General features: G+C 43.6%; 4 protein-coding genes across 9 annotated transcripts in view; all 4 read right to left on the bottom strand.

Moving 5' to 3' along the window:
• Window positions 1-49,855, bottom strand: part of LOC121868805 — a 213,782-nt gene extending 163,927 nt beyond the window's left edge. For both annotated transcript variants that reach the window (XM_042369754.1, XM_042369756.1), the window contains exon 1: window positions 49,102-49,855. In XM_042369754.1, coding sequence (XP_042225688.1) covers window positions 49,102-49,672 — 571 coding nt within the window. In that variant the 5' untranslated portion in view covers window positions 49,673-49,855. The remainder of the gene's footprint in view (window positions 1-49,101) is intronic.
• Window positions 49,856-52,630: 2,775 nt separating this feature from the next.
• On the bottom strand, window positions 52,631-71,446 carry LOC121868804 (serine/threonine-protein phosphatase 6 catalytic subunit-like). Of its 2 annotated transcripts, XM_042369753.1 has the most exons (8): window positions 71,341-71,420; window positions 67,888-67,980; window positions 65,775-65,870; window positions 62,836-63,043; window positions 62,477-62,556; window positions 61,179-61,284; window positions 56,832-56,993; window positions 52,631-56,579 (listed from the first exon to the last, which is right to left on the bottom strand). In XM_042369753.1, the coding sequence occupies exons 2-8, from the start codon at window positions 67,900-67,902 to the stop codon at window positions 56,389-56,391; spliced, it is 858 nt and encodes a 285-aa protein (XP_042225687.1). In that variant the 5' UTR covers window positions 67,903-67,980; window positions 71,341-71,420; the 3' UTR covers window positions 52,631-56,388. The 2 variants fall into 2 exon arrangements, with proteins under 2 accessions (XP_042225687.1, XP_042225686.1); XM_042369752.1 differs by lacking the exon at window positions 67,888-67,980 and having other exon boundaries at window positions 71,341-71,446.
• Window positions 71,447-81,107: 9,661 nt separating this feature from the next.
• On the bottom strand, window positions 81,108-91,879 carry LOC121868803. Of its 4 annotated transcripts, none has more exons than XM_042369748.1 (2): window positions 91,696-91,879; window positions 81,108-84,323 (listed from the first exon to the last, which is right to left on the bottom strand). In XM_042369748.1, exon 2 carries the CDS (start codon window positions 83,907-83,909, stop codon window positions 81,870-81,872), a length of 2,040 nt encoding a protein of 679 aa, XP_042225682.1. In that variant the 5' UTR covers window positions 83,910-84,323; window positions 91,696-91,879; the 3' UTR covers window positions 81,108-81,869. The 4 variants fall into 4 exon arrangements, with proteins under 4 accessions (XP_042225682.1, XP_042225685.1, XP_042225683.1 ...); XM_042369751.1 differs by lacking the exon at window positions 91,696-91,879 and adding an exon at window positions 88,276-88,506; XM_042369749.1 differs by lacking the exon at window positions 91,696-91,879 and adding an exon at window positions 87,775-88,216.
• A 13,280-nt stretch (window positions 91,880-105,159) lies between these two features.
• LOC121868673 lies at window positions 105,160-142,868 on the bottom strand. The gene is made up of 13 exons (XM_042369510.1): window positions 142,852-142,868; window positions 141,346-141,491; window positions 140,258-140,431; window positions 135,511-135,678; window positions 129,306-129,503; window positions 126,934-127,019; window positions 125,886-126,055; window positions 122,950-123,118; window positions 116,632-116,850; window positions 115,747-115,898; window positions 110,071-110,192; window positions 108,917-109,065; window positions 105,160-108,446 (listed from the first exon to the last, which is right to left on the bottom strand). The coding sequence occupies exons 1-13, from the start codon at window positions 142,866-142,868 to the stop codon at window positions 106,134-106,136; spliced, it is 4,083 nt and encodes a 1,360-aa protein (XP_042225444.1). The 3' UTR covers window positions 105,160-106,133.
• Between the last annotated feature and the right edge of the window lie 1,311 nt (window positions 142,869-144,179).

Raw genomic sequence — 144,179 nt, 5'->3', positions numbered from 1 at the left:
TTATTCTCATCCCTCTTCTTTCCCTTCCTTTCCTTTCCCTACCTCCCCCACCTTCCTCCCTTCCCATCGTTTCTTCCTTCCCCCTACCCTTCCTTCTCCTACCTCCCTTTCCTTCCCCCTACCCTTCCTTCTCCTACCTCCCTTTCCTTCCCCCTTCCTCATCCTCCCCACTCCCGGTCGTCCATTTGCGTAATGCACCCAGTGTAGTAATAGGCAATAGACCCCGCCCTTCTCGACCCTTTAACACCCAAGTTTCACTGCCATCAACCTCACTTATCGCCCTGGTGTATCGCCCTTAAACGCTAGACGCCACTACCACAGCACGCGCACCATTATGTTAAGGTGGCACCATTACTACTCGATGTACTTCATTATGTTAAAGTGGCACTAATATTACTCCACTATGTTAAAGTGGCACCATTACTACTTGGAATTACGGGAAAAAGAACCATAGCACTGGACGCCATCACAACCACACTATACACGCACCATAACTTACGGAAACGCAATACTATGATCATCTTAAAGAGAGAAAAATGACCCAACACCACAATCCAAGAGAGACGCCATTAAACCCAAGGACACCACATCAGCCAATAAGCCTCAACACCAACAGGACCCTCATGGTAAAGGCGTGTCACTTAATATAAATATATATTGTGTTTACATTTTGATCTGTTTTCTATCCCCAAGACTCAGGGAACTACAATAGGCCCAAGTGACTGTATTATATACGGAGACTACTGTATTCTGTTGTATTGTAGTGTATTGTATTACAGTATTTTTTCTACTATAGGAGATGCTGCTGGGTAAACCTAAGCCTTTGTGGAGCTGACGAAGTTTTGGTGGCGCTTAAGCTGGTATTCTGAGCTTGGGTGAGGGTGTGGATGTGGTGGTGTGGGTGTGGTAGTGAAAGTATGAGTGGTGGTGTGGATGTGGTGGTGAGGGTGTGAGTGGTGGTGTGGATGTGGTGGTGAGGGTGTAAGTGGTGGTGTGGATGTGGTGGTGAAGGTATGAGTGGTGGTGTGGATGTGGTGGTGAAGGTATGAGTGGTGGTGTGGATGTGGTGGTGAGGGTGTGAGTGGTGGTGTGGATGTGGTGGTGATGGTGGTGTGGATGTGGTGGTGAGTGGTGTGAGTGGTGGTGTGGATGTGGTGGTGAGAGGTATGGTGGTGGTGTGGATGTGGTGGTGGGGGTGTGGTGGTGGTGTGGATGTGGTGGTGAGGGTGTGGTGGTGGTGTGGATGTGGTGGTGAGGTGGGTGGTGGTGTGGATGTGGTGGTGAGGGTGTGAGTGGTGGTGTGGATGTGGTGGTGTGTGAGTGGTGGTGTGGATGTGTGGGAGTGGTGGTGTGGATGTGGTGGTGAAGGTGGTGGTGGTGTGGATGTGGTGGTGGGGTGTGGTGGTGGTGTGGTGTGTGGTGTGAGGTGTGGTGGTGGTGTGGATGTGGTGTGAGGGTGTGGTGGTGGTGTGGATGTGGTGGTGGGGGTGTGGTGGTGGTGTGGATGTGTGGTGGGGGTGTGGTGGTGGTGTGGATGTGTGGTGGGGTGGGGTGAGTTGGTGGTGTGGATGTGGTGGTGTGTGGTGGTGAATTGTGGATGTGGTGGTGGGGGTGTGGTCAGAAAGGGTGTAAATATGGTACCGGCAGTAGGGGGGAGTAGTAGTAGCGTAGCGTGGCGTGGGTGTCGTGGAACGTCCTCCCTGATCTAAAGGGTTATTGGTGGGGACATACTCGCTGTGTGGGAGCGGGAATTTAACAATGTGTCGGTGAATATCGGATGTCACCCTAAGCATTGCCACCCAAGGATTCTTCTCATCCCTTACGGCATAAATTGTAAATATGCCGTGTGTTCACCGGCGATCACCAAGCGAGTGGTGACCTGTGCTGGGTCGGTGGAACAATGCAGTGGCTCGGAGCCAAGGTCAGTGTCGATAGGCCTACTTTGACAGGGGTGGTCTCGAGACTTTCGAAAAGAAGCAGCAGCCCAGAAGTTATGTTACAGCCTGGATGAGATGTCGACTGTCTTTCTCTCTCCTTCGGTCGGCTTTGCTCTGCCTCAGGGGAACGAGAGCTTCTGCCCCAACTCTGACAGCTGCTGCAGATATTGACTATGAGGCTACTGTCACTGAATGCCGCATAGATCTGCGGCTCAACTAATTTAACACAGATAGGATAGCTACTTATGTGTTACGATATTTAATATTAAGGTAATTAAATGGTGGCGAAGGTGTGGCTATTTGGGGAGACTGGAGGCCACGTGAGTTTAAAAAAAAAGTAGTAGTAGTAGTAGTAGTAGTAGTAGTAGTAGTAGGAGGAGGAGGAGGAGGAGGAGATTCAAGAGAGCGAGACGGAAGGAACCTGCCTTTCTTCGCCTGGGTGGCCGCGTCTGCCGCCCTCACACGAGAACCTGTCCTCTTCCTGCCGCCCAACACCCACCCACCCATCAACACTTCTTCACCTATCCATTAACTCTTCTAATAACCCCAATTGCCGCCGTCCATCCACCCACCCTCCTGCCGTCCATCAACCCACCCATCTGCCGCCCATTCACCCACCCCCGTGCCGCCCATCCATCCACCCACTCTTCTGCCACCCATCACATTCTAAGACGTTTATAATTCATTTCAGATCACGTGAAGATCAGCCCCCCCAACTTAATTAACCTGGTAATTAAACACTCTTACGTTACCTGTGGAGATTAGATTAAGTTATGTTACATTACATTAAGTTAGCTTGTATGAGATTAGGTTAGGTTATTATTTGATCATGTTAGGTTAGGTTAGGTTAGGTTAGGTTAGGTCAGGTCAGGTTAGGTTAGGTTAGGTGTGGTGTATTGGGAAGGGGAGGAGGAGAGACTGAGGTAACATGTATTAGCAGGGTGAGCACACAGGTGTTGTATTACGGAGGGAGAGAGAGAGAGAGAGAGAGAGAGAGAGAGAGAGAGAGAGAGAGACCTTCCCTGTTGCATATACGATCACCACACCGTCCTCCTCCCCCTGTTGCTGTTAGCCTTACCCTCCTCCTGCTTCCCTGCCCTTCATACTCCCTCCTACGACTTTCACTCTCCCTCCACACCACCCCTCTCTCACCACACCCTTCACCCCCTTCACCACACCCTTCACCCCCTTCACCACACCCTTCACCCCCTTCACCACACCCTTCACCCCTCTCTCACCACACCCTTCACCACACCACATCCTTATAAGCCGTGCATCACATAATAACACAAGGTGAGGTGAGGTGAGGTTGGGTGAGAGTTGTGGCATTAATGGTGGACAGGTGTTGGTATACGTCACGGTTGGATGAATCAATGCTAACTTGTATGATGATCTATCTATCTATCTATCTATCTATCTACCTACCTATCTATCTATATATCTATCTGTCTATCTATTTGTCTATCTATCTATCTATCTATTTGTCTGTCTATCTATCTATCTATCTATCTATCTATTTGTCTATCTATCTATCTATCTATCACTAGTTTAAATTGCTGGCAGTAACAGGTGGAAAGACAGGTATTTTAAGAGAGTGTTGAAGATGGTTTAAAAATGTGTCTAAGAAGAGAGATAAAGTGTATATTAGGTACGGCACACACACACACACACACACACACACACACACCGCCACCACTCCAGTGCAAGCCCCAGCAGTCACAGTGGGTGCCCATCCTCTCCAGCTGGTGCAGTCTGCCAAACTCCTGGGTGTAACTATAGACAACAAACTTGACTGGAAGGCCCATGTAAATAACACAGTCAAGGCAGCCTCGTACCGTCTCTACATGCTACGAAGACTTAGGCCACTTGGGACACCCACGCCAGAGCTGAGGACCATCTACAACGCCTTTATTCTCCCCAAACTAACGTAAGCGTCACCAGCCTGGTCGTCTTCTCTCAACTCCACCCAACAACGTCAGCTAGAGAAGGTACAGAAAAGGGCCTGCAGAATCATGTTCGGCGCAGAATACTCCGGCTACACCAACGCTCTCTCCACCCTGGAAATGCCATCCCTCAGTGACCTCCACCACTAAGCACTAGCAAGGTTTGGCAGTGAACTACTGCACCATCCTCATCATCGCCACCTCCAGTCCCCTGTCCACCTCGCACAGTCCGCCACTACAACAAAATTCAGCCCATAAGAGCCCGCACCGATAGATATAAGAACAGCACCATCCCATCTATTGTTAAAATAATAAACAACTCCTGATTTATGTACTGCACAGCCTTGTAAATGTATTCAATGCATATTGTATCATTATGTCTAAATCAAATGTAAGTCTGTATATTTTCAGCCACCGGCTGCTACTCTATTAATAAACCGTTTATTATTATTATTATTATTATTTTACACACACACGATGAAAGCTTGGTAAACAACTTATACACGACCAGGACAAGAACTCGTGACCTTTGATGACATGACTGGTAAAATGTTGCCTGCAGATCCCCCCACACACATGAAGGTCTAGAGAGAGGTTCACGTAGTCACCAGTACACGGCCTTAAGCTTTATTTCCGTGTTAATTAATGTATCTGGGTAACACGGGAGAACTTCATGTGAGTTTTAACCAGTCAACGTGAAGGTGTTTTGAGTGACGTGCTTAAGAGAGAACCTGTCCACACCTGTACTCTGGTATGCATAAAATTGGATCAAGTAGGTTAGGTTAGGTATGGTATGGTTTAGGTTAGGTTAGGTTTGGTTTCGTCAGGTTTTTGCTTGATGTGTTCTGTAAGTTTACGTGTACAGGTACGTTATTGTACTAATTAGAATATTACCAATTTCCTCCACAAGGACCAAACTGCCTTGTACTGCACTTGTTACCAGTAGAATATGCACAAGTTCTCTAACCTGTTAAGTGGGGTTCACCGGCAGTAGACTAAAAGTTAACTAGTCTCTGAGGTCACGGGGCAATAGAGAAGGGCGGCCTGCACTCTGACCTTACTGGCGTGTTCACTCAACTATATAGTTTGGTTAGGTTAGGTTAGTTTGTCCACTCTCTATTGGGACGATAACCCAGGTCGAGATATACTACACTAGCACTAATCATTATGGGGCTCTCTACTGCAAGGGAAACAACGTGATCAACTAGGCTGTTCCTGCCGGTAGTTCACAGCCAGAGTAACAGCTGTCTAGGCTAACAGTAAACCCTTTGAAGACACGAGAGAAGTTTCCTTTCAAAGACCAGTTGTGCTCGTGTCCTGCTGCTGTGTGTGGGTGTCGGTCAGGAAAATTGTTGAGTATCCGCTTGAGGGGTGAGGAGCGGTGCAATACCCTCCACCTACCACCCACCCACATGCCCAAACCTTACATCCACCTCACAGACACCCACCTATCCAGAGGTGGGCAGTGGGTGGTGGGAGTCATGTGATCTGTGCCTCCCTGCTTGCTTACTTGTCCTTGGTTGACCTTCTTCACTGTGTTCATGTTGGCTCCCTCTCTCTCTCTCACTCTCTCTCTTTCTATAAATTCATCGTTCATTTGCTTAAACATCTTTATATCTGTTCACTCACTGACTTATTCACTGATTCATTTATTACTTATTTATATATTACCCAAGAAAGAGTGCATCGTGGCCTCACACACACTTTATTTTATTACACAATGAACATGATGGAAACATATACCAGCTGAGTGATGGTTATGGTGCACCGCTGTCAACTCATCTTGTGTTTGGTCTAACTCATTTGCACTCTCACTGCCAAAACCACAATAAACGCCAACATCCAACATAAGGCAATGAAACGTATAGGACATATGCTGTATACAGTATTTTAAGACGTACTTTTAATTAAACGCCCCAAAACTAGTTCTTACGCGGTTCCCTTTATGTGAGTTAAACGAGCGATATTTGAGAGCCGATGTCAACACAAACACTATAAACCTATAATTCAATAACCAGATCTCTCCAGTAAACACTAGTCAAGGCTGAGGTGACATCAGGCAGCTGTAGTCCTTGTCAACACTCACTCGGGCTAGGTCCTAATGTATAAAGGAGGAACGCGGCTACCTGAGGAACAATACACAGGGAAGAAACACCTACAATAAACAAAACAATGTGTAAACAACGCTCTAAAGATCTGAAGTAATAATATGGTTCCCACCAGCCTGAGAAACTTGGACCGCTGCTCACACACAATACATCGTGTTAGATACCATGACCCACTCCCGCTGACTCAAATACTGAAGCCGTGTGTTGAAACCTGCCAAAGAAATGAAGTGTACAATTTGAAACAGATCCTTCTGGCCTGACAGTCACAATGTTGATGTCTAAGCAGAAACTATGTGTCTGGTTTATACTGCGACCATCTGTTGCTGATTCTAACTATTTAACAAAGTTTCCCCGATTATTCCTGTACAGGAGTCATAAAATTAGGGTTTAAATAAGGAACCAAGACTAATATGTGTAGCCGCCAGAATATACATAAAAAGGTGAAAGGTGGAGGAGGAGAATTAGGAGAAAAAAGAGGAATAATAACAAGAGGAAGGAAAATAAGAGAGGAGAATAGAGAACAGGAGGAAACATCTTCTTCACTAGATCCTCTTTACCACCACCACCACTACAACCACAACCACTACAACTACCCATCCTATTATCACCACCACCACCACCACTACAACTACCCATCCTACTATCACCATCACCACCATCACTACCACCAACTACCATTACTACTACTACCACCACCACCACCACATGTTCTGCAGGCCATCACCATCGTGTCTCACCGTGTTAGGTCACTCGGTAAGCCTTAGATCAGGCACTATGTGGGCTTCACGTTGTGTCCTCGGCACATCAAGTAAGTCACCCCTCCCCGACACACACACACACACACACACCTCCACCCCCACACACACCTCCACCCCCCACCTCCAGCCCCACACAACCTCCTCCACTCAACTCCACCCACACACTCTCCCACCCCACACCCATGTGACCTCCCCTTACTCCATGAACACTCTCTACGCCCTTAACTCATGAGACATAATGGCAAGCATGAACTTAGCATGCTTCCCTGTTGGGCGCTATAAACGCTTCTGCGCTTCACCTTACACAAGGATGTAGGGTGGGGGGCCAAAAAAAAAAAAAAAAAAAAACTCCCCTTCCTTCACATTAACAGTGGCCCTCTCCCCTTCATATCAAGTGACCCTTCCTTAACCTCCCTCTGAAATACACCTTACAATATACTCTACACCTTCCTACAACCGTCCCACACTACACCCCTCCTACACTATGGAGCAAGTAACAAGATCACTGGATTATAAAATGTTGTAACCGCTAGACTATGGTTAGGATACAAGTACGTCTGGCAGTATATCCATCAGGCAGATGTAAACAAAACTAAATGTAAAGTGTGTGGCCAGGCATATGGCCACACACTCCAACACTACGCCCTCGACTGTGTGAAGATAGAACCTTTTAGGGACAGGTCCAAGCACACTGTGTGTTAAATGGCACAACACGTTATCCCTAGTGGCAAGATAGCAGACATACTGTATTAAGATTGTATACACTTTTTTTTTCACTAAGTAGCTGTATCATTTCCCATGTATAGAACTATACACACAATGTGCTTGAATACCTCTCATGCAAATGTGAATAGCACAGTGTGCGGCCAGACATACTGCTTCACACTCCTGTACTCACTCAGTTGCGAATAAGTTACCCTTTATGTATAGAATGAAACAGATAATTTATTTGAAATACTGTGTAACATTCAATGCCATAATATCCTGACCACGGGGGTTAGTTATACAGACCTGTTGTAAACTCTACTCTGTAATGCGCTACCGCTCACAGCATGAGTGTGGGGTGCACAATAAACTAGCCGTTGTAAGTGGCAAAATCAAACAATATTAAAATTAATTAACCTTACACCCTTCCCACACAACACCCTAGACCTCTCCTACTCTTGTCACTACACACTACACCCTCCTACTCTTGGCACTACACACTACACCCTACACCTCTCTCACACTACACCCTACACCCCCGTACTCTTGGCACTACACCCCCCCCTACTCTTGGCACTACACCCTACACCCCTCCTACACTTTGCACTACACACTCACAGTACCTCGCTACACCTCTGGAGAACCGGTAGTAGTAACACTGTTCCTCGATGTCTGAAAACCGGTTTGGTGGCCCTGATACCCGGTGCCCGGATAATGTGACAACCGGATCTAAACAACCGATCCCTAGTGTCTCGGGGTGTCGTAAAGTGTCATGGGGTGTCGTAAAGTGTCATGGTGTGTCGTGACGTATCGTGGGGCGGTTTAAGGTGTTATTTAGGAAAGGGGAGTGCCATAGGGTGCCATAGTGTGTCATAAAGTGCCATAGGGTGCCATAAAGTGCCATAGTGTGTCATAAAGTGCCATAGGGCGTCATAAAGTGCCATAGGGTGTCATAAAGTCCCATAGTGTGTCATAAAGTGCCATAGGGTGTCATAAAGTGCCATAGGGTGTCATAAAGTCCCACAGGGTGTCATAAAGAGCCATTGGGTGTCAAAAGTATCGTAATATCCCATAGGTGTCGGTATGGGATGGAAGAAGTGACGGACAAACAAACGGAGGGAGGGAAGAGGAAGGGAGGGAGGAAGATATAAAGGAGGAAGGAAGGAAGGAAGGAAGGAAGGAAGGAAGGAAGGAAGGAAGGAAGGAAGGAAGGAAGGAAGGAAGGAAGGAGAGAGAGGGAGGGAGGGAGGGAGGGGCTGATGTCGCATAATCCAAACAGACGGTAACCTGTCCGAAAAGGTGTGGGCAGGTAAGGCTAATTAAAGACGACAAACGAGAACAAATGAGAGTGAAGATAGAAGACAGGTGAGGTAGACAGGTGAGGTGGACAGGTGAAGAAGACAGGTGAGGTGGACAGGTGAGGAAGACAGGTGAGGTGGACAGGTGAAGAAGACAGGTGAGGAAAACAGGTGATGTAGACAGGTGAGGTGGGCAGGTGAGGAAGACAGGTGAGGAAGACAGGTGAAGAAGACAAGTGAGGTAGACAGGTGAGGTGGGCAGGTGAGGAAGACAGGTGAAGAAGACAAGTGGGGAGTAGACAGGTGAGGTGGACAGGTGGGGTGGACAGGTGAAGAAGACAGGTGAGGAAGACAAGTGAGGTGGACAAGGTGGACAGGTGAGGAAGACAGGTGAGGAAGACAAGTGAGGTGGACAGGTGAGGAAGACGGGTGAGGAAGACAGGTGAGGTGGACAGGTGAGGAAGACAGGAATTTCAGGATCAACTTCAGGTCCTGTTGTCATAACTCACCAAATCCGATACAACTTAACTGTAACCCCACACTGTACCTCTGACTGTACCTCTGACTGTACCTCTGACTGTACCCCCACACTGTACCTCTGACTGTACCTTTGACTGTACCCCCACACTGTACCTCTGACTGTACCTCTGACTGTACCCCCACACTGTACCTCTGACTGTACCCCACACTGTACCTCTGACTGTACCCCCACTGTACCTCAGACTGTACCTCACACTGTACCTCCACACTGTACCTCACATTGTACCCCACACTGTACCTCTGACTGTACCCCCACACTGCACCTCAGACTGTACCTCACACTGTACCTCCACACTGTACCTCACATTGTACCCCACACTGTACCTCCCATACACTCACCCGTTTATTTCCGGTTTAATTTCCCTCCTCCACCATATCTCCCGACTGGTCTATTGAACACCAGTCACAATAATAAGCCAACGCACAATGATAACATGTCCTTAAAATTTCACAATATATCTAAACTTTTAAGATAAGTTGTTTGTAACCGTAAGTTTATAAATTTCCTTTATCTTCTAAAGTAAAACTTCTAATTGATATCTAAGAATAAGGCAGCATACTGCTTTAAATAAAGTACAGAATACAGAATACAAACTATACGCATATTTCATACTCAAATATATTATGTTCACACGTGTGTGTTTATATCTTCATACATTTGTCAGAGGTGATAACACTTTTAGCCTGACACAACCCATGTTTCATAAGAGGTAAATGTTCCCCCCGGTAATTAAGACAGTGTCAACACTGTGGCTGATAGTGAGGGGTTACAGGCGACCATCACCCACCCGTCGACCACTACTGAAGTAAAATCGCCAAACAAGTCTCACTGGTTCAATATACTGTACGCACAAACAGTGCAGATATAAACAAAGATAAACAGTAAGTCTATATGGTAGGGATAGCTAGAGTCATTAGTGGCTTATATCCATTGACATTATTATCATTTTCTGCCTCACATTCAATACACTGTTCATCAGACTACAATGACTTCATAGTATTGACCGCACCAGAAGGAAGTTCGTTTTGGAGAAGTGACGTCAGCTCCACCTGGTGATGTCATCTTTTAACGTCACCAACGGACGCGGACAGACAAGACAGACACATTCTTATCCCCCCCCACTTTTTTTTCCTATCCAGACACATGACGTCACACTTCAACCGCTAGAAAAACAAAATAAATTCAGAATATACACGAATAAAAATTAATTAGCTTTTAAATAATGAACAAAAGGTCTATAGAAAAGCAGAGTGGAGGTGGTACTGGTGGGCAGCGTAGCGGGGTATGATGCCACCTCGTACACACCCGCCCCGGAGCCACTGACAAAAATATCTCCGCCCCCCCCCTCCCCCGGTAAACAACAGCATCCACAGCTGTATTCTGACTTTACAAATAAGATTTTCATAAATTAATCAACGGTAAAATGTTTTCAGGACAGATTTTTGTCTTTGGGAGGTAGAAATGTATTGTAGGCGTTAATGGCGGGAGCAACTGATGTGAAATCCACCCCCCATGTTATGTCACTGTATCTACCTGCCCCCTCCCCCTCCCCAGCACCCAAGAGGCCCACTGCTTATTTATCAATCAGTCCTTATTAATATCCTTGAATTAATGTTATTATTAGTAGTAGTAGACTCGAGGAGGTGCCGGCCCTTCAGGTCCGGATGCAAACGGTTGGAGAGTCATCCTCAGCACTAACAAGTTTGGCCCCGTGGCAAGTGATCTCTGCACTGCCATTGCCGTCCTTGCAAGAAAGATGGTATCCTCGTGCTGCCAACACCTCCATGCTCTGACGGCCTGCCGCCTCATTCCCCTGGATAAGAATTCAGGATGTAGGCCTATAGGGGTGGGGGAAGTGCTGAGGCGGATCATCGGAAAATGCATAATGGAGGTGGTAAAGGATGATGTCAGGGCAGCAGCAGGGAACCTGCAAGTGTGTGGTGGCCAACAGGCTGGAGGGGAAGCTGCCATTCACATCACGAGAACGATATTTGAGCAGCGTGATTGTGAGACCGTTCTTCTGGTGGACGCTTCAAACGCATTCAACATACTTAACCGCAAGGCCACACTGCACAACATCAAGATCAAGTGTCCAAGCTTTGCAATGTATGTTGAAAGCTCCTATAGGAATCCATCAGACCTCTATACAGTAAACAACAAGGCTCTAAGAGGTGATACCATCATACAGTCAACAGAGGGAACAAAGCAGAGGGACCCTGTTGCAATGGCAATGTATACAATAGGCCAATCCGTACTCCAGCACACAATAAAGATTGAAACAACTGAGGTCAAGCAAGTGGCGTACGCTGATGACCTTACAGGAGCAGGAAAAGTGGAAGACATCAAAATGTGGTGGGACCTTATAACATCACGAAGCCCACAAATAGGGTACCACCCAAACGCCAGCAAGTCCTTCCTTATTGTGAAGCCAGAACATTATGAACGGGCAATGGAGGTGTTTGGTGGAAGGGAGGTCAAAATAACAAAGGATGGCCAAAGACACCTTGGTGCAGTAATCGGCAAGATGGAATTCAAGACCGAGTACGTAACGGGAAAGGTGAATGAGTGGGTTAGGGAAAAACAAGCTCTGTCTGAGATTGCTAACACAGAGCCACATGCGGCTTTTGCTGCATTCACCCATGGAGTCAAGCATCGTTGGAACTACTTGATGCGCACTATCCCTGATACCGGACCCCTCCTCCACCCTCTGGAAGAAGCTATCAGCGTCAATTTCATTCCCAAATTAGTGAAACACCCTCACTTAACCCCAGCAGAAAGATCACTCCTTGCACTACCACCGAGACTGGGAGGAATGGGATTGAAGCTCAGAACGCAACAGGGAAGGTGGATACCAGTGAAGTAAACAAGAATTTACAGATGCCAATGCTCTAAGGTACGGTAGGCCAGTAGGTTTGCCCTCGCAATGCGTGTGTGGCTCTTCCTATGACGTCGATCACGCCATGGTGTGCAAGAAAGGGGGCTTCATATGCATGACGAAGTAAGGGATCTCACAGCAAATATGTTGAAGGAAATCTGCCGTGATGTCAGGATAGAACTGACCCTCCTTCCATTGGACGGTGAAATTTTCCAACATAAGACTTCAAACACATCCAACAAAGCCCGTGTTGACGTCGGTGCTCGAGGATTCTGGAGGCAGGGACAGAGAGCCTTCTTCGACATCAGGATTTTTTATCCCATGGCCGCATGTCACCGTAACTTAGCTCTCGATGCTGCACACAGGAGGAACGAGAACGACAAGATTAGGGCATACGGGGAGAGAATTCAGAACGTTGATCAAGGCAGCTTCACTCCTCTAGTGTTCACAACCTCCGGTGGGATGAGACCAAGTGCAAGACGCTTCTACGCCAGACTCGCGGAGGTGATATCCGAACAGAAGCACCAGCCCAGAAGTTATGTTACAGCCTGGATGAGATGTCGACTGTCCTTCTCTCTCCTTAGGTCGGCTTTGCTCTGCCTCAGGGGAACGAGAGCATCGGCCCCAAAGCCGACAACAGTTGCAGATATTGACTATGAGGCAACAGTCACTGAATGCCGCATAGATCTGCGGCTCATCTAACTCAACACAGCTAGGATAGCTACTTATGTATTAGGATATTTAATATTAAAGTAATAAAATGGTAGCGAAGGTATGGCTATTGGGGGAGTAGTGGTAGCACAGTACCATTATTCTCATTATTACTTCATCTGGTATCATTATAATTAACAATCTATACTCCCTACAACATATTAATACCCGTATATATTGATTTTTTTTCTAATTACAGTATACCTGTTTTCGGGGGGTGGGGGTCGTGGGTAGCGCTAGGTACTGGATCCAGGGTAGTGATAAGTAGGGTAGCGGGTCGTGATGGTCCAGACGAAAATACCCCAACATAAACAATGCCCCCCCTCCCTCCACACACACACACACAAAACCCGTGTATCAGGATTCTCAGATATTATTGTTAGATAATTTTAACTCTCCTAACTGGGTATATAATAAGACTGGACAAGCACTAGGCAAATCAAGATGACATGTAGCGGTACAGAGAGAGCTTGATAACATGACAACGAACCAGACACACACTCACACTCCACAACATACTTAGAACTGTTCGTAGTCATGGTCGAGTCACAGCGAGGGTTTAAGGCCATTTTGGTGCCGTTGTTATGTTTGGGGAGAAAAAAAGTCAATAAAAACGAGATTGTAAGATTCCGGCTGTCTGATGCCATTCAAAAAATAAAACAAAAACTAAACTTACGATGAACTGTACCGCTAACATGCCGGGAGTTTTTCAGGATGATGGATGGGGGAGGGAGGGAGGGAGGAGGAGGGTTGGAAATAAAGTAAGGAGGGCCAGGGATAGGGCGTGATCGGGAGTTTGCGTGATCAGGAGTGGATGTGATCTGGGGGAGGGAGGGAGGGGAGGGGGAGGAGGGAGGGAGGGAGGGAGGGAGAGAGGAAGGAGGGAGGGTTGGAAATAAAGTAAGGGGAGGGCCAGGGGATAGGGCCGTGATCTAGGAGGAGGGAGGGAGGGAGGGAGGAGGAGGGAGAGGAAGGAGGAGGGGTTGGAAATAAAGTAAGGGAGGGCCAGGGATAGGGCCATGATCTAGGGAGGGAGGGAGGAGGGAGGGAGGGAGGAAGGAGGAGGTTGGAAATAAAAGTAAGGGGAGGGCCAGGGGATGGGCCGTGATCTGGAGGGAGGGAGGGGAGGAGAGAGAGGGAAGGAGGAGGGTTGGAAATAAAGTAAGGGGAGGGCCAGGGGATAGGGCCGTGATCTAGGGAGGGAGGAGGGAGAGGGAGGGGCAGGGGGTTGGAAATAAAAGTAAGGGGAGGGCCAGGGATAGGGCCGTGATCTAGGGGAGGAGGGAGAGGGAGGGAGGAGGGAGGGGCAGGGGTTGGAAATAAAGTAAGGGGAGGGCCAGGGGATAGGGCCGTGATCTAGGGGAGGGAGGGGTCTGGTACTCATTTATCTTGTTACTAAGTTATCCTCAAAACACTCATATATGGGATAGGGTAGGCAGTCTAGTGCCTGTACCGACGGACAATAACTAACCCATAACACAACCCTAACACACTATTATATTAGCTAACCCACACCAAGACGGTCAGCCCGCCCTCTCCTACCTCCTTCAAAATTTCTTCAATTTCTCAACCTATAACTTCCTTCCTCCACCTGTAATCTTCTTTCACCCCTTCTTTCTCTACAAAAAGTTACGAGTCACATATGAGAGAAGAGAGGAGGGAGGAGGAAGGGGAGGGGGGGGGGAGAAGAGGGTTGATGGTGTCACTGAGGATATTAAGTGTACTTCACGTTACACACACACACACAGTACATCCTTGACCACCGAAGGGTCAAGACGTACCTGGCGCTCCTCTCGGAGCAGCCAGGTCAACTATTAAGTTGGCCCATACCAACCCCCTCCCCTGAACCCTCCTCCCCAACGGAATATCAACAAGTTCTCGCCAGAAGTTACAATTTCATTTAGGAAAGGAACGGAACCAGTGTTAAACAGAGGTGAACAGTGATGAACAGTGCTTAAGTCAGTAACAGTCGTACCCAAGTTAACCTTCACACAGTGAGGTCTCAGGTACCCAGTGATAACGGCCCGTGAGACTCAACAACAACCAGCGATGTGTTAATCCGTCTACGATAGGAAGGCCTAAGACCAAACCTCACTCATATAACACCATCTGTGAGGGAATTACTACACCACGTCAGGCCCCTCATAACACCATCTGTGAGGGAATTACTACACCACGTCAGGCCCCTCATAACACCATCTGTGAGGGAATTACTACACCACGTGATGCCCCTCATAACACCATCTGTGAGGGAGTTACTACACCACTTGAGGCCCCTCATAACACCATCTGTGAGGTAATTACTACACCACGTGAGGTCCCTTATAACACCATCTGTGAAGTAATTACTACACCACGTGAGGTCCCTCATAACACCATCTGTGAGGAAATTACTACACCACGTGAGGCCCCTCATAACACCATCTGCGAGGGAATTACTACACCACGCCAGGTCCCTCATAACACCATCTGAGGGAACTACTACACCACGTGAGTTCCTCCTAACACCATCTGTGAGGGAGTTACTACACTGCGAGTTTGCTGTTCAACACGTACATTAATCTGTATGTTCACTGTATGTTCCTTTACCTTTCTCTAATGAAGGCTTTTGTTAAACCACCAAAGTATGTAATAAGTCATTTATGTCCAATGTATATTTTCAGCCTTCGGGCTGCAGAATTTTTTCAATAAACCGTTAATTATTATTATTAGTAGTAACGCCGGCAGGTAGGGTCGACCTGGTGTCTGTCCACCTACCCCATGCAGCGCTGCCATTGACCATTGTGGCGACGCAAGACTTAAAAATACATCGGAAAAAATAAATAAATAAATTACATAACTACAGATACACTGACTCTAACACTGCGTTAAGATAGTTTCATAAAAGTTCACTCAAGCGTCTTTATATTCGTTGAGCTGTACTGTATGTCACTTAGAGACTACCTTAGTAACATTTAATTAAGGTTGACAAATTGATTCACTGTAGAATTTACCCCGAGTCGTTTGGGCATCTGACGTGTTGTGGGCGTTCGGTGACAAACCAACCGACATTGTGGAGGAAAGTGGGGCGTGAGAGTGGCGTGGAGAGGGCGTGGATGGTAGCGGGCGTGGAGGGTGGCGTGGCTAAGGCGGCGTCTGCCCCCAGCATAAATTACACCTCAAATCATAAAAAAAAACTTGTCTGGTATCCTGCACTGATACTGTTCACTTCACCTGCCCAAGGAAAGTGCCCCAAGTTCATCGGTTCAAGCCAGATATCCAACACGGTTATAATCGACTGTATGTCCAGGTCACCTCTACCTGGCTTAACACAGAGAGAGAGAGAGAGAGAGAGAGAGAGAGAGAGAGAGGAGGGGGGGACAGGAGTGATATTCTCCCACAAGGCGTCAAGTCACGTTTAGAGCTGATGACACCACAGAATCTATTAAGGTTTATTTATATATTTCAAAATCCTAAGGAAAGTAAATAGCGCAGCAATTAATTAAGGTAAATAACGGACGATTATCATAATTTATTTATTTTTTACTCCGTCAGTGAATGAGTCAGTGTGGGAGACAGGAATGTGTGTGTGTGTGTGTGCTTTAGTTTGGGAGTTAGAGGTGTGTATTAGGGGTGAGGGTTTGGTGAGGGGTAGGTGTGTTAGGGGGTGGGGGCACCGCTGCAGGGACAAGGAGTCGTTGCAGTTCTGCAGTTCTACCAGTTGGCTCAGTCAGGGCCACCCACCTACACCACCACTGTCATCCACCCACCACACCACCACTGTCACCCACCCACCTACACCACACCCACCCACCCACCTACACCACCACTGTCACCCACCCACCTACACCACCATTGTCACCCACCCACCTACACCACCACTGTCACCCACCCACCTACACCACCACTGTCATCCACCCACCTACACCACCATTGTCACCCACCCACCTACACCACCACTGTCACCCACCCACCACACCACCACTGTCATCCACCCACCTACACCACCACTGTCACCCACCCACCTACACCACCACTGTCACCCACCCACCTACACCACCACTGTCACCCACCCACCTACACCACCACTGTCACCCACCCACACCACCACTGTCACCCACCCACCTACACTACCAGTGTCACCCACCCACCTACACCACCACTGTCACCCACCACACCACCACTGTCACCCACCCACCACCACTGTCATCCACCCACCTACACCACCACTGTCACCCACCCACCTACACACCACCACTGTCATCCACCCACCTACACCACCACTGTCATCCACCCACCTACACCACCACTGTCACCCACCCACCTACACCACCACTGTCACACCCACCTGCACCCACCACCACACCACCACCCACCACACCACCGTCCACCACACACCACCACTGTCACCCACCCTACACCACCACTGTCACCCACCCACCTACACCACCACTGTCACCCACCCACCTACACCACCACTGTCACCCACCCACCACCGCTCATAAACATCTTGGTGATAACTTTACATCAACACTCACTCAATAAGTTTATAACACAAACATCAATGATCCCTGGCTGTTAACACACACTCGTGGTCGTGCACTTAGGGACGTGTAAACCCTTAAGGGAGCTTCATCAGTTATCCCTGTCTCACTTCCTGCCTCTCTCCCCTCCATTAACTTCAGAAGAGAAGCACTGATTAAGCATATCTATCCTGAAACACCTGTAGCTTCAAGTATATACGCAGATTATCGCTATGACGGAGAGATGATAGCCAAAGTGACGGTATCATAACTGTGGTGCGTAGAGGCCTTTAGCCACACTTACGGGTGTACAGTATGTCAACAAACACATCACATAAATGGGCCAAAACGAGGTATATACTTGTTCGTTCGTAGTAAAGTTCAACAGCCCTCGCAGATCGTTACCTCATCGTTCACTACCAAGGTTACTAGACCAGACAAAACTACATCGTGAACATCCCCGACAGACAGACTGGCTGGTGGTGGTGGGCGCCAGAGAGGACCTGCAGTAGTCGTAATGTTCGGTATGTTGTGGTGACTTCCGGGGCGGGGACTACTGTACATCACCTGAACTTCGCCGCTCACCTCCCAATTTAACACACAGGTACACATGTGGTACTCTCGTTAACACCTGTACCAACACTAACCATACCAGATACCACCAGCAGCAGCAGCAGTAGTAGATATATCTGACATCATTTCCAACAGCTGTAGACACATTGCCAACACCACCACAAACTCAACAACAACATGATCCAGAATAATGAGCGGGGATTTAACACTAATATCACCATCACTGACAACAACAACAAACAACAGCAAAATACATTAATGAAAACAGCAGTAAAAACATGCGAGATACCGTCTACAACCACCACCACAACCACCAGTAATACCACCATCACAACCACCAGTAATACCACCACCACCACCACAACTACCACCACATTGGAGAAGGATATGGATGGTGAGGGAGAAGGTAGTGAGGGAGAAGGTTAGTGAGGGAGATAGAGACGACTCACTCAGGTAAGATTCTCAGGTGACTTGCCTCATTAATTATGTAGCTACTTCACCTGATAACCTCTGCTCCCCTCCCTCCCCCCACGTAGAATTATACAACACACCTGGACAATTATAGATTTAATGATTATATAACTCAGCGGGGATAATTATAATGTTTAAAGAGACTATTACTGGATAATCGTCACACCTGGGATAATTATACAACATACTCTAATTGCTTCTTGATAATAGCCACATCTGGATACTCTAACCTGAGAATATATTAAAACAAACAGGAAAATGCCGTCTTATAAGCGGTCTTTATCGTCACTACACCTCAGCTGTTCAGTACAGATATATATGCTGTGTTAAAGCAAGATAACAAGGTAATCTATTCCATCCAGACGCGTAATGTAAACAGAGCGGCAAAAGCGGACAGGCACCATCGCTATGATTGGCAGGGGGATTTATCCAATAAGCTCTCGAGGTATTAGTCTTCTCGTCCAATCAGATTACAGCATAAGCCAGGGTAATAACGATCTATATATACCATTCCTGAGATTAACATAAAAGAATAATTATGTAATAAAAAAAAAACGTTATTTAATACAAGAAATAAACACAAACTTCATTATTTCTACTTAATAAAATCAACTTAATTGTCATGGACGCAACACTGAGTTAACCCAACACCTGTAGCGGCTCCACCCAGGTGTTTAAAGCTCCTCTAAAGGGCAGAACAAGTTGTGTCAGTACAGTTAGGTATGCAGGTTTGGGTATAAAGCACAGATAAAGTAACATTCATACATACATACATACATACATACATACATAATACATACATACATACATACATACACCTAACCTAACCATCCTTCTGACAACAATTCCTTTATAACAAAAAACGAGAGAGAGAGAGAGAGAGAGAGAGAGTCAACAATACACATCTTCCCTTTGTTATTCTTTGGCCAAATCGATGTTTTGATCACCATTGTCTGATTTTCTACTGACTATACTGATTTTCTACTGACTATACTGATTTACTACTGACTATACTGATTTTCTACTGACTATACTGATTTACTACTGACTATACTGATTTACTACTGACTATACTGATTTTCTACTGACTATACTGATTTTCTACTGACTATACTGATTTTCTACTGACTATACTGATTTACTACTGACTATACTGATTTTCTACTGACTATACTGATTTACTACTGACTATACTGATTTTCTACTGACTATACTGATTTTCTACTGACTATACTGTATATGGAGAGCTATATTATATGACGGTAAGAGATGTGAGTGACGCTGACGGGAGATTGACGGTACAAGCGGTAACGCATTAACTATGCTGTGGCTGTGAAGTAATGGTGTCAGGGAAGGTATAGGTAAAGCACAAGTGTCAGCAGGAGGTATAGTAGAAGTGTCAGCAGGAGGTATAGTAGAAGTGTCAGCAGGAGGTATAGTAGAAGTGTCAGCAGGAGGTATAGTAGAGTGTCAACAGTGTCAGCAGGTCAGCAGGAGGTATAGTAGAAGTGTCAACAGGAGGTATAGTAGAAGTGTCAGCAGGAGGTATAGTAGAAGTGTCAGCAGGAGGTATAGTAGAAGTGTCAACAGGAGGTATAGTAGAAGTGTCAGCAGGAGGTATAGTAGAAGTGTCAACAGGAGGTACAGTAGAAGTGTCAGCAGGAGGTATAGTAGTGTCAGCAGGAGGTATAGTAGAAGTGTCAGCAGGAGGTATAGTAGAAGTGTCAGCAGGAGGTATAGTAGTGTCAAGTGTCAGCAGGAGGTATAGTAGAAGTGTCAGCAGGAGGTATAGTAGAAGTGTCAGCAGGAGGTATAGTAGAAGTGTCAGCAGGAGGTATAGTAGAAGTGTCAGCAGGAGGTATAGTAGAAGTGTCAGCAGGAGGTGGTAGAAGTGTCAGCAGGAGGTATAGTAGAAGTGTCAGCAGGAGGTACAGTAGAAGTGTCAGCAGGAGGTACAGTAGAAGTGTCAGCAGGAGGTATAGTAGAAGTGTCAGCAGGAGGTATAGCGGAAGTGTCAGCAGGAGGTATAGTAGAAGTGTCAGCAGGAGGTATAGTAGATGTGTCAGCAGGAGGTATAGTAGAAGTGTCAGAAGGTAGTAGAAGTGTCAGAAGTAGAGCAGTATAGTAGAAGTGTCAGCAGGAGGTATAGTAGAAGTGTCAGCAGGAGTGTAGAAGTGTCAGCAGGAGGTATAGTAGAAGTGTCAGCAGGAGGTATAGTAGAAGTGTCAGCAGGAGGTATAGTAGAAGTGTCAGCAGGAGGTATAGTAGAAGTGTCAGCAGGAGGTATAGTAGAAGTGTCAGCAGGAGGTATAGTAGAAGTGTCAGCAGGTACAGTAGGAAGTGTCAGCAGGAGGTATAGTAGAAGTGTCAGCAGGAGGTATAGCGGAAGTGTCAGCATCAGGTACAGCAAAGTGTCAGGAGCAGTAAGGCACCAGCCAGGTCCGGGTGTGGGCGGCTCCCCAAAAGGTCAACACACACACACACACACACACACACACACTGGCGATCAATAATGGTCAGAACCAAAACTGTCATACCGACTCCATCCATTCTGGCGATCAATATTGGAGAATACAACACCTGAATCCCAGCTACACCCATGACCTGTCCCAGCTACACCCATGACCTGTCCCAGCTACACCCATGACCTGTCCCAGCTAAACCCATGACCTGTCCAAGCTACACCCATAACCTGTCCCAGCTACACCCATGACCTGTCCCAGCTACACCCATGACCTGTCCCAGCTACACCCATGACCTGTCCCAGCTAAACTCATGACCTGTCCCAGCTACACCCATAACCTGTCCCAGCTACACCCATGACCTGTCTCAGCTACACCCATGATCTGTCACCCAAGACTTGTCCCAGCTACACCCTAGACTTGTCCCAGCTACAGCTTAGACTTGTCCCAGCTACACCTTAGACTTGCCCCAGCTACAGCTTAGACTTGTCCCAGCTACACCCATACTGGCGATCAATAGTGGTCAGACCCATTTCCTAGGGTCTATCTTAAAGAAATTCAGAGAGAGAGAGAGAGAGAGAGAGAGAGAGAGAGAGAGAGAGATAATCTTTAAACCAGACACAAAGGTTCTCGCTGGAAAAATTTCCGTGCCTAAAGGTCATTCACTGAGACCTGGGACGAGAGATAGAGATTAACAGTGAGTCGGTATGTTATTGTGAGTATATATAACTAATATTACATCAGTGCGACCATAGAAATAGTGGTTATTTCCGCCAAGGATATATAAACAAGTGTTAGGTGTGACAATTCTTGCTCCCAGTGTATCACTCTGATGTGTGGATTGTCGCCCACAGGGGGTGGCCTACACATCCACGCGCGCACGTATGCCCCTACTACCCGGACACAGCAGTCCAGCCTGTCACCTCTCTGCCCTTTACTCATAAGAACTAGTTTCTTCTTCTGTGTGGAACACTATGCCGGTTAACACATTGCTGCGTCTGTGCTAGCCAGTACCAAAATTGCACAAGCTGTGATTGTGCGAGAAACAACCGACCATGTGTGGTTTGCAGAAAGGGACACAATTGTCGGAACCCACAGGGCAGGGAGCCGACACAGGAGGCCACAGTGGATATCGCCGGGACCCAACCGCCCTATGATATCCTAAATGATAACAGTGAGTCTACTCAACCTGAAAATGTAGTACTAATAAACGCTGCTCCAATAGTAGCAGATGTCCACGAGGTGAATGAGAGACAGCCACCACAGTGGAATGGCATGTCGATGGAAAATGTGGACATATGGGTTAAAGAAACCTACTCAGAAATTATCAGGTGGTCGCCAGCTAACCTGTTTGAACCACCCAAGTGTGCGGCCACCAAAGAAATGATTCGGGAGATAATTCGCCTCATAACTGAGTACGCTCAGGACTGCTTCCTCGCCCCGTTAGCTCTTCAAATACTGGCAATAATACCACATCTATTCTGTCAGAGGACACACACAAAGACTAAGCACAAAGAAAATGCGGAAGCAATGAAGAGAAGATTGACAATGTGGCAGAATGGTGCCCTTGATGATCTCCTATATGAAGCAAGAACACTGCAGGAGAGACTAAAATTTATAGGAGACAGAAAGCAAAACACCGATGACGTTGCACGAAAGTTTGGAAACAAAATGCATGTGGGAAAAGTGTCTTTGGGGGTAAGATATCTCAGAGGAATCAAACGGTGGGGTTCTGCCAATAAACAGAGACATTAAAACAACTGAAGGAAACACATCCCCCTGCAAGTGAAGACGAAGGCATCAGGTTCGAGGGTGCCTATATCCCACCAAATGCTGTCCTGTTCGAGAAAATAACAGGAGGGATGGTGTGCAAAAAGGCACTGAAGACTCGAGGAGGTGCCAGCCCTTCAGGTCTGGATGCAAACGGTTGGAGAGTCATCCTCAGCACTAACAAGTTTGGCCCCGTGGCAAGTGATCTCTGCACTGCCATTGCCGTCCTTGCAAGAAAGATGGTATCCTCGTGCTGCCAACACCTCCATGCTCTGACGGCCTGCCGCCTCATTCCCCTGGATAAGAATTCAGGATGTAGGCCTATAGGGGTGGGGGAAGTGCTGAGGTGGTAAATGATGATGTCAGGGCAGCAGCAGGGAACCTGCAAGTGTGTGCTGGGCAACAGGCTGGAGGGGAAGCTGCCATTCACACCATGAGAACGATATTTGAGCAGCACGATTGTGAGGCCGTTCTGCTGGTGGACACTTCAAACGTATTCAATATACTTAACCGCAAGGCCACACTGCACAACATCAAGATCAAGTGTCCAAGCTTTGCAATGTATGTTGAAAACTCCTATAGGAATCCATCAAACCTCTATATAGTAAACAACAAGGCTCTAAGAGGTGATACAATCATACAGTCAACAGAGGGAACAAAGCAGAGGGACCCTGTTGCAATGGCAATGTATACAATAGGCCAATCTGTACTCCAGCACAAAATAAAATTTGAAACAACTGAGGTCAAGCAAGTGGCGTACGCTGATGACCTTACAGGAGCAGGAAAAGTGGAGGACATCAAAAAGTGGTGGGACCTGGTAACATCACGAAGCCCAAAAATAGGGTACCACCCAAACGCCAGCAAGTCCTTCCTCATTGTGAAGCCAGAACATTATGAACGGGCAATGGAGGTGTTTGGTGGAAGGGAGGTCAAAATAACAAAGGATGGCCAAAGACACCTAGGTGCAGTAATCGGCACGGTGGACTTCAAAACCGAGTACGTAACGGGAAAGGTGAATGAGTGGGTTAGGGAAATCCAAGCTCTGTCTGAGATGCTAACACAGAGCCACATGCGGCTTTTGCGGCATTCACTCATGGTGTCAAGCATCGCTGGAACTACCTGATGTGCACTATCCCTGATGTCGGACCCCTCCTCCACCCTCTGGAAGAAGTTATTAGCAACAATTTCATTCCCAAATTAGTGAAACACCCTCACTTAACACCAGCAGAAAGATCACTCCTTGCACTACCACCGAGACTGGGAGGAATGGGATTGATCAATCCAGAGGAGATCGCTGCCACCGAACATCAAAACTCAGTTAAGCTTAAGGCAGCCCTCACGGACCACAAAGTAGCTCAAACGTAACAGGGGAGGTAGATACCAGTGAAGGAAACAAGACTCGAAGGTCCTTTACGACAGAACGACAGCACGGCCAAAGTGATAAGTTGCAGCAACTGTTGCTGCAAGTAACAGAATTTGAAAAAAAAAGTAGATATAGCGCAGGAGGTGGGCGCCTCGAACTGGTTAACTACGTTACTGATAAGGGCAAATGGTTTCAGTCTCAATAAACAAGAATTTACAGATGCCAACGCTCTACGGTACGGTAGGCCAGTAGAAGGTTTGCCCTCCCAATGCGTGTGTGGCTCTTCCTATGACGTCGATCACGCCATGGTGTGCAAGAAAGGGGGCTTCATATGCACGAGGCATGACGAAGTAAGGGATCTCACAGCAAATATGTTGAAGGAGATCTACCGTGATGTCAGGGCAGAACCGACCCTCCTTCCATTGGACGGTGAGAATTTCCAACATAGGACTTCAAACACATCCAACGAAGCCCGTGTTGACGTCAGTGGTCGAGGATTCTGGACACGGGGACAGAGAGCCTTCTTTGACATAAGGATTTTTTATCCCATGGCCGCGTGTCACTGCAACCTAGCTCTCAATGCTGCACACAGGAGGAACGAGAACGACAAGATTAGGGCATATGGGGAGAGAATTCAGAACGTTCATCAAGGCAGCTTCACTCCTCTGGTGTTCACAACCTCTGGCGGGATGGGACCAAGTGCAAGATGCTTCTACGCCAGACTTGCGGAGGTGTTGTCTGAACAGAGGCAGCAGCCCAGAAGTTATGTTACAGCCTGGTTGAGATGTCGACTGTCCTCTCTGCTTAAGACTGCTTTGCTTTGCCTCAGGGGAACGAGAGCATCGGCTCCAAAGCCGACAACAGTTGCAGATATCGACTTTGAGGCAACATTCACTGAATGCCACATAGATCTGCAGCTCAACATTTCAACACAGCCAGGATAGCTACTTATGTATTAGGATAGTTAATTTTAAGGTAATAAAATGGCGGCGAAGGTATGTCTGTTGGGGGAGGCTGAAGGCCAAAAAAATATATATATAGTAGCAGTAGTAGTTGCAGTAAACTCATTATGATACAGCTCATCATTTACTCACTTCCTGTATAAACCATATCAGAATAATACCGTTTCCTCTTCCCTTTCCGGTCAAGCTTAACAAAAATGGCCAGAATGCTTAGGGTTATACCGCGCTGACTTGTACATTATCCCAAATTCATTAATGAACAGAAATAGGTACATTAATGTGAACAAATGTACCAGAATGTAAACAACAACTTGCGGGCTTGAATGCTACAGTCTTGTATAGGCGGAAAATGAATCTGTTCAAATTAGACGCATTTTGGCGGGAAATGATCCACGTCAACACCAACCTCATTTTGGCGGGAAATGATCCATGTACAAACCAAACTCATTTTGGCGGGAAATGACCCATGTCCACACGCCACATAAATACCAGGTAAGGGAAGCAGAGCCATGCCACTCCCGCCTCTTTACTCTTGACGCATTAAGGTAAAACTCGTGTATAGGAAGAACTGACGCAGGCGGTGCAGCGGGTTCAGCCTATGCCCTCGTCTCCGACGATAATTTGTTGTTATGTTCCTGATGAGTTTGCCTTTCACTCCACAATCTAATAAAAGAGTTTTATCGTGTGTGTGTGTGTGTGTGTGTGTGAGGTGAACGCGTTATTAATGAAGCTGCCCAAACACCTGTATCCTACACATCGAGTCACCACAACCAGTATCCTTAACACATTGTTTAGTCACTGTATTAGCACACACACACACACACACACACACACACACACACATCAACCTTTCATTGGTAGTATGTCACAACAATGCCAACCAATGAGTGTTATCAGAAGCCAGTTTGGTGGTCTGGCGTCACCACAGGAAGGCGCTGTGAATCATGGTTGGAAAGATACCACAGCTTACAGGAGATAAATCATAGTGTGTAATGAATAGAGTTAGAGAGATATACAGGTAAGATGAACCTTCACTGTAGGAGGAAGAGGGGGGAAGACTGAAGAAGAGGAGGAGGAGGAAAAGGAGGGGGAGGAGGAGGAAAAGGGGAAGGAAGAGGAAGGGGAAAAGGAGGGGGAGAAGTAGGGAGAGGAGGAGGAAAAGGAAGGGAGGAGGACAAGGAGCAGGAGGAAGAGGAGGAGCAAGTAAATGGTGGTAATGGCAATGGCGACAACGAAGGAGAGACAAGGAAGAATGAAAAGAATTAGGATATTTTTTATTTAGGATGATGAAGAAAAATGTGAGAAGGAAACGATGGAAGATAAAGGAGACTATGTGGATGATATAAGATGAAGGAAGAGAAGGGATAGAATATAAGAAGAGGAGAAGAAGAATGGGAAACTCGAAAAGGAAAAAAAGGGCGGTGGTGGGTGCAGGAGAAGCATGGCGGGGGACCTTAAATTCCTGCAGCACCAATAGGGTCACGCTCCCGTTTGACCCCTCCCTCCCCCTTACCACGCCCCATCACCACGCCCCCACCAAGCATCGATCCCTACCACTATTTTCCCCCTCCCAACAACAACCCCACCCCCTCACACCACACACTCCTCCCCCTCTCACCCTCTCCCCGTCTCTCACCACCACACCACCACCACCTCCTCCCCGTCTCACCACCACCACACCACCACACTCCTTCCTCTCTCACCACCACACACTCCCTCCCCTCTCACCACCACACACTCCTCCTCCCCTCTCTCCACCACCACACCACCACACCTCCTCCCGTCTCTCACCACCACCTCCTCCCCTCTCACCACCTCCTCCCCTCTCTCACCACTCCTCCCCTCTCTCACCTCCCCCACCACTCCTCTCTCACGTCTCTCACCACCTCCTCCCCTCTCTCCCACCACACCACCACACTCCTCCCCTCTCTCCCACTCCTCCCCGTCTCCTCCTCCTCTCCCCTCACCACCACTCCTCCCCTCTCTCCACCACCACCTCCCTCCCCTCACCACCACACCCTCCTCCTCTCTCACCTCCCCTCTCTCACCACCTCCTCCCTCTCACCACCACACACCACCACACTCCTCCCGTCTCGTCTCTCACCACCACACCTCCTCCCCGTCTCTCACCACCACACACTCCTCACCACACACTCCTCCCTCTCTCACCACCACACTCCTCCCCGTCTCTCACCACCTCCTCCCCCCACCACACCTCTCTCACCACCCTCCTCCCCTCTCTCACCTCCTCCCCCTCTCACCACCACACACCTCCTGCTCACCACCACACCCCTCCCTCGTATCAACGCTCACCACTACCACCCCCCAACCATCTACTGCAGCTGGTCACGAACCCCCGACTCATCCCTTGGGTGTTGTATACTGCTACCCGACTCCAGGAATTGTATCCAGGTAAATTCCAGGTTTTGTTCTGGGGGTCAACACGCAGGTCATATGTGAGTGAAGTAATCGACCTAAAGAAAATCACTCAGCTATTGAGGTTTATATATAAATCCAGGACTTAGACATTATTATGAAGCAGATTGGGTTAGGGCTGTGCTGGGTTGGGCTGGGCTAGGTTGGGCTAGGTTGGTTTGGGTTGGGTTGGGTTAGGGCTGTGCTGGGTTGGGCTCGGTTGGGTTGGGTAGGGTTAGATAGGGCTGAGTTAGTAGAGGATACCTTAGGTTGGGTTTACATGGCTATAGTAAGGAGTTTGCACATACAACACGATACACACACACACACACACACACACACACACACACACACCGCGAGGAGAGAACGACTCCACCATTACCCTACAACTCAATTTACAGTTAATATCTCTATTTTCTGCTCAGACCCCCACAACACGTCTCTCTGCAGTACTAACTCTTCTATGAGGTATAAATCCGGCTAACGAAGCACCGGAAACTTAATCTGTATGCCGGTCAACTGCTAAGATGCCACTCTTTACTACTGCACTGGTATAATAGTGTTGGGTAGAAAGACCTGTGTAGGTGCGGGGAAGGTGTTGTATTTACGTAGTCAAGGAAACAAGTGAGCATTTACCACAGCTGTATAAAGAACCATCAGATCCCACAAGAGAAGGTGTTCGAACCTTTTAAAAGTGTATATGTTGGGCTAAGAAACCGAAAAGCGACCACAGCGCGTTCTGTTTTTTTGTTTTTTTTAAATAACTAGAAAGCAAAATTTTGCGTTTGGACTTTACACTAACCTAACCCAATCCAAACTAACCTAACCCAATCCGACCTAGCCTAACCTAAGCTAACCTATAGCAAAATCTCGATTCTGGTTATTTTCTAAACAGCCACAACGCGCTGTGGTCGCTTTTCGTTTTCTGAGCCCAATATATATATATATATATATATATATATATATATATATATATATATATATATATATATATATATATATATATATATATATATATAAAGGACCATTTGTTACCTCTATTATCTGCATCCCGTGATAATAACTCAACCGCCTCGACCCTGTAATCTTAATAACTATAAAAAACTACAAGATTGAATTTATAATCTACTGTACTCGTAAAGTTATTACTGTAGTTCTGTATTATGTTTCTGTAACACACGAGTGACAAAACGGTACATGACATACCTGGAATACACGTTATATAAACAAAGATATAATTCCATCGCTCTCGAAATCATGGAACGTAACCCATAACACAGTGTTAATTAAATACAAATAAAACTACGTTGTCAAAGGAAACTATTATCATTGAACAGAGACTGACACTCCATCACGAAGGTCACATTACAATATATCTCACCCATATAAAAACTGTAACTAATTATCGAAATGGAATTTTTTTTTTCAGTACGTAATATAATTTCCTTTACACAAGCACCATATATAAGTATAAGTCATTTATATGTAATCACCCATTCATAAAAATTACAATGTGATTATTAATAACAAAGGAATCCCTTGATTACAAAGCTTGTGTCTGCCACCGCCACCTGTGTGTGTGTGTGTATGTGTCAGCAGATCACCAACCAACATTCTTGGCTGGTAGTGTAGGTATGAGGAGGAGTTGAGGGGAGGTGGTTACGTCCACACACACACACACGAGAGAGAGAGAGAGAGAGAGAGAGAGACCATGGGTTCGGTGTGATAATGGCTCGTGTGCCTCCAGACGTGTAAAAGACATCCTTATAATTGACTCTTGAGATACGACACCAAGTTGATAGGAAAAATGACGACGAGAGAGAGAGAGAGAGACTGTTCCGTAGTCTCCTGGGTTTCACATTATATTGACTGGCTTGGATAGTGGCCATAAGCTGCTGTTGGCACACACACACACACACACACACACACACACACACACACACACACACACACACACACACACACACACACACACTTCTTCTCTTTCTTATGGCAGTCCATCGAAGTTAATGACGACGTTGCTCCAGATGAGATGATTGATGAGTTATGTGTTATTCCTCTGATGCCACCGTTGATGACTATGGTGTCCAATCCTGGAGGCGCAGATCTTGTTGCATAGGTGACGGGGATGTTGTTCATTGAGAGGAATTATGCCTTGAGCCCTCTGGTGTCGTTGGGCTCGTTTAGTAGCTCTGTTTTGGTTCAGTGAGGTCTCAAGTGTTCCGCTCCTCTATGGCATGTTGAGCGCCATAAGGAACGGTCTGAGGCTAGTTGCTCCAGTGAATTTGGTTGTATATTACAGCACTTGAGAAGAGTTTTAGAGTGGTCCTTATTTCTCTTTTTCTGTCCTCCCACACACACACACATCAATACCGCCACCACTCCAGTGCAAGCTCCAGCAGTTACAGTGGGTGCCCATCCTCTCCAGTGAGTGCAGTCTGCCAAACTCCATAGACCACAAACTGGACTGGAAGACCCATGTAAATAGCACAATCAAGGCAGCCTCGTACCGACTCTACATGCTTCGACGACTTAGGTCACTTGGGACACCCACGCCAGAGCTGAGGACCATCTACAACGCCGTTATTCTCCCCAAACTAACGTATGCGTCATCAGCCTGGTCGTCTTCTCTCAACTCCACCCAACAACGTCAGCTAGAGAAGGTACAGAAAAGGGCCTGCAGAATCATGCTCGGCGCAGAATACTCCGGCTACAACAACGCTCTCTCCACCCTGGAAATGCCATCCCTCAGTGACCTCCATCACCAAGCACTAGCAAGGTTTGGCAGTGGACTATTGCACCACCCTCGTCATCACCACCTCCTGCCACCGGCAGCCCCCCACCTACCTCACGCAGTCCGCCACTACAACAAAATTCAGCCCATAAGAGCCCGCATCGATAGATATAAGAATAGCACCATCCCATCTATTGTTAAAATAATAAACAACTCCTGATTTATGTACTGTACAGCCCTGTAAATGTATTCAATTCAATGCATATTATACCATTATGTCTAAATCAAATGTAAGTCTGTATATTTTCAGCCACCGGCTGCAACTCTATTAATAAACCGTTTATTATTATTATTATTAATAATATCTTAACAGAGCGAGATTGTTGGACCTGGACGAAAACTGAAGGTAATAATATTTTAAATAGTATTCTCTACTTTTTGTTTTTCCCCCAAGAGAATAAATCATCGTATCTAGTCCAATAAAAAAATATCAGTGCAATTGTTGTTGTTGTTTTTTTGCGTGTTTTTGTTATATTTGTGCTTTTGTCTAAGTTAATCAGTTTAGTTTAGTTTAGTTTAGGTTAGGTTCAGCGTACGATATTTTGTGAGTCTGGCCGCTCGTTACTTAACTTATTAACCCCCCGGCGCCAGCCAGCACAACATTACCTATAAGGTCAAGGTCACTGAGTAAAGTCCGAAGGTCACATATGAGTTAGGACGTCACAGTGAACAGCTTAGGTGGTAAATGTGTTTATTTATGATTACCTAACTGAATGTTTCAAGTCATTGATGATAATAATAATAATAATAATAAGAAGAAAAACAACAACAATCATGAAATTAGTAAAAATAATAAAAAGAACTCCAATAATAATAATAACAACAATAAACAAAAACAATAATCAAAACAATAATAATAACAATAACAGTAATAACAACACAACTACATCGCCAGAGAAAAATATTAATAAAGATATGAGAAAACTTTCCTTGAGCTCTTTAACGTCAAGCATTAAAACGCACACCAGCACCCAGCCCACGTTAAAGAAGAGACAAACCAACGTACTGTACACATCCACTCACACATTATACAACATTATCCTGAAAAATGTGAGGAATATTGGCCTGAGTCACACTACACTACACTGCGCACTCCACTACACTATACACTACACTACACTATACACGAGGCATTGATAGATAGATAAATAAGAGTCTTTTCTAATTTTATCACTCGTGGTTTACTGTTCAAGTTAAACGTGTAGGGACGGGCGATGTTGATGTAAAAGTATAAGTAATTTTGTGTATTGGGGTTAAGCTAAGGCTTCTGTATATGGGGTCCAGTAGTATATATATAGAGGATCAACTGAAGAATCTCATCCCAAGCTTATTTTAACCTAAAGATTAACCACCCTAATCAAACCTAACCTCACTACCACGGCAGCTTTAGGGGGTTTAATTTTCACGTTAACTACCAAAGCTTGAGTTGAACAAGTCGGAAGCCTCACATTCTGGCTTATGACCACAATCCGTTATTTTCTGTATACCTTTGTGAGTTTGTAGTGTGGGGTACAGAAGCCAGCTAGCTGTAATCTGTGGGTAAGAACGTAATACGAGGGGGAAACAACAGGGCTGGTGTGTGTGTGTGTGTGGAGGTTACCGGGTGAAACAACAGACGCTGCCTGATAAGGTCTTTAGCTTTATGTTACCTGGACCAATTTAGCCAATGATATAAACAAAGAAAATATAAATTGATATCAAGATTATACAACGTCCAAAAAAGATGATGAAGAAGTTAAGTAAATAGAAGAAAGACAGAGGAAAGACGAGTGCCAGGCTTCAGTCGTGATAGGATCCACACACACACACACACACACACACACACACACGCTTTTATCTCGTACAAACACACAATTTAACTTGGCAAATATCAACTTAAACAAAAAACAACCTACAAACTAAGTCTCTCTCTCTCTCTCTCTCTCTCTCTCTCCACGAAATTATCAAAACACAAATACTTAACGCCTATAAACCCTCAAAAGTAACACTATCATATTCCACGCCATTGAAAACCCAAATTAATTTTTTTTCCCCGAAGTTAAACTGAAAAGCAGAAGCCTCCTACAGAAAGCATCCAACACCCAGGTGGCTGATGACGTCACGCGAGGTATCAGGGTGACCAGCGGGAGCCAAGATAGTGTGTAAAATGTTTCCCTGAGTTGATCTGATAGTTTTCTGAGTTATGTATTGGCGTTTATTTGACACCAGCTCACGACAGCATTGGAACATACCGGGACTAAGCTTTTCGATGGCCCCAGTCCACAATAACGAGTAAACATGCCGGGACTAAGCTTTTCATTGGCTCCAGCCCACAATAACAAATAGACATACCTCGGCTAAGCTTTTCAATGGCTCCAGCCCACAATAACAAGTAGACATACCTCGGTTAAGCTTTTCAATGGCTCCAGCCCACAATAACAAGTAGACATACCTCGGTTAAGCTTTTCAATGGCTCCAGCCCACAATAACAAGTAGACATACCTCGGTTAAGCTTTTCAATGGCTCCAGCCCACAATAACTAAAATAAATAAAAACACCGTTCGACGTTTCTTTTTCTTTGTTAATATAAATGTTCGGTGACTCTTAATATAAACATAAAATTCTCCTACTGTTGATGTATACAATTAGTTCTGTTGTAGTGAGTATAAAATAAAGTGCTTTAATAAATACAACAGTGAGTATTATCCGTAATTAATTAGCCGAGATGATAATAATAAACAACGTTATTCAAATGACTAAATGACATCAGATTAGCGAGGAATTTTATAATTATATTAATCCATTTATTTTCAGGGAACTATGAGGAGACTTGAGTTATTTTCACCGCTAGTTCACAGGGATGTTAACCATTTACTATACTAAACTATAATTTACTATACTACACTATAATTTATCATACTATACTACACTATAATATTAAGATGTATTTTGTGAATAGGACTTACACCAACTATGAAAATAATGGGTTAGAATTGGCTTTTAAGCACGCCTGTCTTCATGGAGGTGAATACTTACGTGATGTGCGCACACACATGCTACGACGACTTAGGTCACTTGGGACACCCACGCCAGAGCTGAGGACCATCTACAACGCCTTTATTCTCCCCAAACTAACGTATGCGTCACCAGCCTGGTCGTCTTCTCTCAACTCTACCCAACAACGTCAGCTAGAGAAGGTACAGAAAAGGGCCTGCAGAATCATGTTCGGCGCAGACTACTCCGGCTACACCAACGCTCTCTCCACCCTGCAAATGCCATCCCTCAGTGACCTCCACCACTAAGCACTAGCAAGGTTTGGCAGTGAACTACTGCACCATCTTCATCATCGCCACCTCCAGTCCCCTGTCCACCTCGCACAGTCCGTTACTATAACAAAATTCAGCCCATAAGAGCCTGCACCGTTAGATATAAGAATAGCACCATCCCATCTATTGTTAAAATAATAAACAGTTCCTGATTTATGTACTGCACAGCCCTGTAAATGTATTGAACGCATATCATTATGTCTAAATCACATGTAAGTCTGTATATTTTCAGCCACCGGCTGCTACTCTATTAATAAATCGTTTATTATTATTATTAGTATTACACCCACACACACACACACACACACACACACACACACACACACACACACACACACACACACACTGAGGGATCGGGGAGTAAAGGGAGGGAGAGGAGAGTTTATGTAAGAGGAGGAACATAGGGGAAGAAAAGGAAGGGTTGGGAGGAACAGAACCCTTGTGGAGGGGGGAGGGTAGGAGAGGGGGAAAGGAACATGGGGGGAGGAAGGAAGGGGAGGCAAATGGGGAAAAGGAGGGAATGGAGGCAGATGATGGAAGGAAGGGGATATACAGAGGGGGAGGAATAGGACATGGAGGGAAGGGTGACAGTGTAACAATGTCATGAGTTTCCCGTCACCTGAGAGTTCCCGCCAATTTCGAGCCAATAGTATGAAGGCCTTAGGCGTGTCTACGACCAATGAGAAAGCCTATGAGGCGTGACGACATGAAAGTTGTGGCGTCCCTTGTGGGCTGACGCAGTTTGGAAAGCGGAGTCTGTGTAGAGAGGTGTGGGATGTCTGTGGTGACGACATGGCAGGTATTTTGATTTTTTTTTTATCCTCTTCGCCACTGATCGGCTTGTTAGCCGCTTGGGCGATCGGTCACGTCTCTTTTCCTTTATATTCTTCACCAAAAGGTCGGCTCGCTAGCCGCCCGGGCGATCGGTCACGTCTCTGTCACGCACTGTTGGCAAATACTGGGCATGCACCGGCTCCTGAATGTACCTGAACCCACTCCAGTGTTGGTCAAGTCTTCTCTTGAAAGAGCTCACACTCGGTGCCGTCACAACACTCTCTGGTAGATTGTTCCAAGAGTTTACAACCCTCACTCCGAAAAAGTTTGCCCTCACGGTTTTCCGGACTTGCGGCTTCTTCAATCTTGAGCTGTGACCCCTTGTGGGGCGAGCGTCCGCCAGCTCCAAGTAAGGACACTCAACTGAGTAGTGCCCCCTGAGATGCTTATAAACCTCAACTAGGTCCCCCCTTGCCCGTCTGTAGTATAAGCTAGGCAAGTTCAGGCGCTCCAATCTCTCAGGGTAGCTGAGATGCCGAAGTGCAGGCACCAGTTTGGTGGCCCTCCTTTGAACATTTTCAACCAACTGACAGTCCCTAGCATATCTCGGGGACCAGATGGGGTGACAGTACTCCAGATGGGGAAGCACTTCACTCCTGAAGATCGTCACGAGGGACGGACCGTCTAGATATCTGAACGACCTTCTTATAAGACCCAATAATTTATTTGCCTGATTTACCTTCTTCTCACAATGGCCCGAGAACTTCAGCTCATTGTCAACATACACACCTAGGTCCTTCTCACACACAGTCTCAACTAGTACATTTTCTTCATCCCGTTGGGACATATGGTACGCCTCCTTACCGTTGGTACGCCCCAGGTGCATCCTCTTACACTTCGTGACATTGAATCTCAGCAGCCATTCCTTCGACCATTCCTGGAGCCCACAGAGGTCCTTCTGCAGCTCTTCACAGTCCGCTTGGTTCTTAATTTCCCGAAATAACTTGGCGTCATCGGCAAACATTTGTATGGAGGAGTGTACAACGTCAGGCATATCATTTATGAAACAAACAAACAACAGCGGGCCCAATACACTACCCTGCGGTACCCCACTTGTTACAGGTACAGATGACGATTTCGTGCCATTAATCACCACACATTGCTTGCGGTCATGTAGAAAGTCTTCTATCCACGCTAGGACATTTCCCCGAATTCCGTACCCTTCCAGTTTGATTTTCAGCCTTTCGTGGGGTACACTGTCGAAAGCCTAATTGGTAAATCCTTAAGTTCCCATTTGTTGTGAGATACGTGGTCCCCGTTTAACTAGCTAGGAAGATAGGTTTATTGTTTTGAAGTGTAGCTGTTAAACCCTAATATAAAGTATTCAATAAAAACAGTAACCGTTAATAAGAGTCTTAATTCATCCCTCCCTTATTGAGAAAGAGTGATGTGTTATAAATGTCTTGGTATTGTGCAGTAATACGGTGAGTCCTATATACAATAACTATCTTATATTTCCCCTCTGTGAAGTATTGTATCTTAGTTCCCCTAACCAGCTTCCCTGAGTCTCCCCTGGCTGGTGTGTGTAGGAGGGCCAACTGTAAGCCTATATCACCAGCCGACCGCAACCATAAACACTTACCTCCCTCACCCTCTCCACCTCTCATGAGTATAACGAGAAAGAATAACAGGAATAAGTAAAAGAAAGAGTAAAATTAAGTGAAAGAAGTAAGAATAAGTAAATAAATAAATAAATATAAGGAATTAAAAGACACTAAAAGAATAATTTGTTACAACATCGAGGGGGTAGAAGGGAAGGGGGCATCGAGGGAAGTGGGTACTGCGGGAGGGGTAGAAAGGAAGGGGGTACTGAGGGAGGGTAGGAGGGAAGGGATCATCGAGAGGGTAGAAGGGAAGGGGGACATCGAGGGGTAGGAGGAAGGGGGTACTGAAGGTGGACATCGAGAGGGTAGAAGGGAAGGAGGTACTGAGGGAGGGAGGAAGGGGGTACTGAGGGAAGGCGGACATCGAAGGGGTAGGGGGAAGGGGGTACTGAGGGAGGGGGTACTGAGTGAGGGAGGGAGTGGGAGGTGAGCCCCAGCAGAAGGTAGTCGTGACTCATACAGTTTCCGGGTTGAGCAGTGGCCAACATTCTCTCCCAGTAACAGGAGAAAGAAAGGTAGAGACGGACAGGAAGAGGCGGGTACAAAGGTGTGGTGGTGTGGGTGTGGTGAGGTGGGTGTGGTGGTGTGGGTGTGGTGGTGTGGGTGTGGTGAGGTGGGTGTGGTGGTGTGGGCGTGGAGGGTATTTGTGGGAGGGTTGTGGGCGTGGAAGGTGTTTGTGTGTGGTCTTTTTGAGCTTAGATGGTGTGTGAGGCTGTGGAGGGCTGTGGGCGTGAGGCTGCAGGCGTGAGGGCTGTAGACGTGAGGGCTGTGGGTGAGGGGAGGCTGTAGGCGTGAGGGCTGTGGGCGTGAGGGCTGCAGACGTGAGGGCTGTGGGCTGTGGGAGGCTGTAGGCGTGAGGGCCAGAGGCATGAGGGCTGTAGGCGTGAGTGCTGTGGGCGTGAGGGCTGTGGGCGTGAGGGCTGTATGCGTGGGAGGGTAGGCGTGGAGGGCTGTGGGCGTGGGTGGGCGTGAGGGCTGTGGGCGTGAAGGCTGTGGGCGTGAGGGCTGTAGGCGTGAGGGCTGTGGGCGTGAGGGCTGTATGCGTGAGGGCTGTAGGCGTGAGGGCTGTAGGCGTCTAAGTCATGGCCGTGGGATGCCTTACCTGTAACTGCACCTTGGATGCTTGGACAATTATCTCACCTACCTGTAAAAAAAACCCAGACATAAACAAACAAATAAACAACAACAAAACAAAATCACAACTAAATAAACTAAACACAAGAAAATACAAATAAATAAACAAGTAATTGAATAAACACGTAACAATAATAAAAGACGATAAACAAAGAATAAAAAAAATAACCTTTGTCAAGTATCGCTCAAGCTGATGGGCCGTCTCTTGAGGTGTCGAAAATAGAAGAGAATTTTACTGCATGTATAAAGGGCGTATACCGCGAGGCCCCCTCCAGGCATTGCCAACACCAGCTGGGTATTTTACAACCAGCTGGGCATTGAAAAACCAGCTGCATACATGAAAACCAAGAAATTAGTTAACAACCAGCTGGCATTTAACAACCAACTGGGCATTCAACAACCATCTGAGTACTTAACAACCAGCTGGGCATTCAACGATAAGATTGGCATTTAACAACCATCTGGGCATTCAACAACCATCTGAGTCTTGAACCACCAGCAGTCACACAGGATGGACATATCACGCCCCCAGCAGTGGTTCATCATCGCTATTGTCCTCCGCTATCGTGCTATATGCCTTAATCTGGGTTATCTTATCAAGGTACCACACACAATACACCCTCCTCCTCCTCCCCACCCCCCCCCCCTCCTCCCGTACGTCTCACCCTTCCCCAACTCTCCCCCCCCCTCTTCCTCCTCCCCCAACTCCTCACTCTCACTCTCCTACCGCCTCACTCTTCCCCAGTCACTTGAAACCCTGGCGAATAGCTGCTCGTGTCGTAAGAGTGCCACAGCAGGTAAAACATGAGTGAACGTTCGCCAGGCGTAATTAATATATCAAAGCTTGGATGTGGAGGTCAGGCCCTGTGTATCACCTAGGTGTGGGTTTTCCCTCCAAGTACGAACCTGTCAAGTACATCATCTCTCTACTCTCTGTTCGTACGGCCTTGCGAATAATAATAATGATAATAATAATAATAATAATTATTATTATAATAATAATAATAATAATAATAATAATAATAATAATAATAATAACAATAACAATAATAATAATAATAATAATAATAATAATAATTATCAATCAACACACAAACTATAGAGAAATAACAGGATAAAACTTTAATTCGACAAAAAACACAAACAGATCGGAAAATATTTTAAATGTGTACAAATCTGCCATGACTCAACCTGTTGATATGTGAGGGAGCCTTAAGCCAATGAAGACTGAAGTGTTATAGGTTGTGTTTCGCACTATCTTCACTACAACACTATAATAACATTTTCTCTGTTGACATGAGGTTAAGGTTGTCACAGGTTATAGGCCTGCCAAAATTTATTTTCATTTATTAAAACGATAAACAAAAGAAGATTAATATAAAGCTTTGTTTATATGTTTGCTCCTTAATCTATACAAAAATAAAAAATTAAAATAAAAAATCCTAAATTAAGAAAAAAAGGAAGAGAATAAGACCGTAATTAACCAAACTGCTTCCTAAACAAATTATTTATGATGACCAAACTTGTTATGATCACACACACACACACATCTGTCCGGTGTTGGCAGCGATAAGAGAATCACAGCGAACACACCAGTCACCACATCCCTCATATTGTTAACTACTGTCACTATCAGAGGAGCTTACAGTGTGTTGTCTTCACTATCTGATTAATGAAACGTGGGAAGCTGATACTATTACTACTGGTGGTGGGGGGGAGGGGCGTGGTACCGGGTGTGGTACAGGGTAGTTGGCGTGGTACTGGGCGTGGTGGTGATGATGGGCGTGGTACTGGGCGTGCTGCATGGTAGTGGGCGTAGTACTGGGCGTGATGGTGGTGGTGGTTTTGGGCGTGGTGCATGGTAATGGGCGTAATGGTGATGGTGGGCGTGGTATTGGACGTAGTGCATGGTAATGGGCGTGGTGGTGATGATGGGCGTGGTATTGGACGTGGTGGTAATGGTGGGCGTGGTGGTGGGCGTGGTATTGGACGTGGTGGTGATGGTGGGCGTGGTGGTGGGCGTGGCGTGGTACTGGGCGTGGTGATGGTAGGCGTGGCACTGGGCGTGGCGTGGTACTGAAGGACGCTACGAAGGCCATCAAACAGTGAGTGTGAGAACCAGATAATTGTCGACCATTATACACCACTATTATACGGCCACCTTATTGTTTACCTACCTGAGAGAAAGTACATATTGTTTACCTACCTGAGAGAAAGTACATATTGTTTACCTACCTGAGAGAAAGTACATATTGTTTACCTACCTGAGAGAAAGTACATATTGTTTACCTACCTGAGAGAAAGTACATATTGTTTACCTACCTGAGAGAAAGTACATATTGTTTACCTACCTGAGAGAAAGTACGTATTTTTACCTGAGGTATGTTCACATACACTCGTCTCCAGGGTAACTACAACACCACGAATGCTTGGCGATCGTCGACTCTTTCCGGCTACGTTAAGCAAAGTCTAATCCCCGCCATTCCTGACCTGACTGTTGGATGTCCTTGGCACGTGCGGGAATGTTTACTCAAGCGCGGTGTAATTTTTTTTTCTCCATAGGTTACTTGTTATAGTTATCCATCTTGTTTAAAAAATAATATTGACAGGGATGATGGTGAGTGGGCGTGGTAATGGGCGTGGTAGTGAGTGGGCGTGGTGGTGATGGAGGACGCTGCAGGTGCCAGGTATAGAGACACACACAACACCCCTCCTCCCTTATCCGCGTATCTTGTTTATTTTGCATAAAATATTTATGGAATAAAAAAGAAAAGAATAAATAAAATCATAATACCGTAGCCAAACCAAACCTAAACTAACCTGACCTAACCAACACTAATCTAACGTAATGCTAACTTACCCGATCCTAACATACCTTAACTGTATAACAATGAACCTAACCTAACCCTATTTAAACACCCCATGCATCCCCACTACTAGCCCAGGTAAACTCCCCATGAATACACTTTCCCCACCCCCAAAACTCAACCACTAAATCTACCCTGATGTGTGTGTGTGTGTGTGTGTGTGCGTGTGTGTGTGTGTGCCAGAAATGAATCGAGGGGGACAGTCTGTTTGTTTCTCCCCACACCTACTTCCTCCCTCACCAGTTATTCTCATCCCCACTCCATCCTCCACCATGCCCCTCCTCCACGTCCCTACTCCCTCCTTCTTCACCACGCTCCACTTTCTCCCCACCTGGTGGGCGTGGTATTGGACGTAGTGCATGGTAATGGGCGTGGTGGTGATGATGGGCGTGGTATTGGACGTGGTGGTAATGGTGGGCGTGGTGGTGGGCGTGGTATTGGACGTGGTGGTGATGGTGGGCGTGGTGGTGGGCGTGGCGTGGTACTGGGCGTGGTGATGGTAGGCGTGGCACTGGGCGTGGCGTGGTACTGAAGGACGCTACGAAGGCCATCAAACAGTGAGTGTGAGAACCAGATAATTGTCGACCATTATACACCACTATTATACGGCCACCTTATTGTTTACCTACCTGAGAGAAAGTACATATTGTTTACCTACCTGAGAGAAAGTACATATTGTTTACCTACCTGAGAGAAAGTACATATTGTTTACCTACCTGAGAGAAAGTACATATTGTTTACCTACCTGAGAGAAAGTACATATTGTTTACCTACCTGAGAGAAAGTACATATTGTTTACCTACCTGAGAGAAAGTACGTATTTTTACCTGAGGTATGTTCACATACACTCGTCTCCAGGGTAACTACAACACCACGAATGCTTGGCGATCGTCGACTCTTTCCGGCTACGTTAAGCAAAGTCTAATCCCCGCCATTCCTGACCTGACTGTTGGATGTCCTTGGCACGTGCGGGAATGTTTACTCAAGCGCGGTGTAATTTTTTTTTCTCCATAGGTTACTTGTTATAGTTATCCATCTTGTTTAAAAAATAATATTGACAGGGATGATGGTGAGTGGGCGTGGTAATGGGCGTGGTAGTGAGTGGGCGTGGTGGTGATGGAGGACGCTGCAGGTGCCAGGTATAGAGACACACACAACACCCCTCCTCCCTTATCCGCGTATCTTGTTTATTTTGCATAAAATATTTATGGAATAAAAAAGAAAAGAATAAATAAAATCATAATACCGTAGCCAAACCAAACCTAAACTAACCTGACCTAACCAACACTAATCTAACGTAATGCTAACTTACCCGATCCTAACATACCTTAACTGTATAACAATGAACCTAACCTAACCCTATTTAAACACCCCATGCATCCCCACTACTAGCCCAGGTAAACTCCCCATGAATACACTTTCCCCACCCCCAAAACTCAACCACTAAATCTACCCTGATGTGTGTGTGTGTGTGTGTGTGTGCGTGTGTGTGTGTGTGCCAGAAATGAATCGAGGGGGACAGTCTGTTTGTTTCTCCCCACACCTACTTCCTCCCTCACCAGTTATTCTCATCCCCACTCCATCCTCCACCATGCCCCTCCTCCACGTCCCTACTCCCTCCTTCTTCACCACGCTCCACTTTCTCCCCACCTCCCCAGAACCCCCCTCCCCTCGTTATCACTTCCACCTTTTATAGCTCCCTCCATCCCCTTTACGGTATAGAACCCAACTGACCTCTTGACCTGTGATCTCATTATAACCTCTGACCTCCTGCCCTCACATTTATACCACCAACCCTAACCATCACCTCGACCTACCTTCTGCAAAATTAAATCAGTGTGTCTTTAAGCCCAACCAACCTGACACATATCATCGACTTTGGTTACCGAGATTTTTTGCTCAGTGGAAAAAAACACACAAGGATGAGAAGCGAATTATAATACAGTACGTTCCTCCCTTGATACTTTCGGGCACCTTCTCCTGTCACCCCGAAACATAAAATCCACCGCCAAGCCAAGCAAGATCGTTTAGAAGTACAATACAGTACTAGCAGCACTTACTACAAACTGATAAAACATTCCTCGTCCTACCCTATTTGTGAACCAGTTCCTTCCTATCTTCCTCCTAAACCTAAAGTTATCCAACTTAAAACCGTTCCTATGAGTCCTATCTTGCTCGAATATTATAAGAACTTTATCTATATCTCCTTTATTGATTCCTTTCACCCACTTAAATACTTCTATCATATCTCCCCGCACTCTTCGTCTTTCTAGGGAATGCAAGTTTAGTTTCTTTAACCTATCTTGATATGGAAGGTTTCTAAGTCCAGGAATCATTTTCGTCATTCTTTGCTGCACCGACTCCAGTGAATTTATATCCATTCAGTAATAATGGCACCAGAACTGAACAGCATAATCGAGGTGCGGCCTAACTAGCGCAAGATATAGTTGCAACAAGACCTCCGCACTGTTATTACTTACACTTCTAGATATAAAACCTAATTCTCTGTTTGCCTTATTTTGAACATTAACGCACTGTATTCTCGACCGTAGGTCCGGGTTTACAAGTACCCTAAGTCTCTTTCACAAGTCGACTTCTCTAGGTTGATGTTGTTAAGGCTGTATACCTTGACAGTATTTGTTCTTCCAATATTAAGTATGCTGCACTTGCGGGTGTTGAATAGCATTTGCCATTTTTCTGACCACTCCTGCAGTTTATTTAAATCCTCCTGTAGTGCATTTGCACCCTGCCTTGAATTAATCTACCGCCCGATTTTGGTGTCACCCACAAACTTGCTTATGTCACTGCTGATCCCAGTATCTAGATCGTTTATGTAGATTATGAACAACAGTGGGCCCAATACTGACCCCTGGGGAACCCCACTGGTTACACAGCCTCACTCAGATTTAACACTATCTACGTTGACCCTCTGTGTTCTATAGGTGAGCCATGACTGTATCCAATTTAAAACTTTCCCCTCGATACCATGAGCCTCAGCTTTTCTCAGAAGCCTCTGATGCGGTACTCTGTCAAACGCTTTGCTAAAGTCCAAGTAAATAACATCGTAATTTTCGTCATTATCTACTACCTCGAAGAATTTCCTAAAAAACGTCAGCAGATTTGTTAGACAAGAATTTCCCTTTGTAAATCTATGTTGAGCGTCGTAGATTAATTTGTTTTTCTCTAAATGTGATTGGATGCTATTTTCTAAAATTAATTCAAGAAATTTCCCCAGTACTGACGTCAAACTAATCGGCCGGTAATATGACGCGGATGCTGGTCTCTCTTTTTGAATATGAGTACAACATTTGCCTGTTTCCACGGGTCTGGTACAAATCCCGTGTCTTAATGATTTTGTAAATAAATTTACGAGGGGCCCATTAATCTGTTCCTTACACTCTTTCAAAACTCGAGGGAAAATTTCATCTGGCCTTGGAGATTTTGTTTTTAATTTATTTATCTTAAGAACATCCTCTTTTCTGATAGTGATATTCTTTAATTTCTCTTCTTCATTTCCCCTAAATATCAGTTCCACCTCTGGAATTTCCTCGTGAATTTCTTCTGTGAAAACTGATAAGAAGTAGCTGTTTAATGCTTTGCTTATTTTTTTCACTATCATCGATCACTCCCCCTCTCTCTAACCTTAAAGGTCCCACTTTGTCCTATATACCTGGAAAAATCCCTTGGGATTAGCCTTAGATTCTCTTGCTATCCTGATTTCGTAGTCCCTCTTTGCTTTCCTTACATTATTCTTAACATTCCTAGATAGTTCATTATACCTATTTCTGAGATGCTCCTCCCCTTCCTTTAATTTCTTATAAATTCCTTTCTTTATTCCTATGTCATGTTTAAGTTTTCTGGTCATCCACCTTGGCTCATTCTTATTTGACCAAATTTTTCTGTATGGTATATTTTGTTCCTGTGCTTTACGTAGTATACAAGTGAAAATATTATAGTCATGATCAAGTGTCATGTCGCCGGTGACCTCACCGTTCCTACCGGGGGACTGACCTGACTGTTCCCTGGCGACCTCACCTAGGTACCTTCTTAACCCCTCATAATCCGCCGATCGAAAGTCTGGGTCTCTGACCATATTGCCATTGTTTTTCGTTTCCCAATTTAGGGTGAACCTGATTTCTCTGTGATCACTGTTCCCTAGTTCTTCCCCTATTGTGATATCTCTGATAATATTTTCTTTGTTAATACTAGGTCTAATATATTGTCACCTCTAGTAGGTTCTGTAATTAGTTGTTTTTAACAAATTTCCTGTACTGCGTCTAGGAAGTCTTCAGATTCATAGTTCCCTATAATGTTGTCCCAGTCAATATTTCTAAAGTTGAAATCCTCATAATACACACGTTGTTGTATCTTGCTGCCCTACTCATTTCCTACCATATGGCAGGAAATCTCAGAAGTAATAAGTAATTCTGGACAGGTGACCCTCCATCTGACAATCCCTCGTATGGTAATCCAACAACAGGTGACCCTTCAACAGATAATCCCTAACAAGTAATCACCCACAGGTAATCCCTTCAACAGGCAACCCTCGTCAGATATTCCTCCAAAAAGGTAGCCTTAGCCTCAACAGGTAATATACGAACAGGTATATCCTCAAACAGGTATTTCCTCGACAGGTAATCCGCCGGACTGATAATGGTATACCTGGTGCAGAAAAGTTAAGCAGCGGGGGTCATATTTCTGTTTGTGTGTGTGTGTGTGTAAGTCTACACCGGAAGACAACACAACTACTCCCCTCCACCCACCTCTCATAACTCTACACCCGACCCCCGTCCCTTCCACCTACTCACCCTACCTCGCCCACACTATGACCAGGAACACCTTGACGAGGAACCAGGAACAAGGAAAATTATGACCATGAATAAGGAACACTATAACCAGGAACACTAAGACCAGGATCAAGGAAAATTATGACCATGAATAAGGAACACTATGACCAGAACCCAGGAACACTAAGACCAGGAACACTAAGACCAGGATCAAGGAAAATTATGACCATGAATAAGGAACACTATGATACAGAACCCAGGAACACTAAGACCAGGAACAATCTCGACATAAACAATCTACCTTAGTTAGGAACAGACAGAAAAATATATTAGAAGTACTGTAATATAAACACTGGGCAGAAATTAATTACTGTTTATCATTCCTCTAAGACTTAGAAGTTTGGTAAGCAAACCCTTCGAGTCCTGACTCTGTGGTTTGGGAGACCCGGTTTTAATTCACATCCAGTCTCTTCCTCCCTCCTTCTTTGCCCATTAATGATTAGTATTCCCCCATCCATATTTTTTCGTTTTCTGTACATTTCAAGTACTTCTCTTGAAGTTTTTGCTAATCTTAGTACTTCTTCACTTGTTTTCCTGTCAGTGTAGTTTATTCTTAACATTCGCCTAAAACACCACATTTCAAAGGCCTCCAACCTCTCTGCTGTCACCTGAAACTGTCCATGCTTCTGACCCACACAATAGTCCTTGCTATATTAAGCTTTTCAGCAGTCTTTTATATCAAATTGAAGTTAATGTCCTTTTTCATTAGGTCTTTTAGATTAATAAGTGCTGTTTTTGCTTTCCCTATTCTTGTCTCATTTATGCAACAACACAAAGACTTAGGAAATACCCACTATACTATCTTAACTAGAGGAGAGGGAAGCAAGATCAGCGGCTTCAGTCCACGAGACAAAAGTAACACGTACCCTAATGATATGTTTTCTATACAATAAAACAAATACTGTATATTAAAAAGGCTCCAGTCGATTTTTCCGTCCCAGTTACAGTCAGGTAACAAAATTATCGTAAACTGATTTGAAATTCCTACGTGTAAGACAAAGTGAGGTGTGAGGGTTGTCACCCAGTGCTAACCTGTGTGTGCTGGTGGTGTACTAGAGGCTACCAACGTCATCTTTTAATACACATATGAGCCTGGAGCAACAGTTTGTAAGTTAATATAAAATGCATTGCCTAGTCCGCACACGCTCGCGAGTTTGTTAAGTAAATGTCTGTGTGTATGTCTGTGTGTGTATTTATTTGTGTGTGTATTTATCTGTGTGTGCATTTACTGCGTGTGTATATATCAGTGTGTGTATAAGTCTGTGTGTACAGTATATGTCTATGTGTGTGCATATATTTGCTTGTGTATACAACGTCAAGCATCAAATACAGCGAGAAAAGGAAGTCAGGTGAGGGATGGAAGGGTCAGGTGAGGGAAGGAAGGGTCAGGTGAGGGAAGGCTCAGGTGAGGGAAGGAAGGGTCAGGTGAGGGAAGAAAGGGTCAGGTGAGGGATGGAAGGGTCAGGTGAGGGAAGGAAGGGTCAGGTGAGGGAAGGAAGGGTCAGGAGGGAAGGAAGGGTCAGGTGAGGGAAGGAAGGGTCAGGTGAGGGAAGGAAGGGTAGGTGAGGGAAGGGTCAGGTGAGGAAAGAAGGGCAGATGAGGGATGGAAGGGTTGTGAGGGAAGAAAGGTCAGGTTAGGGAAGAAAGGGTCAAGTGAAGGAAGGAAGGGTCAGGTGAGGGAAGGGTCAGGTGAGGGAAGAAAGGGTAAGGTGAGGATGGAAGGGTCAGGTGAGGGAAGAAAGGGTCAAGTGAAGGAAGGAAGGGTCAGGTGAGGGAAGGGTCAGGTGAGGGAAGAAAGGGTCAGGTGAGGGATGGAAGGGTCAGGTGAGGGAAGAAAGGGTCAGGTGAGGGAAGAAAGGGTCAGGTGAGGGAAGGAAGGGTCAGTGAGGAAGGTCAGGGTGAGGAAGAAAGGGGTCAGGTGAGGGATGAAGGTCAGGTGAGGGAAGAAAGGGTCAGGTGAGGGAAGAAAGGGTCAGGTGAGGGAAGGAAGGGTCAGGTGAGGGAAGAAAGGGTCAAGTGAAGGAAGGAAGGGTCAGGGTGAGGGTGGTCAGGTGAGGGAAGAAAGGGTCAGGTGAGGATGGAAGGGTCAGGTGAGGGAAGAAAGGCCAAGTGAAGGAAGGAAGGGTCAGGGTGGAGGAAGGGTCAGGTGAGGGAAGGAAGGGTCAGGTGAGGGATGGAAGGGTCAGGTGAGGGAAGAAAGGGTCAGGTGAGGGAAGAAGGGTTCAGGTGAAGGAAGGAAGGGTCAGGTGAGGGAAGGGTCAGGTGAGGGAAGAAAGGGTCAGGTGAGGGAAGAAAGGGTCAGGAGGGAAGAAAGGGTCAGGTGAGGGAAGAAAGGGTCAAGTGAAGGAAGGAAGGGTTGAGTGAGGGAAGGGTCAGGTGAGGGAAGAAAAGGGTCAGTGAGGGAAGAAAATAGGTGAGGGAAGAAAGGGTCAGGTGAGGGAAGGAAGGGTCAGGTGAGGGAAGGAAGGTCAGAGGGAAGGAAGGGTCAGGTGAAGGAAGGAAGAAGGTCAGGTGAAGGAAGGAAGGAAGGGTCAGGAGAGGGAAGGAAGGGTCAGGTGAGGGAAGGAAGGGGTCAGGTGAGGGAAGGGAGGGTCAGGTGAGGGAAGGAAGGGTCAGGTGAGGGAAGGAAGGGTCAGGTGAGGGAAGAAAGGGTCAAGGAAGGAAGGGTCAGGTGAGGGAAGGGTCAGGTGAGGGAAGAAAGGGTCAGGTGAGGGATGGAAGGGTCAGGTGAGGGAAGAAAGGGTCAGGTGAGGGAAGAAAGGGTCAGGTGAGGGAAGGAAGGACAGGTGAGGGGAGGAAGGGTCAGGTGGAGGGAAGGAAGGTCAGGTGAAGGAAGGAAGGGTCAGGTGAAGGAAGGAAGGAAGGGTCAGGTGAAGGAAGGAAGGAAGGGTCAGGTGGAGGGAAGGAAGGGTCAGGTGAGGGAAGGAAGGGTCAGGTGAGGGAAGGAGGGCTCAGGTGAGGGAAGGAAGGGTCAGGTGAGGGAAGGAAGGGTCAGTGAAGGAAGGAAGGGTCAGGTGAGGGTGAAGGTCAGGTGAGAGAAGGAAGGGTCAGGTGAGAGAAGGAAGGGTCAAGTGGAAGGAAGGAAGGGTCAGGTGAGGGTAGGGAGGGTCAGGTGAGGAAGGAGGGTCAGGTGAGGGGGAAGGAAGGGTCAGGTGAGAGAAGGAAGGGTCAGGTGAGGGAAGGAGGATCAGGTGAGGAAGGGAGGATCAGGTGAGGGAAGGAAGGGTCAGGTGAGGAAGGAAGGGTCAGGTGAGGGAAGGAAGGGTCAGGTGAGAGAAGGAAGGGTCAGGAGGGGAAGGAAGGGTCAGGTGAGGGAAGGAAGGGTCAGGTGAGGGAAGGGAGGGTCAGGTGAGGGAAGGAAGGGTCAGGGGTGAGGAAGGAAGGGTCAGGTGAGGGAAGGAAGGGTCAGGTGAGAGAAGAAGGGTCAGGTGGAGAGAAGGAAGGGTCAGGTGAGGGAAGGAAGGGTCAGGTGAGGGAAGGAAGGGTCAGGTGAGGGAAGGGAGGATCAGGTGAGGAAGGAAGGGTCAAGTGAGGGAAGGGTCAGGTGAGGGAAGGAAGGGTCAGTGAGGGAAGGAAGGGTCAGGTGAGGGAAGGGAGGTCAGGTGAGGGAAGGGAGGGTCAGGTGAGGGAAGGAGGGTCAGGTGAGGGAAGGAAGGGTCAGGAAGGGAGGGTCAGGGTGAGGGAAGGAGGGTCAGGTGAGGAAGGAGGGTCAGGAAGGGAGGGTCAGGGAAGAAGGGTCAGGGTGAGGGAAGGAAGGGTCAGTGAGGGATGGAAGGGTCAGGTGAGGGAAGGAAGGGTCAGGTGAGGGAAGGAAGGGTCAGGTGATGGAAGGAAGGGTCAGGTAAGGAGACTCAGTTGTCATGGTATTATTACAGTTTCAGCCACAACTCGTTTAGAGCAATTTTGTGTTTACCATTTGTTATATCTTGTCAATAGGAACAACGTTTTCTGATACCACTTCCGTTGCAAATGGATATTAACCGAGAAAGTAAATTCACGTAAGAAATTAACGTAAATCTAGTCACCGCGTGTCATCTGTTTGTTTCCAGCCGACCCGTTCATTCTGAGCCGTACTGTACTGTACTGTACTGTACTGTACTCACGTCCACAAAAACGTAAAATTACGCCATGATGATTCAACAAAGTTATTTTCATTGGCACCAAATATCAAAATAATTACTTTTTGCTTAATAGGCGGGGACGGCTAGGTAGTTAGGTAAGGTCAGGTAGGTTTTTGTTGATTTGGTCAGGTTGCATGGGGACGGGAGGGGGGTAAGTCCAAAAACAACTCATTTCCGACGGAAATGAATGTCAAATTGAATGTAAGGCAGTTTTGACGGTGTTTTCGTTGACAGTGTCGAGCCAGGTCTTCCTTATGGCTGGGCCGCCGTCGACGCTGTTGTAGAGCCAGGTGAAGACGTTGTTAGTCCATTTGACAGCGTCAGGATCAGCTCCTGTCGCTACGGGGGCGGTGACGGGCTCCCCGCTCCTGTCAGGAACAATGGTGGGCTTCCTGGCAGGCTCGGCCGGTTTGACTTCAGGACCTGACCTCCCCGGGGCTGACTTCTTGACCGCGGTCTTATTTTTTTCATCTTTAGGCTCACCTCTTGGCTGTGTATCATGTGGCCTTCCTAAATCACCACTCTCATACTGGTATATGAATTTAAAATAAAAGAAAGTGCCAATTATTAAAATCAACGCCACGAATATCATCCATCCCACGAGAAGAGTATTAAGGGTATCCATGATAGAGGCGAGGCCCAGGCCGCTAAGGCCCCCTACTGCCACCCACGATCGCACTTGCTCAACTAAGCCATCGAGAGCGAACGCCATGTTGTCAGTGGCTCCCTCTACCCATGCCCAAAATACTCCTACATGCCCACTACTGCCCATGACTAAAAATAACTCCCGGCCGGGCGACTCAGAAATAGACAGGTAGGTACTCGTCAGCCCGTGCCTGCGGGCCAGTCCCAGATCATGTTTCTGCACCACCCCACAGGCACCTGTTCACAATCCGCACGCCCCGTATGACTGAACTGGTTACCCCGGTATCCTGCTGCTCCCTCACCAGCCCAGCTGACGCGACTGTTTAGTTTCCATGGTGATACCGATTGAATCTGCCACTCTCCTAGTGTAATGTCTCGTACTGTAATTCCTTTTAAACAATATATCTCCGATTGTTCAGTTGAATTACAATTAAAACAGATATTACTCAAATCTTATAACTTGGTTACTAGTATGTATCGATGTAACTTTTAATGGTTTTACGCCTAATTGGGAATAATTTTCTGTATAGTTATACCTTAAAAGATTCTTAGTCCGTAAACGTTTGTTTACATCCGTTCGGTGGTGTTTCTCGGTGTTGGCGGACGTAGGATGTAAAGTATCCTGCGTCTGGTGGTAAGGCAGTTTGACCAGTGAAGCCAGGGAGATGATTGTGTACTATAACCCATGGCTCTGTAGGTACTTATGATGCTGTGTACATTTTTAATTACACGAAGTATCTGTTTACACTATACTGTAGTAATTTTTAAACGTTCCTGGATCTAAGAGAAAACTTGTAGTAAATACCTTTGCTGTTATGCGTGATAATGTTTTTTATCACAACTAACGAAATGGTAGTGACTAAACTTTTACTTTAATTTATCAGGATAGTTAATTGTGGATATTATAACGTAATGAAAGTTTAATATTATCTACTAGTTTAGCATCGCTACCTTAGCAATAACCCTTTTTCTTGGGAATTTTCTCCAAAAATGTCTCATGCATAAAATACAAATTGCTTCCCTAACCTAACAGCTATGATCAGCTTTGAAATTACTTGAGGAATGGTTAATGGGCTGTGCATCTTTAGACTATAATGTTTCAGCAAAATAAGTATAACCAAGCAATTAATTATGATTTTAGCAGAAACAAACTACAGTACTGGACAATTTAACTTTTCTGAAGAAACCTGAAGAAACCTAATGCTGTACAGTAAAAGTCTTTCCTGATAGTTCTTGCTTTTGAACTCGGGTGAGTTTTGTTACTCTCCTTTGAAATTTTTCCATCGTGTCAACAATATCCCTTCTCAGATATGGAGATTAAAGTTGTAGTTTTTTTTAGTGCTCCAAAAGCTTAGAGCCACACGGCCTACTTGTTATTTGTTAAGCAGATTCATTATTGTTTTTTCTTGTTCAGGAGTTGGATTTACATTTTAAGCATCACTCAAGTCTCTTAATGAAAATTACAAGCAATACAAACCATTAATATGATAACTACCCTGAAGCAGTCTATTACCTGAAGAAACAAAGGGGTCCTGTAGGTATAACAGCCAGTTAGGGGCAGCATGGATGCCATACATTGATGATTAAACATTTTTTAAGTACTGTATATATGGAGGCATTGCTGACACTGCACTATACCACCTTCACTTCCCCAGCTGTAAAGTTTACGGTACCCATTCATAGCCAGGTGGACTGAGGGTGTTCTGTATCACATATTCATAAGTGAAACATAATGTGAAGTGTTTGACCTCTGCTTATTACTAAATTTGTGGCATGCTAAAATTTAGACCTCATTTACCGGTACCTCTGAATCTTTTAATTTCTATCTGTAGTATAGTACAGTATCATGATCATTAGCTTTGGTGAGAAGGTTCTAACATACTTAAGATGTACAGTATAATAGGTCGGTAGAGAAGATTTGTAATACTATACAGTAGTGAATTTGAAAATAGAACAGGAAGGAGGATGTAAGACTATACTGTACACTACAGCACAGTGTATAGGAAATGCACTGACTCATTAAGTTATTATCTGTGAGTGTCAGTAGAGGTTTAATTTACCTGTTTCACCCCATTTAGGAAAAATCTGTCATAGACATAACTACTTCACTTTGATACAACTATTCGGACTTTAACTGCAGTTAGAATGGTGAGAGAATGTTGTTTTAAATGCTCATCATTCTACTCTGGCTGGAGGTCTTGCAAGAGAGAAAAACTCTTCTATCCTCATGACATAGGAGCCATGGACTCAAGGTATTAGTAAACTAAGATGAGAATAATATGTTTTAAGAGGGTTGTAATGATATATTCAAAAGGATTCCATTCTGTATTAATGTGCTTTGCTATAAAGTTCTTTTCCGCAACACAATCCTAAGATTTCTGAATGGTTTACCCATTGCTTCATACAAACCAGTGCTGTATCACCCATTAACATTAGATCCTACCCGGGCAACCCCTTAAACAACTACTGTAAACATGATGCTCTGATCATGCACATACACCACTTCATATTGGAATACCCATCCTTCACCTCCCTCATTTACTTAACCTCTCCAACCATCTTTTTGAGAAATAAATAGCCTTCTTGCCAATCTTTCATTTCCCATAATGTTTTTGCAGGTACCACCGTAGCAGACCCTCATCAATCCTATGAGATACCTCTTTCTCTGCACCTTATAATTGTTTGCGTCTTATCCCACATTTTTTCAGGCTCATCCATTCTGCCCCCTCCTAAATTATTTTTTCCGCTTAATATAGCCTTACTATATTGTGCTCTCAAACAGTCATTCATTAAAATTAGTAACTTTTTGTCTAAGTTACCCAACACAACAGTTTCATCTGCTAACTAACCACACATTTGCACCCCAGATCCATGTCTCACACCTGCTCACTCCCCAATCTATGATTTTTTTTAGAAAAACCATTGCAACAATTTACATAATTCATGAAATCTTATTCTCACAGGAAATTACAGCAGTTAAAACTCTTCCAGATTTGCTTTAAAAGTACTTTACTCTATAAAAACTGTAAATAGCGTTATACTGTACTGTACAGGTATATGAAACAGGGTTAATTGAAAAAAATTATCATCTGGAAAGCATGTTTATTTTATTTAAAATTTTACACTCTGTCTGAGAGATATCTTTTGGATTGTTGAATACTATATACAGATTGTTATTCTACCCAAAGTCAGAGTCAGAATCTTCATCACAGGATTATTTTGGTATAGGAACATGAAAAAAAGAAATACTATAACTGAGACCTAATAGTTGCTATATGGCAACATAAAATACATGGCTAAACACTACCCATACAAATATCTTTCTGGTCAAAACTAGACATCACTCATTGTAGGGGTTTGCAGCAGCATTCCAAGGTAAGTAATCTCATTTAAAACTAGACAATGAAAATAAACTAAATAAGAAAATATTGGTTAAGAGTAGTTCCATGTTTAGCTGCATCTGTTTTGTATTTATCAGTCATTAGAAAATGACTAACCACTTACATATTCACATTAATCATACTTGTGCATTTGAGATGTACAGTACACTACAATTTTGTATTATAATCTTTCAACACCTTTCCAGTACCTTCTCCAAGACAGAGGGAGCCCCTTAACATGTGCCTGGGAGAGATTGGTGATGCCTTGTCTGTCTGTCTTTGGTTCCCTAAGAAAAACAATTTGATACTTTGTACCTTGTATGTGCCTCCATTCCTTAGGCTAAAAAATAAAGATTTGTCTTTACGAAAAACTTTACATATACAGTATTCCAGACAAGAGAGGTATGAATGAGGAAAAGTTAAACATGTCGAAAGCTTTATTTAGAAACTTTTGTATCATGAAAGTTTATTAACTATGTTTGAAGACAATCACAGACTACTGTTGGTTTGGGAATTTGTTGAGTATAACTAGAATACACAGGTAATGTTGACATCACAGTAACAGTCAGTGGATGATGATGATGCATCTCAATCTAAACTTAAATTTGTGGGGTCTTAGAGGGTAACTGACATCCATCTCAACTGGCAAGTCTTGTTGGCCACTATTAACAGCCACCAACCCAAGCATAAATAGTGTTCAAGATGACATATGCAAGGTATGAAACCATTCATCAATCCTTCATGATTTTCACTGTTCCACTTGCAAAATGCAAAACAACTTTACTAGGGTCCAATCATGGGTATGTAGTCAGAAATTACATCACACAGTGTAGACCAGTGGTTCTTAACTTTTTTTGGCAGTGGCCCAGAATCTACCATGGCGACCCATGTCCTCGCAAACTTTATTTTCAACATTCAGGTATTTTAATGATATCTATTTTGGGTAAATAAACATACAGCAATGAATAAGATGCATGATAAATCTTTCAACAATTGATAGCTGATATGAAAGTAGGTACTGTACTTATTGTAATGTCAAGTTAAACAGAAAACTATAATATTTTTGCTGTAGCCAGAAAAAAAGAAAACTGAAGAAAAACTTTACATAATAGAAAATGAAACTGCTGATGTATGCACTTTTGATAAAATCCAAAATAAAATGGGGTTATATACAGGACATACTACTAATAATTAATGATTCTACCTGGGAGTCAGGCCCTGGACACAGTATACTAGCTTCTACTCAATGACGGGCTTATGAATTAGTGACATTGCTAGCATTCGAAATGAACAGCAGATCTGATGTCGCCACCACAGAAAGACTTTGGTGCCACCTTGCCATACTTTTAACCAATGATGGTTGGGGGCTCCTCTATGCTGAATAAAATCTGGCATTAGCCTCCAATTACTATAAATAGGGCCTAGGTATGGATCAGCAACACGTTAATTGAGATAATTTTTAAAAATTGACACTCACTGGAAACCCTTGCTGATCTTGGGGTTAAGAACTACTGGTCTAGATAAATAATAGGTTTCAGTACAACAGTATCTGTTACATTCATGTCATCTGCCATTACCTTTCTTGGCTAGTAAATATCCACCCATGCTTTTAGAATTGCAAAATTATTAAAACCTAATGAGAAATAAAGTATTAATTAATTATGGCCACAACTTATGGAAGCAATGTTATCCTGAAAATTGAGTGTCCCACAGGGATCTACAACTTCAGTATCATATACCATTGTTTACCATATCCTACCTTTAAATGAAAATAATAAATACCCTAATACCATTCTCAAATTCTACTCCATCCTATCACATTGATTTAAAAGAAGCTTCATTGTGACCATTTCAAAAGTAACATCAGTTATATTTATATGACTTACTCTAGTCTAGATTTTAACTCCTGATGTTTACAGAAAGTCATGAAAAGAACAATACCATCTGGATATATATAAATACTGCCATACTCACATAGGTACTGTATATCATTACCTGTGTGATGCTGTATGGAGGAGAGCTCACAAAGATACAGAATAAAGTACATTAACCAGTTGACAGATGCATATGGTCACACTGAGCTCATAGCAAACTACAGCATTCATCTGACTGAGGATCTATGTCATACCCATTCTACAATGCAAGAGGAATGATCAGTAAACTACCCTACCTTGCCACCAAGAACCCATTGTCAATGTGACAAAAGTGAATCTGATACTGTTTGTGAGAAAAGGAGGAAATTACACTAGATTAATGATGTTTTTTTGTGCATGTATCACCTTGACTATTTAAGATTCACGCCGTGCTTCTATAGAGGTGTGTATAACATGGTCAGTTAGCCTTTAACACCATCACATACAACAGAGATCACTTACACCATGTGTGTGAAGTTTACCTCCCAATTAATACTTTCACCAGTTTGTTTCTTTTTTATCTGAATGGTGGTACATTCCCTCCAAAACTTCTCTAACTTATATACAATATAATAAAATCTAGAGGAAATACTGGTTTCACCTTATAAACTTTATTGTATATGGTATTTCTGAACTCTTAAATGCAAAACTTATTGCATTAAGGAACTGAACTGCATACAATAAAACTTAGCCTGCCCAAATTGATAGAACGGAGCAAAAACAAAAAGTTTTGATGACACAAAATAATCACATACTGGCTCAGAACTTTCCTTGGGAGGAATTTATATTTTTTAGAAAAAATAAATAAAAGTCCTACCTTAGCATCAGCATGATCAGCACCATTAAGTAACAAAGAATATTCAGCCCTCACTGATTTGACCCACCTATATCAAATCAACTTGGCTTGGCTAATTTTGATGGAATAAGTGTCTTAATTTTCAGATTCCTAATGAAACAACTTTGGCCAAAAAAATAACAATAACCATAACAATAATACTAATAAAAATTATATGAACATGGCCTAATCACAACTGTTATAGATACTTGAGTCACAAAATGGAATAGCGACACTCATTCCAATCTGAGCATCAAGGCACGTGGATTAAGCCTTACTCAGATACCTGGAAAGCAGGCTGTCTCGGGAGTTGTCAAGAAAGACCCTTGTCACTTGAACATTCAGGTGCAGAGGTTTCCCCTGCCAACATATTAATAAAAATATAAAGATATACTGATCAATATAAGCTTCAATATTTTCAGAAGTTAATAGCAAGATTCTAACTATACATTAATGAAATTTAAAGATAAGGTGCAATACTGACTTTTAAAATACAAATGAGACTGAATTTATAGACTGCAGACAGGTGAAATTCTTTTTAAACTTTGTACTTAGTTTAAAACGAGTTTCAGAATTAACAAATTATACTGTTTGATCAAATATACTGTACTCTGACCAGGGGAAACGCCTACCGCATACCCGTTCACATGGAGGCAGGATAAACACATTTGTTGACAAATATACACAAACAATGGCTCTTGTCTTGTACCTCACTTCAGAGGAAATATGGTGTTGTGTGAACTGGAGGAATTACTCTCTTGTCCTCTGGCACTGCATCAAATAACTTTGCATGCTTCTCATTGGTTGATGTAAAGCTGAGAATGGAGGCCACGTTGCCAGCACGGTAGCAATAGTTGGGAGCTGACCACACTGTTACCAGCTTACCATCAAACATGTACTTGATACCTATTGTAATAAAAAAATAATAATTATAAGAAATTATACTAGTCACTGGCAATTTTTTTTTTAAATTTGTCTAACAACAAAATTAAGCACTATACAGTATTTATCTGAATATCTGATACACCATTCCCTCCATAAGATTTTCAATACATTTAAATGTCACAAAAAATGTCAATAAATAAAAAATCAAATGTAAGTAAATGAGGCTAATAAGACCTTTCCTCACATTAATATATGAACATTACAGGGACATACCTTCATTGACAAGTTGGTGAGCTCTACATATGAGCTTTAAGTTGTTAGTTTCAGTAAACTGATGAGTAACTCTGGCACCAAAGAGCCAACCAGCTCCCCGAGGAGACATAGACCATGAATCTATCTCTTCAGGGTCACTCCATACCAAGTCACAGAAGGCACCTGTTAATATAATTTACTTGTATAAAAAATAAATACCGTATATACTCGTCTATAACCCCCCTTCGTATATAGGTCGACCCTGATTTTTTGACCAAGAAATCGTTAATTTATGATATTCCTCGTTTATAGGTCGACCCACGTTTTTGAGGGTAAAGGAACAACAAAACCTTCAGAAAAACACTACGTCCTATAAACTTGTTTACCATTTATTATTACGACACTTTACACTGAAATGTGGGTAGTTTCAACAAAAATATTGTATATTTCCATTCAAGTATTTATTCAAGTCAATTAGGAGGGAATATTATTGTAATACAATAGTTATTTAACTGAAAACCATTCGAAAAGCGATTACGGTAACATATTTTGAACGAAAGAAAGCAAAAGTCATTGTTTTCGTCACAATTTTATCCCACTTTCCACTGTAATACGTACGTCATTTCAGCAAAATATATTACATTTCCGTGAATGTATTATATCAACCACAGTATGAATAGAATATCTCTAATATAACAGTATTTTAACCGAAAACTATTAAAAAAACGAGTAACATATCTTGAACATCGGAAGGTTTGGTAAAGTCTTTTGTTTTCGTCATGAAGTTTATCCTAATTTACATTGAAATACATCACGTTTCAGCAAAACTACTATTTATTTTTGAGAATATGGAAATGTAATATTTTTGCTGAAATGACGTACGTATTATAGTGGAAAGTGGGATAAAATCGTGACAAAAACAATGACTTTTGCTTTCTTTCGTTGAAAAGATGTTACCGTAATCGCTTTTCGAATGGTTTTCGGTTAAAAACTGTTGTATTACAATAATATTCTATCCTAATGCACTTGTGATGTAACAGTTTTTTAACTGAAAACGATTCGAAAAACACGTGTACTGTCTAGCTGATACGGCAGAGCCCTGGTCGCGGAGGCTTTGTGTTTGCATCGGCCCTTCTTAAGCAGCTTTTAATTTTAGCGTACGTTGAAATTGTGTTTACCGGTATATTCTTATTTTCTTGCTTCTTATTTTCCAGAAATATGACAAGTTTGTATATAATACAATGTTACGGTACTTTTAATTTACAAGTATTCATTTTTAAAAATACAGAAGACACCAAACAAATACCAGTACTACGGTTATTTGCGTGACTCTCCCGCCAAAAAAGACCAAACAGCTGGTACTCTCTCCCTCAGCCCTACCAAAAATAGCCCAACGACATCTTTCTTGTTTATTCTCTTCCAATTTCTCACTTTAACTGGTATTTTTTACTTCATATTGCCTACATCAGATAAACTACAGTAATTGAGGTTAGACACTGTTATAAATTTGATTACCGAGGTCCTGGCAGGTGCCGTTAGAACCACCTGACCCTACCAACAGTGTTGCAAGTCAGACAGCATTTTTTTAATCATCCATGTGCACGAGAAAGGATGGATGGATGAAGGCGGCATACAAATATGGCTTAAAAAAGTCTGGAACTTTAGACCAGGGGGACTGCGCAAAGAAAAAAGTCTTCTTGTGTGGGATATGTTTCGGTCACATCTTGTTGACAGTGTTACTGCTGGGATTAGGAAGGAAAACACTGATACAGCTGTGATTCCTGGTGGATTAACAAGTCTTGTCCAACCACTGGATGTTTCCATAAACAAACCATTTAAAGATGCGGTAAGAGTGAAGTGGAACAACTGGATGATAGAAGGCGATAAGACATACACAAAGGGAGGCAACATCCAAGCTCCATCACTAGCAACATTATGTGAATGGATTGTAGAGGCCTGGGATACAATCAGACCAGAAATTGTGGTGAAATCTTTTAAGAAATGTGGAATTTCGAATGCTCTTGATGAAACAGAAGACGACTTGTTGTGGGATTATGAGGCTAATGAGAGCGTGAATGAGGATGAAGATATTGATGATCCTATGGCTGATGATGGTGTTGATCCATATGACGATGCTGTTCAAGAAGAGGACTGGGAGTAGCTGTTTGGTGCTGAAGACGATGACTATGAAAATTATTTTGATGGAATTTAATGAAAATATTCAGAAATATGGTATCGTAGTATTTATTCAAGTCAATTAGGATAGAATATTATTGTAATTCAACAGTTTTTTAACTGAAAACCATTCGAAAAGCGATTACGGTAAAATCTTTTGAACGACGAAAGAAAGTGAAAGTCATTGTTTTCGTCACAATTTTATCCCACTTTCCACTGTAATACGTACGTCATTTCAGCAAAAATATTACATTTCCATATTTATTTCTGAGAATATATTCATTCAGGCACAGTTAAGGTAAAATATACTTGTGATGTGATATTTTAATGAAAATATTTATAAATAAGGTATCGTATTTTTCTTTTGTTTCAAATTTATTTAACAAAGATTGATGTTTCAAATTTAATAAACAAAAATTTATGTATCTATAAATAAACTTTTAAAAATGAATACTTTATGTTTTACATACTCCTGTGCATACCATACCATGCATTTGGCTACTTTGGGCTTGCTATGATGACGCAAGAGATCTGCCCTGGCAACTGTACCGACACTCACAGCGGGTGGTGCGTTGGTGCGTCGTTTCCATTGTTTACTGGTAGTTACTGGTAAATATTTTTCAACCTAACGAAACTATTACCCGTATAGAGGTCGACCCCCAACTTTTTGCCAAAAAATTTGGTCTTAAGAACTCGTGCTATACACGGGTATATACGGTAAATAAATAAATCCCATTTTATGTCTGAGGGGATGATTAACCACTGGCAGAGCCAAACATTGCCAGGGAGTTTATATTGCAAGAAATGACATCAGAATTGGGAAAATGACAAGAGACTGCGCAGCATAGAGAGCTGCCATCGGGTAACTAAGGATAACTCACAGAAGCATGAAAATTGGCCATAAAATAATGATGATGAGTGACAGGACATAACATCTCTGTGGATAATTTTTATGCTACAAGCAGCTCCTCACCTACTGTACAGTAGTCTAATCCAAGTTCTGAATTTCTAACCTGGTGGCCATCTTAATCAACTAATGAGGCCCTATGGTCAGGAGTAGTAACAAGCAGTTAAGTTCATGTATCTCAAATATCTCAGCCATAAATGAGTTTCACAACTCACTAAATTTAGTTTCTACCAAATCACATCACTTTAGGAAGGAGAGAAGTATTCCAGGTTACCCATCCCAGACTCTAGGCCAAGAAATGGAACTTCATACTTAAAATTTTCATTTATGGCCCATTGCGAAGAGTGACCTACAAGGTTTCAAAACATCTGTGAACTGGGAGGGAGCTGGTGGTCATGTGCCAAGAAAACCTAATGAATACACCTCAAAATAGGAAGGATCCGCTCCTTGGGCTAAATTTTTTGGACAAACCTTGTATTCTTCCTATAATCATAGTCCAGATTGTGGCATAAGCCATACTTGTCTTCTCAGTACAGTACCATAAGTCTTACTTGTCTTCTCAGTACAGTGCTATAAGTCTTACTTATTTTCTCATGACAGTACTATAAGCCTTACTTGTCTTCTCAGTACAGTACAGTATTTCTATCTGGGGTCCAGGAGGAAGGTTGACAGGACACCATAAATGGCTCAGGAGTGAGTTGTGAACTTTACGGCTGAATAAGTTTGAGATACATAAAGCTTATTTGAAGTTCTAACTCACGACTCATACTGATCTAGACAATCCCTGGACCATGGATTTGGAATATGAACATTATCCACATAAATGTGCCCTGGTGCTAAGCAATCCCAGCTCTGGCAATGACAGGTTCTGATAGGGGTAATGTTGTGGCGGATGACCTTGCATGTCATTCAAGAGCCTTCAGGCATTAAAAGGGTGCAAATTAATTAAGAGCATGTATGTATATCAAGTAATTTTCCTTAGCCCTGTTCAATTCAGGATATACAGTATCATAAGTAGACAAGAAAAAATCACAAGTCTAACACAGGTGCCAGTAATCAAACGTATATGTATTTTTATTTGTTGTTACGGAAGCAATTAAAGCTTTATATGGGTCTTGTAAATATACGTAAACTTTTACATGGTACAATAACTTTCCTAGCCCATTCATTTTGGGAATACCATTCTTAATATTTTATTTGGCTAATACCAGACAATCATATTCAGTTCACATGGGAATCTGTACATAAGATGTTGAAATAAAGACATTTACATTAATGCTCCTTACCTTTATGGGGAATCTCCTGATTTCGGTTTATTGTTCTGATCTGGTCAAGGGTATTGATTTCTGGAGACAAACCTCCATGGACACACAGAACTTCATCATCAATAATCTGTGAATTGTAAGTAAGAATTTTGAGGTTAAAATATCACTGAAGCTGTCCAGCCTATATCACAGTGTAATACAGTACCAAGAATTCATCTGAACAATAAAGAGGCTAGCAAAATGTGAGCAGTGATTGAGGAGTTTAACACTAAAGGGACTACAGTACCAGAATTGGAGCAGTAATGAAGGAAAAGCAATTTGAATTTCAAGATTGGATGAGGGAGTAAAAAGGAGGACCAGGAACAGAAGTGTGAACAGATCAATAATAAATTGAGACAAAGTAACATTATGGTTCAGGAATTGAGAGAAAATTGTATAGTACATCCGAGTAAAATAAAAAGGGATGACTGATTGCAAGATAGCACAGCTGAGTGCATAGGTCATATCTGAATGGAAGAACTACATTAGATATATTACAATGTGTAGAAGAGCTTTAAAATGAACTTTCTAAGTTACCCTGCACTTGATTTAATTAGGATTTTGACAGTTATACAGTACAGTACTTGGTAAAGAATAGATAATTTGTAGCGGACATGAGAACTATACAATTAATACAGTCAACCCTCGCTTTAAGGGTCCCACTTTACGCGTTTCCACGTTTACGCGGTACCCTGCCGAACACGGAATACTCACTTTCCGCGGTGTATGTACCCTTTTACGCGGAGAGCGGCGCGAGCAGGGGGCGCACAAGGTCGCCCAGTCATCAAAACATTACCGAGTTCTTCACCCGCCACCCACCACAGCCGGCCCAAGTCAGTGATAGTGATAGTGAGGATATGGACTTATATGGACTTTAGTGGGAAAGTTTAATAAAGAGGTCTCAAGCCTTCAGGTGGATAGTGATAATTGATACAGTGATACAGGTGAGGGCCAATAATTCGTTCTTCTGTTCGAACCAACCCCCCATCCCTCGCAGGTGCTGCCCAGCCATCTTTTCTACTAATGTAAGTGTTAAAAAACCTAATATTATTGATATTTCTCTTAATTATTAATTGTGTGTGCATACCATCATAAAATTAAGAAGTTATTTTTACTACAACGTAGGTATTGTGTCTGAAAAAGTGGAGTTTGGGGGTCGGCCCGGTCTCTATTTCAATTAATCCCATATGTCATATTGTTCACTTTAAGCGTTTCTCACTGTACGTTATTACTGTACAAGTAGAATGGGGTTTTAAGTATATGACTTGATACCAACTTACAGCAGCTATAGTAAGAAGATCAAACACCTTGCAGCAGTATTTCCAAGCATTCACATTCCCATACTTGTTTTGGCACTCATCTGCAAATGTGAGATAAAAAACCCATATCAGATCATGTAGCAACAATTTGTTTGACTACATATATCACCAAGTTCAAATGGTTTTGTTAAATTTTTTCACACTCTGTACCTGTATTTGGGTTATCAATCAACTGCATTTTTTATAATAAAGTAATATTCATTAAATAACATACAGGTATTTGTTATTATGGAACTTTACTGTAATAATAAAAACTAAAGTGATGGACTAGGTAAAACAGTACAGTATTCTCAATAATAAGCAAAAGGACAAAATCTTACCATAAAATCCATACACTTGAGTAATCTGACGTGATTCGTGGTTTCCTCTAAGTAGAGTTATCTTGTGTGGCCATTTTGCCTTAAGAGAGAGGAGCCGGGTGAGGGTTTCTAAACTATAGTATCCTCGGTCCACAAAATCACCCATAAAGATGTAATTAGTGTCCGGAACTTGACCACCCGTTCGAAATAGTTCCTCTAAGTCATAGAACTGTAAAAAGATCATTATGGATATTAATTTAAAGTATTAATACTGGAACATTAGCACATCAAAAAATAAAAAAGTATATCTACTGTACAGCGCAGGAGTACATTACTTGTTTTACAAAATTAATACAGCACATACAAATAACATATACAGTAGACCCTTCCCATTCTCGGGTTTACGATTCACGATTTCGACGATTCGCAGAAAGCAGCTGATGGCTCGGGTGGCTTGGATGTGAGCCTTCTCCCGCAGCGCAACGAGTCACCCCACACGCCCAAAGCGTCTCATCTCCCTGTTTGCCCTCACCCAGTACCTGTGACCTAGCATTCCGTGTTATACTCTCAAAACTTTTGTGTTTCTTTGTGAAAATAGCTCTGAAAAGACTGCCTAGTGTCAGTGATGCTTGTGGAGTGAAACATAAAAGGCAGAATTCAGTGATGACCCTGGCAAAGAAAATTTAATTATTAGACAAGTTAAAGGAGGTTGTTTGGTGTTAACGAATACACAGTGCGGTATATCAAGAAAATGAACAAGCAGTTCGTGATACTATTCAAGCGAGTCCTCCTGCAAGTGCTAAAGTGGCGCAGGTTGTTCGTGACAAGAACATAGTGAAAACTGAGAAAGCACTTAACATTTGGATTGAGGACCAGTACCGCAAAAATGTTCTGATCAACAGCAACGTGAAAAGGCTGAGTCTTTATGCTCGTTTTTACGAGTCAACAGGTAGTGAAGGGGTAGTGCAGTGACTGAACCAACTTTAAGTGCCAGTAAAGGTTGGTTAGAGAATTTTAAGAAAAGATTCTCGCTCCATAATGTGAAGCTGACGAGGGAGGCCACATAAGCTGACCACACAGCCACAGATGCATTTCTTGCCAAGCTCAAAAAAATAATAGAAGAGAAAGGCGATAGACCGGAGCAAATTGTTAATGCCGACGAATCTGTTCTATATTGGAAGAAAATGCCTGGTAAAAAGTACATAAACAAGCAGGAGAGGTGTGCCTCTGGGTTCAAGACAGCCAAGGACAGAGTGACACTCATCTTCTGTGGCAATGCGGCTGGCCACACGATCAAGCCTGGCTTGCTTTACCGCTCAGTAAACTCTTCCATGGAATGCAGCTTTAAGATAGTCCAAGGAATCAACCAGGTATTGTTTCCCTACCAGGAAATGTTTAAAGACCCCAAAGCCAAGAGGAAACAACTACTGTACCAATCACCATGTTTTTCAAGAAAGAACCAGCTACTTCCGTTGCCACTCCACCTTCTAATCCTCCCAGCCACCTCACCACCTGCCTCCCAGTCACGCACCACCACCACTGATTCACCCTTCCTCCACCAGTGATCCTCATGATCCACCTATATTTCAGTAACCAGATGTCTCCCTATGTACAGTGCACCACTTCATCAGGCTCCAGACTTCCACATACGAATGTAAGTACTGTACAGTATTGTGACTTAAGTTTCTCATGCACAGTACAGTAAACCCTCGAAGATCCGGGCAAAAAATCTAGGGGTTCTGGGCTAAGAAGCCTCCTAGAAGTTTCCCTAAGAAACATTCCCAAACCTGAGCAAAGAACAATTGTTGTTTGTAGGAATATTATTTCATTCACTCTTGTAATGATACAATGTTTCTTATTATGTTACCAAAGGTAAATGCATGGTTTATATACCTATGGTAATTTGTTTATCACTACATTAATACTATATTTTTTGTGTTTTTTATATAATTTATTATTCGGCGGAAAATTCGGACAATCGGCTTTTCCGGACAGGTGGTCCTCCCTTTTAGTCCGGATCTTCAAGGGTTCACTGTATAGATATACTTGTATATTAAATCACTAAGGTATTATATAAATGGCTATTCGTGGTTTTCCCAATCTGTGCCATTTCGTGGAACCCATTCCCCGCAAATGGCGAGGATCTACTGTACTGTACCGGTACTGTATAAATTGAATACTGTATCTATCTACTGTATTTATATATATACAGTTTACACGCTTGCACACCTCTAATGCACCTTTCACAAATTCTGACTCTGTGATAATTCGGACATTATTTACAATATTGAATTATTCAGCAATTTTTTAACACTGAGATCCTATAGGGATGTTTTGTCTGAATGCTCTTGTGCAGATGGGAGTCAAGCATGGTGAATAAATTTTTGTTTTACAGTAATATGTATTACCGGGTACTAATTTTTGCATGGAAAATTTAAATAACATTTTACTCTATGTAAATACCACAGATATAATGCAGTCAGCAAGGCTATTTAGGAAACATTTCAACACAGTTAACATATCCTTGAATTATACTGTGCAGAGATATCCCTATTAGCCAGAATAGCTGGTGCAGAGCTGTTTCTGGGTTGAGATTTCCAAGTTTGGAGACAAATTTTCTCATCCTCGGAATTTTTCCAGGCACCTGTAATGTACTGTACTGGGAAAAGTTTTCCAAGAGTCTAAACATATCAAGATTCTACTGTATCTTCCAAAGCTGAAAAAAGTAACTGTATTTTTCCTCCATAAATTGAAACATTGGACACAATTTTTTTTTCGTAACCTCCAATTTTCATAAATTAGATCTCCATTTGGAAAGAAATTTCTTGAGCATCTGATAATAAAACAGATATAGGATGTATTGGACTGAATTGTGTCAAAAAGAGGAAATAAAGAAGAAAGAAAGAGTAGAGACATAAGTAACCTCAAGAATGGGAAGTCTTTTTTCATAGCTTACTCACCTGTCCATGAATGTCCCCACATACAGTTACCGGACATGACACCGGTTGAATGTTTCCTTCTTCTAACAATAATTCACACACTGTCTCACATAATTTCTGCAAAAACATAAAGGACAGAGATAACTTCTTGACTGAAGACACACACACAATAAAAATAATTACCCTGTATTTGTCAAATTATTTTTGTTTGGCCCAATATGGGAGCAAGTAATTAATCAAATTTATTTAAAAATACCTGTACACTAAGAAACAGGAGACTACTGTACAGTACTGTATATCCAAACCTCTTAAGCTACTAAGCCATTACAAAAGTAATCATGACAACACGTGTCTATGTCAAAACCTACTGAATCATTTTACAGTACAGGTATAGTACAATATATTGTATACAAATAGAAAGCAAGATCATCAGCAGGATGGTTTAGTGCAAAAGCAAACACAAAAGAATTGAAAATGGATATTATTGCTAATCAACATCTGACATAGGTAAGTGACAATTTCTTAGCTACCTCTTCACTCACATCTAATTTAAACAGCCACCTTTTCTCCCAAGTATAGTACTGTACAATAACTAAGATAAATGTGCAAAACAGCAATCACCAAAACAGCGACGTTGATGGCAACTTTCTTCTATTGAGGTTTTTCATTAGGTATGATAGCTGGTTAACCCGGGCCACCGTCCTGTGATGTTAACATTCGAGTCATCTGCTCCTCCAACACAAACACACACAAAATATGGCATGAGCTTCTAATGTACAGTATGTTTAAATACTCCGTAATACTTTAAAATACAGTACACTGCTGACTCATGAGAAGGAGCAACTTAAGCTAAATGTTATATAAAAGAAAACTTCCTCATAACTCTAGAATACTGTATATCGTTACTTGAATATAGTTAAAATTTTTATGATAAAATTTTTAGGCAAAAAGCAGGGGATAAAACTAAAAAAGAGTAATATTTTTGAAGGGTTACAATTCGTGCACTTCTGTGGGACATTTACAGTGAATGATAAATACCCGGTCCAGTACAAGCTTGAGCTTAGGTAAGATTATACACAATGAAGCAGCATTGTGTAATGTCTTTCATGGACATAAGAGTAAGATCAGTTGTTCCACTGAAACAAATAAATGTTGTTCACTGTCAATTCTCGGCAACATTTAGAACACATGCGTGTTGTGCCAACTACCCTGTAGTCCATGTTGACAGATGAACTCTTAGAGCCAGTCTGCATCCTCCACAAGCACAGACAACTTGCAATACAATACCGAACACAATGCGATTGAAAAACGAGATGGCAAGCTTCTCCTTCCCCTTAGGAAAGAACAGTATACTATATAGAATAAGTTAAAAAAACAATAAGTGTGAAAAAAAAATGATTTGCAAAGGCCATGAACAAAAAGCCAGGGAAATTATGCCTATAAAATTTAAAACAAAAGACAAATAAGCCAATAATAAAACCCTCAATGTGAGGCTCCATTGTCATTTTTATGTTTACAAACATGGGATTCAAACATTAATAGTAGTTTAAGAGCGGACGGGAACAATTGGCATCGCGGGAGATTTGTTGGTGGATTATTTACAACGGTTTTTGTTGTGTTTTGAACAATTCTGACCTGCTTCTGTATAGGTGTATGACCAAAACGATAATTTTATCCATGATCTATCTTTCCATGTGTCCATCTTCACACTCTATAACCTGTATTTTCTTCGCATTTTGTCCTCGTACTAAATAAAAGGCACAGGATACAGAAATGGCAGCCATATGCAAAACGTCGATGTCAATTAGTAAGGCAGTTGCATATGCTTGATGGGTAGACTATACAATGAAAGTTACCAACATGGCCTTCTTTCTGACTAATATAACTTAATGGAAAATAACCTAACCTACCTTATAACCTAACCTAGCCTACCTTATAAAGTAACTTACCTAACCTATAACCTAACCAAACCATTAACAACACAGTTTGTCAATACAGCTGCTGTACCTGTATTCACTATATGTAAATAAAAATCAGACATAAGTGGGAACTTGCCTCTTCTATTAACTAAGGACTATTAGCTTAGAGTATAGTACATTTATAACACAAAAATAAGTTACCAATTAATATAAACCTGAATTTTATCCATTTATTTTGCTGGTTACAGTCCAACTCGGCCCACATCTAACTCGGACCATCTCGAACCACTTAGGTTAACGAACTCAGACTAAAAAGTAAAAGTTTACACATTTTTGCATGAATAATAAAAAGCAGCATAGATTGAAGGGGGGGGGGGTTTATTTGTTAATATTTATCTTTTCATTCCATCTTATTAATATATTGATGTACATATGTGGAAGAGGTGATCTTTTTTCTTTTGTATACTGTATATATAATTTAATATTTTATATTTAGTTCACAATTAAGATCACTTTACCTGGAGACCTGACAATGATATCCTCACAAAATATGACGGTTGAGGATGACCTGATCACGAGATCTGAGGTTGATGAGTTCCACAACAATTTAAATAATGAGTTACTTAATGCACAAAGGCAGAACATACCATACAGTAAATGCAGATCAGACAACAATGACCCAAAATGGATAAATAATTATTTTAATAATATTATTGGACAAAGGTTGGAGAATAAATTGTGAAGTTTACCAGTAGGATTAAGACCGAGATAAGAAAAGCAAAGAGGAATAATGAACTGAAGGTAGCAAGGAAGGTGAAGTTAAACTCCAAGGGATGCTTTCAAATGTATCAAACTTAAACACAAGAAAAGATTGGACCAATACAGTCAGATACCGGCGAGCTAACCGATAACGACGGAGAAATGAGCAATAATCTGAACAGGTATTTTTAACAGTTTTCACCACCGAAAATTTAAACATGATACCCGAGGCGCCGACTATATACAGAGATAGTGAAGAAAATAGATTAAGCGAGATAGTAGTGACTAGTAACGATGTTAATAAGCAAATAGACAAGCTAAAGCCAAATAAGTCGCCAGGTCCCGATGAGATATTTGCCATAGTATTAAGGGAATGTAAGGAAGAGCTTAGTATGCCCTTAGCAAAGCTGTTTAACATATCACTAAAAATGGGTGTAGTACCAGAATCCCGATCCAACGAATTACCCAAAAGTACCCAAATGGGGTCCGACTAATTACCCAAATGTAGCCGCAATGAAGTCAAATAATGGTCCTACATGAATAAATCGGACTGCCAATCACTTCTCGACTAGTATTTGGTGTCACAAAGTCAAAAAAAATTGGAAAACTTAATTTAATGAGTTAATAGATAACGTGCATGTACCGAGGGAGCAAGTAATTACCCAAATGTAGTCGCAATGAAGTCAAATTATGGTCCTACAAGAATAAATCGGACTGCCAATCACTTCTCGACTAGTATTTGGTGTCACGAAGTCACAAAAAATTGGTAAACTTAATTTAATCTGAGTTAATAGATCGAGTGCATGTACCTAACCTAACCAGGGCCGGATTCAGGAGTGGGCAAAGTGGGCAACTGCCCAGGGGCCTCCACATATTAAAATATTTTATTTATTTGTTTATTCATTTGGATTATTTTTATTTTCATTCTTTAAAATTCACGTTTATCTATTCCATCACGTAAAACTATGTTCAGGAAGAAGCGTGATAGAAATTAGGCTAGCTACTCCTTGAAATTCATGAATACCTGGTTTTCCTATGAGCCGTATATTTTTAATATTTTTAATATAACTGCAAACCGTATGGCTTCAAAATTCTCCGAGGAAGTGTTCAAATTTCAAAATTTTCCTGGGGGGCTTACAGCACCCCCCAGAACTCCCAGATGTTTAGGCTCGCTTCATTCGCCACCCCACCCTCTTGGGTACTTATAATGAGGGGGGCCTCCATAAAGAGGCTGCCCATGGGCCTCCACAGGTCTAAATCCGGCACTGAACCTAACCTAACCTCGACTAGTATTTGTTGCCACGAAGTCACAAAAAATTGGTAAACTTAATTTAATCTGAGTTAATAGATCAAGTGCATGTACCTAACCTAACCTAACACAACTCAGATTAAATTAAGTTTACTAATTTTTTGTGACTATGACACCAAATAATAATAGAGAAGTGATTCACAGCCCAATTTACGCTTGTAGGACCATCATTTGACTTCATTGCGACTACATTTGGGTAATTACTCACTCCCTCGGTACAAGCACGGAATCTATTAACTCAGTTTAAATCAAATCAAGTTTTCCAATTTTTTGTGACTTTGTGACACCAAATACTAGTCGAGAAGTGGTTGGCAGTCCGATTTATTCATGTAGGACCATCATTTGACTTCATTGTGGCTACATTTGGGTACATTTGGGTAATTAGTCGGACCGCCCAAATGTATATTAAATCAGGGTAAAATCTTAACATATATATGTTTTACATCAATAAAACCTGATTAATAATGTTTTCATTGAAATGTAGTCTAAATAATGAAATAATAAACAGCGAAAAACGCTAAATTCCAAAGAGTCACCTATCCAAAAGGAGATATAATTACCGATGTTTCTGTTACTTTGGGGTATTTAACATAGCCGTAAGATTTACTTTTCGTTAGGTTAGGTTAGCGAAGTGCATCACGATGGATCGGAGTTATCTCCATTGTTCACGAACTCTTTGGAATTTAGCGTTCGCCAATACTGAAAGTTTTTCGCTGTTTATTATTTCATCTTACAAATTATTTTTACAAAATTACACTAAAAATATTATTAAACATGTTTTGTGTATGTATAACAGATATTCGTTAAGATTTTACCCTTATTTGCTATACTTTTGGGTACATTTGGGTAATTCGTGGCTCCCCCAGAATCCTGGAGGATAGTGAATGTGATACAGATTTTCAAGAAGGGAGATAGATCACTATCCTCTAACTACCGTCCAATCAGTTAAACACCAATTGTAGGCAAATTGTTGGAAGCAATAATTTCAAACCCTATTCGAAATCACCTGGAGAAGCACAAATTACGAATGTGAATCATGGTTCATTGACCAAAGTTCTACTAACATAAACTCATTAAATTCGTCCTTCATACTGATTGGTATTCACTCATTCACACTCTTCATATTTCAGTGAACCAAAAGAGACATAAAATATATCTCAAACTCATTCCTGAACCTCTAGTCCGCTACTTGTTTGAAGTGTGCAAGGTGGGCCGAGTTATAGTAATGTTTGGGCCTAGTTGGTTAATTAAGATGGGAAGAGTTGCAGGTACACCACTTTGCCTCAACACAAGAATAATCATGAAAATAGGAAAAATTTACTACACGGGGTGCCATAGCTTTACTCTCATGACCTAATATCTAACTATTTCCTCTCTAATGAATAGAAACATATATTCATTGAGGAAGTTAAGAGGTGTAAGAGCGTCCTGCGTGATGGCTTGCTTGTTCTAGCGTCTTCAGGTTGTCCCGATGTAGTCTGGGTATTCTCTGGCTGACTCTACTGGCGTTCTCTTCACACTTTTCATTTATATTTTCTACCACTGTCATCTCTCATCATTTCTTTTGTTACTTTAAGTATATCATACAAGGGTAACTAACCTTAAGGTCACTTTCAGGCAAATACTTGCACTCTTTCGCAATTTCTATCCACTTGTCAACGTCCGCCATTTTTGTTTATGGGTAAAGGCTGTACGAGCCTATTTATATTTTCTTCCCTAACGACCAAATGACCTAAACCCGATTTTTGGAGATAAATTTCGTTTAAAAAAATTATACATCTATTCATATTAAAGAATTCCGAATAATATTAAGCTGTATATTCAAAGGATATATTCACAAATAAACTTTTCTAAACCTAACAAAATAACAAATGTTAAAAAAGATCTTGAACAGAATTTAGACTTTTTTTTATTAATAATCAAACAAACAAGAGAACGAGACAAACCTTTTTCATTTCACTGAGTCTTGAGTGAACAATGGCTCCAGTTTCGTGATAATGAAAGCGACTTTGTGGAGTGTGGTAATTCCTTGTGCCATGAAGAAGAGTGAAGGAAAAAGCATTGTGGCGCTAAATGTGGTTAATAAAGAGGCGCTCCATTGGAAGTTTTAAGCACTTATTAATGAACTTGCAAACTGAAAGTGAAGTAAATTTTCAAAATTATGTCAGGATGTCAGTAAAGAGCCTTTTCTCTCTTGTTGAAAAAGCAAACCCTCTAATAGAGAGAAAGGATACTAAATTCAGAGTATTTCAGCAGGGGCACGTCTCAAAGCTACTCTTCTGTGTTCAACAATTGCATTGCTCAGATGCAAGTTTTCAATATTCCACACGGATTTCTATAGCAAAGTCTGAGTGCAACTACAATCATTCCTGAGACATGCCAAGCTATCTACGAAGTACTGTAATCAAAGACAACAACATGAAGGTATAAACTACAGACGGGCAAAGGGAGACCTATTTGAGGTGTATAAGCATCTCAAAGGGCACTACTCAGTCGAGTGCCTTTCCTGGAGCTGGCGGAAGCTCATAAAACTGAGGGGTAACTTTCTTGGAGTGTGAGTTGTGAATTATTGGAACAATCTGCCAGAGAGAGTTGTGACGGCACCGAGGGTGAGCTTTTAAGACCAGACTTGACAAGCACTGGAGCAGGTTCAGATACATTCAGGAGCCAGTACATGCCCAGTACTTGCCAACAGTGCATAACAGAGACGTGACCGGTCGCCCAAGCGGCTAAGGAGCCGATCAGTTGTGAAGAGGATAAAAGTAAAAAATAAAAAGAATAGTTATACTTTTACTTTTTTACGTAGTAGGCAGCTATCAAACAGGGAGGTACTACTACCTGGGAAGATATATACCTAGATTTTACCAAGGCTTTCGACAGTGTACCCCACGAAAGGTTGAAAATCAAACTGGAAGAGTATGGAATTCGGGGAAATGTCCTAGCGTGGATAGAAGACTTTCTACATGACCGCAAGCAGTGTGTGGTGATTAATGGTACGAAATCATCATCTGTACCCGTCACAAGCGGGGTATCACAGGACAGTGTATTGGGCTAGTTGTCTAATTTCTCTTTATTAGGCTCACTTACATACGTACATATAGGAGATCTTGCACTAAGGATGGAGGTGAGAAAGGAAACTCAGAATAGCTTAACTCTACATGTAGTGTATGTACAATGCAGTGCTAGGGAGTTGCTGTGTGGTGAGGAGCTTGTTGAGAGGAGGTCCTGTCTGTTTCAGAGCGTTGAGTAGAATGACCTTCACGAATCGAATCGTAAATGTTAGTGACAGGGGGGAAGGAGGTTCAGGGGAAGAATAAAGGGAGGATTGAAGTGAATTTTAGGAGGAGAGAATAGATGCAGTGGCTAAACACCGCTTGCGTGAGGGAGTATAAGATGGAGGCAGCAGCAACTCGCCCGGACGCGGCCGGGAGGCGGCAAGACAGAGCCAGGCTAGCGTCAGGTCAAGCGTCAGGTGCGTGTTGGGTTGGGTCATGGATGTTCAGTGCTTGGTCGGCTTGATTGTGTGTGTTGGTTTCTTGTGTGGAGGAGATGTCTTGGTCTTCTTAGCTTGATGTCGATTTTCTTCTCACTCTCCTCCTCTTCTTGCTCTCTTGTAGTTTCCATTCGTTTGTGTTTGGGTCTTGTTGTTCGTCTTCCTCGTGTATTAAGTCCTCATAGGTGTGGAAGAAGTCAGAGACGGTGAGGTTGACCACGTGGGCTTCAGCTCCACGGGCCACGTGGTGTTCTTGGTTCTGTGTGGTGGGCGTCTTCTCTTGAGTTTTCTTTTCTTGGTTTTTCTTTTCTGCTGGTTTTTTCTTTTCTTGGGAGCGTACAGCAAGGAGGGCCTCTTTGTAGCTCAGTTTCTTCTCAAGACGAGCCTTGGCTACCCTGCATTCCTCCTTCCATTTGGGGCAGGTCCGATCGGCGGAGGAGTGTGGGCCACCACAAGCAGCGCATTTTTTTACTTTGTTGGGGCAGACCGTGTAGCGGTGTCCAGGGCTGCTACACATGGAGCAGGTGTCCTCCTGCGCCTCACACTTGTTTACAGTGTGTCCATAGTGCTGGCATTTGTAACACCGTTTCGGTCTGCAGTAGGGCTTGACTGGCACAGTTACCCACGCCAGTTGAGCTTCCTTGGGTAAGGTGGAGTGGTGTCCGATGAGGGCAGTGGTGTCGGACAGCTTCTTCACAACTTGAAGTTGCCCCTTGAGGAGCTCACTCAGCTCTGCTTGGTCCATGTGGGCAATTTCGGCGTGGGAGATTACTCCCAGCTTCAGGTTGTCCCACATGTAGGCAATCATTTTAAATGGAATGCCGTTGATGTCTGGGATCTCCGCGAGCTGTACGGGCATGCCCTTCTCGGCGAAGGTGATCTTGATGTCACCATGGAGCTTTAGACGTTCCACCTTGGTGACCCCCACGATCCCATTAGTTTCAAAGAACTTCTGGAGAACTAGGAGGTTTAGTTTCTTGGGGCAGGTCGGCGTATCCGGACGTATCCGCGCCACGTTATCAAACTCGTAACCGTTCATGGTGAGAGACTGACTGACGACCTTCACGGCGAGGCTGGGGGTATTTATATGCTTCTGCCGGATCAGGTCGAGAGATCTGAAGTGAGCGGCGTTGCTGATTTGCTGAAGTGAAGGCGGTATCTGGCCAATCACCAAGCAGTCTGAAAGCGAAGCCCAGTCTGTGGAACTCGCCGCTGGTTGGTTGGTAAGCGGACAGCAAGTGACCAATCAGCAGTTGTAGGGGAGAGTATCCACTACAATACTCCCCCTCCCTTCCGAGCGCTGCAGGAAATTTGTTGTCGGCAGGGTTGTATCCCACATGTGAGACATAACGGGTGGGGGTGTGAACCACTCGGCCGCTATGGGTGATGACTCCATCTAGTGAAACGAAATCTGTGGGAGAAGAAAAGGTAGAAGGAGGGTTGTAGATAAGAAAAAGTTGAACGGTGGGAGGAACAGGCAAGGAATGTAGTGCTTCTCTCGCGGCAGGTGCAAATTCCTCTGGGGTGCCGGGTAGGGTGTCTGGGTCCATAGGGCCGGATGCAGGATCCTCATCAGGAGCAGGAAGTACATGAGGGCGAAAAAAGGGTGCTGTAGGCAACAATGGTGACCAGACAGGTGAAGGGGGCACAGGCGTGGTTTGCTGGGGGGGGAATGTGGTGTTTTTTTGACTGCAGGTGCACAGTCCTTTGGGGCGCTGGGTGGGATGTCTGGGTCCACAGAGCTAGGTGCATGATCCTCATTAGGAGCAGTAGGTACCTGAGAATGAAAGGAGGGCACATAGAACTGTTGTGGACAAGGTGGTGCTGCAAGTGGCAGCTGTGAGCAGACTGGTGCAGGCGTGGCTTGTTGGGGGTAATGCTGGGCTGGGGCCCATCAGGTAAGGTGGCCGGCTTCACTCGATCGATGCTGACGGTGTCGTGTCTGCCATTGTGAATGATCGTCAGGGACTTCGCTGACCATGCAAAAACCGAGAAGCGTTCATCGTAGGGGCGTTGAAGTGGGTTGTGGTGAGCATCTGTAACAACTTCTGCACTCACTCTTTTCCTCCTCTCTTCTGTCCTGATAACTCTATAGTCAACTCTCCCCCTGATAAAGCCAATCTCTTTGGCACCCTATTCTCCTCTAACTCCACCTTAGACGATTCCAACTCTATCCCTCGTACGCCTACTCCTCCTACTGAACCTATGCACTTTCCTATAATCCCCATTCATAGGGTTGCTGGTGTGTTACCCAGGTTGGATGTAAGGCGCATGTACTGAACGGAATGCCGCCGCATGTTCTGAAGTTCTGGCCCCTGTGATTGCTTGCCGCTTTCGCCTTTGCCTGAAAACCCAAACTTTTCTTTCGTCTTGGAAGCATGCCTTGGTTCAGCCCATCCCAAAGAAGGGTGACCATTCCAATCCCTCTAACTATTGCCCCATTGCCCTAACTTCATTCCTCTCTAAGATTTTCGAAACTATCTTAAACTCTCATTTTCTCCGTCTCCTTGAATGCCATTCGCTTTTGTCGGATCACCAGTATGGATTTCGCCAGGCAAGATCTACTGGAGATCTGCTCTCCTACTGCACCCATCTTTGGTCATCCTCTCTTAGGGATTAAGGGGAAACTTTCGTCGTGGCCCTCGACATCTCCAAGGCATTTGACAGGGTATGGTACAAGTCTTTGCTTTCTAGACTTCCCTCTTATGGTTTCTCTCCCCCACTTTGTTCTCTAATTTCTAGCTTCCTTGAGAACCGATCCATGGCAGTTGTTTTCGAGAGATCGATCTATCGCTGTTCTCTACCAATAGTGGTGTCCCACAGGGTTCTGTTCTTTCACCTACTCTCTTCCTTTTTTTTATCAATGATTTTCTTCACACTACAACTAATTCTATCCATTCTTACGCTGATGATTCTACTCTTCACTCTTCTTCACATTTTCCCCTTCCTCCTAATTCTCAAACTAGATCTGTTTCTAGAGCTGATATCATTAAACCTATCAATGCGGATCTGTGCAGCATCTCCAAATGGGGAGGTAGAAACTTGGTTAAATTCAATAGCAATAAAACTCAGTATTTACTAATTACACTTTCCAAATTAGATGATCTTCCACCAATCACATTTCAGGACGCTATCATTCTGCCAAATTCTACAATATATATGCTAGGTCTCACCATTTCCTCTAATGTCATGGAAGCCACACATCCACAACATAGCTAAAGCTGCCTCATGAAAGCTGGGAAAGCTGTACAGATGCGTAGCTACTTCACTCCTGAACAGTTGCTCCATGTACTGTATATAAGGGATTCATTCGTCCTAACATGGAGTAGTAGGAGTACTGCTGTCATATCTGGGGTGGCTCTTCTGCCCAACTGTTAGATAGGGTGGAATCAAAGGCATTTCATCTTATTAACTCTCCTCCTTTGGTTGACAATTATTCTTTCCTTTCTCTTCGCCACAATGTTGCTTCACACTTTCTCTTATACAGGCACTTTAACGGGCAATGTTCGGTGGATTTGGCATCCTGTGTACCGCCGACAAGGCCGTGGACTTGTAACACTCGCCTTGCCCGCGGTGCCCACCGTCTCTTTGTGGGTGTCGGTCACACTAGAATAACCCGTTATAGTACATCCTTCTTTCCTCACGTAGCCAAACTGTGGAATGCTCTGCCTTCTGTGTTTCCATGCTCATACAATCTGTCTCACTTCAAAAAGCTGTTTTTCCGGAATCTTCGCGGTGTAGATTAATATAATCTTTTTCTTTTTTTTTACTCTTATTTTTTCGCCCCCTAGGCCTCATTGCGGGTCGATGACCTGTGCCCCGGTGGGCTATTCCCTGTTAAAAAAAAGAGAGAAAACTATACAAAAAATGCCTGAGAACAATACTGCATTAAAGAAAGAGTACTGGAGTTTTTTGATGAAAAGGGGGGTCTGAACCCCCAGGACCCCCCTTCTGGAACCACCCCTGAAACCTGTAGCCTTTGAAATGAGTCATTAATAGCTGCTATCGGTTGTGGCATCCGGCAGAGCATCCTGATTGCGTGGTGATCAAACACCAGAAAAACTGTCAATGATAGGGCATGAATATTGATGTGTGTGGCTGTCTGACAGTCATGCTGAACGGCATGTGAACTAGTGTGTACTAGACTTTATGCAGTGTAGGCAAGCACAGTACTGTACTGTTTCCAGTATGCATCTGTACCTGCACCAGTGTTGGTCAAGTTTGGTCTTGAATGAACTCACACTCAATGCTGTTACAATGCTCTGGCATATTGTTAGAAGACTTCACAACCCTCACTCAGAAAAAGTTTGCCCTGACAATTTTTTAACTTGTGTCTTCTTCAACCTTAAGTCGTGACCTCTAGTGGAGCAGGCATCTGCCAGCTCCAGGTATGGACACTCGACTGAATAATAGTGTCATCATAAGGCGTTATCTCGACCCTTGGTGTATGTTTGAGTAGTGATATAATCCTCAAATATTATCTAAATGCACCTAGTTTATCAGCATATAAATTGGGGCATAACCACCTCCGTGGTGTAAGGAGGTAAAGAACCAGCATACCGTAACACCTGGGGCATAACCTTTTTCTATAATTAATTAATTACACCCAAAAGGCAGCAGACTCACCAGAAGACATGTGGCCTAACACAACACAATAATTATTAATTAGTCTGCAAACATATTTTTCACAAATGGCAGTAAACTTGAGGGCAGAGCTTAAGTGAACAACAAAAGAACAAGTACGGTAATGGTGGCATATTGTGATCAATGACTACAGCCCTGTGGTATGAGGTCCATAACAGTGAGAGAATGTAGACAATAATGCTTAATAATATTACATTAGGGACTGTCACAAAGTTTGCAGGAAGAGAAGTGCAGAGCATCCACTGCCTCAGAGACTTACCAGATAGGACAGTATCCCAGCCTGATGGTAATGTGTGTAACTTTCATCAATACTGTATGTCATGGGTTCGAGCCTTGGCCTGGACACACGTGAGAAGGGTGTTATCCAATGTGACCCTACCAATCATCACAGATTTCCTGATCTCCGGTTTCCTCCCGTGATTAACGTTGGATAGACCAACCACCTGAATGGCTAATAAGCTGATAAGTGGCAAAAATAATAAAAAACAAAACAAAAAATAATATAAATATTAAGCCTGCGAACCTTAAGTCCACGTTGACAATATAGTACTTACATTGGAAGGGAAGAAACTGATCATTGTGTCCATGAGTTTGACTACCAGGCCTTTTCTTATCCAATGTACCCCACCCAAACCTGTGGCTTGCCAATGAATATTTGAGTGATTACATTGGCCTGTGTAACTTATTAAATTTAGGACATCATACTGAAAAAATTCATCCATCAGAAATGATGGAACAGATGATTGGAAACGTATCACAAGTGGAATTTTAAGGTGCTCACTGTCAGGTGTTCGAAAGTAATATTCAGAACTGGAACCAAATTCACACGCTAAAATTGTAGGTTGGGATAGGTAGAGATATATTTGGTAGCTCCCACAGTAAATTTATATTTTGAATTAAAACAAATATGCAGTTCAATCTATATAAAAAATAAATAAATAAATTAGGCAATGTTCTCATTCTACAATTCTAATTATAGTACAGTACATTTATGTGTTGTTAATATGGGTGAGGCAAGTGCTCTAACCCGATGACACTGGACCACAAAATAGCAAGAAACATTAAAGAGGCTGATAAGTACAGCACCTAAATCATAGCAATGTACATCACTGTATGTGAAATTATGCACATATATGTATTTGTTTTGAGTTTGTATTATGAGAAGTAGTTATTTTGGGATAGTATACAGTACAGCTATTCCATTAATATTATTTATGAGCATAGTTGTAAGCAAATTATTGGGCAAGTTATAAAGAACAACGGTTTTTCATTTAAATGTTTATTAAAACTGTACATTACTGTACTGGATACAGTATAGTATATAATTAAACTACACTAATGGTAGAGACAAATTATCACTAAAAATATTGAGACCGTAAATATGTGTAGTGCAGTTGCAAATTATTTATAAGTAAACTTTTGTATCTATAATAAAGTTTTCATATTAAATGGTATATAATCTAAGTAAATGAATCACACGAATTAGAAATTAAAAGACTAGCTTGTTCTCGATAAATTTAATAACATTCATCATATCAATGAATAAAGTTTCAGTTCCTGTACAAATAAAAAACCTTAGCGCTAAAACGTGGATCCCCAATCTCAATTTAAATGATATACAGTCCTGTACACCAGAATTCTGAATATTAGCAAAAATTAGAACAGTACTGATACAACATTAGCAGTAAAAAACACCACCCAAATCTGGTTAGTTCAGTATGAGATATCCACCAAGGATATGATTATGTACAGTACTGTACATTAATAAATTGTTCTGTGAATACAGGTATACTGTAAAACTGTCATTACAGTATATCTTTATTTTAATAAATTTAATTTAAAATTAATATAAAACTATAAGTGGTTAGAACTTGAGACATAATTAATCTCCCAGGCAAGTTCCTTAAAATAAAAGCCCTTCAATAGTAAATACATTTGTAAACAGAAATTTCTTTTTCTTTGGAAAATCACTGCAAATGATTATACAGTACAGTACTGTACTGTACTTCCCCTCAAGTTCAGTTGCTCATAACTCAATGTACAGATGCAAATACAGTACAGGTTGACAATCCCTTATCCGAAATCCTTGGGACCAGATGCACTTCGGTTTTTGTAATTTTTCGGTTTTCACAATGGTTATTTTTTTTTATTATTTTTTTTAACAGGGCTCAGCCCACCCGGGCACAGTCACTGACCCACATTGGGGCCTGGGGGCTAAAATATAATAATAAAAATAATTATAATAATAATAATAATACGTAATAATAATAATAATAATAATTCATAGGTCTGGGTCGTGTTTCTCACTTTTGATTTTTTTTCATTCTTGTATTTCTTTATTATTATTATTATTATTATTATTATTATTATTATTATTATTATTATACAGTGGGGTATGCTATAACGAACGGATTCTACTACGAATATTCCTATAACGAACGGTTTTACCTATAAAATTGAGACTGCTATAACGGAGGCAACTCCTACAAAGAACGCGGATGAATACGGGACTATTTCGTCTGGCGCATGAATATTGTTGTACCGCGACCCACAACAAGAGCGTCAGGCGCCATATTGGTTCATTGTGTACCGGTAGTCAGTGCACCACTGAACTTGTTGAAATTTCGTCTTTTGATGTGGAAATTCGTGTTATTTTTATAACTATTTTGTTATACAAGTGTACAATTACAACAATGAATCGTCAAAAGCGAGTGAGAAAGCTAATAACCCTAGAAAGTAAGAAAGAAATTATAAATAAACAGACAAAGTGCCTGTAAGACAGTCACCAAAGAGGGCTAGGAAGGATGACTCCTCTCTTCCACCTCTTCTCCATAATTCTCTCCTCCCCCCTCCTCCTCTGCCTCCTGTCCTGCATACTAACAACACTAAGGTAAGATAATGTACCGTATTTTTTACAATTTCCACAGAAATTTTTCATTGTTAAGTGGTTGTATTTGGGGGCCTGGAACGGATTAATCCTATAACGAACGAGGTTCTAGAACCAATTAGATTCGTTATAGCATACGCCACTGTATTATTATTACAGTATTATTGTTATTATTATTATTATCATTCTTATTTTATTTTTTTGTATTTTTTATCAAAATTTTTATTTACTATGAATAATTATTATTATTACTGTATTATCGTTATTATTATAATTATTATTACCATTACATTTTCACCCTCCAGGCCCCGATGTGGGTCGGTGACCTGTGCCCGGGTGGGCTAAAAAAAAAAAAAAAAAAAATTGCTCCACAAAAAAAAAAACTTTCGGTTTTCAGAGCTTTTTGGTTTTTGGAATTTCGGATAAAGGGTTATCAACCTGTATTGTTACCAATACCTCAACAATAGTCTATAATGCAATATGCCAATACAGTATAGCATATTTGACTACTACTGAACCTTCTTAATTTATGAGGATGACAATGTGGATATTCATTCTGGTCCCTTAAGTGTTTTCACTGCTCCTAACCCAATCAAGTGTGGAAAATGGCGATAAAACTGTGGTGGTGGTGATGGTGATGATACAATATTCAAATAAATTGCAACACGAGTCAACAACCCCCTAACTTTATACACAATTTTTATTAATCTCTTACTTCTAACTGTCTCAATACAAAGCAATCCCTGACTCTCTCTGCCCAAAGCTGCATTTATAACTTACTTCTGTATTTCTTAGTACCTGAATGTCATTTCCCCACAATTTACACCCGACACTCAAACACACAAAATGTTTTTTTCAGTTTCTAATTAAGTTAATTTGGTAGACCTGTACAATATATCCAGATTTTCATGTTTTTCTGATACAGTCATCCCTAGGGTCCTGTAGCAGTAAAGAAGGAAACCAGAGTACCTAGAGATATATATCATAACCTTCTGACTCGAGTGGGAACAGAACCCGGATGCCATGTGAGGGACAAGCATGATGTTGCTCTTCTGACAAAGGTCATCATTATATTTTTGAGCCTTTGCAAGACACTCAAAAGAGTTTATTCATGGTCTGCATTTCTAATGCTCTCCATTAGATTAAGAATAAATGCCTTGTTATTAACCGAGTATCGAGAAAGAAATCTGTCTTCCATGTATATTAATTCTGTGTATGTCAAATCTAGCCTCTTACCCTTGTTCCTCTCCCATTCAACTGCAACCATGTCCACTAGGCTCTCTAGCAGGAAAACTTTTGCCATATCTTCTGAAACCAGGTCAAGAGATGTAATTTCTACTCCATATTTTGAGCCACCTGCCTTAACACACAACCAAGATTCCAAGCATGATTGTTTAGTTTCAGCAGAGTGCTTCTTTGACCACATCTGAGGATGGTGAGGTTCAAAATTAAGATGCCGATCACAAGATTTGCGCCAAACTGAGTAATTTATATCATGAACCCATTTCAAGGTATAACCTAAACTCTGTGATAAACTGAACTTTGTAAGGTCATGACGTTCTATCACCTCTTCTGACAATTCTGGCATAAAGCGAGCTAGTCGCAAATAACTCTGTTTTATCCAGTGACGGTGAGCCTGTACATGTGAAAAATGATCTCGTATTTTGAAATCTACCCAGAGTAACTGAAGTAATGCTTTATCATTTATTGCTTTATCTGATAATGCATGTGTGGTTACATTTCCCTTTTCTTCAACTTTATTATCAAAAATCAAGATCCATTTTAAATGACTGTCAGTGATAAATTTTTCTTCAATAGCTTTCTTAAGGATGATATCCTGAGCATACTTCCTGAAATTACTTTCCCAATATTCTGTTACAACTTTACTAATCATAATAAAAAAAGCAGTATCATGCGCTTTATTTTTAATTTCCTCAGTCATTATATCAATAACATTAACAGTTTCTTCGTATTTATTTTTCCTTTCTTTCTGGGTATTCTTAAACACCCTTTTCTCTTCAGACTTTTTCTGTAAGTCTGCCTGGCACACAAAGAATGCACGTTTGTGTTGAGGTATGGTGGTAAGGAGCATTTTCTCTCTCTCTGTTAATACAATGGACTTCCAACTATCATCAGCAGCAATAACCTTTTCCATCAGGTCTTTTATTATCTGGGCTTGTTTCTTGGAATATCGCTGAAGGAATTTGTCTTCAATATAAACGAGTTCTCTTGTAGTTATATCTAGTTCTTTTCCTTTCTTTCTTTCCCATTCCACTCCAATCATATCAATGAAACTTTCAAGCAAGAATGGTTCTGGCATGTCCACAGAATTCAGATCCAGGTTGGTTATATCAAGTCCATATGGACACCCACTGTGAAAATCACACACACCTTCAAGCCAGTGTTCCAGTTTCTTCTTCTTTTCCTCAGGTGCATACACTTTACTCCATGTTTGGGGGTGATGTGGCTCATTGTTTAAGTGTAGGTCACAAGCAGTCTTCCAAATATCATGGTATATGTTGTGAACCCATTTTAAGGTGTAACCTATTGCCTGACTGAAAGGAAATTTACTAAGGTCATGACGTTCAATAATTTCAGCTGGGAGATTTGGTAAAAAATCTTTTAGACGATCGTAGCTTCTTTGGATCCACATTCGATGACTATTCACCTGATTATAATGCTCCTCTATGTTGAATATGTTCCATATTAATTCAATTATAGCATCATCTTGATCGGATATAAGCCATCCACTATCACTGCTCTCGTCATTTTCAGGCTTTTCAAGCACATGAACCCATTTCAAATGATCCTCTTTCAGATATTGTTCTTGAACTGCCTTCTGCAAGATCAATTTTTCAGCATGTCGACGCATGTTTGGAGACCAAAATTCCATTATCAATTTTGCTAAAGCAATTGGAAGAGCTGCCTCTTCTGCCTTTGTCTTTCTCTGTGTTATAGCTTCTTGGCTTTCAACAATCTGTGCTGACTCATCAAATGTGCCACTGCTGTGTCTTCGAAATTTAGAGCTACGACTTTTCAGTCGTGTTTCTTCCAATGTTTTTGATCTTTCAATGAGCTTGGATCCCTCATCCTTTAAATTATCTGGTACTGTACACAAGATTAAGTCTGTAATGCGGGATTCCATGTTATAAAATTTTATACTTTTAATTCAGAGGCTGAAAATAAAAATTATCTTAAACGAAAAAGAAGTTAAAAGAATAAGGTTTACTTGTGTTATCAAATCTAGAGATCAGTCAATCAGTGGAAACAGAAACCTTAGTTCTAAGAATGTTGCAAAAGGAAAGATCCTTGGCACTCAGGATCCTCAAAATCCTATGACACTGAGGTGAGGATAATCCTTGGCACTCAGGATCCTCAAAATCCTATGAAACTGTGGTGAAGATAATCCTGGACTCTCAAGATCCTCTATATCCTATGAAACTGATGAGGATGATCCTTGGCACTCAGGAACCTCAAAATCCTACGAAACTGTGGTGAGGATGATCCTCGACTCTCAGGATCCTCTATATCCTATGAAAGTGTCGAAGATGGTCCATGGCTGAAATAAGACAAACTATTAGATTGTGCAATATTGTACTAAACATCCAAAATTCAACTAAACTTAGGAAAATTGTTCATAAAAGTATATGTGCTTACTCCAAAGAAACATCATATGTTATTAAACAGTATTTCTTGACGAGTTAATGGGGCTGGAACATGTAAGTCTACATATAGGGTTTTTAGTAGCGAAACCCAACCGTTTCATTTATTTATTACGAAAATATTACTGTATACAGTTCCAAGTGTACAGTATATCACTGTCACTTAATCACTGAATCTATGAGTGTTAAGTGAGGACGGAGGCTATGTTAAATAGCTCTTCTAAAATACGTCCTGTGTGGTGTGAGGGGTTGTGTAAGAATGCCTGTAATACCCGTCGAGGGAGAACGGTGATATATCCGACGTCCTCCCTCGAGGGAAGACGGAACCATCCACGATGGCTCTCAATAACGTTTTCCTCTAGTCAAGGATATCAAACTACTAGACGCATTAGGTGGCCAGAGAGCAGGGTACTTAATGCCTTAGCTCAGCACTAGTGACGCAACTTCCCGTGGGTACACCTTAACACGTGCTCTGAACATGCTACCTCATAGCTAGCGGAAAGTTAGAGAGGGTGATAGAGCATACAGGTCTAATATAATTAATTCATTTATATAAATACTTCTGCCTATAAGACAGGGGCTATTACAATTATTTTACAGTATTTCTGTATAAGCTCCTACTTAATCATAAAAATACTGTACCTTTAAATTGAAAAGAAAAAAAAATATTTGATGAAGTTTGTAAATCACAAAACATTTTCATGGTGCACTGGGATAGATTTTTTTTTTAAACAATTTGTACTCTCCATCACAAAAATCTAGGAAATTCACTTAACAGAAAAATAGTCAACTTGCCATCTAAACTCACTGTGCATTCATGAGATTAAGTAAATGATATAAAGAAAAAAATAATTCGGCAGTGACACTATTATTAGATAAATTGACAGGAACATTATCCATCATCATGTGATTTGGTTATTGCTTAAATGTATCTGTTTATGTAATGGGGAGCAGGAAAACACATTCTGTACAGTGTGAATTTGTGGGGGGAGACAGGAGAAGAGAAGAAAGGGGAGAAAAAAAAAAAAAAAATCATTACCTACAGGGGTATATGCCAAGGTCAATTCCACATCTACAATACTGTACAAAAATCCTGGATTATTTGAGCATTTCATATTTGCGCCTTCGACAATTCTGGGAGGGGATAAAATATTAAATATTAACCTGTACACTCGGTAAAAAACTACCGTACAGGTGGGGTCTGATGATTTTTCCAACTGAACATTCCTGTTGTCTCACTAGGGTTTTTAGGCCTGAATGTGAGACAATTTGTATTTTTTTTATTATTTTTTTATAGGGATTAGCCCATCCGGGAACAGATCACTGACCCATATCGGGGCCTGGGGGGGGGCGAAAACGTAATAATAATTACAATAATAATAATAATACAGGGTAATTAGTTCAAAGTAATTAAAAATTTTAATAAATGCAAAATTAAAAAATAAATAATAATAACAATAATAATAATGACACTAATAATAAAAATACTAAAGAACCACAAAGATATACAAAAATGAAAAAAAAGATCAATAGTGAGAAACAATATACAGTGGGGTATGCTATAATGAAAGGATCCTACTACGAATATTCCTATAACGAATGGTTTTACCTATAAAATTGAGACTGCTATAACGGACGCAACTCCTACAACGAACATTATTTAATTTTTTTTTCTAATTTATTGTTTTTTTATTACAAATATTAATGATATTCTTTATTTCAGGGGTTTAGATGCATATTTATGCACTTTTTTACAATTTTTACAATTTTATATTATATTTTTCAGTGTTAAGTGGTTGTATTTGGGGGCCTGGAACGGATTAATCCTATAACGAACAAGGTTCTAGAACCAATTAGATTCGTTATAGCATACCCCACTGTACAGTATGTACGTACAGTATGTTGTGTTGTCAAAGAAAGAGAAACAATTGAGAAACAATTGTCCACCATTAGACAACACATTATGCTTCCAATATCTTCCCAGGCGGTAGTACCTCCGTTTGGTAGCTGCCTACTACCTACTAAATTTGGTAGGCCGAAATTAGCTATTTCATTGACAATACTGAATTACTTTGTTACAATATAACTGGAGAATGTCAGTATATCTAGATAAGTTAAACTGTATGTGATATTAAATGTTCCACACACCGTGGGCTACAGTAACCATGGAAGTGGATGAGTTGTCATAGAGGAATGCATTATATGTTTGGCAGAATTAGTGGATATAGTAAAGGTATAAGATTATGTTGCAACCGAATTTTGAATCTGTATTTGTATTGCTACTTCACTTTGTGCTAATGCCACATATGTCATTCTTTATTTGTATTGGAAAATAAACCAAGCTGTTCCGAAACATCTGAATAGCTCCACAGTTTCGCATACCGTCATAATGGAACCCGGCCTAATGACGTTTTACCATATGGTCGATAATTCCGGTGTCATAAAGTCACAAAAAATTGGTAAACTTAATTTAATATGAGTTGTGTTACGTTAGGTTAGGTACATGCACTTGATCTATTAACTCAGATTAAATTAAGTTTACCAATTTTTTGTGACTTCGTGGCACCAAATACTAGTCGAGAAGTGATTCACAGCCCGATTTACGCTTGTAGGACCATCATTTGACTTCATTGCGGCTACATTTGGGTAATTCCTCGCTCCCTCGGTACAAGCACGCGATCTTTTAACTCAGTTTAAATTAAGTATTCCAATTTTTTGTGACTTTGTGACACCAAATACTAGTCAAGAAGTGGTTGGCAGTCCAATTTATTCATGTAGGACCATCATTTGACTTCATTGCGGCTACATTTGGGAACATTTGGGTAATTAGTCGGACCCCCCCAACGGGATTATCATTTGTCAACACTAACCAAACCTAACCTAAACTAAACTAAACAGTGTTTTATTTTATATATGAGACTGGGGTTTTGTCCGTTGGGGCTTTATCTGATCACCAAACTAACCTACCCAGAGAAACTATAAGGACCTGACCTGACCTAACCTAACCTCCTATCCGGCTCCCAATTTTGTTTATTAAAATGCTCTTAATACACCAATTAAATTTCTTGCAATAACTTACCGTAAAAATAAGCTGTTGGGACATATCAGAGAGAAAGTGAGATATGAAGTAGGATGGCAATATTTACGTAATGGCATCATTAGCCTATTTCTATTTACTGCTGAAGTAGAATTTGAATACGTCATCAATTATGACCACACACTTCTACCAATCCAAAAATATGAATGAAATGAAATGTAACTTACGTATGTAAGAAAACTGAGAAGGATAAATCAGTAACACAATAATGCGACACCCAACACCTACACCACCACAACACTGACACTCACCGACTACTGACTGTGATGGAGACGCCTCTCTCACTTAACACACTGCAGTCAACACTGATATTACTTGTGAAGGCCACTGCTCTTACAGTGCCTCCTTGAACTTTCAAAACGTTTTGAGCATATCACTTTATCAGGTGCTGTGTGACTCATATTTCCAAATTCCCAAGTTATTTGGGTAATTAAATGATGTTGCATTTGTTATTCTGTTTCTTCATATTTATTATTATTATTATTATTATTAACTCATTTTGTTCATGGCATGGCATGTGACAGTATATATTGGAAAAAAATATTAGAATTCACAACAAGGCATTGAGCTAGAATTACGGGTTTTACCAGCGGATATGAGGACACTTCCGTTTTCCTAGTATTACACGGTACGTATTACTCGTTATCAGTACAATTATATAACTCGGTACTATAACGTAACGATGGTACCTCAATGCGAAGACACATAGACTAATTCTCAAAACGCCTTTGAACATTTCAAACTTTACATACGTTCTCGTTTGTCAGAGTGGGTTGACTCGTCGAACCTGGCCGTGGCATCATCTTAGTCAAGGTGGTCGTCTAATACGTATACTGTACCAGTACTGGCCAGCTCAATACTTTTAGGTGCGCTTCCGACAATTCGTTTCCTACTGCAGGTCACCTTCATGTCTGCTGTCATGGTCACAATAGCATGGCTAGTCTGTTCAACACTTAATTATTCATATTATGCTCAACCGCCCCAAAACATGTGTGACACTGTTGAGTCTACCAGTTGAGACGTCCGATTTCTCCCCACCGCAGAATTAATGACCTACAGTGGTTTGTTAAAGTTTTTAACATTGATGTAATTGGTTTGCAAGAACCTTACACGTCCAGCACCCAGAAGAAAGTTGCATCCAGGATAGCTGGGTTTACAGCATACAATAGTGGAGCAGGAAGTGGCCTGCTCACTTATGTAAAGAATGGTCTGGTCTGTAAATGGATTAAAACTCACAATGATGAAAGTATTCACAATCAACAATTTACAGTAAAGACAGCAAACAGTCAATTTTCGCTGTATAACATCTACTGTATGTTCGGTGTAATGAGCTGCGAGCGGGCGTGTTACCAAGCCATCAGGTAACAATGCTATGTTGTGTATGGGTGACTTTAACTCTCGTCACACTGTCCTCGGTGATGTCCAGTGTAACTCTAATGGGAGGGTGTTCGTGAATTACACCAATAATCATAATATCACTGTATACGACACAGACAAAGTTACACATCTGATGGGGGGCAGACTTGACTATGTGATTGGGTATAACCTAGTAGACAGTAATGTCAAGGCTAAGGTCATCTCAGATCACCTAGTCAGTGATCATTATGCAATACTTATTGAATACACTGTTGCTGATGTCAAGTGTGAACCCCATCCTAAGCTCAGAATTAACATCCCAGATAATCTTCAAAGCCTACATCCACAGATGGTATGCTGGATATACACCTGGGTCAGTGGATGAATTTTGCTGTGATCTTGTAAATGTCATTACCACATATTATACCACCTGGGTTAAGTCAAGAAGGAAGGGGGGCAGCACTAAACCACCTCTGTGGACACATGACCCCATCCTCACCAATACCCTGAAACAATGTCTAGTGTTTGTGCAAATGATAACGTAGCGGTTACTTTATACTTTGGGTTACTGGTGCTACTACTGTACTTTGGGTTACTGGTGCTACTACTGTACTTTGGGTTACTGGTGCTACTACTGTACTTTGGGTTACCGGTGCTACTACTGTACTTTGGGTTACCGGTGCTACTACTGTACTTTGGGTTACCGGTGCTACTACTGTACTTTGGGTTACTGGTGCTACTACTGTACTTTGGGTTACCGGTGCTGCTACTAATACTTTGGGTTACTGGTGCTACTACTGTACTTTGGGTTACTGGTGCTACTACTGTACTTTGGGTTACCGGTGCTACTACTGTACTTTGGGTTACCGGTGCTACTACTGTACTTTGGGTTACTGGTGCTACTACTGTACTTTGGGTTACTGGTGCTACTACTGTACTTTGGGTTACTGGTGCTAGGAGGAATCATACACTGCATAATTTCTTAATTTAATAAAATTAGGGAATTTATTTAGCAAGACAAGTAAAAAAATAAATGAAATACAAACAACCACAGCCTAAATTAATCTCAACTCTAACCTCAGCATTACCATACACTTGAACAGCATAACAGAATAAACCTCTTATCTCCACATACATATATCCTGAGGCCAGATCAACTGTACCACCCTTGGACCACACTCTCACCATTCACTGGCTGAGCTGGTGGACCAGTGACCCACGCATTGTGGATACCATGTCGCCAATTATCACACGGGACTGAATTAGGCTACCCGCAATGAATTCACTAATGCACATACACACACACACACACACACTGACTGACTCGCATTGCTTTTATCCTCTGTTAACAGTATACTGTCCACATTCACTTCACTTTCCCGCTCATCGATTTCTCACGTTTCATCAGGTGAATATCTTCCCTACGAACACTTTACTTCCTCGTACTATTTTGTTATGTGGCACCAAATTTATATTGAATTTTAGAAGTAATTACCTTACCTGTTCAGAGGTGATTACCTTTCTTGTTCAGTAGGTAGGGCTATATTTTACAGACTTTGTTCCTGTGTATAATAATTATTTAATATGTTAAATTGGTGAATTCATTGCGGGTAGCCTAATTCAGTCCCGTGGCAGTGAGTGAGTGAGTGAATCAGTCAGTTCTCGTTAAGTTAGCATTAGTAAGTCTGTAGATAAGTGAGTCAGTCCGCAGTACTCATGGGTAGATGGTCAATAATGCATCTTCTCTTGCTTTTGAATTGTAATATAAGGTGACTGATGTAAGCTTGGCTCTACAGCTTCCTTCATCATGGGAGTGGATCATAGCAAAACCAAGGAGGCGAGGATGTGTCTCTCCCTCACACACTGCTCTAGCTTGCTGTGGTTGGTATCACTGTACCACTGATAACACCAATGTGCTTTGCTCAATGTATGTCGATATTGTTAATCCTTACATGTCCAGTAAAGGGGGGGGGGGTGGTGACGGAGTAATGTGAGTATAACTAACGTATGTGCAAGTTTATAGATGAAGTATTTTTTAAACTAAGAATTGTGTTCCCTTACTTCATGCAATATTAGTAAGTGTGGTTTTCTCCGACTTACACTTCTGACAAAATGCGCTGACGTCAACGAGGGAATACCCATATACTGTACATCTCGCGCGCCACTCCCCGTAGAAACGAATGTCCCTTGGAAACTGACTTAAAAATCATAATGTTCTTTGACGTAAACATTTGTAACATACTATAATAACAAGGTTTCATGGACGTAGACCTCCCAATATACTAAGACGTCTAATACATGCCAATACGCTTGTAGGAGAAGAGAGGTGTCCTTTATTTACGTTGCTCTCATCTCTTGAAATAATATTACAGCTAACTGAGGAGCGTGTTAACACCTCGTAATCTGTGCCAGGATGGGAGGTGTCAACAGCTGTGTCTTAACTTAACGTTACTGCAGCTAGAACGTTCGTACATCGTAAAGTAAATTACATAGATATTCTAAGCCCGGAAATTTATTGGTAATAATGCTGTGAATGATGTGTACTTTATGCTGGTTTATTACTTTGGTGTTTATTGTGTTGTTGGTTGATACTTAAGTAGGGATTATGTGCTGCTGTAGTGTGTTACATTTATCATGACAATCAGTTCAAGTGTCAGTATGGCTGCACCTCTAGTTTATGTTATGGTTGTGCTGTTGGTTGTGGTGGGTGGGGGTGGTTGTGTTGGTTATGGTGGGGGTGGTGGTGGTGGTGGTGGGGGTGGGGGTGGTTGTGGTGGAGGTGTTGGTGGGGCAGCTGGGGTCCGTGACTCACATACCTGTTAGAGAGGAAGGCCGTCGACTTGTGGTGACTGGCAGGTGTAGATGGATGCTAGTTAATGTTGCTTCGCCACTGTTGTCACCCCAGGGACCAAGACTCACCCCGTATGTGTCGTGTTGGTGGTTCTCAAGTTATTTGTATCTTTGATGGTCGCTCCTGTTATCACCTCTTATCTGATAACAACTGTGGTGTGTACAGTAACTATCTTCTATCATTTTTTTCTCAGTATAAAATGATAAGTCGTTTCTCAGGAGTTAAGTCATAACTCTCTTTACATTATAATGATGAAAAATGCACTAGTATATATACATTACTAGACAAGATACCTATAATATACAAGTGGTCTCGACAACGCCTAGTTCTGTTATGACACACACACACACACACACACACACACACACACACCCCCTCTGGGTTTATGGATCAGTGAATTCTGTTGATTCCAGCTTTATCATGAAAAATAAAATACATCAGGCATTGCTTTTGAAATTTATTGAATGATCACAAAAAATAATCTTAACAAGAATACAGTAATCACCAAACCAAAGTAATAATTAAAGAGAAAAAAAAAATAATTGCAGACTACCAGCCGTATCGCGCCTCAAGGGTGACCTCACACGCGCTATTCATACTCACCTCTAATGCGTATAATGCATTTTTTTATTCAGTTAGTCTCTATAACCACAGTTTGAATAATCAACCCTAATTTTATATTTTCTAAGGCAGTTACTTATTCAGCCAGAATTAATTGTATAATATTTCAATAGGCTTTAAAAATACAAACAGTTTGGTGTTCTATTCAGTCAGTTTTAAGTTTTTCAGAAACTCTCTTAACCAGCTGTGATAAAACAAAATCAAGTCAAAGACTGAATGAGAAACGAGCATTGTTCTGCACCCAGCCTAATTTGGTCCAGTCGACGAGGGACGACTGGAGAAGCACTGGTTAGACTATAAGACAAACCCTCAGTGTGTGACCTTCAGTGTGTGACAAGAAGATAGGTCAGGAGGAAGGTCAGCGAGAGACGTCAGCAGGGGAGGTCAGCGGTATGGTTTAACCGTACAATATCAGGAGTGGTGGTTGTGGTGGTGGTTGTGGTTGCTGGCAGTCTTGGTCGGGACAATGGTGGTGATGGTGATGATGATGATGGTGGTGATGGTGCGGTGTTGTTGGTGGGGCAGGTGGTGATGTTGTTGGTTGTGGTGGTGGGGGTGGTTGTGTTGTTGGGGGTGGTTGTGTTGGTGGGGGTGGCTGTGGTTGGGGTGGGTTGTGTTGTTGGTTGTGTTGGTGGTGTGGCGTGTGTTGGGTGGGTGGTTTAGGTGTGGTGTTGTTGGTGGTGGTGGTGGTGGCTGTTGGTGGTGTTGGTGGTGGTTGTGTTGTTGTTGCGTTGTTGTTGTTGGTGGTGGTGGTGGTGTGTGTTGGGGTGGTTGTTGGTGGTGGGGTGTTGTGTTGGTGGTGGGGTGGTTGTGTTGGTGGTGGGGGTTGTGTTGTTGTTGTTGGTGGTGGTGGTTGTGTTGTTGGGGGTGGTTGTGTTGGTGGTGGTTGTGGTTGTGGTGTGTTGGTGGTGGTGGTGGTTGTGTTGTTGGGGTGGTGTGTTGGTGGTGGTGGTGTGTTGGTGGTGGTGGTGGTGGTGGTGTTGTGTGTTGTGTTGTGGTGGTGGCTGTATTGTGCTGTTGTTGGTTGGTGGTGGTGGTGGCTGTGTTGTTGTGGTGTGTTGGTGGTGGCTGTGGCTGTGTTGGTGGTGGTGGTGGTGGTTGTGGTTGTTGGGGTGGTTGTTGTTGGTGGTGGTGGTGGTTGTGTTGTTGGTTGTAGTGGTGGTGGTTGTGTTGGTAGTGGTCGTGGTTGTGTTGTTGATGGTGGTGGTGGTTGTGTTGGTGGGGGTGGTGGTTGTGTTGGTGGGGGTGGTGTTGATGGTGGTGGTTGTGTTGTTGGTTGTAGTGGTCGTGGTTGTGTTGATGGTGGTGGTTGTGTTGTTGTTGGTGGTGGTGGTGGTTGTGTTGTTGGGGGTGGTTGTGTTGTTGGTGGTGGGGGTGGTGTTGTTGGTGGTTGTGGTGTTGTGTTGTTGTTGGTGGGGATGGTTGTGTTGTTGGTGGTTGTGGTGTTGGTGTTGTTGGTGGTTGAAGTTGATGGTGGTGTCGATGGTGAGGGTGGAGGTGTTGTTGATGGTGAGGGTGGTGTAGGTGTCACTACTCTTGGTTGTGATGTAGCTCCCCTTGTGGTAGTAGTTGTGGTCGTGGTGTAAGGATTGCTGTTCTGTTGACACTGCTCGTTGGGTACCAGTGTGTCGTGGTTTCCGACTTTACGAGACCAACAACACAATCGTCCCAGGTCCTGCAAGCGAAGTCAATTAAGGGAAAAGTCAGGTTCATTATGTTTACTAAGTCAGGTTCATTATGTTTACTAAGTCAGGTTAAATATAATATTTTTTGGTTATTGTATTTCATTTTATGGTTTAGGTGTGATGATGACAAGAAATATTTGTGGAAACGTTACTAAAGAAATATGTTGCCGTTTATCCATAAGTTGATGCTGTTGTTCATCTTACGTATACGCTTCCCCCAGTCAACAGCTTGTGCACAAACGTTGCAAATGCAAACAAAACAATACACGTTCGTATATTACCACAGCTGTTACCTTGCGATAGACACAGCATTTGACCTCATTCACCTTTACTGATGTATTTTTCGGAGCTGTGATCTTGGCCATTGACCCTAAAGCATACAGTAGTTATTGTAAAGGAGAGGTCACACTACATGTTCTGTTGACCAAAATCATTGAAACCGTTACATCGACAGGCTTAAATAAACATCTAACAGTCTTTTCTGGGAAAACTTTGATCTGATTATTGTCGAAGATTTTCAAGTTTAGTTGTGGACGGAGCTAGAGCAAACCAGCCAATAGTTTGTAAAAACCTCCGAGAAATATTAGAACTATTTGAATAGTAATGCCTTAACTATATAAACAGCCGGGCAAGAACAGAGACCATGGATGGAAATTTCTGGTTTTACATACTTCATATTAACGATGTGCGGGTGAAAACTATCTGACCTTGTAACTATGATGTTTGAAGAGAGAGAGACAGAGAGAGCTTACCGTAGTGCCGTGTTGGTTGCAGTTGCTGGTGGACCAGACAGCGTATACAGAAGCACCATCAGCAGGGGTCAGCTCCCTGCCGAACATGTTACACAGGTTTCTGGTGGCCCCGCCCCTCACGGGCCTCACTCCTCCCCGTAGGTGATACTGGAAGTGCTGGGGATGACCCAAAGATGTGATAGTGTTACTAGACCACCGCCACACACACGCACACACAAAGGTGGGATTTAACGTGAAATTTACCCCAAAATAAATATAAATACAAAATCATGTTCATTAGTTTCTTAAATGAATGACAAAGAATGAATGAGAAATAAGTGGTTATATTTCCTTTTGATTTAGGCCACACACACACACACACACACACACACACACACACACACACACACATACACACATATAACTGGTAACTTACTCCGATGACGCCCGAGGGACACCTGCTCCGGGCAGAGCTGCAGCGGTAAGAGCTAACTTGGTAATTGTGGAAATCCCTCTCCGTGACGCCATACCTGCTACTGAGGCGGATTCTCATGTAGCACCTGAGGATCACCGTCATAACATGAATATTTTTAAACAATAAACTCTGTATGTGTACAGTATGTGTAGACACTTTACATCGGTCTGCTATATGTTCGATTATTCCTCAGCTTGTAGGATCCAGATACTTGATGCTGAGCTTTTATTTGTGTGTGTGTGTGTGTGTGTGTGTGTGTGTGTGTGTGTGTGTGTGTAAAGTTTATAAGGAGGAAATATTGTCAATACCGGGAAAACTTACGTTCTCTTGCCAATACGAGCTGAGGTGAAGGATGGGGCAGTGATGAGCACCAGCAGCAGCAACACCCCCGCGCCGCCACACCTCTGTTAACATACAACCTTTACTGTTACAAAGGTTCTTCTTTGGACCCAGTGACGGACAAGCGTCTAAACACTGGTTTGGAAATAAAGTAGTGTGGATGAGTGGAAAAAGTTACCAAACATCATCATTAACTCGAACACGCTGGATAGCTTCAATTATAGGTTGGATGGATATATGAGCGATAGGGGTTGGGTGTAAGTGGGACTGTCTACAGTAGTATGGGCCAATAGGCCCGCTGCAGTTTCCTCCATTCTTATGCTTTTATATTGTGTGTGTGTGGGGGTAAAAAATTAATGTCATGTTAACTTCGAACCTTTGAATGGAACCTTAACACTGTATTTAGCCCTGGTGATATAGAGAGAATGAATGAAAATATGAAATCGAACAAAATATTTCTTGAAAAGTAGATGTTATATGATGGAAACACGGACACACACACACACACACACACACACACACACACACACACACACACACACACACACACACACACACACACACACACACATAATAATAATGGTTGCCCCTCGTGTAACGAGGATGGCCGGCCCAATGACCACCTAGGTGTGAATTTATTTAATGTGTAGAAGCTGTTGCTAACTCAACAACCACACCCTAAGTTAACGAGTTGCATGATCCAGTGTCAAGGAATAGTCCGAGAAGACCGGACAACTCACCACCTGCACTGGCTAACCATTACCCAAGAACACGATCCGCAAATCGATTAACATTCAGGTTCCCAATTACTGCTGGGTAGACAGGGACCAATGGCGTAAAGAAACTTGCCCACAGCTTCACCCTGCCCTGGGATCGAACCCGATTCCGTTCACCCGCGAGGCGAACATGCTGACCATAAAGGTCGCCATCACACACACACAGAAGGACCCGAATGCACTACACTACTCTGGTCATTCACATATTGTACTTACATGTGCCATTGTTACTGGAGAGTCGTCGCATGTGTCGGTGACGTCTTGGTGGTGATGGTAGTTGAGAGGTCTGTAAGATCACCCAGAGTTAAGGTGAGGTTTTGGGGTCGACAGTATAGAGCAGCGGCAAGTGGACATGCCTTCTCAAAGTGTACTTTATACAGTGACCTGACTCTTAAAAGGGGATCCAAGAATGAAAGCAATCTGGGGCAAGAATTTCCAGTCTTACTACGACTACCAGTCAGTCGCGCTTGATAACTTTCTTATTTTGATCTACTGCAAATATCCGCCTCACTGAGAACATTTAAGTTAGATTGCTATAGTATTTCACGAGTGATACTTAAGACTTACTTGTACTGAACAGTAAACAACACTTGTATCTTAAACGAACAAACATTTAAGTAACATTTTAAGCCACTTTACTGCTCACCAATATTTATTTCATAATTTGTTTCTCAGCTTAACTAATTCTTAACATTTCATATATAGAAATGTCATCAGATTAAGGAGACATTCTATCTACCATTAAATATTTCTCCTTCCCTTAAACCACAAAGACTCACCAGGGATGGCGGGTGTGTCCTCGCAAGATGCTTCAGATAAAGTGGGTGGTGTAGGGCAGGTTGGGTGAGTGCCGGGTAGCGCCTCCCACCCACCGTCGCCAGGTCCGTTGTGAACAGCTTATCGACGTCATTCTCGCTTAATCTGTTTCATAGATATCTTGGCCGTCTCATAGAGGGCTGGCATGTGCATGGAATAAATCTTCGTACAAAGACCTTGACATGGTGTGCTTACGGGCCTAAACTCACTGAACTTTGAGCCGTTCAGTTATTACACATTTATCACATCAATTCTGTTGAAACTGTGTTGAGGATATGTCAATGGTTTTTAAAATTTACATGTTATTCCAGGTTCAGTTACCCAAACCATGATCTGAATGAATGGGTGTGATAAAACGTTGTGTCACGACGTATTGAAATGTACTTATACGTTTGTCTTGACCTTGATAAAATATTGTAGTTTCACTTTCCCAAATATTATTTAAACAATAATAAATGTCACACCGGTCTTTTTTTTTAATTTAGACATTTTGTATCCATTTGCAGATCAAAGTTATCAGACAAAGGTTATTAACACCTTCCAACTTACTGCCGTAAAGGGATTTTATTGGGAGATTAGAAGGTGGCTGGTCGACTATTAGACAATTGCCATATGAACTTAGAAACGGGAATAAACACAACTCAGAGCGGTGTATAGTGTCTAAGGCTTCTGTCGCAGTCCACGTAGATAATTATTTACCACAGTTTCCAAGATTAACGGAATCTAGTAACCAGAGACACGGGGATATATATATATATATATATATATATATATATATATATATATATATATATATATATATATATATATATATATATATATATATATATATATATATATATATACATGACCCAAAGTTCGTGCTGATAACCTTATAAAACGTAATCCCAGTAAGATGAGGCAGATACAGAGGCGACGGGGTCATTATTTTTTTATGGCTATGATACAATAACCTTCTATCTTGACTGCCCTGCTAGTCCTGAAGAGCCTCCAGAAAATACCACTGATAACAGAGGCGACAAAGATAAAACTTAATGTCACCTCCAACAATCCACGGTTGTAGGTAATAAATGGTGAGAAAATACAACTTTGTTTCACTCCACTGTTGATGGGAACCGTCTGTCAGTTTTGTTACCGGTTCTTACCTTACTGATGGCTGGTGTAGACATGACCTCTTTCAGTCTCCCAAATATCTCCATCATGCTGATTGCCACTTAAAAGATTTCTGTAGGACACTCAAAGCCACGTGAAAACCAATATCGAATTCTCCATGATTTTTTCTAATATACTTTGTAAATCAGACATTATGAGGTTCATAACTGCGTGTCCCTCTCTCAGTGAATCATTAACTTACCTACAGTATATGAATCATGAGCTGTATTCCTCTCTTCTTCTCCCATTATTCTATTTACCTGTTGTTGTTGTGTACTGGGATCAGAAGTGTCTTACCCAGTCATCTGGTACCCTGCATTCTTTCCAAATTTCATGAAATTTTAGTATCTATTTTTGAATTTGTATTGCAGCATTTACCCTCACTTTACTGTAAATGCCAACCCAGTTTGACAATTTCCATTTTACATTATAGTGGACATCACCCTGTGAGTACGAACACGCCAGCTCCTTGACTGCGAAGATCCTAATCCTTGAGCTGATGAATCGCGCCCCGGGCATCTCCCAACAATTGTAAATATATATATATATATATATATATATATATATGCTGATAGCCACAAGGAAAAAGAAAACACGAAGTTCCCAAGTGCTTTCGTGTAATTCACATCTTCAGGGGTTTGTACTCACCCCTGAATATGTGATATTACATATATATATATATATATATATATATATATATATATATATATATATATATATATATATATATATATATATATATATATATATATATATATATATACAACCTTGAGGGTAGGGGGCCCCAAGTTGATCTGTGCCTCAGGCCCCTATTAAGCTTAATCCGGCCCTGGCTGAGATCATACCAAGATTTGGAAGCCTAGTGAGGATCATTGTTTACAACTGTAACCTCTGCTTTATGTCGCCATATTATTTTTATTACCCATAGCTGAGGCTACACCAAATGATGTCATTATTTCATGGATACATCGGTATTTAATTTTCCTTAATCACCTACAAATTAATTTTAGAGGAAGATATACTTTCATTATTAATGCCACAAAAATTACGAGGAATAACGACCTTTTGTACACTTGTCGTAGTATAAACATTACAAAGGCAGAGTAAATTGACTCCCTCGTCTTAGTGGTTGAAAATAGCCGCCATGCTGATCAGTGTGCTTGTGGGTTATGGTAAATTAACCAATTCGTATGGTACAGGATAATGTTAAGGCATCGGATCATTAACGACTTGCTGGATACCTTACCTAACCTAACCTAACTTAACTTAGGCAATTATCTGGAGTACCTGTACCCCTTAACTAGAGTATTACCATAGTTGATAAAAACTTTCTTACCATCGGTTATTACAGCCGTAGACTTGTTATTTGGACAACTTCCTCTTGCCTTTTTTGTTCTTCTGTTCTTTCCACACTTCTTGTTCTTGATCTTGCTCTTCAGGATCTTGTTCTTCTGGATCTTGTTCTTGTTGATCTTGTTTTTCTTGATCTTGTTCTTGATCTTGTTCTTGATCTTGATCTTCTTGTTCTTGATCTTAACGTTCTTGTTCTTGGTTTTTCGTTTCTCGATTGAGTGCAAAAGTTGTCAGGGATACATTAAAATGTTGCATTAATAATACAATAAAGGGTGAAATAGGAACCGAGTCTGTATGGGTAGAAATTGCGGAAGCAAGAGAAAAACTAATTATGGGAGTGATTTACAGGCCTCCAAGTCTTGAGAAAGAAGCAGCTCAGCCCATTTGACAGGAAATGAGTTGGGCAGCAAGATACAACAACCTGTGCATTATGGGGGATTTAAACTTCAGAAATATTGACTGGGACAACATTGTAGGTGACTATAAATCTGAAGACTTCCTAGACGCTGTACAGGACAATTTTTTAAAACAACTAATTACAGAACCTATTAGAGGTGACAATATATTAGACCTAGTATTAACAAATAAAGAAAATATTATCAGAGATATCACAGTAGGGGAAGAACTAGGGAACAGTGATCACAGAGAAATCAGGTTTACCATAAATTGGGAAACAAAAAATAATGACAATATGGTCAGAGTCCCAGACTTTCGATCCGCGGATTATGAGGGGTTAAGAAGGTACCTAGGATGAGGTCGCCAGGGAACAGTCAGGTCAGTCCCCGGATGACCAAAAAACTTAAACATGACATAGGAATAAAGAAAGGAATTTATAAGAAATTAAAGGGCGGGGAGAAGCATCTCAGAGACAGGTATGATGAACTCTCTAGGAATGTTAAGAAAAATGTAAGGAAGGGAAAAGAAGGACTACAAAATCAGGATAGCAAGAGAATTCAAGGCGAATCCCAAGGGAGTTTTCCAGGTATATAGAACACAGGTCAAGGATAGGATAAAGTGGGGTCTTTAAGGGCAGAGAGAGGGGGAGTGATCGATGATAGCGGGAAATAAGCAAAGCATTAAACAACTACTTCTTATCAGTTTTCACAGAAGAAATTCACGAGGAAATGCCAGAGGTGGAACTGACATTTAGGGGAAAGGAAGAAAAGAGACTAAAGGATATCACTATCAGAAAAAAAGGATGTTCTTAAAAAGATAAATAACTTAAAGAAGACAAAATTCCCAGGGCCGGATGAAATTTTCCCTCGAGTTTTGAAAGAGTGTAAAGAACAGATTAGCGGACCCCTCGTAAATCTATTTATCAAATCATTAGACACAGGAGTTGTGCCAGACTTGTGGAAACAGGCAAATGTAGAACCCATATTAAAAAAGGGAGACAGCATCAGCGTCAAATTACCGGCCGATTAGTTTGACGTCAGTAGTGGGGAAATTTCTTGAATCAATTATAGCAAATAGCATCCGATCGCATTTAGAGAAAAACAAATTAATCTACGACTCTCAACATAGATTTACAAAGAGAAAATCGAGTCTAACAAATCTGCTGACGTTTTTTAGGAAAGCCTATGAGGTAGTAGATAATGACGAAAATTACGATGTTATTTACTTAGACTTTAGCAAAGCATTTGACAGAGTACCGCATCAGAGACGTCTGAGAAAAGTTAAGGCACATGTTATCGAGGTGAAAGTTTTAAATTGAATACAATCATGGCTCACAGATAGAACACAGAGGGTCAGCGTAGATGGTTTTATATCTGAGTGGGGCTGTGTAACTAGTGGGGTTCCCCAGGGGTCAGTACTGCGCCCACTCTTGTTCATAATCTACATAAACGATCTAGATACTGGGATCAGCAGTGACATAAGCAAGTTCACGGATGACACCAAAATAGGGCGGCAGATAAATTCAGGGCAGGATGCAAATGCACTACTGGGGGATTTAAATAAACTGCAGGAGTGGTCAGAAAATGGCAAATTATATTCAACACCAGCAAGTGCAGCGTACTTATTATTGGAAGAACAAATACTGTCAATGTAAACAGCCTTAACAACATCAACCTGGAGAAGTCGACTTGTGAAAGAGACTTAGGGGAACTTGTAAGCCCGGACCTACGGCCTAGAAAGCAGTGCGTTAATGTTCGAAATAAGGCAAACAAAGTATTAGGTTTTATATCTAGAAGTGTAAGTAATAAGAGTGCAGAGATCATTTTCCAATTATATCCTGCGCTAGTCAGGCTGCACCTCGATTATGCTGTTCAGTTCTGGTGCCCGTATTATAGAATGGAATCAATTCGCTGGAGTCGGTGCAGCGAAGAATGACGAAAATGATTCCAGGACTTAGAAACCTTCCCTATCAAGATAGATTAAAAAAACAAAATTTGCATTCCCTAGAAAGACGAAGAGTGTGGGGAGATATGATAGAAGTATTTAAGTGGGTGAAAGGAATCAATAAAGGAGATATAGATAAAGTTCTTATAATATCCGAGCAGGATAGGACTCGTAGCAACGGATTCAAGTTGGATAAGTTTAGGTTTAGGAGGGAGATAGGAAGAAACTGGTTCACAAATAGGGTGGTAGACGAGTGAAACAAGCTTAGCAATTTTGTAGTAAGTGCTGGAACGCTGGAAAGTTTTAAAAGGAGACTAGATAGATTCATGGACGATAGAGAGTGGTAGTAACTCTAAACAGGAGCTGCCGTGCACAGGCCAACCAGCCTATTGCAGACTACTTATTTTCTTATGTTCTTATGTTCTTATAAGTCAAAGCTCCACATGACTATTTCTCCACTCGTCACTACTGGATATATTTCTGTTATGTGCTTAAAATATCATGGCCTTTATGATAAGAGGAATAATAAACATAACAGAGAGCTTCATCTTATTCTTTATTTAGTGAGAGGTGAAGAGGGGGAAGGGGGAGGCTTTAACATAAAACATCTAGTGGTGACAAGACCTACCATACAAGTGTAATATATGCGAATTGGACAGCTAACTGACTTGACTGACTGACTGACTGACTGAGTACACCTTATATACAACAGATGGATGATACCATGCCGTCTTCATACTCAGTGAGATCTTGGGAAGTATCCTTGAACAAATACACTATGTTATAACGGAGAGAGAGAGAGAGAGAGATCCTTACTAATAACTCCTAAATTCCTAAGGCTCCTGAACCTGTGGAGCGTCATCGTAAAACATATATGCCTGTAACTAGGATACAACGTAAACAGTTTGTGGTAATTCGATCCTGTTTCGTTGAGACAGGAAAGTAACCAAACAATATTCTGCTTGTTTTGTTTTTTTAAGAGCTGTAACCGGATTTTTATTTTTATTATCAGGATTTAACCAAAGTATAGAACGGTACTAACAGACAAGACCATACAGACGGTAAACACGACTGTTGGGATGCTTTATGACCACGGTGGCTCCCCCTGCAGTGACATGAATAAATTTTCCTTTTTTATTTGTTTTATTGTGGCGATTATCATGTCGACTAACAAGCCATATTTAGTTCAGTTATAACATGTTTAGAGGTGCCTGTGTTTGAGGTTCATTATCCATACGTATAAGTAACACTCTATACAAATTTATCAATGTTATGACAACGAGCGTCCTTCAGTTACATTCATACCCACTGAGTCACCTAGATTTTGCTTCGCCTTGTTCACAGTGAGCAAATGATTGGCCCACTGAAGGGATTAAGGCACTGTAATATCGTTACTTCACAAACAGTCACACTGACCGTTATATTTACCAATTTTCTTCAGCAATGAAATAGTTTCTTTGTTGTTGAAGCGCAGAGTAATATTTTATTATATAACAAGTTTTAGCTACACAACAATATACTGAGCTAGTTCTTGGTCAGAGGTTCCTTTATCTCACAAGGCGATTCAAACAATATTAAGAGATTTCCCTCCCCATTCTTTACTCTCAGTTAATGTCTGCCTTAAGCCCAAGGAAGCCAGCAGACCAGTGTGGGCTTCCTCTACATCCCGAGACGACAGAAAACATAATTTTATGCTTTCTAAACAAAGAGGACCACGTCAATATTTTGTCCACTTACCGCGAAAGGTTCTTCTCACCTTAGACAGTAAAATATATGGCTTTACAGTATTTATAGCAAGTTTGTGCAGTTAAGTGTATTATCAATCGTGAGTACCATGCATTTCTTAGGTCACCCTGACAGTGATACCTTTGTCCTTTGTCACAAGAGATCACCAACTACAGTTCTCACATTGCCGTTTACTGTCTGCTAGGTTATTTGTCTGACCAAATTTTATCTTGTATCCGGGTGACGGACGACCTGTTCTGTCGACAAAAGACCAGCTCGTTTTTACAGATAACATTTCCGAAATTTATTAAAAACATTACGATATTAGGAAGTACAGTAGCATTATTATATCTTACGTTTATTTTTGACAATTTAGTATGAGTCATGTTCAAAATGAGAATAACATTGGTAGAACAAAAGAGAACGTAACATTAGGAAACCTTTCCCTCGTGCCCACGACACAACGACTCTGTTACCATCATGGAATGGTCATCACTATACCTTACATTAACACATAGCTCTCGCTGCTGCACATGCACAGTACATCATTGCACAACATATCATAGCACAACATATCTACGTCAGTCGTCACAGCGGTGTGCGCCACAGTTTTGTCCCATATGTCTTTTCACTTTATGTTAACATCCAGTTTGTCTACTGAATGTGGAATTGTCGAGTGGACGCATACAACAAAGGCTCCCAGGTTTGTTAATACAGTTTATGCTGTGACACACAAGTGAAGTTTGTAACAAAGATCAGACAACTTATCGACTTTGGTGATATAAACAGAAAAACTCGATGTGAACTTTCTACACCTGGAACTGTTGAGTGACCGCCACAAAGTACTCTCATTTTGACCGCGACACTTTATTGTGATACTAATTCTTGATTACTTAAACTACCCAGACGGTTTTGCCAATGCTTTGAGCATTTTTCAAATTTTAACACAAAAAGCAGTAAATTTCTTCGAGGCCTTAGAAAGGTCACAATAATTAAGTAACTTTACACAACACTCCCCCATTAATAGCAAGTCCTACTTAAAAAAAAAATCGAAAAAAAATGAACATGATTATTTAGAAAATTGGTTGTTTTATATATATTTTTTAGTTTAAATGAACGTGGGAATTTACTGATCACACAGCTCCAAGATCCTTGTGGTGGCAGTCGGTAGTGGTGGTAGTAGGTAGTGAGGAAGTAGGTAGTGGCAGTAGTAGGTATTGGGGAAGTAGGTAGTGGTGGTAGCAGTAGGTAGTGGTGGTGTGGTGGTAGCAGTAGGTAGTGGTGGTAGTAGTAGGTAGTGGTGGTATGGTGGTAGTAGTAGGTAGTGGTGGTATGGTGGTAGCAGTAGGTAGTAGTGGTGGTAGTAGTAGGTAGTGGTGGTAGCAGTAGGTAGTGGTGGTAGTAATGGTGGTAGTAGTAGGTAGTGGTAGTAGCAGAAGTGGTGGTAGTAGTAGGTAGCGGTGGTAGCAGTAGGTAGTGGTGGTGGCTGTAAGTCTCCACTGTGTTGTTCGGAGACCTTTGGACATTGTAACAAAAGGAATTTTTCGTTGTAAAAGACATTTGTTTCTTTATCTGCGTCACTTTACGGAGTACAGAATCAAATACTGTTGATTGAAACACATTACGGGGGAGGCTGGCGGTTTGTTCCATGATTTAGATAAGAAACTTGACCTATGTTACAGATCATCCTCTCCACTTGTTGCATTGATTTAAAAGCAGTTTGTTACTGAACATTATTTACAACATTCGTTGTTTGGATGCATAATTATTGGTGCATACAGTATTACGAGGACCACGGGAATGCCTCTGGAAATTTGATGGAAAACTACAAGAAAACACGAAATGTGAACACATAGGATTACCTCTGATTTGAATCATTATGGAAAATGACGCCATCGTCAGGCAGAACAAAAGTCTATAATATACAAAAAACTTCATGGACATATATGAGTGAATAAAAAACCTTCTCAGAGCAGAGTAAAAAATAGACACCATCTTGGAACCATTCGTCTGACCCGTTGTGACAACATGAACACAAGTTACGCTTTGAGGAGAACAGAGTTGCGGGGACAACCTGGGCCCTCCTAAGGCGAGGTGTGTTGCTTGGGCAGCTGGGCCTCCAAGACGAGGTAAGAGGGCAGCCGGGTGAAAAAATAAATAAAATAAACACCCAGATGGAACAACAACTGGTAGTCTCGCGGGAAATATAGGAATCTTAAAAGTACCAAAGTCCTGAGTCTTCTCCTCAAAGGTCAAGAGGAACTCTAACGATCGAGTCTGTCTGAAGTGACGGACCCAACCAACACGGTTTTGACTCCAAAATTAAATTCCCGAGTGAGAATCACTCACGGGATCAACAAGTAATTTTTTTAATAAGGTACATAATCTCTTCATTTGGGTGAGTCTGTTTGCATAGTTGCGGTTGTGGTGTGGTTGTCACTTTTATTCTTCCGTCTGATTCCTGGCGTAGCTACGCGTGTCCCTTTCTTCACGGATGGGGTCTTCTGGAGGGGTTCATGGGCGGTCTCGTTGGTGCCACTTGCTCCACTGCCCACCTCGACACTCGTGTTGCTGCTGAGGCTGGACGCTGATGCGCTGGGGGAAGCGCCTGGAGCTTTCGCCATCAAGGGTTTGGGTTTGTCATAAGCAGAAGTTTGCTTCAATACACCTTTCAAGGGCTTATCATAGGGCTTGTCTGTGTCTTGAGTTACAACACTTTTGGTGACATTTTCCTTTTTCACTGACTTTCTGCGCTTTATCGTACCGGTATTCTCACTCTGTTCGTAAACTGTTCCCGTGTCCGAGCCAGAGGTGGTGGATGATTGCTGCCGAAGAGCCACTGTATGCGTGGCCGCAGGCGCAGGTGTAACGGTGCCTCGTGGCGCTGATCTATTAGTGTTTGACGCACCTACAAACGCTGGGGCTGTTGCAGTAGCCAGTGCAGTTTGTGCTGCAGCTGTAACTGCTGCTGCAGTGTTTGGTGCTGGTACAGATGTGGTACTGCTCTCATAAGTTGGACGTGGTCGTCCTTGTTCTGGGTGAGATGACCCGTCCCCGGGAGAATGATTATTTATCTTGCCGAATGTGGCAAGTGGCACGCGAGGCACTCGAGGTCCACCATACCCGAAGATCTTGGTGGCATCTCCAGGCTGTGGGGTGGTGGGGGTTTTAGGAGGGGAGGGAACTGTGCTATCCTTATACATGTATGTTGGCTCGTAAGTTGTGTACCCACCGTATCCTGGGCTGCCGCCTTGATGACAGTAATCTGTTGCTGCTGCAGGTCTTCCAAAATCCAGGGCAACAGCTGACAGTCCATATTCGCCCGTAGTTCCAGAACGAACATACTCTGTTGTGCCTCCGGTACGTCCGTAATCTGAAGTTCCGTCGGTTTTACGAGATCGTGTTCTGCTGACAGTAGCAGTGGCAGCAGGCGCTCCATACATAGAAGCTGAGGGCACTACATCTGCACCCATTAGATAAATATTGTCTACTCCGCTCAGGTCACACGAGTCTGTAGAAGCATCTCTTCTTGGGTTTCTTTTTTTACGGTAGACTACGTGAACTTTGTCCTCCAGTTCTTGTATATCATGCGCGGTGAGGGACGTTGATCGAGGTGGAGGAGGCGGTCTCATTTTTGGTAAAGTCGCAGCGTGTACGACTTCGGGTCGGTCTGGTAACACTTTAGGGTAGTTTAGTTTCTGCATGGCTACAAGTGTTTGTTGTCGGTCAGCAGGACTGCGCTGGTCGTCTCGCCCATCAGGGTCATCTCGCTCCGTCATCGTCATCTCTGGGGTTATGCCCCAAGTATATTCTGCTGTGGGTAAACTTTGGCAGCTCGCATTCTTTTTAAGACGCTTTTCTGAAGAAGTGCTCTTGATGGAAGAACGGGAAGCTGTGCTTTTCACAGAAGCACGCGAAGTGTTACTCTTGATCGACGCTTTAGAAGTGATGGAAGTTGTGCTCTTGGTGACGGCCTTAGGAGGCAAACTAGCGCCCAGCGTGTTGAATTTGACAGTGGGGTTCTTGGCATGCTTGGAGCGCGAGGGTCCTGCTTCCTCAGCATGCACGTGCACATCTGCTGTCTTCCCAATCTCACTGTATATGGAGTTCTCGCTCTTGTGCCGCTTGTGTCCACTCTTTGGACTCTTAGTACTCTTGAGGGAACTCTTGGGAGTCTCATGTTTTGACGCTGTATCATGCGCCGGTTGAGAGTGTTTCCTCCTCATTGTTGACTCTCTAGATACCCCAGATGCTCGAGACACAGAGTCAGAATGTATTTCATCACTCACTTCGTAATCAGATCGACTTCCTTTTTTCCTATGCGTTCTTTCCTTTTGAGTGGTAGAAGTAGCGGCGTCAGAGACTCTCTCCTCAGAATCCTCTGCTTTACGCGGTCGAAGTGTTTTCCTTAATAACCTCGACTGATGTCTGATCTTATCCCTCTGGTAGTAAACGCCGCCCATGGCACAGCAGTTGATAAACAGTATACAGATACCCACCACTATGACGATGCTGATGGGAGTCCCCGCAACAACTGGTGGTGGGGGTGTGGGGGTAACTGCCTGCGATTCCACTGGTTCTTCTGGGTATGTGTCTGGGTAGTCGGGTTTCTGCGGCGGTTTCGGCTTCCCCGGTATGTGCCAGTCATTGTCGGGGTAAGTGGGGGGATGTTCAGTGAAGGGGATCGGGAGCGTAGGCTTGATCTGTGGAGAAGGACATTAACTGAACATGATCAGTATACTACATATGAACAAAAATAAGGAAGTACTGTACTTAATGAACAGCACAAGCAATTAGTTGTTAAGAGACTCAATGATTCGGCACATATGGTTGTTTTTAGCGGCTGTGTACAAGAAGCTAACGTGTTAGAAAACAATATTTTAGGCATAAGGTGGAAATATCTTTTATAGCAAAAACTAATATATTATCAATTATTGGTACATATCAAGAATGCCTTAGTCAATCTCGTGGTTACTAAGCACTTCTGGGAGAGAGACCGTTACAAGATGGCTTAAAGGGTCGGCGTGGCTTGATAGTTTGCCCTTCCCACATTAAACTCTACTGTCTCTTTGTTTGAAGTTCTTAAATATGGACAGAAGACAATATTGTAACCTTAAAAAAATAGATTCACTGTACAACAATAAGTTAGCAGTTGGTATCAAGGTGTGCTTACCGTGGGCACCAGCGTAATGGTAGGGGGCGTGGCACCAGGGGGAAGGGGCACAGGAGGACCTTGGTTTGAGCTGATGAGGTTGGGGATAAGGTTGTTCCAGAGGGCTATCGGTTGGGCACGGTAGTGGTGCTTCATTACCACCTGCATGTCTGTCAGAGAAGAACCTTGTCAACACTCATCATCCAAACACATTGTTAATGACAGAATTAACAGAGTTAACATGTTAAATGAATCAGATAGAATGAGGCAACTGACACTGAATCACACTTGCAGGATTTTCAATGGAGTATTACCGTGGTTATCCATCACAATACTGTTCTATGATGTTTACATGAAAGAAAATACTTATTTATAGGGGAAACTACTTTATTTAGACGGGATGATGTCGACGTTTGTCCATGTCTTCGTCCATTTGTATAGAACCCAATTAAGGTACCATCCCCACGTTAGACGGAGGGCGTGTATAACATATGACATCTTAATTGGTTCATTAACTAACCAGTTGTGTCTTGGAGGTCAGCACACGACAAGACACGACCGTCTGGGCAGTTAAGCTGTTCTTTATATCCACAATACACAGCGAAAAAGAATCTGTCTCAGCTTGGTTCATGAACTAGTTTGGTGAACTCTTTTAACTTGTGTCACTTGTGTATAGTCTGGTCGAGAGTCTACTTTGGTGTTAACATGGTTGCCTTGGTGTATCAGGGGGTACCCAGGTGTACCCTGGTGCACTAGGGTGTAATATGGTGCATCCTGACGTACTTGAATATACAGATGCGAACCTTAGAGTATCTGGGTGTATAAAGACTCACACGATAAGTATGCCTGTTATAAAGTCTCACAATGTACCTACTTGATTTTAGGTAAAATACAAAAAGTAGCATCAAATTAACAACTATCTTCAGACGCAAACGTATAGTCTCCGTGTGAAGTTAATACTAGTGCAAACTTTTGTAAATCCAAACCTGAGGAATGTCTCTGTCGTCAGTAGGAATGTTAACGCTGTTGTCAGCTCACGAATCACGTCACAATAGATCCAAACTCGATGAAATTCATCAAAAAACTAAAAAAGTTTCTAAAGGGACTGAAGAATTCGTCAGACTTGGAGACTTTTTCGCCAAATTAGCAACGCTGTCAACTCTGTAATACGTTACCTATATGAAGGTACTGTTGGAGCTGCTTCTCGTAGGGCGGCCACATCATCTTCATGTTCTCAACCCAGTTAAGATTAGAGCCCGGTGTCTTGTATTCCTGTGGGGTGGGCAGGTTGGGGTTCCTGCCGGGGTGGGGAGGGAGGTGAGGTAAGTCCTGTTTACTGAAAAACCAGTTCATGGGTTCAAAGTTGTCACTATAGTGTGTTCAGAGTCTTGATGTGTGTGTGTTTGTGTGTGTGTGTATGTGTGTGTGTGTGTGTAAGCAGTTTAGTTTAGTCTGTAACCAGTATAGCAACCAGAGTATTATACACTATGTATGAATAAGTTTTCATTATGCATTTTACATTGACCCGCAGGGGTCAAAGATGTTTTCACAGCAAGAATTAAGCAAGCATCTATTTAGCCGACGACTCCACTCCCGGCTACCCAAGCTCCACCGACATGCCGGCACCTAAGGCCCATCCGTCCACGTCAGGGGTACACATGTTCCCAACCGGCCAGCCTATAATCAGTCTATTACACCACAATGGATAGCAACGCTACAGGACTGCAGGTACTCACCTGGAACATAAACGGCTTACAAAACAAGTTTGGTGCCCTCAAAACCTACGCCTACACTGAAAATATCGACGTGTTGTGCCTCCAAGAAACGCGGTGTGCTGCTGGTACCCATGTGCTCAGTGGCTACACATGTGTTGAGAGCCCATCCACCGCTGTTCCTCGCATCGATGGACTACCACGAGGCCATGCACGTGGACTGCGGATCTACGTCAAGAAGGATGTCCCCTACCAACCTCTCGACGTCCCCCTTGATGACGACACCACCGACATACACGCCATCACAATCACACTAAAAGGTATGTCCCTCAATATTGTCAATGTCTATGTGCCTCCCTCCACCCCTACTGTACCTGTCCTACCACACCATATCACCTCCACCCCCACCCTCCTTGTGGGGGACCTCAATGCCCGACACCCCAGTCTCGGCTCCCAGGGGATGACCCTGTACCTGTCGGGGTAATCCTTCACCCACTCCTACACAAACCACTGATGACCCTGTACGTCTTCTCTGCCCTCCATCACCCACCCACATCGGGGGAGGGAAACTTGACTACATCGCCCTCTACTCTGACCCTCACCGCCCACACTCCACCCGCATCCTCCACTCCCCCCACAGTGACCATTTCCCTATCCACACTACTCTCCAGTACGTGAGAATACCCCCCCACCCAAGGGCCCTAGGCTCAGCCTACCCCCTGCCAACATACCTGCCTTCATCACTACCATTGCTGAATGGTTTCAGGATTACACTGTCACCACCGCAGACCAACTCTACCTTGATCTGTCCAAACAATGCACTACCCTCCTCCGCCCTGCCCCAAAACACCGCCGCCCTAACCGCCAGCCCAGGAGTCATTGGAATGTTAACCGCGACCCTTATGTTAAGTCCATCCGAGTATGGCACCGACTAGCAGTCGACCAGTGGAGGAAATCTCCCAGCTCCCCTGACGCTCTACGCTTCCCGATGCGCACAAATAAAGAGCTCCAATCTGCCATCACTCTCGCACGAGAGAAGCAGTGGTTCGATTTTGCTTCTTCTATTGACCAATCTACATCTATAGGTGATATATGGCGCACCATTAACCGTGCCCGGGGCATCAACGCCAGACCCGCGCTCCACCCCAGACCAGCTGCCCGAGCCGAGGCGCTCTCCCAGACGTGGCAGGAGGCCGCCTCCATTGATGCACTGCCACCCGCTGTACGGGATCTCACCCTCGCACTGCAACCACAACGCCGACAGCGCATCTCCGAGTACCAAGACATATCTGCAGACACTGACGTGCCTTTCACACAGTGTGAACTACTAAATGCTGTTAAGCGCGGCCGGTCCACCGCCCCTGGCGATGACGGCGTCACATATGAAGTGCTAAATGCCCCTATTGCCACCCCTGGTAACCCCCTCCTCTGTCTATTTAACCTCTCTTATGATACTGGTCAGCTGCCTCACTTATGGAAGACTGCCACCACCATCCCAGTCCCTAAACCAGACAGACAAGATGAATATCGTCCAATCTCCCTCATCTCCTGCTTCTCAAAGATGATGGAGCGCATGATACGCCACCGCCTCCACTGGAAAATTGAAGCCCACCTGCACCCTGACCTCTATGGTTTCCGCCCCGGAAAGAGTACTGCTCACTGCATCGCTCACTACATGGCGAACACCTCAGGCAAAACCTCCCTCTTCGTCGACTTCAAGGGTGCTTTTGATAAAGCCAATAGTGAAGTGATCCTTGAGGGCCTCACTCACATTGATGTGAAGGGCAAAATCCTCACGTGGATTGCTGACTACCTCTCCCGTCGACAGGTCCGTGTCCGGTTTCAGGGCCACTACTCTATGAGCAGGGACCTTGATCTTGGCACGCCTCAGGGAGGTGTACTCAGCCCTACACTCTTTAATGTACTCATGAACTCCATCTGCCGCCTCAACGTCATCTTTGCTGAGCGCCCTAGACGGTCACATCATAAGCTACGCTGATGATATCCTCCGCCAAATTACTACAGAGCAACATGAACAACCTATACTCTCCACGTTCGCCCAGACCTGTCAAACACTCGGGCTAGTCATCTCACACACTAAAACCAAGTTCATCTCACACTTCCGGCGTCAGACTCCGCTGACTCTGCAAGGACAAGACATCGATCAAGTACTACCCGTGCGAGCCATTACCAGCGCCACCACCTCCGCTGTCGCCGCCCCCGTCATCTCCCAGTGCCGCCAACGAACGAGGCCCCTCCAGTCCCTTACCCACGGCCTCAAAGGAGCCTCTGTCAGGGTCCTACGTCTCATCTACATTGCTATCATCAGAGCTGTCATAGATTATGCCTCTCCTGTCCTTGTAGTTGCCTCCCAACGCGAGAAACAAAGCATAGAGAAAATCCAAAACAGAGCGACGAGACTCATCCTCGGCTGCCCTATGACCACCAGAAGAGAAGTCATGCAGCGTGAACTAATCCTGCTTCCTGTCTGCGATCGAATTACTGCTCTCAATGCCATCCTTGGTGTTAAACTCCTTCGCAGTGAGAAACCGACTTCCCCTGTCTCGCTCACTGAACTCACATCTTGACTCCCTCCTGCGCCGGCCTGCCCCCACTACCTCTTCCCCCCTCTCTCAACACTGGCCCGTCCACACTGCTGCTGACATCCTGCGTTACCACCTCTACACCCCCTCGACCTCTCTCCCTCCCGAGTACACTCATCCGCCTCTACCGCCGTGGACCTCCCCGTGTGTTGATGTTGTCGTCCACACCTTCCCTGGTCATAAATCCACCCAACTGCGGTATATGCTCAAACTTAACTGCCTTGAGCAGATTGATGATGTCGCCTCTTCTCTTACGACCTCCCTCCCTCCTATTCTCGTCTACTGTGATGGGTCTGTCACCACGCTGGGCTGCGCTGGGGCAGCTGTGTGGATTCCTGAGCGCCAGGCCCGCAAGAAAATCAGGGTCCCCGACTGGGCCTCCTCCACTGACACTGAAAGCATAGCCATCCTCGCGGGCATTCATGAGGGGGCGACCTATGCTCGCACTGAACGCCGGAACCTCCTGATAATCAGTGACAGCACTAATGCGCTAGCGAGGCTCAAATTACCCTCCCCCCCCTGCCGCCCAACACACCCTAGCCGCCGTCGCCAGGCTAAAACAAACGGATGACATCCGTGTCAAGTTTATTTGGATCCCGTCACATATACTGTAGGAATAACTGCCTGTGACACTGTTGATCGACTTGCCAAAGAAGCGACACAAGAAGAAGATATTGAAGCCACCCTCGCCCTCTCCCTGAATCATCTCAAATCTCGCATACACGCCACACAACGAGAAGCATTCGACGCAAAATGGACACACCTGAAACAACGGGGCAGCGTCACACTATGCCACTATGACGCTGTAACCGGTGACTCCAACCGCCACTACAAAGAGTATCAATCTCTGACTCGATCTCAACAGATTATGTACATGAGACTGCGCCTAGGGTACAGGTACCTATGGGAGTACATTGGCAACCCTGAGCCTGGCCGCACTGTTTGTAAACTTTGTGGTCAACCCGACTCTCACACCCTCTCTCACTACATCCTCACTTGCCCTATGACCTCCTCCTACAGGTCCCCAGCCGTTACCAACACCTCTTCCCTCCCTGACCAGATATCCCTCCTCCTAGTCACTGGCCTGGCACTTGACATTATTAGGGACCTGCCACGCTTTGCTATAAACAGATGAAATGTACCGGGAATTTTCCCCCCTACACACTCATCATTCTGTCACTTTATGTAACTTGCTGACAAAACCTATGACCCTTCAGGCTTCCACGCCCTTAATGCATGAGTCATAAAGGCAAGCATGAACTTCGCATGCTTCCCAGTTGGGCACTGTAAAGCTTCTACGCTTCACCTTGCACAGGTTGTAAGGGGGTGCCCAACAAACTAGCCCCCTCCGGGGCAATCTGTAATCTATTTAGCCTGCTCAGACGCAGCTGTTTTAGTCACGTACACGGTCTGGCGACCAGAGATGTCTCAATATGACGCTATCACCTTTGAAGCTTATTATTTATTTAATTAATGACTCTTACTTGATAATTAGAGGCATTGCTTATTACTTGTAGACTTTCAAGTATTTGATGTCAATTATTAATTAGCTTAGTTAAATATTTCCAACGTCAATTAAGGATGATTCATGGCTCAAAGAGAATATTTTCCAGACAGCTATTTCAGTAACGCTGCTGACACTGATTCAGGTGTTCATGCCAAGGAATTGACTCATACCGACCCTTCCTGCTTGTAGAAGCTTCTAGAAGCTTGAACCCATGCATCATCCTTCGTGACGTCTATATTAGTTAGCCCCAGGGTGGGTCCGCCCTGGAAGAGCTAGGCAGTCTTTAGCTGGACACCACCCAGTTCTGATCTAACACTGATCGTTTGAAGGAGAAACCACCTCAATCCTTAACAGATCTAACTTTGAGTATAACCTCAGAACTAGAATCTCCAACACTGCCCTCGCCTCAGTCCTAGATCAAGTGGTCAGCCTCCTCTGTAGATACAAGTGTAAATATATGTACATATAACGACTTGTATCCGTCCACCCATCTCAGTAAAGTGAACTAAGATAGACTTTTGTGAACGATTCTGGAAACTTCTGTATATAAGTGTGAGTCTTCAGGAGAAGTTTGCATATATATGTGTGTGTTCTTTAAATCATAATTAACTTCTAAAATTGTCAAGAAATATGTTGGAGTAAATTTTGCACAGATATTCACATGATTCCAGGAAGTTAAGTCACCAGATAAAAGTCATTAGTCAGGGGCAGTAAAGCCACTCCAGATTATGTAGCCCACGTAAGAACGCCACTATGTAACCTATGTAATAAAGCCACGTGTAACATGTACTAAGGTGTACTTTGGTAACCCTACTGTACCTTAACGCCATTATACACCTTACTAAAATACAGAGGATGGTTTTGTTACTTGGTGGCTTTATAACCTTTAGTACACATTTGAAGGGAGGCTTCCTTAGGGTGTATATTTCAGGGTGTTTTTTTTAAACTGATGGCTTTCTCACCGGTGGCTTTGTTTACAGCTCCCGGCTTGGTTGTGTCGTGTGGAAAAGCGTGTGTGACAAGACTTACCCTGACCTGGCGAAGTTGGTCAAGTGGGTCATGACGAGTTCGGAGAGGAAGACCTCGTCCAGGGTGTAGTTGAGGCCGAAATGGTTGAAGCCGCCGACCAAAGGCGCCCCGAACACGTAGGGCAGCTCCTCTCCGTGTACCGTCCCTTGTAACTAGACACAGAAACACTCCATTAAACACTTAGTCATATTTATTAGAAGGATTCGACAAGTATGGAGATGTATTTGGGGTATGGGTGTTTACAGTATCTGCCATTCTGTAGTGAACGTAGAGTCTTACTCCATCACTCACGACCCGTTGAGGTGACTGTTATCATGAGAATGGTTGAGAGAATTTTCATTAAAAGAAGAGGAATATTAAGCTTGCAAAAGTTCTTGCACACAATGCAATTTTCCTTAACGAGTTACGTTAAAAGTTGCATATTTGAGTAAGAAAGTTGAGCCATTTTTGTGTTGGCAACTCGGCTGGATATTGTAGACGAAAAGTGTTAAAGAGGACACATGCCTTATTTTATCCTTATTTGAGGATGTTTTTGATGATGCTTTCTATTTCTTTCTTTCTTATTTTAATGCAAAAAATAGTGAAAATCATAAGATGTTAATTTTTGTTTTTGTTGTCGTTACAGCCACTGGATCTATCCTTGTTGTTTACACCGTCTGCCTCTCAAGTTACGGACACCTTACTGCAACACAGACAGAAGGCCAGGTTAGTGAGGTTGTATTACTGTATGGTGGTGTGGGAAACGTTTAGCTTATCCCGTGTGTGTGTGTGTGTATGTGTGTGTGTGTATGTGTGTGTATGTGTGTGTGTGTGTGTGTATGTGTGTGTGTGTGTGTGTGTTAGTAACTGAAGAAGACGAACGAATCACCTGGCAGCTGTACTAACCACTGGGTAATCGCCGTAGATACTCTGGTGGTTAAAGACGTAAAAATAGCTCCTCTGGTTAATGTTGGAGTGGAGGTCGGCCATCTGGATAACTGGAGCAGTGATCTGGGCGTCACTTAGGATCTCCAGCGTCTGATCTCTCACCTTCCGTTCGTCTTCCAAGGGTGACTGATTCCATGGTGTGTACTGGTTGATTACCGAATAGTAGATCTGTGATGCCTGTGTGAGAACAGAGAGTGAGAAAGAGAGAGGGTGTGAGAGATGATGCTGACGGGTGGTGTTGTGGAGGTGTACTGGGTGTTGTGGAGGTGTACTGGGTGGTTGTGGAGGTGTACTGGGTGGTTGTGGAGGTGTTACTGGGTGGTTGTGGAGGTGTACTGGGTGGTTGTGGGGTACTGGGTGGTTGTGGAGGTGTACTGGGTGGTTGTGAAGGTGTACTGGGTGGTTGTGGAGGTGTACTGGGTGGTTGTGACTGGGTGGTTGTGAGGTGTACTGGGTGGTTGTGAAGGTGTACTGGGTGGTTGTGGAGGTGTTACTGGGTGGTTGTGGAGGTGTACTGGGTGGTTGTGGAGGTGTACTGGGTGGTTGTGGAGGTGTACTGGGTGGCCCCCAACGTCTAAGAGCGCTTTTGGTTTTTAATACAAAGTCATTGACAATGATTTTTTTCCATGCCTGAGAGCCTGAACTGCTGGAACGAGTCTCTGAACTGCTGGAACGAGTCTCTGAACTGCTGGAACGAGTCTCTGATCTGCTGGAACGAGTCTCTGAACTGCAAATGTCTCTTTGGTGTGGTACAGTTTCGATCAGGAACATAAAGGAAGTTTTGTTACGTAACTGATGTAGGAAACACGAAGTTATGAAGGAGGGAAAGAAAAATAGTAAAGAAGGTATGAGGTGGTGAAGGTAGGGAGTGAGGGAGGTAGGGAGTGGAGGAGGTAGGGAGTGGAGGAGGTAGGGATTGGAGGAGGTAGGGAGTAAAGGAGATAGGGAATGGAAGAGGTAGGGAGTGGAGGAGTGAGGGAGGTAGGGCGTGAAGGAGGTAGGGATTGAGGGAGGCGAGGTGGCCCAGCTGTTGGAGGCAGTGCTGCCGGCCAACTCGTGCTCAATTTCCCAGCCATTTCACCATTCTCGGCTTCATTTCCTAGCGATTGTGGGAGCGATGTGCCGGGAACCTTCTCGCCCCGCTACCACCACACCAGATGATCGCTACGGATTTTTCAGAGTGGCGTGTCTTCATGTTGAGTCTCTCCTTTGTGAAGACTTTTGTAAATATAAATTATTTACCTGCAGACCAGAAACACGGTATGGAAAGTTATGGTGTGTGTGTGTGTGTAATAATAATAATAATAATAATAATTAACGGTTTATTGAAAGAGCATAGCAGCCAGAAGGCTGAAAATATACAGTTACATAATTAGGGAATGGGTTTCGATTTTCAAATAACATACAAGTAACATAAGTGATACAAATAAGATATAAAATAACTAGATGGGGAAAAGCTCAAACTACATGGCATTTCAACATAGTGTGTGTGTGTGTGTGTGTGTGACTATCGCATCAGTTGCATAACTTTGGTACGGATAAGTAAACAGGTCACCTTGGTTTCACTACACCTAATTCGACCTTCTCTCAACTGTGTCACCGTTGCAATATTTTGTGCCCTCTTGGTAACATTTCTCTCTGGTTACACTTAGTAAAAATTGACAAAGCTTCAATCTCCATCAAAATTGGTTGTTTCTACTTACACATTGACCCACTCAGCTTGTTGTGTATTATTCAGGCGACACATTAGCTTCTGGAGGTAAGCTGTATTTGAGTGCAGTGTCCATCTGTTAGTAGTCCGATTAGTTTTTTGGTTAATGTGTGGCACAGAAAATATCCGTCAGAACAATTAACATGTTTGCAGTCACAATGTGTTACCATGTTTCTATGTAAGTTCACTGTACAGTCACCCCAAAAACTATCTATACATAATTGTGTTGAAACAATACGACACAACAGACGAGAAGTATTTTGACATCCCTACCGAGACAACAGGAGTCACAGTGTTCATTCTGAAATTCATCGATCACCCCAAGTACAGATAGTTTTTTGAGTGACTTTAATGTACTGTCTTCATCCCTGGTAATTTCCATACAACCATGTTTACTTTTGTGGTTTTACCGACAACCCCCCTCCCCCCTCCCCCCAAACAAAAAACAAGATAATCGAGGAGCCTCACCCTTCAGGAATATATGTTTAGTTTACTGTGTAGTTTGTACTTTAATTTTATTATTGAAATATAGAAACCAAAGCTAGACCCGAGTGACTTTAAGTTATATGTAAACTACTACAAAGTGTTGTCTTTTATTAAACCGTAAAGTGTTGAATAATATTGTATTGTTGGGTGAAGTATATTACTCTATTGTATGATGCGGCGTTACGTTGCCTTATGATAGGAATTTGTGCATTAATAACAAGAAAGTCTCTCTCAAGGTCCTGACAAAGACATGAGCAATGTAAACCTCACCACCACGCAGCCTCACAGTGCCTCGCTAAACCAGTTAAAACCTCGTGTTTACTTTTGAGATTAATCAGTTTTCCTCCTTTTTCCACCTAGATTTATGGGTCAATTTATCCTCATTATGATTTTTGTTGAAGCTCCTCTTGTACGTGATGATAGGTGAGTTAGTTTCCCGCCGGAGATTCTGGTGTTTATGTGTGAGTGGAGGAGTTAGAGGCCCGTGTACCTCGTTAGTTCCGTCTGGTGCAGAACGCCACAGCTCTGTGATTCACAACATAACTCGGATTTACGGCGGCCACTGTTAATTTTAAGTGGTGTGTTTATCTCCCAAGAACTTCACACACACACACACACACACACACACACACACACACAAGTATATTATAACATACACATACGTTTTTTCTTTTTACTCAAGCAAGCAATCTTTTGTAATTACACCCATTCATTAAGGCGCGACGCTCATTTCCATCGACTTAGCCACCCATACATACATACACCTATATTTAAACCCACCCACCCACCCACCCACCCACACACTTACCCGCTCTCCCTTACCCACACACACACCCTGATCCTGACTCATAAGCCCCTGCCCACACACACCCTCTGCCCCACCCACTCAACCTCCTACACACGCACTCACACACACATACGGCCTACAAAATCCCTGTAATTAAAGACCGAATTATTTAAATAAGTTGCCGTGCTCTCAAGGCGGTGTTTTAGTGGGTCTTATATTACGGGGCAGAGTTATGGCGTCCTGCCTGAAAGGGACTATTATGCAGCCGACAATTTCATTAACATAAAGGAAATATGAAGAAACAGGTAATACCAAGGTGCTATATACAGGCACCTAGGAACCTGCTTACAGTTGTACTTGAATATCAGGTGAGCAGACACACGCACGTAAAGATGGCGACACGTTCAGCTTGTCGTTCTGTTAGTACTTATTCAATCCCAAAACAGTCCTGGGTAAGTAGTGTGGGTGAAATATCTCGCGTCCATGTGGCGTTACAGCAGATTGATGAACTTAACAGCCAACCAGCGGGCCTTCTTCAGGTTACGATGAGAGAGAGAGAGAGAGAGAGAGAGAGAGAGAGAGAGTGTACAGTACATGTGTGTGTTAACAGGAAAGAAAGAAGAAAACTGAACATGCAGGCGTTAACCATTATAGTATCTACCTGTGAGTTGCGGACATAAGTTATTTTTTTTAATTTTTGATAATTTATTAATCACGTATTGACTTGCATTTGTAAACACGCTCACTGGAACATTAAGGTGGAGGTATTTACGCTAGAGTTCAGTCTTATCTACAACAAAAACCTTATCAAGCTCAGTGTGGCTTTCTCTCCGCAACACTGAAAAATACATGAATTAACGCAAGGATACGAGTAGAATTTATGCAACGATTAATCTTAAGGAGAAATGTAAGAAGGAGTCAGAAGAGCCGAGAATGACGGGAGAAACGAGAAGTAAGCAGAAATAATGTCTTAAATAACAGGAATAGTCAGAAATAAACACGAATTAAAGCGACAATAACGGAAAATTAAGATATAAACAGGTAGAAAGGCAAACTATGGCACGAGGGAAAACGATAACTCAAGTGAAGGGACGAGAATCATGTAAATTAATACACAATAGACCGCGGAAATACTAGAACATCTCAACGTAATGTCCCGATTGTTTAAAGCCACGTTAGGTTAAATTACTTAAAAGTATGGTTAGGTTAGGTTAGGTATCCTCGAAGTCGTTTAATGTTGTGATATCGTTATGTTATCCTCCGCCATAATGATTATACGTAGTTAACAGTACGATACCGGAACGTTGGAGAGATTTGGTTGAAACACACGTCACTGACAACGGTATTTTTTCCGTAACTCCAACTCGTTAATGTACCGATATTGTAACGTTATCCTCTGTCATAAATATTAACAAGAAAGCTAAACGAGGAGCTAAGTAAATAAAATAGACTAAATAAGGAGAAGTAAGCAATGAAGGTACAAGTATACTGCCTCGTTCATTGGCTGGGATTTGCATATTCAATACCGGTAAGTTTTCGCGAGGAGGAGGAGGAGGAAGGCGACTAGACTCAGTTATACACAAACTTATTATCGTGACGGTCTCTCATTTATCTTACATACCTACTCCCTCAGATCGCCATTGTTTATATATTATTCTCAAGAGGTTAACTAACTAACTAACTAACTCACTAACTAACTAACTAACTAACTAACTCATACATGTAATAGAATAGAACGCTTTTACATCCGTTAGTCTCAGTGCAATTTAGGTGGGATTTTAGCTTCAGTTTTAATGGGTTAGTTGGATGCGTTCTCACATCATCAGTTTTTGGGAAATATTAACGTGGAAAGTTTTGAGTCTGTGTTCAGCCCCCAGCCTCTCAAGACGCCTCGGGAGTGAGGGGTGAGGAAGAGGGGTGAGAGGGAGAGGTAAGGTGAGGGAGGGGAGAGGTAAGGTGAGGGAGAGGTGAAGGGAGGGGGTATAGTGTGGTAACGTTTTTCTTCCGTGTTTGATGTCTGTTGTGGGTGTTGCTTCTAAAACTCTCTAACAATCCACCCATCTCATTGTCTCTCTGTCTGTCTCTTTTTACTTAATCCCTACGTCTGTCTTCCCATTTCTTCATTTTATAAACGTGTTTTACCTCACTGAAGTTACTGTATATTAATTCAATGTATTTACAACATATATCTACGAATTGCTAACTATAGGTGATGGTATACTGACTTCACTAAATGCTTGTTGTTGACGTTAGGTTAGGTTTGGTTAGGTTAGGTTGATAAAAGACACTTGTTTTATTTCTTTCATTCAGGATTCCAGTAGTTCATTGTTTCTCATAATTCTATCGCATGCATCGTCGTGGCGTTAAATGCGTGTGGAAGTGTATATATTATCAACTCGGGTGACTCAAGTTCACATTTAGAGAAGTTCAATGAAGATATATTAGACTTTATGTCTTTGTGTACTCTTCCTGTCTCACACTGGGGAAACACTTGACTTAAATAGTTTAGGGGAAAGAATGACCAGAGCTTCAGAAACAGAAGAGGAAATTTTCGTGTCCGTTTTTGAAATGAGAACATAAGCAAGATGTCAAGATGTACAGTACCACGTCTTGAGAGAGAGAGAGAGAGAGAGAGAGAGAGAGAGAGTGTGTGGTAGCGACTACTGATGCTACGACTGACTCGCCCGTTTTCTTTGATGAATACAAGAAGGAAAACAAAGACTACTTCAATAACACAGTACAGATATACGTCTTCCAGCCACCAGTACCTGTCCTCCACCTCACTCATCGTCAGGAGGAAGAGGGGTTGGGTGGAAAAGGCTATGGTGCTGGATGATGGTGAAGGATGATGGTGAGCAGGGCCGGATTAAGCTTAATAGGGGCCTGAGGCACAGATCAACTTGGGGCCCCCTACCCTCAAGGTATATAAAAATAGCAAGAACAAAATATACCCAAATTTATCAATGATTTCATCAATATTAATCTTCTGCAAAATAACACATTTAATGTTCATAATAGACAGAAAATTGAGACGTTGCTAGGACATCGTTGAACGAAGTTCATGTTTTATACGCTTCAACTTCGAGAATGTTTGGATTTGGGGGCCCCTTAGACTCGGGGGGCCTGAGGCCAGTGCCTCAAGTGCCTCATGGTTAATCCGGCACTGATGGTGAGGTGAGGTCTTGGGTGGAGGTGTTGTGATGGTGGTAGTGGGGGAGGTTGTAAGGGATTATGATGGTGGTAGTGAGGAAGGTTATAATGTGGTTGTGTGAGGGAGAGGAACAAGACTCACGTGGTGGTCAAAGTTGTTGGCGATGTAAGCTCTGAGGAGTCTGTTGCGTCTGTCGATGTTCATACCGTTGCGGACCTCGGCGGAGTTCAACATGTGGTGACTCTCGGCCAGCGCCACCCCGTACAGGAGGTCATACTTCCCGAACACCGACGTGTCCCTCTTCATCGACCTGCACGACAACACTCAACACTTACTACTCTTCAAGGTTAACATGGATTACGATAATGTTGATATATATATTATAGGAATTTATTAAGAACTATCATATCGCTGCCTCTTGTTTATTCTACGCCTAAAAAGAAAACTTTGGAATCATAGGAAAATACTAAATACAATCTGTTTATTACTATTTTTTAAGGTAAAGTTTTATTGTAGTATTTAAAGATGGAATATCCAGAGGAGAAGAAAGATTTAAGGTTAGTGATGATGGTCAGAGAGTCATCATGTTAGGTTTGATCATCACGTACACGAGGCCACCCTCCTCAATACTTCAGTAATACTCTACCTGAAAGCATTTAATATAACACACAAAACAAAATAAAAATACTTTAGTTATGCCTCTGACTCCACATCTTTTTACCACCCTGTATGTTGAGTTATACATCTGGGTCTGACGTAACTTGAGGGTCTTGGTGGTAAAGGTGATTGGAATTTTAACATCTATTTACTCAGATTATTTTGGGTGTTATAAAGCTTTTTTTATGTTATTATGAAGACAATATATAATGATTCTCACGGTTCTCAGGTATGAACTAAACCCACAAGTAGATGCCAAATCTTGCCAAGTGATCAGGGGATGTTGGCAGCGTCTGTACTACAGGGAATGAAACAAAGAAATGGCAGGGACAATTTTGCAGCAACATTATATTTCCTGGAAAACGGAAAGAGGAGAGAATTGTAAATAAAGGTGAGACAGGGATAAATGGTGGACAATACACTATTGTGAGGCGAGTTTGTGTGTGTTATCACATTTTAGAGGAAAGAATGACCTCGCTGGAAAACAAATGAGAGTTTGAAAATTATATTATAAAATACCGTGGAGCAGATACTCGAGGGAACCTCTAGCCTCTGGGATTATTATATCCATTGAATAAATAGGAATTTTCGGCTGAAAAAAAGGTTTTCGATGATATAAAATAGAAAAAAAAGGAAAACAAATGTTTTTGTAATTCGGGAGGAACATTTGTCACGGTGCACGGAGTAGTGTTTATATCTGCTGGTGGAGTTCATCTGACCCCCCCCCCCTCCCCCGGGCCTGTCTTGTTTGCAATAACGTCAGCTCGTAAACTGTGGGTACATCTCCCTGTCTTTTCTCGCCTATTAACTAATAAAATATAAAAACACCATAAATAACATTTCTGAAATCTTCCCTTTATACAGTAAACTTTTTCACAGTACAACGATTTACCACACAATATTATATAATACCACATGCTGCCATAGAGCTGTAAGATGTTACCACACACCTGCCAGGTACTTCCATATACCTATCAACACTCATAGATTTCACCAAGTATACGTTCATTACTCAAGAGTGAAAATATGCACTTAAACTAACACTTAAATGTCACAAAAATCATTAATGGATCTTGAATGACGAATGGATTACCTTTTGACAACACACAACAACAACTGAGACACCTGACATATATCATAAAATCATAAAGGTTGTTCAGGTGAGACAGCGAGGTACTTTACCGCCACATACTCACCAGCAAGTAGTTTCTGTGCTGGAGTAATATTGTTGATGCTGACCAGTGTGTAGTTACCAACGCAGGTTTATACTGTACACTGTCAGGCTCTTGGCTTATTGCCGACTCCCTCTCGATGCTTAATAATGGCCTCAATGTCTCATAATGGCCTCATAATGTCTCATAATGGCCTTATAATGGTTTCATAATGTCTCATAATGGCCTCATAATAGCCTCAAAATGCCCCATAATGGTCTCAATGTCCCATAATGGCCTCATAATGGCCTCATAATAGCCTCAAAATGCCCCATAATGGTCTCAATGTCTCATAATGCCTCATAATGGCCTCAATGTCTCATAATGGCCTCATAATTGACATGGAGCCGGCAGTGTCCAGGCAGTGTATTATCCGTCTGACAGTGTCTGCAGCCACCCGGGACAGTGCATTAAAACATTCCCTGGGTTAATTTTCTCTTTGCTACGCTCTCTTCGTCGGCGTCAGAGTTAAGGAACACCTGTAAGTTACAGTATTCACAGTAGTTCAAATATAAACGGGGAGAACTGGAGCAACACTGAGCCTGAACACTGCCCAGGTCAAAGGTCACGGGCGAGTGTGAGGTCCGGTACGTATCGCTGAGGTTTTAAGACTCTAATACACTCACTGTAGTCTAAGGTATTACTAGCTCTGAGGTCTTAAAGTGCTGTATAAGTCTTTGTCATGAAATCACTCGCTAATCGGCCTACTTCACGGAGTCAACAGAGTACATATACGCTTCCATGGCCCAACTCCCACACCCCTCCAGCAGTAGTTCGTCAGCGGGGCTCATGGACGCATCCTCTTGAAGTACATAATCTACTTACACACAGTGCTGCTGCAGCCGGGTATTGCAGTGTGGAAAATAAACATATATTTGTAAATACATATATTTGTTGTCATAGCGTTGAGCTGTCGGACTGCTTTGTGGTCCCTGTGTCTGTGTGTGTGTGTGTGTTTACATGGTGTGTGTGTGTGTGTGTGTGTGTGTGTTTACATGGTGTGTGTGTGTGTTTACATGGTGTGTGTGTGTGTGTGTTTACATGTATTGGTGTACATAAAGTGACAAGTTGTATAATAAACTCCAGTCTGTTATCTCTCTTTCTCTCTCTCTGTCTATCTATCTCCCTCATTCTCCCCTGTCTCTCTCCATCTCCTGCATTCTCTCCTATCTCTCTCCATCTCTCTCATTCCAAAAGAACCTTCCTTACTCGATGGGCCGTTGGTGTACGATAACATTGTCGATAATAGGCCCAAGGGGAGTGGTGAAGGGGGGTGTCTGCAGGTTCACAGACAACAGCTCCTCCACACTCTTGCGCTGGAGACACTGGGTAAGTATGTCGCCTCGATCGTTCAGTGGACACCCCAGCGCCTTGGCCACCTGTAAGAGGATGGTAAAGTGAGTCGAGTGTGTTAGTGAATTCAGTGAGTTAGTGAATTGGGTGAAATTGAGTGAGTTGGGTTAGTGAGTGAGGTGAGTGTGTTAGTGAGTTGAGTGTAATTGAGTGAGTTAGTGAATTGAATGGAAGTCAGGGCTGAACACAGGGGACATTACAAAGGTACTCAAACTATCCAACCAGGAGCGAACTCGTAACAATGGATTTAAATTTGACAAATTTAGATTTAGGCGCGAAATAGGTAAACACTGGTTTGGAAATAGAGTAGTGGACGAGTGGAACAAGTTACCAAACATCATCATTAACTCGAATATGCTGGATAGCTTCAAACATAGGTTGGATGGATATATGAGCAATGGGGGTTGGGTGTAAGCGGGACTACCCAGTATGGGCCAATAGGCCCGCTGCAGTTTCCTCCATTCTTATGTTCTTATGTGTGAGTGTCAGTAAAGAAGGATGAACGTGTAAGCTAGTGTAAGTTATTAGTAAAAGTGTGTGTATAAATAAGTGTAAGTTTTAAGTAAGTGTGTAGGTGTGTAAGTAAGTGTATAAAATAGTATATGTAAGTGTTAGTAAATCAGTAAGTGACTGTAAATGACTCGCTTAACGCTGATTCAGAACGACTCATTGACTCAAGAAGAAGCTTAATGAATCAACACTGATTCAGAGTCATTTAAGACAAAGCTTAGTGATTCCCTGACTCACAATTATCGTTGACTCAGAGTGACTTACTTCTAAATGAAACTGACCTATACTCCTGACTCATCATTGATTCATTGACTCAACTAGCAAGGGTCTCAGGCTATAGCTCAACGACCAAATAACTCACCAATGACTCACCACTGACTTAAAAGTGACTCACCTGGATGGTATACTTGTAAGGCTCCCAAGTGACGGCCCAGCGGGAGAGAGCCGTTCCACTCATCAGAATAGCTCGCTGGAACAACCCTGGGGGAGACGAGTGTGTTAGTGTGTGTGTGTGTGTGTGTGTGTGTGTGTGTGTGTGTGCGTGTGTGTGTGCGTGTGTGTGTGTGTGCGTAAAAGAAAATTTATAATGTGTCTACGAAAAAATCGATGTCATGACACACACACACACACACACACACACACACATACACACACACAAGTTCCAGTAACAGTATCATGCCACCTTTGGACCCTTTAATAATGAGGCAGACAACACCAATAGGATGATGGCGCGAGTATCGGAAAACTACGCGAATTATGAAATGGCTCATATTAATTGAACGAAGGACGAGGAGGGAGAATTGGCCTCGTGAATTCATTGGGGATCAAAAGGAAACCGATGCTGTAATGATAGTGATAAGCAAACGTTGTTATGAGGGCCTTGGTGGAGATTAACTCTGTGTGTGTGTGTGTGTGTGTGTGTGTTTGTACCATGCAAGGACTAGCAACTTTGTAATAGATTTGAGTGATGATGTACATAATAATACACACACACACACACACACACACACACACACAAAGGTCCTACTAAGAGCATCACGTTATCTATAAAACCCCGATATAACCTTTGAAACTGTGATCACATCAACATTATCTTGGTGATTACCGAACTGTGTTGCCTCGTGTCGCCCCAGGGAGTGTGTCAACAGAGTGTCTTTTGTTTCACGTATCGGAGTCAAATGAGGACCGTAATCAACATTTGTAATGGATTGGGGTTATTGGGTGAAGGAAGAGAGAGAGGAAGGGAAGGGGAGGGGGAGATGGAGGGGAAGGAAGGAAAGGGAAGGGAAGGGGGGGAGGGAAGGATGGAGGGAAGGGAAGAGGGAAGGAAGGGAAGGGGAAGGGGAGAGAGGAAGGAAGGGGAGATGGAGGGAAGGAAGGGAAGGGAAGAGAGAAAGGAGAAGGAAGGAGGGGAGATGGAGGGAAAAGGAAAAGGGAAGGGAGAGAGGAAGAAGGGAAAGGAGAGAAGGGAGGGAAGGAAGGGAAGGAAGGGAAGGGAATGGAGGGAGAAGGAAGGAAGGGAAGGGAGAGAAGGAAGGAAGGAGAAAGAAAAAGGTATACAAGGGAGAGAGGAAGGGAAGGAAGGGAGATGGAGGGAAGGAGGAGGAAGGAAGGGAGAGGAAGGGAAGGAGGGAGATGGAGGGAAAGGAAGGGAAGGGAAGGGAGAGGAAGGAAGGGAGAAAGAGATGGAGGGAAAGGAAGAAGGGAAGGGAGAGGAAGGAAGGGAAGAGGAGAAAGGCATGCAAGGGGAGAGGAAGGGAAGGGAAGGGGAGAGGAAGGGAAGGGGAGAGGAAGGGAAGGGAAGATGTACTGTAACGTTTTCTGTATACAAGTAAGGAAAGTGGCATCTGTTGTGTAGCTGTTAAGGGAGAGGCTTTGTTTAATTCTACTTCCTGTTTGTCCGTTTTTATGATATTTGAATTTTTTTTTACTGCGAGAATCTTAATGCAATTTATTTATTTATTTATTTATTTACTATGAGACCCACAGGTGTGTCGATGAGGACGGAGGTCATTATCAGCATTCACAGTATGCTCTCGAGGCTGGGCAAGTCACTGTAATCTTCATACTCCAAGTGTACCAAATATCAAGTTCCTCGAGGATGACTTTTGTCCAATCACAGTTTTTGTAGTTTTACTGATAATAAAGACCAGTTGAATAATTATATATATGGATGGATATATTTATGTGAGTTTTATATCGTAAAATATTGTCATCAGCTCATATGCAAAGTGTGTTTACGATTTTTTTCTCACGGTAGACTTTTGTTAATTCTTTTTATTTGAATTCTCCCAAAAGTCCTTCATGTCTAAATGTGATAAGTTCATCCTATCTATCACGTCCACTCACAGCTTGGGACCACGTGAGCGAGGTGTTTGTTTGTTGTCATGAGTTATGGAGGAAGGTCGTCCCCTCCCCACATGGCGCCATCATTCCTCACTAGTGTTGACGAAGGAATGACGGAGTGCAGTCTGTGGTCAGCCAGGGAGGTGCTGGACCAGTTAGGCAGCCGCAGTGTTGGTGTATGGTGAGGCTCTCTCTCTCTCTCTCTCTCTCTCTCTCTCTCTTTCACTTTCACATTGAGACATGCAGACTACAGACACACACACACACACACACACACACACACAGAGTTCATTTGACATAATAAATACGAAGATCATAAGACTACCACTCTTCCTCCACCGTTCACATCCACAAGGGAGAGCTGCCCCCTCCCCCTACCAAGGTAACATATTCTACTTCACTACAGTATCCTGTGTTTACCCTGGGAGCCCTGGGCGACGGGGGAGATGAGGAGGAAGTTAGCGAGGGCCGCCCCGGTGCCGTGCCCGAAGATGGTCACATTCTCTGGGTCGCCTCCGAAGTTTTCAATGTTGCTCTTGATCCAGTGAAGCGCTGCTATCTGGTCAAGCAGCCCGAAGTTACTGACGTAGTTCTCACGTAGGGCAGGACGTAGGAACCCTGGGGAGAGAGAGGTAAACTTAGTAGAGAGAGAGAGAGAGAGAGTATGATGCGAAATGGTGAACAAAAATACCTCAGAACATAAACTTCGACACACACACACACACACACACACACACACACACACAACCAATGAACAGCATCGTGCCATCTTTGAGACCTTAGTAATGACCCTCTTAATGCCTGGCGATTTAGTGCCGGTAAAAGATTAGTCCTCCTCCTTCACTCTAATGTATCCCATGATTTAAGAGAAAGGGAGGGGCAGGGGAAGGGGAGAGGGAGGGGCGGAGGAAGGGAGGGAAAGGAGGGAGGGATTAGGTTACAGGATGGGTTGTGAAAGTTAATGAGGAGAATGGATGATGAGGAAAATACATACAGCAGAGAGAGAGAGAGAGAGAGAGAGAGAGAGAGAGAGAGAGAGAGAGAGAGAGAGAGAGAGAGAGAGAGAGAGAGAGAGAGAGAGAGAGAGAGAGAGAGAGACTGAAGAATGCTTACAGTACTGAAGAAGAAAGTAAAGAATTGGAGACCCAAACAGTCCCCGGGTCGCCTGGGTTACCACTGGGGGTCGCCTGTCTTGCCGCCTGGTGCCTGGGGTCGCCTGGGTCTTACTGGGGGTCGCTGGGCTGGGTCACTTACTGGGGTCGCCTGGGTCTTACTTGGGTCGGGGTCGCCTGGGTCTTACTTGGGTCTTACTGGGGTCGCTTACTGGGGGTCGCCTGGGTCTTACTGGGGTCGCCTGCTGGGTGCCACTGGGGGGCTCGCTCACAGGGTCGCCTAGTCTTACTGGGGTCGCCTGGGTCTGGGGTCGCCTGGGTCTTACTGGGTCGCCTGGGTCTTGCCGGGGTCGCCTGGGTCTTACTGGGGGTGCTTGGTCTTACTGGGGTCGCTACTGGGGGTCGCTTGGGTGCCTGGGGGTCGCCTGGGTCTTACTGGGGTTCGCCTGGGTCTTACTGGGGGTCGCCTGGATGAAAAAGACTTGTAGGTAGCCGACGAGAAAAGCCTTGGAAAAGACTTCATAAGACTTTAGAAATTAAAAACCTATGTTAAAGATCTCTTGGAAAAGTCTTATGGAAGAAAGAGAAAGAAGAAAAAGAGACAAAATGGACAAAAAAAATAAAAATAAAAACTAAAACTAAAAATATAATAAATCAAGACTGTAGTATTAAGACTCTGTAAGAAGACCTAGACGAGAGGAAGGAAGGACTCACTTAAAACCTCCACACCACCCCATTAAGTACTGTACTGCGGTGTCCCTCACGACTCATTTAGTTTAAAACTCGGGTTGAAACACGACAATAAAGCTTCAAGGGAAGATGTTGTTTAATAATACGGGCGTAAGACTCCTCAAGACTTAGAGACAAGTGAGGGATGAGGTAGAGGTGGGCAGGGGGGAGGGGGGCAGGGGGGAGGTAGAAGGTGGGACAGGGGGGGTCTTCGAGGTAGTAGATAATGACGAAAATTACGATGTTATTTACTTAGTCTTTAGCAAAGCGTTTGACAGAGTACCGCATCAGACGCTCCTGAGAAAAGTTAAGGCTCATGGTATCGAGGGGAAGTTTTAAATTGGATAAAATCATGGCTCACCGATAGACGCAGAGGGTCAGCGTAGATGGTGTTAAATCTGAGTGGGGCCGTGTAACCAGTGGGGTTCCCCAGGGGTCAGTACTAGGCCCACTCTTGTTCATAATCTACATAAACGATCTAGATACTGGGATCAGCAGTGACATAAGCAAGTTTGCGGATGACACCAAAATAGGGCGGCAGATTAATTCAGGGCAGGATGCAAATGCATTACAGGAGGATTTAAATAAACTGCAGGAATGGTCAGAAAAATGGCAAATGAAATTCAACACCAGCAAGTGCAACGCACTTAATATTGGAAGAGCAAATATTGTCAATGTATACAGCCTTAACAACATCCACCTAGAGAAGTCGACTTGTGAAAGAGACTTAGGGGTACTTGTAAGCCCGGACCTACGGCCTAGAAAACAGTGCGTTAATGTTCGAAATAAGGCAAACAGAGTATTAGGTTTTATATCTAGAAGTGTAAGTAATAAGAGTGCAGAGGTTTTATTGCAACTATATCTTGCACTAGTCAGGCCACACCTCACTTATGCGGTTCAGTTCTGGTGCCCTTATTATAGAATGGATATCAATTCACTGGAGTCGGTGCAGCGAAGAATGACGAAAATGATTCCGGGACTTAGAAACCTTTCATATCATGATAGGTTAAAGAAACTAAACTTGCATTCCCTGGAAAGACGAAGAGTGCGGGGAGATATGATAGAAGTATTTAGGTGGGTGAAAGGAATCAATAAAGGAGATATAGAAAAAGTTCTTATAATATCCGAGCAGGATAGGACTCGGAACAACGGATTCAAGTTGGTTAAGTTTAGGTTTAGGAGGGAAATAGGAAGAACTGGTTCACAAATAGGGTGGTGGACGAGTGGAACAAGCTTATCAACTTTGTAGTAAGTGCTGGAACGCTGGAAAGTTTTAAAAGGAGGCTGGATAGATTCATGGACGATAGAGAGTGGTAGTAACTCTCGACAGGAGCTGCCATGCACAGGCCAACCAGCCTATTGCAGACTCCATATTTTCTTATGTTCTTATGTTCTTATGGGTAAGGGGGGTAGAAAGGGGGGTAGGGGTGGGAGGTAGAAGGGAGCTAGAGGCCAGGATGAAGAAGGTAGAATGGGGGAGGTAGAGGGCAGGGAAGGTAGAAGGGGGGTAAAGGGGCAGGGAAGGAAAGGGGAGGAGAGGGTAGGGAAGGTAGAATGGGGGAGGTAAGGGGCAGGGAAAGGTAGAACAAGGGAGGGGGAAGGTAGAAGGTGAGGTGCGGTGGGGCAGAATGGGGAGGCAAGGGGCAGGGAAGGTAGAAGGGGGAGGTAAAGGGGAAAAGAGAATGTGGGGCAGGGAGGGCAGGGGCTGCAGAGGTTAAGAGGGAGGGGAGGGGAGGAGGGCAGGGGGTGAAGGGGAGGCAGAGGGGCAGGGGAGGTAGAAGGGGTGGGAGGTAGAGGGCAGGGAGGTAGAAGGGGGAGGTAGAGGGGGCAGAGGCAGAGGTGAGGAGAGGGGTTAGGGGAGGGAGGGGCAGGGGAGGTAGAGGGGGGGGAGGTAGAGGGGCAGGGAGAAGGTGAGGTAGAGGGGCAGGGGAGTGTGAGGGGCAGGGGAGGTAGAAGGGGGGGGAAGGGGCAGGGGAAGCAGAATGGGGAGGTAGAGGGCAGAAGGTAGAATGGGGGGAGGTAAGGGGGCAGGGAAAGGTAGAATGGGGAAGTAGAGGGGCAGGGGAAGGTAGAAGGGTGAGGTAAAGGGGGGGTGGAAGGTAGTAAGGCAGGGAAGGTAGGAATGGGGAGGGGAAGGTAGAACAGAAGGCTAGAGGGGCAGGGGAAGGTAGAGGGGCAGGAGGTAGAGGGGAGGTAGAGAGGGAGGTAGAGGGGCAGGAGAAGGTAGAAGGGGAGGTAGAGGGCAGGGGAAGGGGAGGGGCAGGGGAAGTAGAAGGTGAGGTAGAGGGCAGAAGGGGAGGGGTGAGGGGTAGAGGGGCAGGGGGAGGAAGGAGGCAAGGGTAGGGAGGGGTAGAGGGGCAGGGGGAGGTAGAGGGGCAGGGGAGGAGGGGCAGGGGAGGGGTAGAGGGGCAGAGGGAGGTAGAGGGGCAGGGGGGTAGAAGGGGAGGGAGGGGCAGGGGAGGTAGAAGGGTGGGAGGTAGAGGGGGGGGAGTGCTGAGGGCAGAGGGAGGGAGGGGGAGGTAGAGGGCAGTGGGAGGTAGAAGGGGAGGTAGAGGGCAAAGATAGAGGGGTGAGGAGGTAGAGGGGCAGGGGGAGGTTGAGGGGCAGAGGGAGGGAGGGGGAGGTAGAGGGGCAGGGGAGAGGTAGAAGGGTGAGGTAGAGGGGCAGGGGGAGGTAGGGGCAGGGGAGGAGGGCAGAGGGAGGTAGAGGGGGGTGGGAGGGGGGTGGGGGAGGAGAAGGGGGAGGTAGAGGGGCAGGGGGAGGAGAAGGGTGAGGTAGAGGGGCAAGGAGGGAGGAGGAGGTAGAGGGCAGGGGGAGGAGAGGGCAGGGGAAGGTAGAAGGGGAGGTAAGGGGCAGAGGGGTGGGGAGGTAAGGGGGGGAGGTAAAGGGAGAGGAGGGGAATGGGGAGGTAGGGGGGAGGAGGGGCAGGCAGGGGAGGGGAGGGGGGAGGTAGAGGGGCAAGAGGAGGGGAGGGAAGGAGGAGGAAGGGGAAGGAGGGGCAGGGAAGGTAGAGGGAGGGGAGGTAGAAGGGGGGAGGGAGGTAAAGGGCAGGGGAGGTAGAAGGGGGGAGGTAGAAGGGGCGGTAGAAGGGGGGAGGTAAGGGGGGAAGGGGAGGTAGGGGGAGGTAGAGGGAGGAAGGGCGGGGAGGGGGCAGGGAGGGGGAGAGGAGGGGCAGGGTAGAAGGAAGGGGAGGTGGAGAAGGGGAGGAAGGGGAGGTAGAAGGAGGTAGAGGGGCAGGGGAGGTAGAAGGGGAGGTAAAGGACAGGGGTGGTAGAAGGGGAGGTAGAAGGGGAGGTAGAGGCAGGGGAGGTAGGGGGAGGTAGAGGGCAGGGTAGTGGGGAGGTAGAGGGGCAGGGGAAGGTAGAAGGGGAGGTAGAGGGCAGTGGGAGGTAGAATGGGATGGTAGAGAGGCAGGGGAGTGTAGAATTAAGAGGGGCAGAGGAGGGGGATAGAATGGGGAGGTAGAGGTAAAGGGCAGGGGAGCGAGGTAGAGGGGGAGGTAGAAATGCAGGGGAGGGGTAGAGGGGCAGGGGGGAGGTAGAAGGAGGGGAGGCAAAGGGCAGGGGGAGGTAGAAGGGGGAGGTAAAGAGGAGAGGGGGGAGGTAGAGGGCAGGGGAGGTAGAGGGAGGTAGAGGGGCAGGGGGAGGTAGAAGGGGGGAGGTAGAGGGCAGGGGAGGTAGAAGAAGGAGGTAGGGGCGGGGAGGCAGAGGGCAGGGGAAGTAGAAGGGGAGGTAGAGGGCAGGGATGAAGGGGGGTAGGTAGAAGGGGTAGGTAGAGGGGCAGGGGAGGTAGAGGGGGAGGGAAGGGGGGAGGTGGTAGAAGGGGGGAGGAAGAGGGGTAAGGGGAGGTAGAAGGGGAGGTAGAGGGGCAGAGGGAGGTAGAGGGGGGAGGTAGAGGGGTAAGGAGAGGTAGAGGGTGTGCTAGGAGAGGAGGTAGAGGGAGAATCCAAACCAGTCTCCCGAAATTTACAGTGATACCCTTATGTAGAAGGAAAACCCATCCATTAGTAACCAATAATGCCCAGATAGAATAGAAAAGCAGAGGCACCCTCCTTGGCCTGCATATATCCACGACAGGTTAATCCCATCATGTCCACACCAGGAAGGAAAAGGCAAGAAGAGAGCTGAGAAAACTATACCGCTTTAAACAACTTCCCAAGAAAATAAAACTTCGCCTGGTGACATCATTTATCATACCGATATTAACTTACCCAGCAATACCTCTTCATACTATGAGCACCACTCAAATATTATAACTACAGGTGGTCCAAAATGAAGCCCTAAGATTGGTCACAGGTGAAAGACACCCCTTCACCAGAACCACAGCCGAGATACATAGAGACTTGAGAATGAAACCCATCAACCAGCAGTTGCACACCCTGGCCAACAGAATCTGGCAAAAGCTAATGGTGTGTTAGGGTTGTGTCATGGGTTAGTTATTGTCTGTCGGTACAAGCAATAGACAACCTTCCTAGACCAGCATCCGCCAGTAGGGTCGGCGGAATATGAAATAAGGCCCTCAAAACACCCATATATGGGATAGGGTAGGATGTCTATTGCCTGTACCGACACACACTAACTAACCCATGACACAACCCTAACACACTATTAGCTTAGCTAGGCGGTCAGCCCGCCCTCTCTTACCTCCTCCTAAAATTCTTCAATTTCTGAACTATAACTTCCTTCCTCCACCTCTAATCTTCTTTCACCCCTCCTTTCTCTTAAAAAAAGGAAAAATAAAAAAGAAAGGTAGAGGGTGGGCTGAGAGAGAGAGAGGTAACTCACCTAGTACGCCAAGACGGAAGTTGACGGTGATGACGACGACCTGACCAAAAGAAGCGAGAACAGAGCCGTCGTAAGGGTTGCCGCTGTTCCACTCGTAAGACTCCCCGTGGATGTAGACCATGACGGGGAGCTTCTTCCGGGTTATGGTGTTGACGGGGCGTAGATCTTCTGCAGGAGAGAGGAGGAGGAGCAGGTGTTAGTGGTGGTCTGGGAATGGTCGATACAGGTCAAGAATACATAAAAAAAAGAAGTATATTCAGTTACCTATGTCTCTCACTCTCTCTCTCTTCTCTCACTCTCTTTCTCTTCTCTCAATCTCTCTCTCTTTTCTCACTCTCTTTCTCTCACACTCTTTCTCTTCTCTCACTCTCTCTTCTCTCACTTTCTCTCCCTTCTCTCACTCACTCTCTCTCTTCTCTAATTCTCTCTCTCTTCTCTCACTCTCTCTCTTCTTTCACACTCTCTTCTCTCACTCTCTTTCTCTTCTGTCACTGCCTCTCTTCTCTCACACCCTCTTCTCTCTCTCTCTCTCTCTCTCTCTTCTCTCACTCTGTTCTCTCACTCTCTCTTTCTTCTCACTCTCACTCTTTCTCTTCTCCCACTCTCTCTCTCTTCTCTCACTCACCCTTTCTCTTCTCTCACACTCTCTTCTCTCTCTCTCTTCTCTCACTCTTTTCTATCTCACTCTCTTTCTCTTCTCTCACTCTGTCTCTCTTCTCTCACTTTATACTTAAGGATGAAACAAATCAAATCTCAAATTCTCTCCCGTTAGACCAGGCTTTATGAACCGTGATGTCATGGGCTTGGCACGACCCTAGAGGCTCTGGATGCCATTATATATTTTTCTGTCTCATTGATTTGTATGATAGTATTGTCAGACGTCATTATTTCTTTATCTCCACACGTCATTATCTCTCTATCTCCACACGTCATCACTATCTCCTTATCTCCACACGTCATCACTATCTCCTTATCTCCACACGCCGTCATTATCTCTTTATCTCCACACGTCATTATCTCTCTATCTCCACACGTCATCACTATCTCCTTATTTCCACACGTCACCATCATCGCCAGTCTCCTCTCACCTGCCAAGGGTGGGAGGAATGGCAAGAGATTTACTATTAGGATTTGATATAAGAATGGGATAGGTGTGGTGGATTATCGAGGTGGATTTACATAAGAACATAAGAACATAAGAAAATAAGGAGTCTGCAATAGGCTGGTTGGCCTGTGCATGGCAGCTCCTGTCAAGAGTTACTACCACTCTCTATCATCCATGAATCTATCTAGCCTCCTTTTAAAACTTTCCAGCGTTCCAGCACTTACTACAAAGTTGATAAGCTTGTTCCACTCGTCTACCACCCTATTTGTGAACCAGTTTCTTCCTATCTCCCTCCTAAACCTAAACTTATCCAACTTAAATCCGTTGCTACGAGTCCTATCCTGCTCGGATATTATAATAACTTTATCTATATCGCCTTTATTGATTCCTTTCACCCACTTAAATACTTCTATCATATCTCCCCGCACTCTTCGTCTTTCTAGGGAATGCAAGTTTAGCTTCTTTAACCTATCTTAATATGGAAGGTTTCTAAGTCCCGGAATCATTTTCGTCATTCTTCGCTGCACCGACTCCAGTGAATTGATATCCATTCTATAATAGGGGCACCAAGTCGCAGCAAGTCGCACGCCTTCTGAAAGATGCTAGAGGTAAACTCTGTCCCTCGATCACTTACAATGACCCGGGGACACCCATGAGTACCAACGTATTGTAATAGGGCTTCACAAACTGTCTCTGTGCGTTTATCGGGGATGGGTATATAGGTCGCAAAACGTGAATAGTGATCGACGATGGAAACAACGTATCTGTTTCCCGATGTGAACGTATTGTCATGTCAGTTAGATCGATCGATACCCGTTCCAAGGGCTGGGAGGCTGGTGGGAACTCCTGCAGCTCTCCCTGTCTCTTTGGGGTACCCTTCCTTAACTGACATGGCAGACATCCTTTGACAAATGCCCCACCTTTCCGCGCTAAATTAGGCATGAAAAACATAGAGCGTGCACGTGCATATGTGCGACATTCACCCGGGTGGGCTGCGAATTGGGAAGAGTGAGCTGCTTCTAGGGCCGAGTTTTCCAAGGATGCGGGGACGACTACGAGTTCTGTGGGTTGCTCGTCATCATGTCTCATAGTAACAAGGTACAGGACTCCGTTTAAAAGACTGAAATCACAAAGTGAAGCTTTGTTGACCTTCTTGGGGAGCGGACCCCCCTCAAGGAACTCAATGACAGGACCCCACTGTGGGTCTTCAAGTTGGTGTTGGCGCACCTCGTTAGGTGATAGGTCACCAAAAATGGGCTGAGTCATGCTGCTAGGATTCCCGACATTATTTATAGGTAATACATTACGGCTCAGTGCGTCTGGCACGACGTGGTTCTTGCCTGGCTTATGCAAAATGGAGAAGTTATACGCATTTAAGAAGACTGCCCAGCGTGCTACCCGTGCATTAGGAGTTTTACCTTGGAAGATATACATTAAAGGACGGTGATCAGTAATTACACAGAAATGTCTACCAAATAGGTAAGCATCAAAGGAAGTTACGGCCTTGACAATAGCCAAGGCTTCTTTCTCAGTTGTGGAGTAGCGGAGGGCAGCTCCGCTCAATTTATGGGAAAAATAAGCAATAGGGATGGGGTTATCTTCACCACCTTGCATAAGACAGGCTCCCAGTGCTTCGTCGGAAGCGTCAGTGTGCACGTAAAACGGCTGCGTGAAGTCCGGCAGTGCTAACATTGTTGCCGACTTCAGTAAGTCCTTGAGATGGTTAAAAGCTTTATCTGCCTCCCCCGACCACTGAAACTAAACCGACTTCTTTGTAAGTTTCGTAGGCTGCCTCTGAAAAGTGAGGGATGTGACGTCTGAAAAAATTGGCGGTGCCGAGGAACTGTTTCACACCCTGGCTGTGGTGGGAGGTGGCATCTCTAATATCGCTTTCACTTTCACCGGGTCAGGTCTAACACCGCCGTGGCCTATGATGAATCCCAGGAATTTAACTTCCTGGAGCGCGAACGCACATTTTCTAAGGGACACTTTCAGTCCGGCCGCTTTCATGACCGAGAGAACCTCATCTACATCCCGCATGTGAGAATCCACACTTTTACTATAGACGATAACATCGTCCAGGTGAGCCATAGCGTTACACCCAAGCACGGGTGTGAGACTGTGGTTCACCGCCCTCATGAACGTGGGTGGTGCCCCCGTTAGCCCGAAAGGTAACCTATTGAAACAAAATAGACGACTGCCGTTCAATTGGTCCAGTGTCTTAAAATTATATCTTGCTCTTGTGAGACCTCACCTGGATTACGCAGTTCAGTTCTGGTCACCGTATTACAGAATGGATATAGAATCATTGGAAAGAATCCAGAGGAGAATGACAAGACTAATCCCGGGCATTAGGAACCTTGAATAAAGAGACAGGTTAAAGCATCTTAATCTGCACTCCCTCGAGAGACGTAGGGTGAGGGGCGACATGATAGAGGTGTATAAATGGAAGTCAGGGTTAAACAAAGGGGACATTACAAAGGTACTCAAATTATCCAACCAGGAGCGAACTCGTAACAATGATTTTAAATTAGACAAATTTAGATTTCGGCGTGAAATTGGTAAACACTGGTTTGGAAACAGAGTAGTGGACTAATGGAACAAGTTACCAAATATCATCATTAACTCGAATACGCTGGATAACTTCAAACATAGGTTGGATGCATATGTGAGCAATAGGGGTTGGGTGTAAACGGGACTGCCCAGTATGGGTCGATAGGCCCGCTGCAGTTTCCTCCATTCTTATGTTCTTATGTTCTTATGTCTAGTCAATTCTGGGCAAGGGATAGCTATCAGCAATGGTGTTCTTATTAAGGTCCCTATAGTCCACACATAATCTAGTTGACCCGTCCTTTTTTCTGACTAATACGACTGGGGAGCAATAGGGGCTAGTGCACGGGGAGATGACGCCACGTTCCTCCATTTGGCGGCATAAGTCCCTGATTTGAGTTTTAGCCGCCTCAGGGAGCCGCCACTGCCGTACTCTGGTAGGGGGCGGAGCTGGTTATAATTTTGTGTGAAGCTGACATCAGGCAGAGGTCCTGATCTGAAGTTGCAAACAGGTCTTTATGCTGCTTTATTATAGAGTGCAGACGTTCTCTAATAAGGGTGGGTAGGTGATCTATGTCAAGGGATTCTAATGCTGTGGTGAACATTTGCTGTGAATCTACGAACTCTGTGTCACTCCTAATGTTATATCTCGTAGAATCAAAATGTTCCAAATCCTCTACCTTATCGACCGCACAGACTGTTCCCAGGAGTAAGTTTAAATTCCCTGGGGGTGGAGTTTATGACTGGGACGCTAGGCTGCTGTGTGTCAATGAGGCCTGGCTGCACGTATGGGGACATTTTATGAGGGGTTTCAACAAATACATACTCCTGATTATCCGTGGCACTGTCAAACGACCTTGACCATCGAACGGGCAGAACAACCCTAGAGTGGGGAGGGATGACAGTGACGCACATAGGGTGTAGCTGGGGAGCTTGGGGCGGGGCTGGGTGCGCTTAGGCTTAATGAGGTGGACGGGCAGACCAGACCTGTTCCTAATAGGAGTACCTCCATAATCCCTACCATCTAGCGTCACGGTATACCGGCTCCCATCAAACTGGATTCCAAACGTAAACCTACACAAGAAATCTGACCTGGGAAAAGATCACCTCTTACCACAACCAGTGCGTGAACAACTATCTTATCTCCTAATTCTACAGTTATATCCCTGGAATCCAATGTTGAGAGGCGGTTACCCGTGACACCACGGAACTCAGGAACTCTATGCTTTCCCCCTAAGCTCATCTTGGTGGCCACGTTATGTTTCACTAAGGACACCAAGGAGCCTGTATCAATGAAAGCTTCAACCCGTTTCCCTCCCATTTTCAACTTTATAATTGGCCTGTCTTCCCTAGTCACCATCAACGCCTCGCCCTTGTCTTTAGTAGTAGGGACATAACCTGCGGATGTGTCCCCACTCGGCACATGCGTAACAACGCATCCCGGTGTATGGACACTCTCTGCGGGTATGTCCCTGGTCGCCACACCCATTGCACTGGTTTTCCTCACATTGGAAAGGACATCCGTGCACCGCGTGGGACCATGTCCCACAGGAGGAGCAACGAAAGGGCTTCGGAGATCTATACCAGCTATCCCGCATGGGCGGGCCCGGTCACGTAACCCAACGTGTTTATACCTAATGTATGTGGCCGTGATTGCTCCCGCCCTTCCTCGTGAAACGGTGACTGTTCCTGCCGGTTCCTTTTGTACCGGCTGAGATTTTCCACCATCAGTCGCAAGAATTCATCCTCCCAGGGGTGGGAGGGGCGGCGTGAATTGTCGACACAAAAGGGGAAGAAGGGGGGGGGGGTCCTGAGCTGTATATGCGTCCGCGCCGCTTTAATTGAGCTCTCTATCGTAGTTATCCCGCTCGACACCATGCACGTATGCATCTCGCCGGGTAAGCCCGATAGAAAGTAAGAGAGTACTAGCTCAGGTGGGAAGAATTGTGGGTAATTGACTCTGGTCATCTTCACAGCACTATCTATGCATGATAGGTAAACGTTTAGTGATGAACACTCCTCTAGCTTGATATTGGCTAAGCGAAGCGTGTGATCTTGTAATGTGTTACCCTGGCTGTAAATTTCCTGTAATCCGTTCGCGAACGTGTCCCACGCGGTAGCATTATTTAATGTCGGATTAAATCCTAGCACTCCTTTCGCGTCACTGCCCAATAGCATACGTGCCGTCCTGAGACGGCATTCCTCGTATTCCTGAAGTGTTTCCGGGAATGCATTTTCAATGATTCCTAGCCACTGCTCCAGCCTATCGGCTGATGTCGCAGGGTCACGGGACGTCGTTGCTGGCCCTTCTTCCAATATATAGGACCTGTAACGGGCCTCCCGTCAGAGAGTCTTGTAACCAAGAAGGGCCAGCAACAACGTCCCGAGTCCCGCTCGACAGAAGTCCGCCACTAAGTGTAACGAGGTCTCAGCAGGGTCCATCGACAGAGTGCTGTCAACTCAACGTGTAACAGTAACTGCTGGTTGTGTAGACGGTAGAAGCGCGGTGATCCCGAACCTCCCCAACGATCGACTTAGTGAAAGTGCCCATTCTATTTGTGAGGTCAGGTTATACGAGAATACCATAGTCTATCATGCACTGTGTAACTGTGATGCTGTACGACTTGTAACTGTGATGCTGTACGACTTGTAAATGTGATGCTGTACGACTTGTAAATGTGATGCTGTACAAAGTGTAGATGAGGTAACCAAAATCCTTCGTCCGTTGTGTCATATATTTCTCAACACAATTTTGTATAATTTTTTGTGTGACTCTACATTACGTCGGCCACTGCACACGTCGTAGTCAGCCTTCACAAGCAGCTGACACACAGATGAATATTTTAAAAAGTCATTTGTGTTGCTTCAGTGTATTTTAATAGACGTGCCACAGTTTATTACGACCAACTGTGAACACCGCGTATGTTGTTATGACCTATAAGAAAACCTTTCGTTAACCTTAATATAAATCGTCAAATATTTCTTTTTTAATCTTTCTTTGAGCTCTCGTTGAACGGCCCTGTGGGTAGTGAGAAGTTGTTCTGGAGTTGCGGTTAACGAGGAAGACGAAGGCTGCGGTTAATGAGAATGGTAAGGGGTTGTAGCTGTGGTTAATGAGAAGGGTAAGGGGTTGTAGCTGTGGTTAATGAGAAGGGTAAGGGGTTGTAGCTGTGGTTAATGAGAAGGGTAAGGGGTTGTATCTGTGGTTAATGAGAAGGGTAAGGGGTTGTAGCTGTGGTTAATGAGAAGGATAAAGGGTTGTAGTTGCGGTTAATGAGAAGGGTAAGGGGTTGTGGCTGTGGTTAATGAGAAGGGTAAGGGGTTGTAGCTGTGGTTAATGAGAAGGGTAAGGGGTTGTAGCTGTGGTTAATGAGAAGGGTAAGGGGTTGTAGCTGCGGTTAACGAGGAAGACGAAGGCTGCGGTTAATGAGAATGGTAAGGGGTTGTGGTTAATGAGAGGGCTAAGGGGTTGTGGCTGCGGTTAATAAAGAAAATAAGGCTTACAGCTTCGGTTAAAAATGGAAGGCAACCGCGGTTAACGAGAAGGAAGGAGGCTTAAAGTGGGAGACGTTCCTTTAATTAAGCGAGCGTAATAAGGCCGCGGTAGGTAGCGAGACTGAGCAGGTATTGCAGGGGCTCATCTGTGTGTTCCAAACCACACCTTAATTACGGAGTCTCTTTCAAACCTTCCTCTAAGACTCATCGCTCCCAGGTGTTTTTTTTTTAGGGAAATATTTTTATATTTTTCCCTTTTCACGTTTTATTGGAATTGTCGGATCATCTGAAGATTCGCCGCTCCCCAGCTTATTGCTCCCCCAGCTTATTGCTCCCCCAGTTTAATGCTCCCCCAGTTTATCGCTCCCCAGCTTATTGCTCCCCAGCTTATTGCTCCCCAGCTTATTAACCACCAGCTTATTGCTCCCCCAGCTTATTGCTCCCCCAGCTTACTGCTCCCCCAGCTTATTGCTCCCCAGCTGCCACCCACCAGCTTATTGCTCTTCCAGCTTATTACTCCCCCAGCCATTGCCCCCCAGCTTATTACTCCCCAGCTGCTCCCAGCCATTGCCCCAGCCTACTGCTCCCCCCAGCCATTGCCTCCCCAGCTTACTACCCACCAGCTTATTGCTCTTCCAGCTTATTACTCCCCTGTTATTGCCCCCAGCTTATTACCCCAGCTTATTGGTCCCCCAGCTATTGGTCCCCCAGTTTATTGCTCCCCAGCTTATTACCCCCAGCTTATTGGTCCCCCAGCTTATTGGTCCCCCAGCCTATTGCTCCCCCCAGCTTATTGCTCCCACCAGCTTATCACCATGGCGGTGCTCCGGGGTCTATATATAATGTCTGAACCTATATTTATGTCGCTTATTTCTACATACAGTATATCGTGTGACTCTGGTCTTCAGCACCTTACTATACACAGTTTGACAAGACCCCGTCAGTCTGGGCAGAAGTTTCTTTACTCACGATTTTTACGGTGACGTTCTGTCTTCCGCCTCCAGACACGTCTTAGGAAATAAAAAATGTATCTTTGTTGAAGTTTGGAATGATGCCTTCAACGTTTGTGTTTTATTTATAGTTATTTTAATGTTTTATCTTTGAGTGATATATAAGTAAAGACGATAATTTGGTGTTGTTGAGGTAATGTATTCACGGTCAAGGACTTTATATACTGTTCATTATGTATTAGTTTCTGCTCTTGACAATAACCTACAGTCTGTCTCAGTGTTCTTGGATATATAAACTATAGAACACAGCGGAAAATAATTAGGTTAGGTTAGGTTTGGTTCAAAACAAAATTTGAGTATCGTGTAGAGTAACGAGTCGCTTGTTGTAGATTCAAGACTTGAAAAAATATATATATTACTCGGGTGAAGAGGCAGCTAGGCAGGCAAACTGGCCTCATATTTCCTGCACGACGCTGAGGCAAAAACTAAGAACGTGAGACACTGCCCGGGAAGTTGAGGACGCGGGAGCTAGACAGTGCCATCCCACGCGGGTTGCTAAGACACAAGGT

Source organism: Homarus americanus, unplaced genomic scaffold (genome assembly GCF_018991925.1).
Source record: "Homarus americanus isolate GMGI-L3 unplaced genomic scaffold, GMGI_Hamer_2.0 scaffold30535, whole genome shotgun sequence".
In the NCBI taxonomy this organism is placed as follows: domain Eukaryota; kingdom Metazoa; phylum Arthropoda; class Malacostraca; order Decapoda; family Nephropidae; genus Homarus; species Homarus americanus.
This window is presented reverse-complemented; position numbering and strand designations above follow the sequence as displayed.

What these genes read in the sequence shown, in the direction of transcription:
- LOC121868673 (XM_042369510.1), bottom strand. An exon ending in CCAACAACTTTGACCACCAC is followed by an intron (nt 116,851 to 122,949) that starts GTGAGTCTTGTT and finishes GTTCTCACACAG; the next exon opens with GCATCACAGATCTACTATTC. An exon ending in TCTACGGCGATTACCCAGTG is followed by an intron (nt 115,899 to 116,631) that starts GTTAGTACAGCT and finishes TTCTGTGTCTAG; the next exon opens with TTACAAGGGACGGTACACGG.
- LOC121868804 (XM_042369752.1), bottom strand. Translation starts at nt 71,409, where the DNA reads ATGGCGGACGTTGACAAGTGGATAGAAATTGCGAAAGAGTGCAAGTAT. An exon ending in TCAAGTGTATGGATTTTATG is followed by an intron (nt 62,557 to 62,835) that starts GTAAGATTTTGT and finishes TCACATTTGCAG; the next exon opens with ATGAGTGCCAAAACAAGTAT. An exon ending in TCACCAACTTGTCAATGAAG is followed by an intron (nt 56,580 to 56,831) that starts GTATGTCCCTGT and finishes TTATTACAATAG; the next exon opens with GTATCAAGTACATGTTTGAT.
- LOC121868803 (XM_042369748.1), bottom strand. Translation starts at nt 83,909, where the DNA reads ATGGAATCCCGCATTACAGACTTAATCTTGTGTACAGTACCAGATAAT.